Source organism: Panthera leo, chromosome A3 (assembly GCF_018350215.1).
Source record: "Panthera leo isolate Ple1 chromosome A3, P.leo_Ple1_pat1.1, whole genome shotgun sequence".
NCBI lineage: Eukaryota > Metazoa > Chordata > Mammalia > Carnivora > Felidae > Panthera > Panthera leo.
The window spans coordinates 49,812,875-49,927,955 of record NC_056681.1 but is presented as its reverse complement, the minus strand read 5'-3'; the positions used below and the strand labels follow the sequence as shown (position 1 = coordinate 49,927,955).

Sequence of the window (115,081 nt, the reverse complement as noted above, 5' to 3'; positions counted from 1 at the left end):
AATGTGGGGCTCAAATTCACGAACATGAGACCATGAGGTCATGAGATCACGACGTGAGCTGAAGTCAGACACTTATTTTTTTAAAGTTTTATTTTTATTTAAGTAATCTCTTCACCCAACATGGGGCTCAAACTCACGACACCTGAAATCAAGAGTTGCATACTCTTCCAACTGAGCTAGTCAGGTGCTCCTGAAGGAATGCTCTTTAAAAGGAGAAGTTGCATAGTTTTAAAAGACATATTAATTTGTATAAAATAACTTGCTCTGCTATAGACAACGATTAAAAACCACAGTGTTTTCTTTTGGTACTTAAATGACATTTTTGGAGTAAAAATTATCACTAGAGTAATACATGACTCCAACAACAACAAAAAAGGATTTTATTGTATTAAAGAATACTGTATTAATTTGCCAAAGTTTTGTAACTTAGGAAAGGTATTACTACCTTCCTTGGATTTGTACTTTATGTTTTATGACTTAGTATACTATACTGTGGGCAACATCAGAGATGTTCATTAATGAAAATAATCATTACTATTGGGGGAAAAACTAAGAAATTCAAATACTTTCATTACTTTTGCATTACATTTCATTTTCATTACTTTCATTAAAAAATTGTTAAAAAACACACTTTAATAACTACAGGAATGTTAGGATTATAGATAGAGCTTATTACAAAGAGGAAGAAGAATCCTGTACAAAAGGATACTCCTCAGCCAGATATTCCTGTTTATCTTCATGAATGTCTGTAACTTTTAAAACCAAACAGGGGAAGGTGGAGAAGGACATGTAGAACTTTCCGTGTCTTGGCTCTGCCTCACACCATGGGGAAAAGCCTGGCAGCACCTCAGCCCAACGTCAGGACAGCACATGCTCCAGAATGCCCTGTCTGACCAGCTGCTCACACTTCCACCTAGGTAAGAAGTGCTGAGAGGAATCGGGGTGTGGGGGCGTGGGGGGGGGGGGGGGGAAGAGGAGAGAAAAGAAACGATTGGAAAAGAATTTAAAATTACATTTTGCATCATTAAAAAGCAGCAATTTGATTACATATTTTTCAAACAGCTAAGCAGTTAAAAGCTAAACAAGTATATTTGCTACTTTAATCAACTGAAAATTGATGCCACTTAGAACCACACTGAATTCTGATTTTTATAAACAAATTCATAGTTTGCTTAAGTTCAATTTAAACTGAAGAATTCTGCATTCCAGTATGAATTTTGCTTAGTGTCTACATTTTGGGATTTATGCACAGAAAATCCAGGGGTGAGATTCTGTGGCAGTGGATTACAAATGTGACAGCAGTTCGTTAATAAGACCAGGGAAAGGAGAATCTTCCCCATTAAGCTTTCTCTAGTATTGAGTCGGAACATTTATTCTTCTAGTAACAACAGTGGCAACTTTCCTCCTATATTGTACAAGGATTAAAAGTATCTGCAACCTACAACATGGGTGCTGTTCACACACTGCTTGTGACACTGGTATCCAGCTAATGCTTGCCCTCTGTGTCCTCCTAAGAAACCACTCTCCTTCTGAGACAGAAAGGAGCCTTCCTGTCTGACTCCCTCAAAGCACAGAGACTTAAAACGAAATGTTTACTGAAGTCTGGGCTGAGGAGGTGCAAGAAGCAGGGCAGGAAAACTTTCCAAGCTCACAGGTGACCAAAGAAACCTCAAAGAAAAGACAGACATACTTGGGTAAAAACTACAAATGCTACGTCAGAAAAGTATGAGGAAATACTCTTAGAAAGTAACTGCAAGGGCACCTGGGTGTCTGACTCTGGATTTCAGCTCAGGTCATGATCTCACAGTTTACGGGATCAAGCCCCACTCTGAACTGACAGCATGAGCCTGCTTGGGATCCTCTCTCTCTGCCCCTCCACTGCTCACAAGCACGTTATGTGTGCCCTCTCTCTCAAAATAAAGAAATAAAAAAGTAACTGCAGCAGGAGAAACTGTCAAAATTATTCCAGGATGCGCAATGTAGCTCAGTGGCCCTGTGCACCTCACCAGTTCACAGGCCCATTCATTATGAGGCCTGTGACTAAACAAATCCCTCCTGACCAGCCAGGAAGACTCATGGGCTGAAGACACACTGCTGTCTAAACTGTTAAGTGAGGTTTTAAAATGCCTTGAGAACATAAAATGTAAAAAAAAAGGGGGGGAAATTGAGTTGTTCAAGTTATTCTAATACCTACTTTAAAGGGGGAGGAGGTTCTGATTTCTGAACAAACAGAAAATGCTTGCCATATGCACAAGTATAAAGAAATGTATGCTGGGGCGCCTGAGTGGCTCAGTCAGTTGAGTGTCTGACTTGATTCCGACTCAGGTCATGATCCCAGGGTGGTGAGACCTAGCCCAGAGTTGGGCTCTGTGCTGAGTGTGGAGCCTGTTTAATATTCTCTCTCATTCTCCCTCTCCCCCTTTCCCGAGTACACTCTCTCTCCAAAAAAAAAAAAAAAAAAAGGTATGGCAAAAAAATGTTTCCCCTATTAATAAATGATCTACACCAGGTTCTACAGAAAACTGTAGAAAACTGGTTTTAGATGTGGTCAGACATTTTAAAAATCCCTTTAATATCAATTATACTAGATAAATACATAGTAGGTAAAAAAAACATATAAAACTGTTTTCCATTTTTATACCTGAGGGTAGGGCAATACTGAGAGACAAGTCAAAAGCATCTCAAGGGAAAGGCTTCTGCATGGTCCACACAGAGAGTGACAATTGTTTAGTGGGGAGCAGGAAGAGGGACTCAGCTGGTTTCCAACTGCCCCAGGCCCACCTGGGCACTCCAGTGAAAAATCACCGTCTCAGCACACTAGGTGGGGAGATCAGCCACAGAGCTTGAGAAAGAAATTCAAACAGGACGGTGCTGGAGATGCAGTTTTCTCCTGTCTTGCTTTATGAGGATAGCTTTGCTCTTGTGAATCAGAGCTTCCTGCTGGGTCCTACAGAAGGACAGATTTTTATGAGAGCATTTCTTTAGCATCTGCTTTCTATTCATTATTATCCTACTTCGAAGAGGATACTTGGGAAGGAAATTTTTGCCTTACCAACCAAAGATTTTAGGGTCCCCTGAAAATGTGTCTTTAAAATGTTAAAACTTTGGGGCGCCTGGGTGGCTCAGTCGGTTGAACGTCCAACTTCGGCTCAGGTCATGATCTCACAAATCATGAGTTCGAGCCACGCATCGGGCTCTGTGCTGACAGCTCAGAGCCTGGAGCCTGCTTCAGATTCTGTGTCTCCCTCTCTCTGCCCCTCCCCTGCTCATGCTCTGTCTCTCTCTCTCTCCCTCTCAAAAATAATTAAACATTAAAAAAATTTTTTTATTTTTTAGGAAATAAAAGATCCAAGAGTACTAGTAAAATAATTCACCCTAAGGGAACCACATAACCTCAGCATTACTTTGCTCCAGGGCATAAACAAGACATCAATGACTTAAGGGCTTTAGATACTAATTGGCTGAAAACAAAATGGGAAGGAAAGAAAGAGTGGTTTTTATTAGGTCATTTTTTGTCCTACACTAATGTGACTACAAACAATTAAGACAGGATAAAAATAAATCTAGCTAATGTGAATGCATATGAAGTGAAAACTCATCTAATGTGAACTTGATGATTTCTAAGAAAACAATATATTGAGATTCACAATTTCAGTCTTTCTCTATTAAACTATTAGGTTTATATGTTAAATACTTAGAAATTTTTGATCCGTATACTCTTTGCTTGTTAAAGAACTAGGATTTAAAGGGTGATGTACAAGATGAAAGTGAGTGCTTACCACCTTTTTAATAAATTCAAAGAAAGTAGCTAAATCCAACAATTTAACAGGCCCTTAACTAGAACAAACCCGCTTACCCAGAATAAGGCCCATTGTGATAATTTCCCAGGAACATGCTTAGTGTTAAATACATGCGATAATCTAATAAATTAACTTTTTCTTAGTAATATGCAACATTTGCTTCAAGTCTTTATATTCAGAAAATGGCCAAAACAGGGTATCTTATACTAAGCATAATGCTTATGATACAAATGATCATCACAAGGTAACATTTATTTTGCTACTGATTCTAACATTTCCATCATTGAACACTCTTATAAGATTTAAAGTATCTCAAGATGAGAAGTACCTGGCTATTTTTTTTTAATAGGACTGAAGTACCATCATCAACTTCAAATTCTCCATAGTCTTTTAGACACCGCACCTGAAAAGAAAAACTGATGTTTTATCGAAATTATTTTTAATATGTAGTAACCATAAAGTCACTTTCTGTTTGTTTCTTCTCTGTGTACATGGGCCTAGCATTCCTTACTGTGGTCCTCTAGAGATGCCAAATGTCCTGTTTGGATGGGGAGGAAGAAGAATGGCAGATATCCAAATGTATGTGTATGTCTGTGCTGCAACCAAGAAAACCCAGGGAGCTGCAGAGGGAATACAACATCATGTATTGTGTTGCCTCTGCAAATCCTGAAAAATCAAAGTACGTATCTACAAAGAAAAGAAAATGTTTTAGATTGACTCCAACTTGCCTCTTATAGGTTCTTCCAAAAATATAACAATATCTGAGAATAGGACATAGGTAAGTCTCCAAAATGTTTTAAAGAGATTCTTCCAATCTCCTTCAATATGAAGATTCTTTCCCAGGAATAGGTAGAAGTACACCATGAAAGAACAGATGCAGAATCACATCCTAAGTATCAGGAGAGACTCTTGGTCAGAAGGTGGGAGAGTAAAGCAGCCTTTTGAAAACCATGTGTGCAACTGCCAAGATCACCAACTGACTCCAATTCTCAGTGTTGCAACAGGACACCAGGACCACAGTTTTCCTCTCCCATGAGCACTCAGGACTGGAGTTTGTGCTACTGAGTTCTCACATTGCTATGAATGAAGCCAACCCCAACAGCAAGTTCCAGTCTTCTACTTTTCCAGGATAATTTCATGCCCTGATTCCTCTGGAATCTTACTTACCATGACTCCCAAAGGTATTTTACTTAGTTCAAGAAATACTATTTAAGAAAAATCCCTACCACCACTACCACCTTTTTGCTTCTTTAGACTTTTATTATGGAAAATCTCGAACATATTCAAAAGTAAAAATACTAATACAATGAAACTCCATCAACTGGCATCAACAATTATCAAGATGTGGCCAAACTTATTCCCTCACCTACTTCTGGATTATTTTGAAGCAAATCCTGGATACCATTTCATCTATAAATATTTTAGTATCTATTTCTACAAAATAAGATTCTTTTTATTTGTGTATTTATAATTTGTTAGAGGTTTATTAATTTTATCTTGTTCACAAAGAATTAGCTTTTGGTTTCACTGAAAAATTTTTCACTTTTTATTTTAATTCCAGTTAGTTAACATACAATGTTGTATTAGTTTCAGGTATAAGATTCTTTTTAAAAAGCATAATCTCGATACTGTTATCACATCTTATTAATAATTTAAAAAAAAATGTTTATTTATTTTGAGAGAATGAAAAGCTCAGACACACATGTGCATGCATGCAAGTGGGGGAGGGGCAGAGAGAGAGGGAGAGAGAGAATTCTAAGCAGGATCCACCCCACAAAGAGTGAGATCATGACCTCAGCCGAGATCAAAGAGTCAGATGGTTAACCAACTGATCCACCTAGGTGCCCATTAATAATTTTCATATCATGAACTATCCAGTTAGTACCCAAATTTCCCCATTTGTCTCATGAATTTTTTTAAAGCTGCCATGTTCAAATCAGAATCCAACAAAAGCTACACATTACATGTTTCTAACAAGTCTCCACATCTTTTAATCTATACAGTTATTCCCCTTTTCCTTCCTCCCCTTGGCAATTTATTTGTTAAAGTAACTGGGTAGTTTGTTTAGTAGTTTCCCAAAAGCTAGATTTTGTTGTGGATCTTTGTGGGGTCACTTAACATGTTCCTCTATCCCTGAATTTCCTCTAAACTGGAAGTTAGGTCTAGAGGCTGGATCAGATCAGGTTTGATTTTCTGGCAAATGATGTTATTAAGCTCTTCTTCTAAGACCTCATGAAGCACAAAACATCTGGTTGTTCCTTTCTGGATGTTAAGATTGATCAAGCAGGTGTAGGTATTACCTGTACTCATCCATATTCATCATTATCATCTCTACTAACTTTCACCTACCAGTTTTAGAAGCTATTTGCCTCCACACGTTAAGGCTACAAAATGGCATCAATGTAGTTCTTTTATTTCTGCTGTATTAGCCAGAATTCTTCCATGAAGAAGAAATTCCCCAGGGCACCTGGCTGACTCAGTCAGTAGAGCATGCAACTCTTGATCTTGGGGTTGTAAGTTTGAGCTCCATGTTAGGTGCAGAGATTATTTTTTTTTTTTAATTCTTTCAATTTATAAATGTTTATTTTTGAGAGAGACACAGCATGAGCAGGGGAGGGGCAGAGAGAGAGGGAAACACAGAATCCGAAGCAGGCTCCAGGCTCTGAGCTGTAAGCACAGAGACCAACGCGGGGCTTGAACTCACAAACCATGAGATCATGATCTGAGCTGAAGTTGGACACTTAACCAACTGAGCCACCCAGGCACTCCGGGTGTAGAGATTACTTAAAAAATAAACAGAAAGAGGGGCGCCTGGGTGGCTCAGTCGGTTAAGCCTCCGACTTCAGCTCAGGTCACGATCTCGTGGTCCGTGAGTTCGAGCCCCGCGTCGGGCTCTGGGCTGATGGCTCAGAGCCTGGAGCCTGCTTCCGATTCTGTGTCTCCCTCTCTCTCTGCCCCTCCCCCGTTCATGCTCTGTCTCTCTCTGTCTCAAAAATAAATAAAACGTTAAAAAAAATTAAAAAAAAATAAACAGAAAGGAAAGAAATGAAGGAAAGGAAGGAAAGGAAGGAAAGGAAAGGAAAGGAAAGGAAAGAAAGAAAAAGGAAGGAAGGAAGGAAGGAAGGAAGAAAGAAAAAGAAAAGAAAAAGAAAGAAAAAAAAAGAAAGAAAAGGAAGAAAAGAATTTCCCTTGTAAACAATTTGGCTATTTGGCTACCTTGAGACAGAACTCAGGGTACAGTAAAGGCTGATAGAGATGGTTGATCCCATTCTTTTATTTAGCACTTTTCTTTTTTTCTTTTTTAATATTTACTTATTTTTGAAAGAAAGAAACACAGAACAAGGGGCAGAGAGAGAGGGAGACATAGAATCTGAAGCAGGCTCCAGACTCTGAGTTGTCACCATAGAGCCCGATGTGGGGCTCAAACCCATAAACAGAGAGATCATGACTTTAGCCAAAGTCAGATGATTAACCAACTGAGCCACCCAGATGCCCCTATTTACCACTTTTCAAAATAACTTGCATCCCTCATATTCTCTAACGGGAACCAAAAAGATTTTATTTTTTTTAACTGTTGTTATTTGATACCATTATGCATTCATGCTTCTCACATAACTGATGTGATGCAATTCACTGAAGTTAATCATTTTGAGGCTCAGATTATTCCTTCTTTGTCCAATGAGAGATCCTTCAAATCAGCTCCCATGGTTTTAGCACTCCGCTTGCAGTCCTTGATACACTCTGCTTTCTACAAAGACAAGGAATTCCATATGCAGCTTGTGCTTTTACTTAAGACCCTGGAATCAGCCTTTCCCACCTTCCTCCCCCTTGGCCCCACCACCATTAAATCTGGTTTCCTTTAGTGGAAAATGGCATTTGGACTCCAGAACTTGGATGTTCTTGGCACTGGGTTGGTTGTTGTCCGTAGATCTTTCCGGTGGACTAAGAAACATTTTTTTAAAAAGAGAGATAATTCCCTATGAGTCCATGCTGATATTTTGAACTGCAGTTTGGGAATACAAAATTTTCACTTAATTTTTTCATTTTAATATTTGAATCTATTTTTTCTTATTTTGAAAATCTTCTCTTTGACCTCAGCTGCAGCAATTTCTTGCTTGACACGTCACTGAAGTCAAGGGTAATAAAGCAAAAATGAACTACTGGGATCACATCAAGATAAAAAGCTTCTGAACTGCAAAGGAAACAATCAACAAAACTAAAAGACAATCAACAGAATGGGAGAAGGTATTTGCAAATGACATATTGGATAAAGGGTTATTATCCAAAATCTATAAACAACTTAACCAAACTCAACACGTGAAAAACAAATGATCCAGTGAAGAAATGGGCAGAAGACATGAATAGACACTTTTCCAAAGAAGATATCCAGATGGCTAACAGACACATGAAAAGATGCTCAACATCACCTATTATCAGGGAAATACAAATCAAAACCACAGAGATACCACCTCACACCGGTCAGAGTGGCTAAAATTAACAACTCAGGAAACAACAGATGCTGGTGAGGATGTGGAGAAACGGGAACCCTCTTGCACTGTTGGTGGGAATGCAAACTGGTGCAGCCACTCTGGAAAACAGTCTGGAGGTTCCTCAAAAAATTTAAAATAGAACTACACTATGACCCAGCAATAGCACTACTAGGAATTTATCCAAAGGATACAGCAGTGCTGATCCATAGGGGCACATGTACCCCAATGTTTACAGCAGTGCTTTCAACAATAGTCAAATTATGGAAAGAGCCCAAATATTCATCAATTGATGAATGGATAAAGAAGATGTGAATAAAGAAGATAAAGAATGGATAAAGAAGATTTATATATATAATGGACTACTACTTGACAATGAGAAAGAATGAAATCCTGCCATCTGCAACAATGTGAATGGAACTAGAGGGTACTATGCTAAGTGAAATAAGTCAGTCAGAGAAAGACGGATATCATATGTTTTCACTCATATGTGGAACTTGAGAAACTTACCAGAAGACTATGGGAGTAAGGAAGGGGGAAAAATAGTTTCAGAGAGGGAGGCAAACCATAAGAGATTCTTAAATACAGAGAACAAACTGAGAGTTGAGGGAGAGGGTGGGGGAGAGGGGAAAATGGGTGATGGGCATTGAGGAGGCCATGAGTTGGGATGAGCACTGGGTGTTGTATGTAAGTGATGAATAATGGGAATCTACCCCCAAAACCAAGAGCATACTATGTACACTGTATGTTAGTTAACTTGACAAAAAATTACATTAAACATAAAATAAAATAAAATAAAATAAAATAAAATAAAATAAAACAAAATAAAATAACAAAATAACATAAAATAAGAAAAGAAAAGAAAAAAGGAAAAAGAAAATCTTGGCTACTGGTGACATTACTTTTTTGCTTGATTTGTCAATATATAAAATGTTTCAAAAGAACAGTAATGACATTACTAATAATATGATTACTATACTAAAAACAGTTTAAAATTTCTTTGCAATTCTTTTCATCTTTTTAAAAAAATTTTTTAAATTTTTATTTTTGAGAGAGAGAGAGAGAGAGAGAGAGAGAGAGAAAGAGCAGGGGAGGGGCAGAGAGAGAAGGAGACACAGGATTCAAAGCAGATTCCAGGCTCCGAGCTGTCAGCACAGAGCCTGATGTGGGGCTCGAACCCACGAACCACGAGATCATGACCTGAGCTGAAGTTGGACACTTAACCGACTGAGCCACCCAGGCACCCCCATTTTTTAAATAATGTTAAAAAATTTTTTTTTAAATGTTCTTTTCATCTTTTTTTAAGTTTATTTATTTTTGAGAGAGAAAATGCACATGCACTCACATGTGCCATGCAGCAAAGGGGCAGAGAGAGAGGGAGACAGAGAATCAGAAGCAGGCTCTGTGCTATCAGTACAGAACCCAATGCAGAGCTCAAACTTGTGTACTGTGAGATCATGACCTGAGCCAAAGTCCAAAGCTTAACTGACTGAGCCACCCAGGCACCCCTGTAATTCTTTTCATCCTCAGAACACATCCATTGGGGGTGTGGGTGCCTGGGTGACTGAGTCAATTGGTTAAGCGTTCAACTCTTGATTCTGGCTCAGGTCATGATCTCACGGTTCATGAGATAGAGCCCTGCATCGGGTTCTGTGCTGGCAACATGGAGCCTGCTTAAGACTCTCTCTCAAAATAAATAAATAAGCTTAAAAAAAAAAAAAAAAAAAAAACTAAAATAATTCCTGTTTGACTAATCTACCAACTTGAAACACAGGTTCATTTTTGTTCTGCTTTCAAAATCTGTAGGTTGGTTTTCTACTTTAACTTTTTAATATGTAAAATATATACATGTTTCCAAAGTTAACACTGTGTAAATAGGTATGTTCAGAAAATTTTCAAAAAAAGAAAAGAAAAGAAAACAATTTTCACTATTCTATCCTATTCCCGCCATCCCCCTACAGGTAACATTTTTGGTTTGGATGTATGTTTCTTTCTGTTTCAAGTTAAGTTAATAAATATTCATACATACCCCTCATTTTAGATAAAAGTCAGCACAATTTATTCATTAAAGAAAAACCCATTTTAAAAGGTATTCTTACTTCTATATATAGGCTTTTCGGAGGTTTCATATCTTGTGTGATGTCCAAACCTCCATCTCCTCCCAGTGACCTCATATAAGTAGCAAGGGACTTTTTATAATGATTGAACCACTCCATCTGCAAACAAGATGATCATTTGACAAAATTAGAAGAAAGAAACTTGCAAAAACTGTATACTCATCCTTTTATAAATAGCACCTTTCCCCACATGGATCATTACTGACCATTCATTCATTTAAACTACAAGTATTGCTTGCTGTGAACCAGGCCCTGTTCTGGGTATTTAGGATGGATCATTTACCAAGTGAACAAAAATCTCCATTCTCACAGAATTTATATGCCAGCATACTTAAACACAGACCAGAAGCAGAACCATGAAAAATATACCATTTCAGAATTATGATCTCTCCAAATTGTATTGATGGTTTTTCTGAAAACCATAAAACCCTGCTGAGAAAAACACCCAAGTATTTATCACTGATGAGTGGATAAGGTATGTATATCTGTACAATGGAATATTATTTAGCCACACATCAGAATAGAGTTCTGATAATGTCAGTAACATAGATAATCTTAAAAACATGCTAACTGAAAGGCACAAAAGGCCACGTATTACATAATTCCACCTATATGAAAAACCCATAGTAGTCAAATCTATAAAGAGAGAAAGTAGATTAGTAATCTCCAGGGGCTGGGAAGAGAGGAGAAAACATGAAATAACTGATAATGGATACACAGTTTCTTTTGGGGGTGATGAAAATGTCTTGGAATAAGATGTTGTTAGTAGATGCACAACTCTGAATATACTAAAAAACACTGAATTGGATACTTTAAAAGAGTACATTTTATGCATGTAAATTTTGCCTCAGTAAATCTGTTAATTTTTTTCATTGTTGAAACATATTACAGACCTAAATATATGGAGGGATTACCACATTCACAATTCAGTATTATAATATCAACTCATCTATGTATTCAATTCAATCTCAATCAAAATCTCATTTAACAAAAAATAGAACCTGACAAATTGAGTCTAAAATTTACATGGAAATTCAAAGGGCCCAAAACAGTTGAGACAATTGAAAAAGAAGAACAAGATGGGTATGCTTGCTCAACTTATAAAGGTACAATACAGAACTGGCATAAGGACAAATAAATTAAAAGAACACAAGGGAAAGTCTCCTATCCTAAATCCCCAGATATACTGATACTCAATTTATGAAAAAAAGTGGTACCATGCACAGAGCAATGGGGAAAGGAGGTCCTCCTTTCCAATTAAATGGTGCTGGATCATCTCAATATCCATATCCAAAATGCAAGCTGACTTTTAACATTATATACAAAAACCAATGCCACTACTGTAGATGTCCTTGTGAAAGGTAAAACAACATAGCTCTTAAGAAACTACACAGAAAAACACCTTCATAACCCTCATTAGAAAGTGTGTGTGTATGTATGTGTGTACACATGCATGCAACCTCAGGTTCAATAATGCACCTGAATGACTCACAAAGCTCTAGAAAGCACTACACTTACAATCACAATTTTACCACAGCGAGAGGGATAATAATCAGAACCAGCCAAAGGAAGACACACAGAGTGAGCTCTGGGAGGGTACTAGAGGGGCCAAGGGCAGGTCACCCCAAAATGGGCCACTTTGGCATGAAGACTATTTTGAGTTAAAAAGTAGATTCAGGGGTGCCTGGATGGCTCAGTAGATTAAGCGTCCAGACTTCAGCTCAGGTCATGATCTCACAGTTCGTGAGTTCAAGCCCGGTGTCGAGCTCTGTACTGACAGCTCAGAGCCTGGAGCCTGTTTCAGATTTGGTTTCCCTTTCTCTTTGTCCCTCCCCTATTCATGCTACGTCTCTCTCTCAAAAATAAACATTAAAATTTTTTTTCAAAAAAATAAATAAATAAACCAGCATATTCAGGAAAAGCTCTTTACCTCCCCTACAACTGCCTTAAAAAAATTTAGATAGAGGACCTGCTCTAGGAAGAGAGCTACCACCATAGACAACTATATTATGCTATGGACAAGGTATGGTAGACAAGGAAGAACCTAGCAAGGACAGTTTGATGCAAGTCCTCTCTTTGTTTCATTGTTTCTGTGGGCCCAACAAAGATCTGTTTACCAAATATCTGCTCTTTTTCATTCTTCCTAAGGATTACTTACATTCTTTCCCTTTGAAGTCCTAAACCCCTAACTCTTAGGGGGCCTGGTTGGCTCAGCCAGTAGAGCATGTGTCTGTTGATCTGAGTCTTGAGTTCAAGACCCATGCTGAGTATAGACCTTACTTTAAGAAAAAACAAAAACAAAACATGTATACCTCATTTTGCCTCACTATCTTTGGAATTTCCATGTCTGTGTGGATTCCCAGTATGTATGAAGTTAAATTTGATTTTTCTCCTGTGTTAAATTCGACTCTTAGTCTGGCTAGGACCTTGAAGAGAACAGGACATTCTTATTCCCTGACAGTAAGCAAACATGAAGCTCTAGGGTCCTCTCCCTATAGAATCATGACACATCATACTCTTGGCACAATGATGTGTAACAGTACACACAAAGCACTATCGACCAGGGAGGCTCACACAAGCTTTGGTGTCCAGAATTTTTACTGGGGTCTCATCACACACGCACCATTGCTTGAATCACTATCCATGTGACTGAGCGCCATCTCTAACTCCCCTCTCCTCTCTGGAAGTTGGACTGACATTAAGAGATTCAAAGTCTCAAACCAAAGAAGATAGCAGGAACCCCTGAATTTATAGCCATTTAGTCACAAGGGAGAGTGGCCCTGGGAACACCCAAAACCTGTGGCAGGTGTCTGCAGAGGGCAGTCTTAGCCCATCAAGTTCAGTCTAACTCTACATAGTGTCAGAAGCTACTGCAAACCTGCTACAGGTAAGTACTACCATCCTCATTTTGTAAATGAGGGAATTCAGGCATAGAGAGAACTCAAGTAACTTGCCCAAGATTAGATAGTGACAAGGACAATGTCTGAACCTAGGTTTACTTGACTCTAGTCCTGTGTCCTTAAATACTGGGCTAGCTCTGTGCCTTAGTGACTGGACAAATGAAGAGTATTCATGTTGACTAGGAAAGGGCATGCGCACATGCACACATACACACTCATCTAAATAATAATGCCAGTTTTTAATCCTACTGATGCATCACTAATAAGTAACATAATGGGACCCTTTACTTTGTCAATAACAGAAGTTTCCACATAGCACTTAGAATTACTCCTAAATTCTTATCACAGTATATACCAAATAAATACAAGCCAAAAATTGCTGAAAAACAGATGTTAAACACAAAGAGAAATACTGTAAATACTTTCACAGGACAATGCCAGAACCAGCATTTTCCAGATCAGAAACGAGAACAACAGTGCTAACTTACTTCTTCAGCAGACATGTGAAACCGTAAAGCATTTGGCAAGACGCTGCCATACTCCCACCTGAGTGCTCTGATCCGAAGCAGTCGATCATACCTAGGACAAGAAGGTATGAGACCACATAACTATAAGAAGACACCTTTGGGACAACAGGGATACACAAATATGGACAGGACAGGTGTGGTGAAGGCTTCTTCATTTCTCAATGTTTGCGAACGGTACAGTGGTCATGTGAAAAAAGATCCAAAAAGGACCTTATTTCTTAGAGATGCATACTAAAATATTCAGTGGTAAAAGGCCATGATGTTCTACATTAATTTAGCACAGAAAAATAAAACAAGATGAAGCAAATATGGCAAAATGTTAAAAATTGTTAAACTTAGATGATGGCTCCCTGGAGGGGGGGGGGGGAGGTTTATAATATTCTTCATAATATTCTAGTTTTATGAAAACTGCATTTTTCATGATTAAAAAAATCATAATGGAAAAAAGATAAGTATTTAGAATGCTTGCCCAGGAAAAACAAATGTAAGAATTTCTGTTATCCTTTCAAAATGGTTAATTAGGAAACCACATGCAAAATCCTCCATTGTTTCCTGCCACTCCAAGCAAAAACTGAGAAGCTTACAGGTATGCTACAGCACAGCGTCGATTTCTTAACAAGGAACAGTGTCGAAATTTGATGGTTGGTATCAAATCACTTTGTCCACCTGATTTCACTTCATTCCTGGGAAGAACATTTAAAGAAAAGAACATTAAAAAAGAAAAAGAAGAAGAAAAGAATGAATATGTATTTTTAGCTAAGTAAAATTTTCAAAGCCAACTGACAAAGGACTTCCATGTTTGTTTTTGCCCATTTATATAATCAACAGTTAATGTAACCAAATAGTACCTGCCTCCACATCAGAGCTTTTATTATGTTAAAAGATAAAAAAGCCAAAAGCTAACTAATTTACTTAAGATCACGCTATTAGCATTTCATTTAACCATTTGGTATTTTGCATTTTTGCATACTGATTAATCTCAATTGTTTTCAAAAGACATAGTGTTAACTCACCTTTTGGAATTCCTTTATCATGCTAGTATAAGAGACAAGCCTAACATCATGGTTTAAGATTATGGTCTTTTATCATGTTTTTATTTTAAAAGGAACTACTCTTCCAAATCCTTGGAATAAAGTGAGCTAAAACGGAGTCAAAATGGTCCTTCACTCATCCCACAAATATTTATTGATCTTCAACTACATGCATGTCCTATACTTCAGTGTTCTTCACAGAGAGGGAAAAGTTTTGGTTTTACCCTATAAAATGTACATCTCCTTAGATATTAACTAAGTATCACATTTAAAAACCAGATTAATTAATGGGCACAGAGTTTCAGTATTACAGGATGAAGCGTTATGAGGATGAATGGTGCAGATAGCTGTGTAACATTATGCACGTATTTAATACTATTGAATATGCACTAAAATGATTAAGATGACAAATTTGTTATTTGTATTTTACCGTAAAAAAATAGGAAAAAAAACAAAAATAAAAACAAAACAAGAGGGAAGTATATAATAAATTAAGAGGGAAGTATGTAGCAATTCAGACCTTCCTAAAGAAGGAAAAAAATGTCTCATACACAACCTAACCTCACACCTAAAGGAGATGGAAAAAGAACAACAAATAAAACCCAAAACTAGCAGAAGAGAAATAATAAAGATTAGAGCAGAAATCAATGATATCAAAATAAAAAAGCCAGTAGAACAGATCAATGAAACCAGCAGCTGGTTCTTTGAAAGAATTAACAAAATTGATAAACCCATAGCTAGATTTATTAAAAAGAAAAAGGATTCAAGTAAATCATGAATGAAAAGAGGAGAGATGACAACCAACACTGCGGAAATACAATCATTAATAAGAGAATATTATGAACAATTATATGCCAACGAATTGGGCAATCTGGAAAAAACGGGTAAATTCCTAGAAACATATAAACTACCAAAACTGAAAACAGGAAGAAATAGAAAATTTGAACAGACCCATACCCAGTAAAGAAATTGAATCCAACAAACAAGAGTCCAGGGCCGGATGGCTTTCCAGGGGAACTCTACCAAACATTTAATGAAGAGTTAACACCTATTCTCTTGAAACTGTTCCAAAAAATAGAAATGGAAGGAAAACTTCCAAATTCATTCTATGAAGCCAGCATTACACTGATTCCAAAACCAGACAAAGACTCCATTAAAAAGGAGAACTACTGACCAATTTCCCTGATGAACATGGATGCAAAAATTCTCAACAAGATACTAGCAAACTGAATCCAACAATACATTAAAATAATTATTCACCACCATCAAGTGGGGTTTATTCCTGGGCTGCAGGACTGGTTAAAGATCCCCAAAATAATCAACGTGGTACAGTACATTAATAAAAGAAAGGATAAGAACCACATGATTCTCTCAATAGGTACAGAAAAAGCATTTCACAAAATACAGCATCGTTCCTTGATAAAAACGCTCACAAAACCCTCTTTAGGGACAAAGGGATCATGCCTCAAGTTCATAATGGCCATATACAAAAGACCCACAGCTAACATCATCCTCAACGGGGAAAAACAGAGCTTTCCTCCTAAGGTCAGGAATATGACAGGGATGTACACTCTCACCACTGTTGTTCAACAAAGTGTTGGAAGGCCTAGCCTCAGCAATCAGACAACACAAAGAAGTCAAACTTTCAGTCTTCACAGATGACATGATACTGTACGTGGAAAACCTCCACCAAAAAACTGCTAGAACTGATACATGAATTCAGCAAAGTCTTAGGACATAAAATTAACGTACGAAAATCAGTTGCATTTCTATACACCAATAATGAAGCAGCAGAAAGAGGAATCGAGGAATCAATCTCATTTTCAATTGCCCCCAAAACCTTAAAATACCTAGGAATAAACCTAACCAAAGAGGTAAAAGATCTGTACACTGAAAATTATAGACAGATTATGAAAGAAACTGAAGAAGACATAAAGAAATGGAAAAACATTCCATGCTTATGGTTTGGAAGAACAAATATTGTTAAAATGTCAATACTACCCAAAGCAATTTGCATATTCAATGCAATCCCTATCAAAACAACACCAGCATTCTTCACAGAGCTAGAACAAACAATCCTAAAATTTGTATGGAACCAGAAAAGACCTCAAATAGCCAAAGTAATGTTGAAAAAGAAAACCAAAGCTGGATGTTTCACAATTCCGGACTTCAAGCTGTATTACAAAGCTATAATCATCAATACAGCATGGCACTGGCACAAAAACAGACACTCGGATCAAGGGAATAGAATAGAGAACCCAGAGATGGACCCACAAATGTATGGCTAACTAATCTTCAACAAAGCAGGAAAGACTATCCAGTGGAAAAAAGACAGTCTCTTCAGCAAATGGTGTTGGGAAAACTGGACAGTGACATGCACACAAATGAACTGGACCACTTTCTTACATCATACACAAAAATAAACTCAAAATGATGAAAGATCTAAACGTAAGATAGGAAACCATCAAAATCCTAGAGGAAAAAACAGGCAACAATCTCTTTGACCTTGGGAGCAGGAACTTCTTACTAGACATGTCTCTGGAGACAAGGGAAACAAAAGCAAAAATGACCTATCGGGACCTCATCAAGATGAAAATCTTCTGCACAGCAAAGTAAATAATTAACAAAACTAAAAGGTAACTGACAGAATGGGAGAAGATATTTGCAAATGACATATCAGATAAACGGTTAGTACCCAAAATGTATAAAGAACATATCAAACTAGGGGCGCCTGGGTGGCTCAGTCAGTGAAGCATCTGATTCTCAGTTTCAGCTCCGGTCATGATCTTATGTTTTGTGAGTCGAGCCCTGCATCGGGCTCCAAGCTGACAGTGAGGGGCCTGCTTGGGATTCTCTCTCTCCCTCTCTCTCTGCCCCTCCCTTGCTTACTCTGTCTCTCTCAAAATGAATAAACGTAAAAAAATTTTTTTTTAATTAAAGAAAAAAATAAAGAACATATCAAATTCAACACCCAAAAAACAAATAACCCAGTGAAGAAATGGGCAGAAGACACAAATAGACACTTTTCCAAAGAAGACATCCAGATGGCAAACAGACACCTGAAAAGATGCTCAACATCATTCATCATCAGGGAAATGAAAATCAAAACCACAATGAGGTGCCACCTCACACCTGTCAGAATGGCTAAAATGAACAATCAGGAAACAACAGATGTTGGTGAGGATGCAGAGAAATAGGAACACTTTTGCACTGCTGGTGGGAATGCAAACAGGTACAGCCATTCTGGACAACAGCAGGGAGGTTCCTTAAAAAAATTAAAAACAGAACTACCCTACAACCCCACAATTGCACCCTTGTATTTAAAAGGGAACATCAACAAGGTTTATAGCAGCACTATCTACAATAGCCAAATTATAGAAAGAACCCAAATGTCTACTGACTGATGAATGTATAAAGAAGACATGGTGTATATATACACAATGGAATATTTCTCAGCAATCAGAAGGAATGAAGTCTTGCCACTTGCAACATTGTGGATGGAACTGGAGTGTATTATGCTAAGTGAAAAAAGTCAGTCAGAGAAAGATAAAAATCGTATGATTTCACTCAAATGTGGAATTTAAGAAACAAAACAGATGAAAATACAGGAAGGGAAGGAAAACTAAGATAAAAAGAGAGAGGGAGGCAAACCATAAGAGACTCTTAAATACAGAGAACAAACTGAGGGTTGCTGAAGGGGTGCTGGGTGGGGGGATGGGCTAAATGGGTGAAGGGCATTAAGGAGGGCACTTGTTGGGATGACCACTGGGTTTTATATGTAAGTGATGAACCACTAAATTCTACTCCTGAAACCATTAAAAAAATAATAAAAAACAAAAACCTAATTAAAAAATAAAATAAAATATCAATCTCATCAAAACTTACACATCAGACTGGTTTTGTTCATACAAAGCTTTCATCTCTTCCAGAACTTGCCTGAGTCCATCCTCCTAGAACATATAAAATGGCATTAATACACATCCATTAATTCCTCTACTAAGTCTATAGCAATATTTCATCTACCCTATATTTATCTTTGATTTATACTAAATCTTATCAAAAAGCAGTAATCCTTCATACCTCTAGGATTGGCTCTAACAAGTGTCAGTGACGATGAGGAGAAATTGGAACCCTCAAGCACTGCAGATAGGAATGTAAAGTGGTAGAGCCCTATGGAAAACAATCTGATTGTTCCTCAAAAAGTTATTTACTTATTTTTTTGTGAGAGACAGGGTGCAAGAGCAAGGGACAGAAAGAGGGAGAGAGACAGAGAATCCTCCAAGGGTCAAAGACAGAGAGAGACGTGGGGCTCACCCAGTGAGGGGCTCATGTTCACCCAAAGCAGGGCTTGAGCTCACCTGATGCTGGGCTTGAACTCATGAACTGTGAGATCATGACCTGAGCAGAAGTCAGATGCTTAACTGAGTCACCCAGGCACCGTCCTCAAAACATTTAACATATAATTACCATATTATCCAACAAGTATTCAAGAGAACTGAAAACATATGTTCATTCAAAACCTTGTACATAAATGTTCAGAACAGCACTTTTTTTTTTTTTTTTTTGGAGAGAGCATGCACATGCACAAGCAGGGAAGGGGCAGAGGGAGAGGGAGAGAGAGAATCTTAAGCAGTCTCCACGCTCAGCACGGAGCCTGACACAGAGCTTGATCTCTCGACTGTGAGATCATGACCTGAGTCAAAATTAAGAGTCAGATGCTTAACTGACTGAGCCACCCAGGTGCCCCCAGAGCAGCATTATTTATGGCAGCTACAAAATGGAAACACCCGAATATCCATTAACTGATGATATGCCAAATATGGTATATTCACTCAATGGAATGTTATTTGGCCATCAAAAGGAATGACAGTGAATCCACACCAAAAAAACCAGTGGTTGACTAAAGCTGCTACAAAAGCTATAGGTAGTAGGTGGTAGGTAGCTACAAAAGGGAAAAGGGAACCCTGAGGATGACAGAAATTTTGACTGTAGCACTGGTTACATGGATATATATACTAGTAAAACTAAAAAATGTGCTAAATTTGTACTTTGTTGTATACAAATTACACTTTGATAAAACTAATGACAAAAAAACATCAGTCCTACAAAGCAATAAGGTATGATAAAAGTATGTAAATAACTTTTTTAAAAAATGTTTTATTTGATGTTTATTTTTGAAGGAGAGAGGCAGAGCATGAGTGGGGGAAGTGCAGAGAGAGAGGGAAACAATCTGAAGCAGGCTGCAGGCTCTGAGCTGTCAGCACAGAGCCCGACGTGGGGCTCGAACCCACAAACTGTGAGATCGTGACCTGAGCTGAAGTTGGATGCTTAACCGACTGAGCCACTCAGGCGCCCCTAAATAACTTTTTATTTATAAAAATATTTAACATAAATAATATAGAAATATTTACAGAATATTCCTTTTATCAGCAAATAGTATTTTCAGGAATACCTGAAAACTCCTGTATAATCAATAGATCTGCAGGTATACAAAAGACAAGTGTGAAATAATTTTGTGAAAATACACACATGCTTTCAAATTTAGATTTTTTAATCTATAGTGAAAACTGCACTATTTTGTGTTCCCACCTCAGGCTGGAAGTCCAAGATAATTTCCCTAAAAACTCACTTAAATTATTACCCGTTCTGCATATAGAAAGTGGACAATCATTTCAATTTGCTGAACACAGTACCTAACACTGAGAGAGAATGAACAAGGAAGAGTCCTTGCTCTAAACTGAGTGACTATCATCTTCCTGGAAGGAATGATTCTTGAAGGGTCGAGTGGGGTCATGGGTCTATGGCCTGCAAATCACTCAGGTGGATTGGACTGTCCCTGCTTGGCTGTATCAAAGAGTGACCAGCTTCCAGGCTGCTGAGTCACCTGGCTAGCAGGTGAGTTTGTCAGTGGAAGGTGCACATGGAACAAAAACTGCAAAAGGTGCTCTGCCAAACTAAGACCTAGAAAAAGGAGGGATCTGGGATGCCTGGGTGGCTCAGTCGGTTAAGCATCCAACTTCAGCTCAGGTCATGATCTCACAGTTCGTGAGTTTGAGCCCCACATCAGGTTCTCTGCTGTCAGCACAGAGCCTGCTTTGGAGCCTCTGTCTCCCTCTCTCACTGCCCCTCCCCTGCTCATATTATCTATCTATCTTTCTTTCTTTCTTTCTTTCTTTCTTTCTTTCTTTCTTTCTCTCTCAAAAATAAATTAAAAAAATAAGAAAAAGGAAGGATCTTACAACTTCTAAGTCCCACCCCTGGGCCCTCCAAAAGTGGTCAAGCAACACTTAACTTAAAATTTGAGTGAAACAGAGAGCTGGACTAAGGGTTTGGTTGGCTAGCTCCTGTTGGACAAGTCTCTGCCTCTTTGGGTTTGTTTCCTCTTACGGTAGATGACCTTCAACATGCCTGGTTGTCCAACTGCAGTCATATTTAAGAGTCTGAACCCCTCGGCATTCCAGCATCTCTGCTGAACTTCCCACCATTGTCTCCTAACTTTTTAAATGAGTTTAAACAGTCCTGAAAGAACAACAGACTGAAATCTAGGAAATCTGTGTTCAAGGTGAGGCTCTGCATTCAATATGCTCCAAGTTCAGACAAATCCCTTAACTTGATCTATAATTTCTCTTGGCTCAGTCTCATCTGCAAAATGACCCAACTGTCCAACCACGTTCTCTTTAATGTTCAAAACAAAACTCGCCTTTCCCCAAACACTCTTTTCCTGAAATCTGATACAGTCCCTGAGAGAGAATTTCCCTGAGACTCCCTCTCATTCATTACCCACCCCCATCCTAACAGTTACAAGTCCTGTTTGCCTTGTCTCTGAAACTCAGACACTGATTTCCAGGCCCAGCAACCAAACACAGTCTGGATCATACACAGCTCTCACCTGGTCTATTATAACCACCCATAACCATCTCATTGACTCTGTTCTTTCTTGTCTCCAACTCATTCCCCCATAGTGCTGCCATCATTATCCTCAAAACATAAAAAACTGCCCTATCACTCTCCTGTGTAAAATCCTTTACCAATTTCCAAATGCCTTGTGCATGACCACTGAACTCTCTTAGGCCTAGAACCCACCTTCCTAGCCTCTGCACACACCCTGTCAGTCACCCCTACCTATGTGACCATGTGTCTCTGCACTGCTGTATCCTTTGGCTGCCATGCCTATCTTCCTTCTCAGAGTGGTCCCCTCATCCTTCCATGTGTGGCTCAAATGCCTGCTCCTCTACCCCAGACCACACCAACATTGATTGCTCCTTATGCTCCTCTCTGGTGTCATCACACTGCATTCTGTTACTCCTTTTTGTGCCCCTCTCCCAGCAGAACATGCCCTGGCTCCAAATAGTGGCTGCTCTATGAGAAGGGAAGCAGTCAAGTATAAAATTTAGAGTGCAGGTCTTGAGCCAGACTGTCAGGGTTTAAATCCTAGCTTTACTTCTTATTAGCTATGGGCAAAAAAATGCCCCTAAGCGTCTGTGTATATGGCTGGAAAAAATGGTTTAAATCTCAGAGTTCTTATGAGAACAAGATTAACGTAGGCCACGTGCTTATCACCCTGCTGTCGGTAGTAACAAAAATAAGAATGATTGTTATAGTAGCAGCAGCAGCGGTAGAAAGAAAATAAATAGCAAACACTTCACTGCTGTGTGTCAGGCATTGTTCAGAGAACTTGACATATACCAACTTGCAGAGCCCTCACTACAGGAAGAGTTGACTACTATTATTACCAACTTTCCCGTTTTTGTAGATGAAACTGACAGCACAGACAGCATGAGTAACAGCCCCACGGTCACATGATGGAGTCAGAATCCCAGTCTGGCTCTACAGGACTAGCTTCTGCCAGAGTGCTCAACAAATGCTCGATTGTTATCAGGAAACCAAGAAATGCTTGATCAAACACAGGAACAAGAAATAAAGCCATACATGAAAAAACACTGAAGGACATACACTCATGAGGAAATTCACCAAATCGCTGGGGGACATAAACATGAATGCACTCTTTTTCCTGCTATATTTTGTCTTTCCGTGTTCCAAAATTTTTGTTCCCGACTCGAGCTGAGAAAGCACACCCTCAGGGGATATGCAGGTTAGAATCTCTGGGAGCCAGATCCTCTTGCAGTCCTCCCACGAGCCCCAGGCCCGCCCCAAGGCCTCCCCCAGCGCTTCCGAGACCCCGCCCCTTCAGCACGACCCGCCCGGTGAAACTCCGTCCTCCCTTACATTGAAGACTGGCAGCTGCCCTTCTGGCGCGCGGTGCAGCTCGCGGACCAGCTCCATGGCCTTTTCGCAGAACATGTCGGACGCGCCCCGGCCCTGCAGCTTCCTAAACCGACCGCTCTCACGCCAAACGGTCGCTGGGTTCACGGACCCCTCTCTAAGGTACTATGGTTCCCAGTCCCACAGCCGCAGATAATCGCCTCCGCCTCCGCTTTGGCGCCAAACACACCCAGCCAATAGTAACACGCTCCTGAGCCTCGCGGCTTACGGCGGCTGTGAAGGGACATTTGCCTCTACTGCGCAGCCGCACAACAGATGGGGAAGCGGTGCCCTCTTCTCTAGGGAAACCCCCGCAGCTGGGGGAGTTTAGTGGACCTGGGTTCCAGCCTGTAGGCTGAGAAGAGACTTTCGAGTTCCCTAGCGCCACTCGCGAGATGTGCACATCTTTGTTCTTCCTTTTTACATTTGATTCATTTTTGTTTAGGTTCAGAAGGGGTTGCACTTTGAGGTTGAGAAAAAACTCAAACTTGTGCATTCATGTTCTGACGCAGCATTTTAGTTTTGCAGTGTGCTTTTTTTTGTTCGATAGAAGAGGAAAAGCAAGTTTTTTTGGGTATCTCCTGTGTGGTATGGGCTGTGACATATTTCATTTAATTCTCACGATTAACCTGAGGTGGCTTTTAAGACTCTTGGTACTGATTAGAAAACAAGTTAGATAACCTTTTTTTTTTTTTTTTTTTAAAGTAAGCGCCACACCCAAGGTGGGGCTTGAGTTTATGACCCCGAGATCAAGAGTCACATGCTCTACCCACTGAGCCCTCCAGGAGACCCAAGATAGATAACTTGCCCAAGGTCACACAACGTCTAATGTGACAGAGTTTGTATTTAAGCTTTTGACTCTACAGTACCACTTTTGATTTTAAAGCAGTCCTTTAAAAACATTTGTAAAATAGCTGTATTCATGAAATCTACAAAAAGGGAAAATACTAGATTAACATGAATTCAGACAGCCATAATCTTACCTACATGATTATGGACATTTTCATAACTATAGAATAAAAAATGGAAATTACTGCTATAGAAACAATTTGTTTTGTTTGGCTACTTTTTAAAAAGGCAATATTGCTTGGATTCATGCTAGTTAACCCTAGAAACTTTGTTCCTCTTTTGCAAATATAGATACAGTAGATATGTGATCTGAACAATGAGCATGGGAATGGCCTACAAAGTCTTTGAATCTTTGAGTGACATTTCCTTTTCAGCTCTACTGTAAGGAATAATTTAGCTAATTTTTTTTTAAATTAAATACACAGAACTATAGTGGATTGTGCTACAGGATTCTATTCCAAAAGTCGCCAGCATCCACAACCTTCCTTTGTCACAAACCTTTTTTTTAAATATGTTTTATTTTTATTTATTTTTATTTTTGAAACAGAGAGAGAGCATGAGCAGGGGAGGGGCAGAGAGAGAGGGGGACACAGAATCTGAAGCAGCACAGAGCCCAATGTGGGGCTCGAACCCACAGACTGTGAGATCATGACCTGAACTGAAGTCGCTCGCTCAACTGACTGAGCCACCCAGGCACCCCTAAACCTTTTTTTTTTTTTTTTAAACAAATGGTGTTTATTAAATAGCATTTTTTTTCTCAGTTGATTTATTTTGGGAGAGAGAGAGAGCGAGCATGAGCAGGGGAGGGGCAGAGAGAGAGGAAAAGAGAGAGAATCCTAAACAGGTGCCACACATTGGTGTGGAACCTGATGTGGGCAAACTCACGAACTCTGAGATCATGACCTGAGCTGAAACCAAGAGTAGGATGCCCAACCAACTGAGCCACCACCCAGGTGCCCCTGACATAAACCTTTTTATTTCAGACCCTTACTTCCTTACCTGTACAGTAGGGACAATAGTACACACTTCTGAGGGGTTGCAGTAATTCATTACTCCTTCAGCAAATGTTTATGAAGTACCTACTACATACTGGGCATTGTTCTAGACATTGGACATAAAACAGTGAATACAGTCCTTGCGCTCACAGTCTATGTTCCAGTATGGGAAAAGAGCAATTCACAGATACAGATATACGGATAATAAATATATTTGTGAGAAGTGCAAAGAAGAATAAGCCAGGGAAGGTAAACAGAGTGATGACGAGGGCCTGAAGGTTCTGAGATAGTGTTCAAAGGCGGCACAGACCTGCAGCAGAGAGGGAATAAGCTGTGTGGAGATGGGGCCATAGGATGGGCAGAGAATTATGGGCAGCAGAAATGCAAGTGCAAAGGCCACAACGAGGAGGATGGGTGGCTCACACACATGCCACTCACACCCCTTCTTGGGGCCTGTGCATCAGCAAGGAGTCAGTGACACTGGAGTAAAGTAAGGGAGGGAGACACTGGTGATTGAGATCAGAGTGAGGGCTGGAGGCCATGTCAGGTAGGACCCCAAAGGCCCTTTCACAAGCTTTCTGTTTTATTTTCAGTGAGATGGGGAACCATATAGGTATTTTGAGCAAACAAGTGACCTAAGTCTTTAAAAAGACCTTTCTGACAGCTGACTTAAGTAGACAAGTGGGTAAAGGTGGAGGCAGAGGACCACTTATGGTGAGAAGTGGTTGGATCCTGGATAGACTTTACTTTTTTAAGTTTATTTATTTATTTAGAGAGAGAGAGAAAGAAAGAATGAGTAGGGGAGGGGCAGAGATAGAGGGAGAGAGAGAATCCCAAGCAGGCTCCACACGCTGTCAGCGCAGAGCCTGACTTGGGGCTTGATCTCACAAACTGTGCTATCATGACCTGAGCTGACATCAAAAGTGGCTGACTGACCACTTGGGGTGCCTGGGTGGCTCAGTCTGACTCTTGGTTTCAGCTCAGGTCATGATCTCACCGTTTCATGAGTTCAAGCCCCACATCGGGCTCCAGACTGACAACGCAGAGCCTGCTTGGGATTCTCTATCTCCCTCTCTCTCTCTGCTCCTCCTCCACTTGTGCTGTCTCTGTCTCTCTCAAAATAAACAAATAAACTTAAAAAAAAAAAAAAAAAAGTAGCTAACTGAGCTGCCCAGGTGGCCTGGATCCTGGATGGATTTTGAAAGGAGAGCTGATAAGGCTTTGTGATAGACACCATGGCATAAGAAGGGAGGATTCTAGGGTGATCTCAGAGTTTTGGCCTAAGGAAATGCAAGTATAAGGTTGCCATTCCTGAGGTAAGGAAGGTTACACAAGGAGTTGGGGGCTGGAAGAGTTGGGAGCTCAGCTTTGAACATAATAACTTTAGATGCTAATAGTATATCAGAGTGAACAAGAGACCATTAGAGGGGCCTGGGTTTAAGGAAGAGGTGTGGACTAGAGATACAAATGTGGGTGTCACCAGTGTAGTCTTTAAAGACTTTAAAGACTTTTAGATACTACCCAGAAAGCCAATGTGGTATATTGGGGAGCAAGAATTTCCTGTCCCCTTCTAGGTCCTTCTAGCTCTACTAAGAATCAAATTGATATGAGACAGATTAACAGGAGAATATTTAGTTTCCTATATACAGGAAATCCACATTGACACAGAAACTTGAAAGACACACAAAATAAGATATATTTATTATCCTGAACTAAAGAGAAGCAGCCAGGGGTCTGGGAGTTAGAACGGAACGAATACAAGTCACAGGGCAATAAGAAGAGCAGATGTTTGGTAATTTAGATGTCTGCTTTGTCATATAGATGGGTCATTCAGATAAAGTTTATCTCTGGTAATAACCATTATTCTGGGAAAGACTCCCAATTTAGATTCTTCTATTTAGTTAAGGGAGGGCCAAAACATTTAAGTCCATAGGTCTTGATTGCCTTTAGTTCAAAATAATCTTCAAACCAAAGTGGCCCATTTGGGGGAAGCCTGCCTTTGGCCCCTAGAGGACCAAGAGTTGAGGACTATATGAGCAAGTCCTAAATGCCAGCAAGACTCAATACCCCTCACATTTCTCTCTTCTCAACAGCCCTACCTTCCTTGCTTTTTTGTTTTTCTATTAAAAAGGATTTTGTGAGTGATGGAGTCAACTTTTTTTTTTTTTTTAACTTCAGTTTCTAGATTCCCAGTCTCCGGTATGTGCTAGTTTAACACTTCAAAGAATTCATCATTTCAGTTCTAGGAGAGTATTTGGAGATATCCACACAAATATGAATGCTGGTTGTGATATATTTTGCAATACAGTCAATGAAATTCTATTGTAATTTAGAAGTACCATTACAAAGCTAATATAAGAAGCTACTCAATTCCTTTTTTTAAATGTCTTATTTTTTATTTCTAAGCAAGAGAGCACATGTGGGGGAGGGGCAGGAAGAGAGAGAATGACAGAGGATCGAAAGCACGCTCTGTGCTGATACTAGTGGGCCTGAAGTGGGGTTCAAACTCAGGAACTGTGAGCTCATGGGATCATGGCCTGAGCTGAAGTCAGATGCTCAATCAGCTGAGCCACCCAGGCACCCCAAGAGCTATTGAATTTCTAAAGGCATTTCTAATTGATCTTAAATGATCAGTTGCCAATAGTTTTCTACTGACACAAATGTTGAAATTACACAAGTTCACTTTGTAATAAATAAGCAAATCTCAGGGCGCCTGGGTGGTTCAGTTGGTTAGCCAACCAACTTGGGCTCAGTTCATGATCTCACGGTTCATGGGTTGGAGCCCCACATTGGGCTCTGTGCTGACAGCTCAGAGCCTGGACCCTGCTTCAGATTCTGTGTCTCCCTCTCTCTTTCTGCCCCTCTCTGCTCATGCTCTGTCTTTCTCTGTCTCAAAAATAAACATTAAAAAAAAAAAAGAAAAAGAAAGTAAGCAAATCTCTAGGTGGTAGATCGTTTGTAAGAAATAATGCCATATTAAAGAATGCCAAAACTGTAAAACCAAATTTGTGAAATTACTCTTTTCTTTGTAAGATGAGTTGAATTAGTTCTTAACTTGGGTTCCAGAAGTGTAAATTTATCTTTGAAACTTATTTTTTCCATCAGCTACTTTTTTTGTTTTAAAGTTTTTATTTTTAAGTAATCTCTACACCCAATTTGGGGCTTGAACCAACAACCCCAAGATGGAGAGTCTCATGCTCCACCGACTGAGCAACCCAGGTGCCTCTCCATCCACTATTTCTAACTGCTTCACAAAAATCTAAAATGAAATACAGGTTTGTTTTTTTTTTTTAATTTTTTTTTAACGTTTATTTATTTTTGAGACAGAGAGAGACAGAGCATGAACGGGGGAGGGTCAGAGAGAGGGAGACACAGAATCTGAAACAGGCTCCAGGCTCTGAGCTGTCAGCACAGAGCCCGACGCGGGGCTCGAACTCACGGACCGCGAGATCATGACCTGAGCCAAAGTCGGCCACTTAACCGACTGAGCCACCCAGGCGCCCCTCAAATACAGGTTTTTAAGAAGTAAGTTGTTTAAGTAGCTCAGTTTTCCTATGTTCAGCCCAAAACTTAACAGTTAAATTATCTATACACTTGTGTTAAAAAAAAAAAAAAAGTACCTGAAAGTGTATTTTTAAAAGTCTTGTGGGAAAACAGTTATAAATCATGAGAATGGTGATTGGTTACCTTTTGCTTTTGGTTCTTATAAACCGTTATAAGAACATTTCTGATGGGTTCATTCAGATTGGGTTTCCAGCATTAGAGGAAAATCACAAAGCCTGGGGCCGGAGGGGAAGGAGCCAGCTTTCCGCTGCGGCTCTGGATCACTGGGTGCTCCGTTTCAGTCCCGAGTTGTCTCACGTTCGGGTCATCGATCTGGGGCAGGACCCGGTGCGTTTGCACACGGCGCTGAGCACGAGGCAAAACCGGCCCTCCCACTCTCCGGGACCGAGCCCAGACCCCACCACAGCAAAATCGACCGCTTGGCCCTGCCGGGACCGTGACGCCCGGCACGGCTTCGCCTGCCCTTCTCCAAGATGGCTACGGGTCCGCGCCGGGAACACTGGGCCCACTACCCGAGGAACTAGGGACGGGGCGGAGTGGGGGGGCGGGGTCGGCAGGAGCCCGGCGTTGATTGGCTGGCGCCGCAGACCTGGTCCCAGGCGCCGGGCCGTACAGACGGGCGCAGCGGCCTGGGGCTGGGATGCTAGGGGCTGTGGGCTCCCTCCTGCAGCGGCTCCTGTGAGCGGCGGCGACTGAGGCGCAGGCGGGCAGTGAGGCCAGTGGACGCCGTCGGCGGCCGGCCGTGTCGGCCGCGGGATGAGGAAGCGGACCGAGCCCGTCGCCTTGGAGCATGAGCGCTGCGCCGCCTCGGGCTCGTCCTCCTCTGGCTCGGCCGCCGCGGCGCTGGACGCCGACTGCCGCCTGAAGCAGAACCTGCGCCTGGCGGGCAAGGCGCCGGCGGAGCCGCGCTGCGCCGCAGACGCGGGCATGAAGCGGGCCCTAGGCAGGTGAGGCGCAGCACAGGGGCGGAGTCCCGGTACCTGGCCGGCACGTAGCCCCTAATGCCCCCGCCCCTCCATAAGTTTCTTGTCTGCGGGAGCGCTCCACACCTACCCCCCACCCTCCGGTGTCCTCTTCCGATCCTCCTCTATCCCTTTCCCTCGCCTAGCCGCCCGCAAGTGCAGCCCTCGGGCATCCTTTCCCCAGGTACCTGCCTGCGGGAGCGCCCCCGACTACCCTCTTTACCTCCCTGGTGTCCTCTTCTCGCCCTCCGCGGAGCTCAGTCCCGCGTCCGTACCCTTCCCAGGTGAGCTAGTGGGACACCGTCAGCAACGGGCTGGAGCAGCGTCTCTCCCAGGGACTGGGGGCTGCGGGCAGCCACGACCCCTTGTGGGAGAGTAGCGGAGGGGTCGGAAGCGTCCCTGGTGAGGCCCGTGGACGCTCGGCACGTACGAGGTGGGACGCTGAAGGGAAGGCTCCAGACCCAGAGAGCGTTGGGATCCTTCCCCACGGATTTCCTGCAGTGAACTCAAAACCGAGCGCCCCTCTTGCTGGACTGGTGTATGTAGAAGCTACCGTTCCCCGGTTTCTCACTTTGGTAATTTTTCTCGGGTAACTAGTTGTCAAAAGTGGCATTCTCTGCTCAGAGCTGCTGGACGACCTTTGGGGGAAGGTTAAATGGTCTGCTGTGTCTGAGGGCCGGGAAGGATACACCGCATCCTCAGCTGTTGGAAGGAAACCTGTCTTGGGTTGTGCAGATGGCTTGTGGTGCTTGAAATTTGTCTACGCGAGTTGTCTCCTTGGGAATCTCCGTAGAGTCCGGAAGTCTTTTGGTTATTTGCATTCTCCCTCTGAGTAGGAGATGAATGCATCCAGGTAAAGCTGATTTCAAAATTAAGATTGTGTATTTCACAGGGACAAATCTCTCCCCATATGCTGGCTTCTTAAGTATCTGGCTGTTCATAGAACGTATCATTGATGGCAGTTTTGACAGCTGGATGTTTCATGGTTTCGAACAAGTTAGTATGTAATGTTTAAGGTGTTGTAGAGTAATTTCTTTTGGGGTCAGCTGGAATGCCCTTAAATGGCATTGGCCACTTCAGTGTCAAATATTTATCCAAATAGTCCCTAAAAATAATCAATTTTGTTGCTTAAAAATCCTGGAATTGAAAATATGAATATTTGGATGAATAGAAATATTTAATCTAAAAGGAGACCTCGGCATTTCAACTTTATTGCTTAAAAGGTCATGAAATTAAAATATAGTCTCCTCCAAGTTAGTAGTACAAATTTTTGCCAGAAGGGCAGGGACTGGCAGTATTTTTGTTTTTGTGTAAAATTATCTAGTAACTGGTCAATATCTTTTGTGAAACTAATTTATTTTTTGTGGAAAGGTTTATCTGCATTAAAAACTCCTGAATAGTTTTAATGTACTTTTGTTAGCAGGTTTAGCATAATGCCTAGATAAGTAGGGGAATTCTTCCTTTGAAAAAATCAAATTGTTATGCCCAATAATGTTTGGGGAAATAATGCTGGCCTGGCACCTTCCTTAAAAGATGTACTGTATTCAAAGGATATGATTATTTTTATTTTTGTATTTGCTTGGAATGCTCTGCTGGACATTCTGCTTTGTTTTCTCTTTCACCAAAGTCTCTACTCAACTGCCATGTCCTCAGAGAGGCCCTCCCAGACCAGCCCATCCAAAACAGACTTCATGCCACTCCCAACACCCTTATTTTGTTTACTTTTTTCATCACACTTATCCCTGTCTTGACCTTGTAATTGCCTGTGTACTTGAGTTGCTTTATTGGTTGTCTCCTCCCATATAAGAATAGAAGCCTTATGAGAGCGGGGGCATTGGGCATTGTTTCCTCCACCTTTCTGTCTCCAGTGCCTGGTCATAGTAGGTGGCTGAAAATACTTGTTGAATTAGAATCTGTAAATTCCTAAGAAGTGGAATTGCTGGGCCAAGGAGTGTGTGTCTATAACTTTGAAAGGTGAGGCCAAAGTGCCCTCCAGTGTATTGATGAGTACTTCCTCCAGCAGTGTCAGTTGTCTGCCCTTCCCCTTAATAATGAATGTTACCAGATATTTTGATCTTTTTCTATTTGGCTGATGAAAATGACATCTGATTTGTAGCTTTAATTAGCATTTCTTAATTGTTAGGTAGCAATTTTTGTGTGTTTTCATAAGCCTATTGTATACTTTTGTGTATACAATATCTGCATATTTTGCCACACTAGTTATTTTCGTTATCTGCATTTTGTTGGGGTTTTTTGTGCATATTTTCAAATATACAGAAGTAGGGAAGACAATACAAAGAACCTCCATGTATCCATGACTTCTTTAACAGTTTGCCATGTTTTGCCAATCTTGAATTGTCTCTTTTCCCACCATTTTTTGGGGGGGTGGGGTGGGGAACTAGAATATTTTTAAAAATGATTTCATCCATAAATACTTCACAGTATAGCTTGAACAAATAAGGACTTTTTGAAATATGCATAGCCAAAATGCTATATTTATCAAAATCAACAATTTATTGCCTGTTACTAATTTAATATGATACCCAGTCTACATATGCATATCCCTAGTTACTTCAAAAACAGCTTTTTAAATTTGGTTTGTTTCAAAATCCTGTACATTTTGGGGCACCTGGGTGGCTCAGTCAGTTAAGCATCCAACTTCAGCTCAGGTCATGATCTCATGGTTTGTGAGTTCTAGCCCTGTGTCAGGCTCTGTCCTGACAGCTCAGAGCCTAGAGCCTGCTTCAAATTCTGTGTCTCCCTCTCTTTCTGCCCCTCCCCTACTTGCACTCTGTCTCTCTCTCTCTCTCTCAAAAATAAACATTAAAAAATTAAAATCCTGTACATTTATTATGTTTATTCCTAGTTACTTTATCTTTTTTGTTATTGAGAATATTGAAATTTTTGTTATTGATCCTTTCTTACATATTACGGGCCTCTTAATGTTTTACTTAGTAATTTTAAATCATCATTCATCATTTGAGAGACTAGTCTGTAATATTTTATTTTATTTTATTTTATTTTATTTTATTTTATTTTATTTTATTTTATTTTATTTTATAGAGGGAGAGAGAGAGCATATGAGCCAGGGAGAGGCACAGAGGGAGAGAGAGAGAGAGAGAGAGTATCTTAAGCAGCCTCAATGTTCAGCTCAGAGCCCCACATGGGGCTTGATCTCATGACCTTGGGATCATGACCTGAGCCAAAATCAAGAGTCGGAAACCCAACCAACTGAACCACCCAGGTGTCCCTGTAATTTATTTTTTAATGCAATCTTTATCAAGTTGTTTTAGTGCTTTATATAGCTTTATTAAAACCTTTCTCTTTCTTAGGGCACCTGGGTGGCTCAGTCAGTTAAGCGTCCGACTTAGGCTCAGGTCTTGATTTTGTGATCTGTGAGTTCAAACCCTGTGTTGGGCTCTGTGCTGACAGCTCAGAGCCTGGAGCCTGCTTTGAATTCTGTGTCTCCCTTTCTCTGTCTCTGTCTCTGTCTCTGTCTCTGTCTCTCTCTCTCTGCCCCTCCCCCGTTCTCACTCTCTCATAAATAAGCATTAAAAAAAAAAAATCTTTCTCTGCTTCAGCCAGTTTAAATACTTTTGAAATGATTTGTTTCTTTAAATTTTGGTGGAATTCCCCTGTAAAACTAAACCTGGTGCTTTTTTAGATTTGCTATTTCTTTCTGGGTTTAGTTTTGGTGATTATACATTGATAGAAAATCATCTGTTTTATCCAGTTTTTTCCTCTGTATCTGGGGCTGTTACCCCTGTCTTGTTCCCTAATTTGTGTGCTTTTTTCCTTTTTTCCCCCTTGATTAAAAGTAGGTAATAGTATATCTAATATATCTAATAGTATATCTAATACTAATTAGTATATCTAATTAATCTAATATTAATATCTAATAATAACAGTAATATATCTAATATCTAATATTAGATATATATATCTAATATATATATCTAATATAGATATATCTAATAATATCTAAGACATGCATCGAAGTAGAAAATTTTTTTTCCTAAAGAAAATATATATTTTTTTAGTTAGTTCTGGGAGAATAGGATGCTGCTGAGGGTTCTGGAGAAGTAGAGAGAACATCTTCTGTCTGAAAGTGGTTACTGTACCCTCTCCTGTTGCCGCTGCCCCTGGCAGGAATGTGGCCCTAGGTTGGCCAGATCATCCAGTCTCTCCAGAAGAGTAGCTGGGTGTGTGTGTGTATACACCCATGTGTGTGTATGTGTGTGTACACTCAGACGTTGTAAACATTGGCAACTAATTCAGGTAAAAACAACTTTGGACTAAAATAATTTTGAGAGAGAGCATGCAGGTGAACAAGGGAGGGGCAGAGAGAGAGGAAGAGAGAGAATCCCAAGCAGGCTCCACACACTGTCAGCACAGAGCCTGATGTGGGGCTTGATCTCACAAATGGTGAGATCATGACCTGAGCCAAAATCAAGAGTCAGACACTTAACTGACTGAGCCACCTAGGTGCCCTGGACGGGTTGTATTTAAAGGTAAATGTTTATCTAACATATACATTGACATGCACTCCCTGGAAGGAGGGACTAGATATTAGTTTTATACAATATCTGGTAATTTTTGGAAAATGAGGAATTTTTAGGTCTTCCCCGTTCTTTTCAGTAACCTAGGTCTTCTTGGGACTATGCCTTGAAGGCGTAAGTACTCTAATTTGTACCCTGGGAAGGTGGTAATGAGATGTATGGGTCTGTGTGTTTTAGTGAACTTGTCTTTATTCTTCTACTCCCAGCTCATAGGTGGATCTGCCAGTGACTGAGTCAGTGGGCTGCACAGGAGGTTTCATAGCCTGTGATCCTTGCATGTAAATACAGGGGAACTGAGGCATCACCCATGGTTCCTCCTTGACCCAAAGGAAGGAACTTCATCTAGCTGCTAATGGCTTCACTATAATCCAGGAAGGCCATGGCTGAGGTTAAGGCTGGTCTCCTTTAACATCAGTCTTCCTGAACTCACCCTAGAAGCTTCACTTTGTCCTTTCTTTATATACCAAGAAGGTGAGAATGTATTCTGGGGTAGTTTTTGTAGTTAAAGTCTGCTTTTTTCCATCCTCCTTCTCCTTCCACTCCCCCAGAATACAGTCTATGCCTGGACAATGATAAGCAAGGAGGCAGGCTTTGTTTATGGCACCTCACCTGGAGCCCCCAGCTGGGTCCATCTCTTCCCAGTTGTGGTTTATCTTATCATAAAGTATCTTACCACACTCCAGTCCTGGACCCAGGACCCTGGGACCTGGTGCTTCTCTCATGTCTCCTTTGGTGAGACTTCATGCCCTGTATCTCTCCTTGCTTTCCAGTTTCTTTTCAGCCAATGTTTACTCTCCCTTCTCAAGGGAGAGTGTCTTGTATAGTAACTACGCAGACGCTGTTCATATATGGAAGATAGTTTTGAGTAGATTAAAAGGTCTTAAAGACATTATCATGGAGGTGGCCTTGGAAAGAGGCATAAAAGATGGGTCATCTTGTCAGGGTTATGCTGACGGCAGTGGAGACAGGCTGCCTTTCCAGGCTTGTGATCCTCCTCCTCCTCCCACATGGGCACTTTTCTTTCCAAAATGAAGTCTACAGGAAAAATTTTTACTGTAATATGATCTTGAAAACTGACAGATTAAGTCAGCGCTCTTCTCCCAGAGATGATGCCACAGAACTTGGATGTTGGTGGGTTTGTGCTTTGCCAGAGGGCTCTTTCAGCACTGGTAGTGGGTAAATCATTTGTTTTGTCCTAAACTGAAGGCTAGGATGGGGAGGATCAATTAGGGCAGTGGATGCCAACACAGGTAAAAATGGTAGCAGGAAGCTTTGACTGAGATGTCCATTTAGCCGAAAGACCCATTATTTGGGCTTGGTCCTCATTATAGTATCATTTGATGTTTTAGAGGAAAGCTTGCATGGATAACAGACCCGAGTGAGTGTCTTCAGGTTCTGTGACTTGGGGAGAGTTGCTCAACTTTCTGAGTTTGTTTCTTCCTCTGTGATGTGGGGATAGAAATTTCTTCCCTATAGGATTGGGGTGAAGTTTGGGTGTATGAAAGAGCTGGGTGCGAGATGAGTGCTCAATCAGTGGCACCTTCTACTTTGGTTGTCCAATGATTATTACTAATACTAGTAGTTGGGGGTACTGAGAAAGTTCTGTTAACTTAGATGAAAGGAATTGATCCTCTCTCTTCTCTGCCCGCAAATGATTACAATATGTCTTCTCAACCAGTCATCATGCCTATACTTTTTAAAAAAAATTTTTTTTTAATGTTTATTCATTTTTGAGAGAGACAGAGACAGAATGCGAGTGGGTTAGGGGCAGAGAGAGACACACACACACAGAATCCAAAGCAGGCTCCAGGCTCTGAGCTGTCAGCACAGAGCCTGATGCGGGGCTTGAACCCACGAACCGAGATCATGACCTGAGCCGAAGTCAGACACTCAACCAACTGAGCCACCCAGGCACCCCCATCGTGCCTATACTTATCATCGTGATCAGTAAACATATCTGTGGGTATTAGAACATTTATAACAGTACTCTTTGGCTATTAAACACTTTTTTCACCAGTTCACTTAGCAGAGTTTGAGTACCGTTTAGGTACAATAACTCTTCTAAGTCCTGAGGCTGCAGCAGCGGATATGGGTCACATCTTGTGGACTTTATATTCCCATGGGGGAGGTAGATAACAAACGAGTGAGGGCATGCTGCATCAGGTGCTTGGGGCGCTGAGGAGAAAAGTAGGCTGGTAAGGAGCGCCTGTGGTGCGTGCATGGTTTAGGTGGCAGGAGGCCTTTCCAATAGGGGACGATTGAATGGAAGCCACTGGTTTCTTTAGAGTGGAGAAATGCCTTGATGTGGTGTATGTCATTACCATGTCATACTGACTGCTGTGACAAGGACAGACTGGAGGGCCAGAGGGAGCAGGACGACCAGTTAGGAGTCATCCAGGCAACAGATGACGGGGACTTGAGCTGGCAGTAGCTGTGGAGGGGAGTAGTGCTGCATTCTGGGTCTGTTTCGAAGGAGATGTCAAAAGATTTGTGGGTGGATTACCATGAGAGAGTGAGGATGGTCAGAAGTGCTTCACCAGTTTTTTCTTGAGCAGCCAGAGGCAAGGAGCTGCCATGTGCTGAGATGGGGCAGCTACGGGAAGAGCAAATGCTTTGGGGGGTGATGAGTTTGGTTTGGGGCATATTGCGGTGCCTCTTCTTGCAGATGCAGTAGGTTGGAGGAGCTGGAGTTTGGGACAGTTAGGCTGACTTCTGACCATTAGCCTGCAGAAGGTATTTAAAGTCATGACAGAGGTCTGAGGGTTGGGTTCCAGGTCCTGGGTGATTAGGGGTTGGGGAGGAGAGGAGACCTGGAAGGAGCAAGGGAATGGATTGGGAGGAGGGCTAGGAGGAAGGGGTCAAGGGAGCTGTGTGAGGAAGCCTATTGCAGAGAAAGCGTGATCTGCTGTTGGATTTGGTGATGTGGAGATGAGTGGTTGACAAGGATGCGTAATTGGAATGGTGGGGTAAGAGTCTGACAGTGGCTCAAGGGAGAGGTGGAGGGAAGAAATGCAGAAAGCTTTTTAAAGGAGTTGTACAAAGATGAGGGGGATAGCTGGGGTGGGAGGAGACTCCTCACCAGTGCTGTTAGAGCTCGTTGCTGTGCTTAGTGGGATGGTCCAGTAGGTATAGACTGGCCATGTGGATGCTGGGGGCATGGTGTCTCTGGGATCCAGCACCCCAAGGCTAAGTGGAGGGTCCCCAGACAGGAAGGCAGGTCAAGGGTGCTGCAAAGGTGCAGGGAGGTGGTTAGATTTGCAGGGGTAGTGTTGGAAGTTGTCTTCTGCATGCTTCTGCTTTCTCTGTGAAATAAGAGCAAGGTTGTCCATTGAGGGGAGATGGGGTAGAAGCACTGAAGGTCTTTCTTTTCACTTCTCCACCAGGACAGTCCTATTCTTTATTCTCGACCTAATCAGACTGTTCTGGCATATTTGCTAAACATTAATGTGAACAATCATGCTACCTAGCAGGGACTCTTCTTTCTGATATGCAGTGTTTCAAAAATGGCTCCCATGAGAAGTCATTTTAGCTGTGAGCTGCATGTCAGAAAAGCCACACATGTTTCTGTACAGTCGAGTGCTACCTGGCTCCAGGGGGCATGAGTGGGAGGGCACTGCCTCCACAAAGGTCCTGCACACATCCTGGTTACAGCTGGATTTGAGGTGGAGATGGGAAAAGGAGCAACATGAAGTGAGGGCAAGATAGAGTAATTATGTGGGACTCAGGCAGAATCCTTACCTCTCAGGTTTTGCCAGTACACAAATAACTGTTTCTAAATAGAATTTATCTTGAGATGGTATTTGTGGACTTGAGTAGTATTAATATCTATATTCTATCACCAGGTATGGAAGTGTCCTAAAAAGTAAAAACAGGAGGGTAGATGGGTGTCAACGTGAGAAGTTTCAGAAGAGTAAGACTTTTCATTTTGCAAAGATGAAGGCAGAGGAGTGTCACTGAAGGAATATAAGCAGATCTCAGGAATGCTAGACTTTGGGGTCTGTTCTTGAATCTTGAAAGAAGTTGCCCTGAGCTTTAGGATGAGAAAAGAAAGTTCAAATTGTTTTCAGTTCTTATGAAACTTGTGGAATCTCCTTGCGAGGTTTAGATATATTGACTAAACTATTCACAATGGGAGGAGAAGAATGTTCAGGGTTGAAGCAGGTCATTTTGATGCAGTAGTAGTTGCAGTGGTTTAGGTCCCTGAGAGGCATATGGATTTTAACTGTTATCTTCTTCTAGCATATGTACAACAGAGACTTCCCACCCTTTCTTTCATCTTTCATCCTTGACTTGTGCCATTCCTGCTCCTGTTGCTTCTACCTGAAAATGGCCATGTCACTGGTGGGTGCCCGTAGGTTATTTTATTCACACAGTTACACAGTTATCATGTTTCAAGTATTGGTCAGATGCATGCTAGGCACTGAGAACATAAAGATGGAAAGAAACAGTACCTTTTCTCAGGGAGTTCATTGTCAGTTTTTACTTGTGACAGCCATCAGCTCTTACACTCAAATATTTTAATGATGTCTGCGGTAAAGACAAAATGCAGGCATGGCTGGAGATGGTTAGTCTGATCTCACTTTTTTCCTTTGTTGTTCTGACATTTTTTTGTGCCAATTTATCTTCAGAGAATCTCATCTTTTAGGCTCTCGTTTCATTGACAGGATGTAATGCATCTTGTCAATGCATTCCTGGCTTACCAAGGTTTCTGTAGATATAAGAAAAGAAATTCTCACAGTTTGGGGACACACCACACTTCGACAAGGCACATCATGGCAGAAACTGTGGGATGGAAAATAAAAAGACTGGACATTTGATATTTGGCTTAGGGTTCCAGCAGGAAGGGACTGTTAGACAGGTGTCGGCCAGCTAGGAGCCTGCCAGTACTTCCCCAGGGCCTCAAGAGAGAGCACAAGGGAGATTGTGCAGGGACCAAGGCAGGGATCTCCAGGTGTGAGGCTACCACAGGGGATAGTGATCACCATGGTGAAAGGCAGCCCCCAAGGAACCCACTCTCTCTCCCCCTTTGTTCCTCTCATTTAAACTTTTATCTCATTACAAAAGTAATAAATATTTCTTTTCTTTTTTAAAGATTTTATTTATTTTGTGAGAGAGAGAGAGAGCACATGTAAGCAGGGGGATGGGCAGAGAGAGGGAGAGAGAGAATCCCAAGCAGGTTCCATGCTGTCAGCACTGAGCCCAATGATCCCACCAACCATAAGATGATGACCTGAACCAAAATAAAGAGTTGGACGCTTAACCAGCTGAGCCACCCAGGCGTCCCCAAAATAGTAAAGCTTTCTTAATAAAAATTTAAAACAGAGAAAATGAGAAAATAGAATTTCCTTGGATAATTACTGTTAACAATGTGGCATATATTGAGACTATTACTTGAATGTTTGTTCTTTTGTTCATCTCACAAATACTTGTTGAGACCTACTGTGTGCTAGAGGATGTGGTTAAAATGTTCCACAAGAACCAGGCAGGTCCCAGCCTTTATGGAGCTTACATTCTTGTGAAGGAGAAAGATAACCAAAAAAGGTAGTGCTTAACTGTACAGTAAAATTTCAAGGGGTGCAAAGTAGTATAAAGAAAAAAAAAAATAAGGCAGTGTTAAACACAAGACAAGTTGCCCAAAATGGAGTCACTTATGCTAAGCCCTCCATCACCAAACCAAGACCAAACTTGATTACAGCTTCAGCTCCCCCAGAAACGGAATCTTAAGCCACTCTATCAGGAATCACCTGATCAGCACTAGCAAGGTAATCTGCCTGACAGATCCCTGCTATCCCCTAAAGGAAAGTGACCAGGCAGTAACCAACCTGCTTTTTTGCCCAGTGTAACCTTCTTCTTGGTCACTTCTGCCTGTAAAAGCCTTTCATTGTGCACGGCTCCTCTACACTTCTTTCCATCTGCTGGATTAAATGCTGCCTGACTCATGAATCATTGTATAAAGCCAATAAGATCTTTAAAATTCACTCAGTTGATTTTTTTTTTTTTTTTAACAGTAGGTAATGCAGTTGTGTGTAAAGCACTTGAAAACAAGCTGTACTATAGTGTAAAACATTTTTGTCTCTGGCAGGAGAATAAGGCCTTTTCACAGCAGGACAACTCTGCCAACATCCTCATGATTTTTTGTTTTCTTCTCTGGGAACAAAGAGACATTTATGGATTGCACTTGTGTATTTTATTAAGGCCTTAAAGTTTTCAAACCTGTTGAGTGAAATTACCCCCAATACTGACTGCGTTCAAATAAGATTTTGAAGATTATTCTTCAGGTTTCCACTTGTGAACTGAGGAGAATTTAATCCAACTGTTAGTCTTGGGGAATGAATTTTGGCTTTACTTTTTTGTTCATTCTGAGAGATATAAAGAGATAATACATATGTTATATATGTTCTATATTACACGTATATTTTATATACAGTTGACCCTTTAACAATGTGGGAGTTAGGGGTATGCACCCCCATGCAGTTAAAAATCTGTGTATAACTTTTGACTTCCCCCAAACTTAACTACTAATAGACTACTGTTTACCAGAAGCCTGACCTATAGACAATTAACACATATTATGTATATTATATACTCTTTGTATGTTGTATACTCTATTCTTATATATAAGTAAGCTAGAGAAAAAATGTTATTGAGAAAAACATAAGAGAAAAGGTAGCTGGGGTGGCTATATTAATATCAGTATATTTCAGAGCAAAGAATATTTTCAGAGATAAAGCAGATCATTTCTTAATGACAAAAGGATCAGTTAATCAAGAAGGCAACTTTAGGGGTGCCTGGATGCTTAGTCGGTTAAATGTCTAACTTGATTTCAGCTCAGGTCAGGATCTCATGGTTCGTGAGTTTGAGCCCTGCATGGGGCTCTGTGTTGATGGCGTGGAGCCTGCTTGGGATTCTCTCTTTCTGCCCCTTCCTCCCCACCCCAAAATAAATAAACTTTTTTTAAAAAAAGGGCATGACAACTTTGAATGTTTGTATATGTAATTGACAGAGCTTCAAAATGTGTAAAGCAGAAAGAGAACTCAGGAAAATAGGCACATTCATTATTATTGTCAGAGACAGAATTAGGAGGCAGAAAGTCAGCAAGAGTGAAGTAAATTTGAACAACACTATCAACTTAACCTGATTGTCTTAACAATGGCAGATGTGTGTTCTCCTTAAGAGAAGATCCATAGATCATATTCTAGGCTATAAAACAAGTCCCAATAGCTTTAAAAGAATTTAAATCATGCAAAGTCTGTTTTTTTACCATAAGAAATTAACATTAGAAATCAGTTAAAAAAAAAAAAAAGATGTCTGGAAACATTTGAGAACTGAAGAACACACTTTTTTTTTTAATGTTTATTTTTGAGAGAGAGACAGAGTATGAACAGGGGAGGGGCAGAGAGAGGGAGACACAGAATCCAAAGCAGGTTCAAGGCTCCAAGCTGTCAGCAGAGCCCAATGTGGGGCTGGAGCTCACAGACCACGAGATCATGATCTGAGCCGAAGTCAGATGCTTAACCAACTGAGCCACCCAGGTGTCCCTGAATAACACACTTTTGAATAAACCAGAAGTCAAAGACGAAATTAAAAAGTGGTCCAAACTGAATGAAAATAAAGACATGTGTATGCTCCTAAAGCATCTTGGGAGAATTTATGACACTGAAGGCCTATGGGAAGGAAGAAATGTCTTCAATGACTTCAGTTTACATATTCAGAAACTGAAAAACAAAATGTACAAATTAAACCCAAAGTAAAAAAGAAAAAAATGCATATAATAAAGATCAAAGCAGAAAGCAAGGAAATAGAAAACAAAAATATTAATCTTAATAGTAGGTTTAATCTGTAATAGGCAAAAACTGGAAACAATCCAAATGTCTATCAGCAGGTATGTGTGAAAATGAGTTGTGTAGTCCTACAGTGGAATATTAGGAATTAAAAGAAATGGGGTGCTTGGGTGGCTTAATTGGCTGAGTGTCTGACTCTTAATTTTTTGGCTTAGGTCATGATGATCCCAGAGTCATGGGATCAAGCCCCACATCGGGCTCTGTGCTGAGCCTGGAGCCTGCTTAAGATTTTCTGTCTCTCTGTCTCTCTCTGCCCCTCTCCCCTGCTTGCACTCTCTCTCTCTCTCTAAAAAAAATTTTTTTTAACTAAAAAAAAAAAAGAATCAACTTGGAGCACACAGGGTATTTAGGGCTGTGAAATGACTGCATTACACTACAATGGTAGATACACATCATTATACATTTGTCCAGATTCTTAGAATGTACAACACCAAGATGAACCCTAGAGTGAATGGATTCTGGATGATGTGTTAATATTGCTTCATCAGTTGTAACAAATGTACCACTCTCTGTGCTGGGTGTGGATGTAGGGTAAGCTGTGTATGTGTGGCAGGCAGAGGTATATGGTAAGTCTCTGTACCTTCTTCTCAGTTTTGCTGTCAACCTAAAACTGCTCTAAAAAATAAGTTTTTTTTAAAGGGAGATACAGGCAACAGTGAATGAACAAATTAATCTCAAAATAATTATGCCAAGTGAAAGAAGCCAGACAATAGAAATTCTATATATATGAAACTATTCTGTAGTTGCAGACAGCAGATCTGTGATTGGGGTGTGAAGTGGGGACCAGAGACGAGCAGGAGGGAAAAATTAAAAGGGGCAAGATGAACTTGAGGTGACGGGTATGTTCACTATCTTGATTGTGGTGGTGGTTTCAAAAGTGTTTACATGTGTTAAAACTGATATAATTATATCCTTTAAATATGTGCAGTTCATGGCAATTGTATCTCAGAGCTGTTCCAAAAACAAAACAGATGTTATAGAGCTTTTACATGAGCATTTTGAAAAAAAAAATTTTTTCCCTCAGCTTTCATTCTCACCTGTGTTCTTGCCACCACCCAGAACTTCTGTGGGTTTTGCTGCCACCATGGTGTCTTTGGGATTCAGAGCATAGTCAGGTGATCTGAAACCCCAAGGAGAAAACCCAGGGAAGCTGAGAGTCAAATTTTCATTCTAAAATTTTTCTGGGTATCTTCTCAGTGAGGATTTGGTTGAATAGGAAGACTGGGTCACACTTAGAGGCCAAGGACCTGAGCTCCATCCCCAGCTGAGGCCTTACTTTGAGCAAGCTATTTACTAGCTATGAGCTTAGTTTCCAGATCTCTATACTGGGAATATTATCTGTCCTGCCTACTTCACTAAGCTGTACTTACATTGCAACAAGATCCTATCAGTGTTATACAAGAATAAAGTGGCATAATGCTTTTCTTTCTCTGTCTACTCACCCTGTCTACTTTTTCTGTTAATTTAAAAGAAGTTCACAGGAGACACCTACTTTACACTTTAATTTGTTTTCCCAGTGTTCATGCTTTGTTTGAGATGTTAAACTACCTATATTGCTAATACATGTTCAGTCCTTGTATTTTTGCTTTGCAATGCCACAGGTTTCAGAACTTTCTTGGATAACTTTTTTACTATGAAAATATGTTTGGAAAGCAGGTAGTTTCTTGTTCTAGTTAGTAAAGAGTGCTTAGTTCTTATAAACAGTTCTAGAGCTAGAAAACAATGCTTCCTGAGTGAACAGCTAAATGAAAAGGGAGCTATGCTGGGGCGCCTGGGTGGCTCAGTCGGTTAAGCGTCTGACTTCAGCTCAGGTCACGATCTCATGGTCCGTGAGTTCGAGCCCTGCGTCGGGCTCTGGGCTGATGGCCCAGAGCCTGGAGCCTGCTTCTGATTCTGTGTCTCCCTCTCTCTCTGCCCCTCCCCCGTTCATGCTCTGTCTCTCTCTGTCTCAAAAATAAATAAACGTTAAAAAAAAAAAAAAAAGGGAGCTATGCTAATTTCCCAAATGAGACAGGCTTTTGGAAATATTTTTTATTGTGGAAAATATATGTAACACAATTCACCATTTTAACCTTTTGTGAGCGTGCAATTCTGTGGCATTAAATACATTCACAAGTTGTGTAGTCATCACTAGAACCTTTACATCTTCACGAACCTAAACTCTGTACCCATTATTAAACACTAACTCCCCAGTCCCTGATGACAGCTGTCAAACTTTCTGTCTCTGAATTTGACTACTCTACGTTCCTCATAGAAATGAAATCCTAGAATATTTGTCCTTTTGTGTCTGGCTTATTTCACTTAGCATAATGTCTTCAAGTTTCATCCATGCTGTGACATATGTCACGATTTCCTTTTTAAGGCTCAGTAATACTCCATTGTATGTACGTACCCATTTTCTTTATCCATTCATTGAGATGGCTTTATTTTTATTAGAGATGAGGGAAAATATATATATATATATATATATATATATATATATATATATATATATATATATAACTTTCTATGCTTTTACTGTTGATAAGGTAGAAAAGCAGTGTATTAAAATATCAAAAAAGAAAGGAAGAAAAGCAGTGTACTGATTTTTGTCAATATATACTTTCATACCATTTGTGCATTAGCTCTTATGCCATCAAAAATCCAGGACCTGGGGCACCTGACTGGCTCAGTTGGTGGAGGTATGACTCCTTTTTTTTTTTTTTTTTTTTTTATTAATGTTTATTTATTTTTGAGAGAGAGAGCGGGAGGGGCAGAGAGAGAGGCAGACACAGAATTCAAAGCAGGCTCCAGCCTCTGAGCTGTCAGGACACAGCCCGATGCAGGGCTTGAACCCACCAACTGAGAGACCATGACATGAGCCGAGGTCTGACGCTTAACCGACAGAGCTACCCAGGCACCCCTGGGGCATGTGACTCTTGATCTCAGGCTCAGGAGTTCGAGTTTCATGTTGGGCATAGAGATTACTTAAAAACAAAATCTTAAAAAAAGAAAGAAGGAAAGAAAGAAAGAGAGAGAGAGAGAGAGAGAGAGAGAGAGAGAAAGAAAGAAAGAAAGAAAGAAAGAAAGAAAGAAAATAAATAAATCAGTCCAGGACATATGCTGTCCTGACCTGGGCCAGGAAGAGCAAAATCCCATATAAGATGCTAAGAAGATGTCATTATACTGGCCTCATTTGGGAGATGAGGCCAGAAGGTTTTATAACCGCTACTACTTCCATAAATGAAAAAGAGGATACAGCAATAAGGGCCCTGAAATGGGATCCAGGGATTTCTGGGACCAGTTTTGTCCTGAAGCCAGGTCCTTCTTAGGTACGAAAATAGACAAGAAACAGGACCATAGCTGCTAAGAGGAAGGCAGGGAAGATGGAAGAAGCCAGGCCATGGTGCCATCTGAGGAGCAGGAGTCCCAAATACTGACTTGGGGTCCAAGGCATTTTTGGACTAAATTTTTGCTATGTATAAGGGAAATGAAACAATAAGTACAGTGTAGAGAATATCTCATAAAGGTAAATTTATATAGTGTTTGAATTCTGAGATAGTGTCCTTTCTATCTTTTTTGGTGTTAAAATGTTCTCATCAGATTAGCTAGTTTTTGAAATCCTTACTTGGTAAAGTTAAGAACTTGACAACACTATGTCAAGTCTTCATTTTGCAGAAAATTTCACTAGCTCATGACCTGCAAAAATCTAGGAACCAGTATTTTTTGGTGGGGGGGCATGTGGGAAATGGGGAGAGAGAAGGGTTGGCTGGGAGGAACCATTTCTGGAGATGAATTGAGTCTGCTGTTGACTCCAGGTCGTAACTGTACTTATGAAGGCTGGTCATAGTGAGATCTGATGCGTGGCTGCCATTTAGGTGCAGTGGGCAAGTACCAGTCTACCTGCTTAAATGCCAGTGTTGACCCAGGGAGCCTTTGTGTAGGAGCCGAGGCTACCGCCTGGTCTTGGTCCCCAGCCCCTCAACAGTTGGAAGGCTGTGTTTGTGGAACTTTTAAAGCAGCAGTCTTCCTAATTGAGCCCACATCTCTTGTGTCCCAGACTCCCCTGTCTTTCAAAAACAGTGTCTGGTGAGTTGGTGTTTACTGGTGATGGGTGGAAGGAAGGTGAAGGAGAGTGTAGAGGCAGAACAATCACAAAGAAGTGAAGACAAGGAAAGGGGAAGAGTCAATAAAAGTAGGCACAGGAAGAATTAGTAAAAATAACATTCAGTACTTTGTACCATATACCATTCTCTTGAGTACTTTACAAGTATTAACTTAGGAAATGTTCACAACTACTTTATGAGGTGGGCGCTGTTAACCCAGCTGAGGAAACTGAAGCACACATAGTCTGTAGCTTGCCCATGGTCACACAGCCATGGCAGGTGGAGCTGGGCCCAGGGCCTGTGCTCTAACCACTGTGCCTCCTGACTGTGTTGGGGCCGTCTTTCATACACATACTGAATATTAGAGAAGGGAACTATCATGGGTTGAAAATACTGGGCAGGTGTCATGGAAGGGAAATGGTGCTTTAACCAGGATGTTGCTTTCCTTCTCTGACCACTTTAGTGACCAAGGTGCAGTGCTAAGGGGTGAGCTTCACTTGTGTTGATGGCCTCCTTTGGGACCTTCTCGGTAGCTTAGCACCTCCCACCTAGTCAGTTTTGGTGTGGCTGGTAGCATCTGGGTACCTGCTGCAGATGCTGTGGGGAAACCAAAGCTCCAAGGAAAGCATTGCATGAAGCTAACTGTGTCAGCCCCTTCTGGCTCTCTGAGGAATGATTTTGAATCATGGGGATCTTTAAGTCATCAACATGAGGGACCACGAACATTGAAGGGTGAATCTGTCCAGGGCACCTGTAGCCAATTTAAGTAGCAATTTCTGTGTTATCAATGTATACTGTTTTAATAAAATAAAGAATCTGGAAGCTCAGGCTTTTTGGATAGGAAAATTAAAAGTGTCAGGGGAGGGCAGGTTCACTTAAATTTAAAAATAGTCCTGTGTTAAAAAGTTTACTTTTTAAAAGGCAAATTAATAAGCAAATTTTAAAGACAAAATTTTCCTTTGTGAAGTTGTAAAGTGGTTTACTGTATTTTGTAAGTGCTGTGCATGCACATGTAGCTGTTTCACCCTGTGGGCACATATCCACTGCTCACTGAGTTTCCAGTTTGGGACCTTGCCCATTTGAAGTGACCTATGGTCTGAAGGGAGTGATGTGTGACTCTTCAAGGTAGAACCATTTTACAGCAGGTTTGGGGTTCTCCATGCCCTCTTTCCTAAAGCCATTTGTGGAGATGGTGACATTACAGAGTGATGGAGCCTCCTGAAAATTCCTGAGTGACAAGGATCGGTGGAAGCCCCTGCTAACCTGTGCTGGACACATAGCCAAAGCAAGAAATAAACTGTATCTGTGTGCTGCTGGGTTTGGTGGTGGTTTGTTATTGCAACACAGCATAGTCTACTCTTGCTAATATAATTGTTATTATATAAAAGAAATATATGTACAATTTTTTAAAATACCAAATATCTGCAGTAAGTTCTCTGTGCCCTACCTCTTCTTCCCTGACATGAATAGTTCCTCATAAGATGATAAGCCCTCCCACCCCTACCATGTCACTGTCTAGATACCCATTCTTTGTTCTTAACAACTGCATGTCGTCCAAGTGTACAGGTGCCCCGTCCACTATTATGGAGATAGAAAAGCAGTATACTGTGAACCGTAGCTTTCATACATACAAAACAGCAATTGGTTATGAAATACAATGGAAGAGAAGACAAAAAAAAAATCATCAACCAAAAAATAATCCTGTAAGGATGCTTAGAAAAAAATATGCAAAATCTGTAAGAGGAAGACTTTTAAAACATTCCCAAAGCTCACAAAAGTAGGCTTGAACAAATGTAAGGACATATGTGTTCTTGAATAGGAAAGCCTAATTTCCCTAAGTTAGATTATTCATTTAACAAGATTTCAAATAAAAATGCCAGCCTGTTTCTCTTGGGTTCTACACAAGCTGATTCTGAAGTTCAATGTAAGAGTGCCAGCAGCCCTCTGGAGAAGGGAGCTTGGTGTGTAGAGACTGGTCCATGCTGCAGTGCTCTGTTTTAGCAGTGTGGCAGTAACTTTGAGTAGCAAGCCAATGAGACAGGACAGAAATTCCAGAAATAGTCTCAAATACACTTGGGAATTTAGGGTAAAGGTGGGATCATATATGAATGGAGTCAAGATTGGTTTAGATTTTTAATAAAGGTTTGGGAGACAAGTGGTAGCCATTTGGGATAAAATAAATCTAGATCCACATCTTAGACCATATATCAGAACCAAGGTTCAAAAGGATTAAATGTAAAAATGAAACCAAGAAGTACTAGAAGAAAAAAATGAGTGAAATTCTTATAGTCTTGAGGAGGTCTCTCTAACTAGAACCCAAAGTTGAAATTCCATTGAAAGGTTTTACTTATTTATATTTTTAAAAAGATATTTTAAGTAATCTCTGCATGATATACCTAATGACAAAAGACAAGGAATTTATTTGTAACTAATACAGATGAGCTAATTTCCCTAATAGATAAAGAGTTTCAAGGAATTGAAAAACATCAAAACCTATGGGAAAAAGTGTAAAGGGCATATTATAATTCATAGAGAAAAAAAAATGCCCATACCCTTCAGTATGTGAAAGGGTGCTCAACCACACTCATTCATAATTAGGAAAATCAAATTAAAACTACACCAAGATGCAGGGGCGCCTGGGTGGCTCAGTCAGTTAAGCATCGACTTTGGCTCAGGTCATGATCTCAGAGCTCCTGAGTTCAAGCCCTGCATCGGGCTCCATGCTGACAGCTCAGAGCCTGGAGCCTGCTTCAGATTCTGTGTTTCCCTCTCTCTCTGCCTTCCCCCCCTTGCACTCTTTCTGTCTCTCAAAAATAAACATTAAAAAAAAATCCTACACCAAAATGTCATTTCTCACCTATCAGACTGGCAAACATACATCTTCATCAACCACTTTGTTAGTGAGGCTTTGAGGAAGGCAAGGGATTTGTGAGAGTAGTCTCTTACAGATGCATTTACTCTTTGCTCTAAACATTTCCATCCTAGGACCATCCTTTGTGCACTTGCACATAAGAAATTATATGTGTACAGAATGGTTCATAGTGGCATTGGTTGCTGGAAACCACCTGAATGTTTAGCAGTAGGAGACTGGGTTAATAACCTGTGCTGTATCAACCTTTTGCAACACTGTGGAGTTGCACAAAAGCTATAAGTTGATATGGAGAAATTGCCTGGATATGTTGTTGAGAGAGAAAAATCAAGGAAAAAAATAGTTTGCAATGTGTAGTATGCCACCTTTTGTATGAAAAAAGCGGAGGGGAGGGCGGAATGAGAACATTTGCATAAGGAAATACTGAAAGGATGAATAAGTAGCTAATAGAAATTACTGTCTAGGCACATGGTCGGGGCAGGATGTATGGACACAAGTTGTCAGTGAAACTTTATATTGTTTTATTTTTTTAATGACTTAAACATATGACCTCAAAAAGGATTATTGGTGAGCTGAAAGTAAAAATGAGCAAGCAGAATATAATCTTGTATTAGTTAGGATGACATTAGCTACTTTACCAAATCAGTAGGACAGCCAGATGCCCATCGCTTGACTCACGTTAGATTGGTGAGTTCTGCTCATGTAGCCTCACCTCCTCCCCAGTGGGCTGGGAATATAGTCCCAACTGGGTAGCCACCTCCCACCATCAACTCTACCCTACGGGAGGGTTAGTGCAAATTTTTGGTGCTCTGCCAGATATCTACATCAAAGACCCCAAATTTATAAGATATAGTAAATATGGAATTGAGCTTGTACAGACATTACATTAGTACATGATAGTGGCTTGTTTAAAATTATGTGATATGAAGTGATTTTTATTCTCTTTTCAATACCTTTTTGGCAATTTGCAAGTTTTCTACATTTATCTGTTATCAGGGAGGGCATAAAGCTATGAAAAAGTAATTTCTATTGAATATTGCAAGTATATTCCCTTTCCCTTTCACAGAACGTGTTGCCGAGAGGACATCTGTGTAGTCTTCCTGACATACTGGGAAGATTGAGTCCATGCAGTCAGCCCTTTGGAGTGGGATTGCTCAGTCAGAGAGCAGGTCCCACTGTCATCAGGGAAGTGTTTGCTCACTTACCACTTTGATATAGTCCACATTCTTATTCTTTGCAAATAACATAGGTGAAGGTGGAATTTCATTGTTTAATTTGCATCTCTACATATCATCTTAATGCTACTTGTTTTGATAACAGGAAATACCTCATAATAGCTCAGCAGCCCTTTACATCTGAAGATGTAGATAAATTTATCTGAAGATAAATTTCCAGAATAGTGCCTCATTGTAAGTTTTTGTTGTTTCAAATAAAAAAGGAAGGAGAATGATTTTTGGAGCATTTTCTGTGGAGTCTCAGGATGGCCTTGACTGGGTGGCATGGTCCTAGGGCATTCGGTCTGCTCTTGTTACCTGGACTGTGAGGTTCAGCAGCAGGAGACTTGCCCACCAGAGCATAGAGGTTCTCAAGTGGAAGGAAATGCTTATGTTGTTTCTTCTAAAGCTGCTTTTTATACCTTCATATTCCAGTTGTTTTATTGACAAGTTCGCCATCTACTGTACTTAAAATTAAATCTTGATCAAAGACAGCAATCTCATCAACCAGCATTATAATGAAAAGTAAAATGTTAATCAGTGTTTTATTTACTGCCTGGCATACAGATGTTTGATAAGTATTTGGTAAATGAGTGGAAATTCAATTGAAGAAAAAGACTTCATCTGCTGTCACCTCTACTCTAAAATATTATTGTGACCGTTGTAGATATTGTGGGAAGATAAAAAGTTAAATGATAAACTTGTAAGGAAGAGCTAAAATTATCATTGCCTGCTTGCAGATAATAACTACCCATCTGGAAAACTCCAATAAAAATCAACTACAAACTTCTCAGAAGTAATGGACCTCAGCAAGATTTTCAAATGCAAAATACATACATACATACATACATACATACATACATACATACATACATACACATACACCAATTAATAGCTTTTTTATATGTTAGTAACTATGGGAAAATGTAACTATATTATAGTAGCAACAAAAAATATACAGTATCTAAGGATAAGCATAAGAAGTATGCAGAATGTTTATCAAAATTATTCAACTTTAATGAAAGCTTAACATAATACTTGTTTAAGTTAGCAATATGTATTTTGTTTTTAGATGAGAAGCTACAATATTGAACAGATGTTTCTTTCCCAAATAGATTTAATACAGTTCTCCCCAGATTAGTCTTCCTCAGTTGACCTTTCGGGAAGGATACAAGGCCATGGCAGGATACAAGGCCATGAGTGAGTCTTGGGAACATAGGGCTTCCATAGTTGCAAACAGCAAGCTGTGGTGTAGATTTGGCAGAAGGACAGTTAGAGGTGTGAGGCTGTCCTACATTTTTTGCTCCTGAGCACACAATGGCCCATCTTCAGCTTCTCTCTGGGAGCTGAGCAAGAAGGCTGGGGACACCCAATGTGCTTTTCTAAACTTTCATGTATTTCTTCCCTTTTTAGAATACCTGGCCCTCTGCAGTCCAGAAACCTGTGTACTTTTTGCAGAGAATGAACCTTTAGCCTTTTGGTGAGATAGGACAGTAGCCCCACTCTGATTAGTGAAGTGGCAGTCATAGAGGGTTTTTTTCAAATTGTCCTTCTGATTGGGGTCCTAGCCTGAGGCCCTTCCACACATACCGAGAGCCATTGGCTCACATGTCTTATGTCCCTGAGTGCTGCCTTTGGACATTCCTGGAGGTGTCTGCAGAATTCCCAGGTGTCCTGCTTTCCAGCTTCTAAAATGATGTCTCTCCTCTCATTCTTTGCCCCTAGGGTTTTATGCTTTTTACAAACTGTATTGTCATTTTATTGGGGGTTTGGGAGGGAACAGTTAAATCTGCCATCTTTAGCCATTTAATATGTGTTCGAGGTGGCATTTTAGATGGAGAGAAATTATCGGGTGACTATTTAGGATATAAACTCAGAACCCTACCTCTCACCATGTGCCAAAGATACATCCCACATTCAAGAACTTGGTTTTGGACATGCTAATTTAAGTGGTCTGTGAGACTCGCAAACAGAGATACTGAGGAGACCACTCAGTCCCTCAGGCTCCATGTTGTTGGTCTTACCTGAGGGTCCTCTGGCAGGGCAAGGAATATTGGCCAGGGCGGACCAGGTCATGCAGCAGAATCCTTGGCTCTCTTGTGTGTTTCTCACTCCCACTGGGAGTCTAGTATAGGCTCTGCTCACTGAGGTCACTCAGGGAGCCAGGCTGGTAGGGCCTTCCTCCCCTCCTCCATTTTGCCGGTGGCTGCTATTTCTAAAGTGTCTTCTGCTCATGTTTCTTTAGCCAAACTGAGTCACTTGACTGCCTCTAACTTTAAAGGGGGTGGGGACATGCCATCCTACCCTGGAGGCAGTAGGCGGAGAACCGGAGATAACTGGTGAGCAGCACTGGTGGCTGCCAGTAATTCTGCAGAAGAACTCAGGGGCCCTGCTGTCTTTAGTAAATAATAGTGGGGAAGCACCAGACATGCATAGCAGAGACCTTCCCTTGGCTTAGGGCATGCCCCAGGGCACTCAGGCAGAACATCTCAAGGAAGGTCCTTTGACTCAGTAAAAGGTTCAAATATCCTCAGGCCCACGGGCTGCAGGAGAAGCCAGGAGGGTCCGACTGCAGGCTGTCGGGGCTGGACGGAGACCACCCCTGAGGAGGCTTCGAGACCTATGCCTGGTTGTGGCCTAGTTTCCCTTCTGATGCTGCACATAGCATTGCTAGAGTCATTTCTGGGCCGTCAAACTACTGCTTTTAAGGAGGAGTGTAGTTGAAGAGTAATTGTAATTTAAGATACCAGAACAAGAAATTAGAACTCAGGTGAGTGGTTTGGCCAAGGAAGGGGACCCTGTTGGTGAGGGCTGGACAACTCTCTCCCAGCCCCCACAGAGGCCCTCCCCATTCAGCTTAACCATGCCTGTTCCATCCATGAGACATTTCACGTTCTTCATTTACTCTGCACATGACCTTATAGGTAGATTCCATTACAGTTAAGGAAACTGAGGCTCCAAGTCCGTTTGCCCAGGGGTCTGGGCTGTGAGGAATGATAGACCAGCTCAGCCCTGCTTTGGTGCAGTGCCCACCTCAGAGGGAAACACACCCTAGGGCTCCCAACTGCCTGTGGGGGCTGTTTTGCTTAATTAGGGCCCCCCCCCCGGGTCTTTGCTCAGTCCATTCCCTCCCCTGGTAGAGGAATCAGGGCAGGTTGTAAGATGAAAAGCCAGTCGCTATCGAATGGGAAGTCAGAGGGGAAGCAGCCACCACTCCTGTACCACCCAACTCAGCAGGGCCTGCCCGATTCTCATGCTGTTTCCTGTAGTTGCGGCCCTTCTGCGGAGTGTATGTCCTTCATCTGTGGTGCATCTGAGGGATGCTCACGGAATGGCCTATGTAGGTGGAGTTGGTCCCCTGGTTGGTGCATGAAGGCTTCTGGTCCTGATAGTGGGGAGGTGAGCAGGTCTGGGACAGCAGGGCCTGGCTGAGGTCGTGTCCCCAGAAAAATGAGGGAGACCGTATTCCTCACAGTTTTAAACCCTTGGGTGTCAAAGCAGTGCATGGAAAAACTACTGTCTGGAAGCACACAGGCATGACTTGAATAGACAGCCTTGCAAGCACTGGGCATTAATTGATACATGGCATCTTGAAGGGAGTGTGAGGGTGTGTGCAAGCCTCCCCGTGGAGGGCCCGTGGGACGTGCCAACCTCAGCAGTTTCGGGGCCAGGAGCAGAGAGGAACCAGCAGGAGGAGTTACTGTGGGGACCTGACCTTGGGGGTCATATTCCCTCTCCGTTTTGCAGATGCTGTTTGACTGAAAGGTTCTGGATAACACCCTTAAGTTATACTTTCCGTTTTCAGCTCTCAAGAGCAGGAACTGCCTTTACATAAACAATTTCATTCACCCAAGATTTCCTCAATAAAGATCATCTGTGGGGCTCGCTCAGTTCCTCGATTTGGCTCTGTTCTCTGAAGAGGGGGACTCTCTTTATCCCCAGTCAGTGCTTCATATTATTACCCTTGTTTCACAGCTCAAAGTGGGAAAAAAGAACACCACCTCCTTAAAGCATAAATGACAGTTTTATTTGGTGGCATGCAATCAGAGATCTTTTTAAAAATAATGTCTTTTGGGGCACTTGGGTGGCTCAGTTGGTTGAGCGTCCGACTCTTGATTTTGACCCAGGTCATGATCTCACAGTTCATGAGTTTGAGCCCCACGTCAGCTCTGCGCTGAGGGTGCAGAGCCTGCTTGGGATCCTCTCTCTTCCTCTCTCTCTGTCCCTCCCCCACTTGCATGCTCTCTGTCTCTGTCTCTGTCTCTCTATGTCTCTCTCAAAGATAAATAAATAAACTTAAAAAAATAATAATGCCTTTTGAATTTGCTCAAGAAAAATATTTTGCTTTTTTAGCAGGAAATGGTAAAAATAAAAATGAAAGCATTTTAACTTCATCTAACAGGTAGCTTTCTTAGATTGGGTTCAGAAATAGCATTTCTCCTTAAGCATGATGAACTCTGCCTTGTTTATTTTTCTGTATTGTCCTTTAGATTGGGGACAGGGATCTGTGTTTTAACATCTTCATTATTTAAAATCTTCCAGTTTACTTGTGAGAGGTGAGAGCAGAGAATAAAAGTGAACCTCTGCTAGTCCTGACAAAGCATAAACCAGGCTCACTTCCTAACACCAGTTCAGAATATCCAGCTGTAGCTGCAGAGAGGATGTGATAACATTTATTTAGTGGGGGGGGGGGGGAGGCTTTTGGGAATGACTGTATCATTATTTTTCCTGCTGTTCCAAGTACAAAGTCTCAGACAGTTCAAACCTCTTAGAAAAAAATAATGTCTCCTTTGTTCAAAGCAGTTTAATTGTGTTTGCCTATCTCTTTAGAAGGCCCAGAAGGAGAAGAAAAAGATAGGAAAGAGAAAGCAAAGTCAGATAAGAAAAGGGACAGGCATGTGATTGGGGCAGGTTTCTAATTCTCGGCTGCTGGAGAGTGTGAACATTGTCAGCCTAAAAAAGCGAAAAGGATGGGTAAAAGGCACGCAGACCAGACAAGTTCTTAACAACCTTAATGATTTTTTTCTGACAGTACAGTCGTGTCTTGCATAGGATTTTGTGGACTTAATACTTTGGCTCACAGGACTTCTGTGGTATTGCCATGTTCCCCTGGCTGCTTGGGATCCTGTGTATCTGTGTGAATGGTGTGATCCAGCAGTGCCCTTATCTTGGACATCAGGAAAGTCAGGCTGTGTTCAGTTCTGCATAGACAATGTGTCTGGTACACAAGCCACAGTTTTTCATCTGTAACGTGTGACTTTTATATATGGCATTTCAGCCCAGAAGGCATGAGGCTTGGCAGTTAATGCTGAAAGCCAGAATGCTTAAAAATTCTGAGCTGTAAAATGTGAATAAACTTCACTGGAAGGACACATTCTGGTGCCAGAGCTGAGGTCAGTTGGGAGGTCCTGCTGCTGTGTACAGTGTGAGTCAGTAGGTGCAATGCAGCCTCCTTCCTGCTTCAGGCTCTCCCCACACCCTCCTGCCTGCTCCTCTCCTTCCGAGACCTGTGCCCTCCACAGCTGTGAATTGGCACCACAGATAGGAACGTTCTTTTGGGCCAAGTTCTGGTTGTTGGGTTTTGCTTACTGCCAAGTGCTATGTCCTGCTTCATTAAACTTATTTGATTTATTGGAGCCAGAAACTCCTATCCTTTTTGTTTATCTGCCTATGATTTAAGTCTTGAAATAAGAACGTTCAGGTTCTATCATTAGAGATTAAAGGATTCATTTTGCCACTCCAGGATGACTTCCCTTGTCCCCCAATTCTCCATCCCTCCCAGGTTTATATAGAGACTGGGGAAAAGGAGTCAGGTGTCCTCAGCACCCTTACTGGACTCCTCCTAATGCTGGGGAAAGAGAAACTTGGAGGTTCGGGTGGTGGCACATTAACGATTACCACAGTCATTCTTTGATAGAGTACTGATTGAGCACAAACCATGGTCAGCACCCAGTTTGACTCCACAGAGGTAGATGGAGAGACCCTGCAGGTGAAGTGGATTGTGAATCCTGAGGTCTGCAGGGACCACTGGCTGGGCAGGCTGGCCGTGGTCTCTAGACCCAGGCCAAATTTGATTTCTCTACCCCTCTGGCACCTGTTTGTTTCCTCAACCTTCATGAGATCACAGTTATTCTCCAGCAGGAGATCTGGGTCTGGTTTCCAGGAACAGAAATGAATGTCCCCAGTTCTGCTCAGAAGTGAACCCAACAGCCACCCTGCCTGCAGAGAGGATGAGTGGGATGCTTTGGGTTTTTTCCCCCTGGACTCTATTTGCACATTTCTGAATGTGCATGAAGAAGTTATCATATTCTCAAGCATGTGTTGTGAGGTGGTTATCTTTTTTTTTTTAATCGTAGTTGACACACAGTGTTACATTAGTTTCAGATGTACTTGTGATTGCACACAACTTCTATAGGTTATGCTCTGCTCACCGGAAGTTACCATATAACACCATTACAATACTATATTCCTTGGGCCCTACCTTTTATTCCCATGATTTACTCATTCCAGAACTGGAAACCTGTACCTCCCACTTCCATCCCCTGCCAGCTATGTTTGTTCTCCGTATTTAGGAGTCTGTTTCTGCTTTTGTTTGTTCATTTGTTTGTTTTTTAGATTCCACACGCACATGAAGGCATATGATATTTGTCTTTCCTTGTCTGACTTATTTCACTTAGCATTATTTTTTTTTACAATTAGAGAGTAAGGTTATTTTTTACAATTAGAGAGTAAGGTTGCATATTCTGCTTGTAAATATGCCTTATGTAAATTTCTACTTTGAGTTCCTTATAATTTACAGGTAGTTCTTCAAAATTTGGGAGTTAAATTTTATGTATTTAGGTATTGATTGATTGATTGAACTTTTGTTTTGAGAGAGAGAGAGAGAGAGAGAGAGAGAGTGTGTGTGGTTGGGGGAGGGGCAGAGAGAGGGGGAGAGAGAATCTCAAGCAGGCTCTGTGCTGTCAGTGCAGAGCCTGATGTGGGGCTCAAACTCTCGAGACCATGAGATCATGACCTGAGCTGAAACTAAGAGTTAGACACGTAACCAACTGAGCTACCCAGGTGCCCCAGGAGTTAAGTTTAAAAGTGTATTAAACATGGCATCTGCTTGCCAGAAAGAAAATGAGCCTTGCTTTCAGCTCTGCAATTTGGGGAAAACATTAAAAACATGTGATATTTCTGAATTATTTTGATTATTGTATTTGTTTGTTTGTTTTTTTTTTTTAACGTTTATTTATTTTTGAGACAGAGAGAGACAGAGCATGAATGGGGGAGGGTCAGAGAGAGGGAGACACAGAATTGAAACAGGCTCCGGGCTCTGAGCTGTCAGCACAGGGGCCCGATGTGGGGCTCGAACTCACGGACTGCGAGATCGTGACCTGAGCCAAAGTCGGCGCTCAACCGACTGAGCCACCCAGGCGCCCCCGATTATTGTATTTGTATTACTTGGTGAGAGATTTGTTTTGTTTTGTTTTGTTTTTGAGAGCAAGAGAATGTGTGTGTAAGCAGGAGAAGGGAACAAGGTGGAGAGAGAGAGAATCTTAAGCAGGTTCCATGCTCAGTGTGGAGTCCTACAGTAGGCTCTATCTTACCACCTTGAGATCATGACCTGGGCTGAAATCAAGAGTCAGAGGCTTAACCAACGGAGCCATCCAGGTGCCCCTGATTCACTTTTTAAACCAGCTCATTTTATCTATAAAATCTTTCGATTTGTTTTGTATATTTGGATAATAGAAAACCACAGTGTCATAGAGCTGCTAATTTAAAATTAACAATTTTGGAGGTTTCAATTAAAATTAATTTTAATATTGAGAATCTTTTTTCATAGATATGTACAATTAATAAATACCTTTTTGAGAAAACTATATTCTGAGCTTGAGAGATACAGGTAGACTTTTTTTTTCAGAGTTTAAAGCAACTGTCTGTAATAGATTAAGATTACATACTTTTTTTTTTTTTTTAATTTACATCCTAGTTAGCAGATAGTGCAACAATGATTTCAGGAGTAGATTCCTTAATGTCCCTTACCCATTTAGCCCATCCCCCCCTTCCACAACCCCTACACAACCCTCTGTTTGTTCTCCATATTTAAGAGTCTCTTACGTTTTGTCCCCCTCCTTGTTTTTATATTATTTTTGCTTCCCTTCCGTTATGTTCATCTGTTTTGATACAGGTGGCCTCTTAATCATCAGTCCCTTCATTTAGCCTACCTATTTAATAAACAAATATGGTTATTTACTGTATTCGATATTGTCAGTAGTTTTTAAAAAGAAAGTAAAAGTCATAGTATACAGCCTAACGGCCAGATCACATTCAAGACTGATAAAAGTAGAATTTCTGAGGCAGGCACTGGTATTTTTTTAGATTAAGTTTGTTTTAAGATTTTATTTTTAAATGATCTCTAAAACCCAATGTGGGGCTCGAACTTACAACCCTGAGATCAAGAGTTGCATGCTCTATTGACTGAGCCAGCCAGGTGCCCCTTAAATGAAGTTTTTAATTTTAATTCCAGTATACTTAACATACTCTGTTATATTAGTTTTCAAGTGTACAATATAGTGATTCAAAAGTTCTATACATTACTCAGTGCTCATCATGACAAGTGTAATGTTTAATCACCATCACCTATTTCACCCATCCCCCCACCCACATCCCCTCTGGTAACCATCAGTTTGTTCTCTATAGTTAAGAGTCTGTTTCTTGGTTTGTCTTTATCTCTCTCGTTTTCTTCCTTTGCTGTTTTATTTCTTAAATTCCACATATGCGTGAAATCATATGGTATTTGTCTTTCTCTGACTGACTTATCTCACTTAGTATTATAATCTTTAGCTCCATTCATCTCGTTGCAAATGGAAAGATTTCATTCTTTTTTTAAAAAAATGTTTATTTATGGCACAGATACTCAGATCAGTGGAACAGAATAGAGAATGAAGCCAGAAATGGACCCACAAATGTATGGCCAACCAATCTTTGACAAAACAGGAAAGAATATCCAATGGAATAAAGACAGTTTCTTCAGCAAATGGTGCTGGGAAAACTGGACAGCAACATGCAGAAAAATTAACCTGGACCACTTTCTTACACCATACACAAAAATAAACTCAAGATGAATGAAAGACCTAAATGTAAGACAGGAAGCCATCAAAACCCTAGAGGAGAAAGCAGGCAAAAACTCTTTGACCTCGGCTGCAGCAACTTCTTATTCAACATGTCTCCAGAGGCAAGGGAAACAAAAGCAAAAATGAACTATTGGGACCTCATCAAAATGAAAAGCTTCTGCACAGTGAAGGAAACAATCAGCAAAACTAAAAGGCAACCAACGGAATAGGAGAAGATATTTTCAAATGACATATCAGATAAAGGGTTAGTATCCAAAATCTATAAAGAACTTATCAAACTCAACACCCCAAAAACACATAATCCAGTGAAGAAATGGGCAAAAGACATGAATAGACACTGTTCTAAAGAAGACATCCAGATGGCCAACCGACACATGAAAAAATGCTCGACATCACTCATCATCAGGAAAATACAAATCAAAACCACAATGAGATACCACCTCACACCTGTCAGAATGGCTAACATGAACAACTCAGGCAACAACAGATGTTGACGAGGATGCGGAGAAAGAGGATCTCTTTTGCACTGCTGAGGGGAATGCAAGCTGGTGCAGCCACTCTAGAATACCGTATGGAGGTTCCTCAAAAAATTAAAAATAGAACTACCCTACAACCCAGCAATTGCACTAGTAGGTGTCTATCCAAGGGATACAGGTATACTGCTTCAAAGGGGCACATTCACCCCAATGTTTATAGCTGTGCTATCGACAATAGCCAAAGTATGGAAAGAGCCCAGATATCCATCGACAGATGAAGATGTGGTATATATACATACACACACACACACAATGGAGAATTAAAAAGAATGAAAAAGAATTAAAAAGAGAAATTAATGAAAGAGAATTAAAAAGAATGAAATCTTGCCATTTGCAACTACATGGATGGAACTAGAGGGTATTATGCTAAGTGAAATTAGGCAGTCAGAGAAAGACAAATATCACATGACTTCACTCATATGAGGACTTTATGCCACAGAACAGATGAACACAAGGGAAGGGAAGCAAAAATAATATAGAAACAGGGAGGGGGCAAAACATAAGAGACTCATAAACATAGAGAACAAACAGGGTTACTGGAGGGGTTGTGGGAAGGCGGATGGGCTAAATGGGTAAGGGGTGTTAAGGAATCTACTCCTGAAATCATTGTTGTACTATATGCTAACTAACTTGGATGTAAATTAAAAAAAAAAAATTTTATTTGCAGTAGAACTATTAAAACTAAGATACAAACCTGTTAGCCTTAAGAGTGTTCCTCACACATGATTAAATTTTAAAGTTTAAAAAAAGTATTTTAGGGCCTTTTAACTCCATTAAGTTTCATCTGAAATGTGCTTTTTTTACTTGTTGAAGATGAGCAACAAGATTGTATGTTTAATATAACAACATAATGATAGCTTTGGGGCATGTCTTAAGATTAAAAATGTTAAAGGTCAGTGTATTGTAAGGAAAATAGAATCATAAAGGAATCATCTACTTCAAAAAAATGTTTATTTATTTTGAGAGAGAGAGAGAGAGATAGGCAGAGAGATAGGGAGAGAGAGAGAATCCCAAGCAGGCTCTGTGCTGTCAGTGCAGAGCTCAATGTGGGGCTCAATCTCACAAACCATGAGATCATGACCTGAACATCAAGAGTCTGATGTTTAACCAACTGAGCCACCCAAGTGCCCCTCATTCTTTTTTATGGCTGCATATTCCATTGTGTATAATACCACATCTTTATCCATTCATCTGCTGTCGGACATTTGGGCTGCTTCCATAATTTGGCTATTGTAAATAGTGCTGCGGTAAACATGGGTATGCATATATCTCTTTGAATTAATGTTTCTGTATTTTGGGGGGGTAAATACCCCATAGTGTGATTGCTGGATCATAAGGTAGTTCTATTTTTAACTTGTTGAGGAAGCTTCATACTGTTTTCCACAGTGGTTACACCAGTTTGCATTCCCACTAACAGTGCAAGAGGATTCCTTTTTCTCCACATCTTCACCAACACTTGTTATTTCTTGTGGTATTGATTTTAGCCATTCTGACAGGTGTAAGGTGATAGCTCATTGTGGTTTTGATTTGCATTTCCCTGATGATGAGTGTTGCTGAGCATTTTTTCATGTGTCAGTTGGCCATCTGGATGTCTTCTTTAGAACAGAGTCTATTCATGTCTTTTGCCCATTTCTTCACTGGATTATTTGTTTTTGGGGTGTTGAGTTGTATCAGCTCTTTATACATTTTGAGTACTAATCCTTTATTGGATATGTCATTTGCAAATATCTTCTCTTACTCACTGGGTTGCCTTTTAGTTTTCTTGATTGTTTCCTTCACTGTGCAGGAGCTTTTTATTTTGATGTAGTCCCAATAGTTTATTTTGCTTATATTTCTTGCCTCAGGAGACATACGCAGAAAAATGTTGCTAAATGTTGAGGGTTTTTATCATCAATGGATGTTGTACTTTGTCAGATGCTTTTTCTGCATCTATTAATATGATCATATGGTTTTTATCCTTTCTCACATTGATGTGATGTATCATGTTGATTGATTTGTGAATATTGAATCACCTGTGTCCCTGGGAGTAAAACTCACTTGGTTGTGGTGAAAGATTTTTAATGTATTGCTGATTTGATTTACTAGTATTTTGTTGAGGAGTTTTGCATCTATGTTCATCAAAGATATTGGTCTGCAGTTCCCTTTTTTTATGGTGTCTTTATCTAGTCTTGTTATCAGGGTAATGTTGGCCTTATAGAATGAATTTGGAAGTTTTCCTTCCTCTTCTATTTTTTGGAATAGTTTGAGAGGAATAGATATTAACTCTTCTTTAAATGCTTGGTAGAAGTCCCCTGTGAAGCCATTTGGTCCTTGACTTTCATTCGTTGGGAGTTTTTTGATTACTGACTCAATTTTATTATAATTGGTCTGTATGATAATTGGTTTGTTCAGTTTTCTCTTTTTTCCTGCTTCAGTTTTCATAGGTATATGTTTCTAGGAATTTATCCATTTCTTCTCAGCAGTCCAATTTGTTGACATAATTTTTCATAATATTCTCCTATAATTGTATTTTTGTGGTGTTGGTTGTTATTTCTCCTCTTTCCTCTTTCACTTGTGATTTTGTTTGAGCTCTATCTCTCTCTCTCTTTAATGAGTCTGGCTAATTTTCTCCATTTTGTTGATGTTTTCAGAGAACCAGCTCCTGGTTTCATTGATCTATCTGTTCTTTGGTTTTTCTTTAATTTTTACATCATTTATTTCTGCTCTAATTTTTATTATTCCCTTCCTTCTGCTGGTTTTGGGTTTTGTTTGTTTTTTCTTTTTCTACCTCCTCTAGGTGTAAGTTTAGGTTGTTTATTTGAGATTTTTCTTGCTTATTGAGGTAGGCATGTATTGCTTTAACTTCTGACTTGGAACCACTTTTGCTGCATCTCAAAGGTTTGGGATCATTGTGTTTTCATTTTCATTTGCTTCCATGTAATTTTTTATTTCTTCTGTGATTTCTTGGTTTACCCATTCATTGTTGAGTAGCATGTCATTTACCCTCCATGTATTTGTGGTCTTTCCAGATTTTTTTCTTCTGGTTGATTTCTATTTTCATAGTGTTTTGGTCAGAAAATATGCGTGGTAGGAGTTCGATCTTTTTTAATTTGTTGAGACTTGTTTTGTGAACTAATATGTGGTCTATTCTAGAGAATGTTCTATGTACACTTGAAAAGAATGTGTATTCTGCTGTTTTAGGATGGAACATTTTGAATATGTTTGTTAAATCTATCTGGTTTAGTGTGTCATCCAAAACCACTGTTTCCTTGTTGGTTTTCTGTTTGGATGATCTGTCCATTGATGTAAGTTGGGTGTTCAAGTCCCCTACTATTATTGTATTATTCTTGATTAGTTCCTTTGTGTTTGTTAGAACTGTTTTATGTATTTGGGTGCTTCATGTGGGGTGCACAAATATTAACAATTGTTATATTTTCTTGTTGGATTGTCCCCTTTATTACTATATAGTGTCTTTCTTTGTCTCTTGTTACAGTCTTTGTTTTACCTCTATTTTGTCCAAAGTAAGTATTGTTACCATGGCTTTCTTTTGACATCCATTTGCATGATAGGTGTTTCTCCATCACCTCACTTTCAATTTCCAGGTGTCTTTCATTCTGAAATGAGCCTCTTTTAGACAGCATATAGATGTGTCTTTTTATTTTTTATCCAATTTGTCACACTCTGCCTTTTTTAATGTTTATTTATTTTTGAGAGAGAGGGTGCACAAGCAGGGGAGGGGCACAGAGAGAAGGAGAGAGAGTCTTAAACAGGCTCTGCACTATGAGTGCAGAGCCTGACACGGGGCTTAAATCCAGGAATAGTGAGATCATGACCTGAGCTGAAGTCAAGAGTCAGAGGCTTAACTAACTGAACCACCCAGGTGTCCCCCCTCTGTCTTTTGATTGGAGCATTTAGCTATTTACATTCAAAGCAATTAATGATAGATTTGTATTTATTGCCATTTTGTTACTTGTTTTGTTAAGCACTGGCATTTTGTAAACTTCCCAGAAGATTCTAATACACAGGCAAGTGACTATTACCAGAGTAACTTTCAGTGCAGTTGCTTGGTTGGAAGCACAAACTATGAAATAGAAAAAAAATGTGGAACTCTGTGCAGCAGGAGCCAAGAGAAGTTGTTGGTGGTTCTGATCGTTTTTCTGTTTAATGATCAGGGGCAGTAATCCTTTGATCCAGGGTTCACGGCACACAAACTAGACATGGCATTGATTAGGCAAACATGAAAGACAAGGGTCTGTGCTGGAAGGAGTTCATCATGTCAGAGAAGAAGAAAACTTTTCTCTCTCAGCTTAGATCTGAATGGTCAGGCCTTGAGTTAACTGACAATAGACAGATTAGCTGGAGAGAAGTTTATTATGCAGATGGGGGTACTCTGTAGAAAGAAGCTTTCTTGAACAGCTAGAGGGAGGAAGTTTATATACTAGTTTAATAAAGGAAGGAGAACGGTTAGGATTAACCTCTATAGGATGGAAGGTTCTGATGAGCCTTGTTTCCACAATTTTTTCAGCATGTCCTGGTGCCCATGGTCAATCATCTCCCTGACTAGATACCTCTCTGGAGGGACAATTTGTGGCAACCGACTCTTGTAAACCTCTGCTCCGGTCAGCAAGGGAAAGTTCAGATAATATTCCTTTCTGCATCAACTGTAGCTCAGTTGTTATCACTTTGAGGTTACCTTTACGCCATTTCTGATGGGTTATCAGGCCCCACATTTCCCCCATTGCAACTTCCCAGTTTGCCAAACAAGGGGCTGGTTGGTTGCTGCAGAGAAAAGACTCAGCATGGAGCTTATCTATCTGCAAAGGAAAGAAGAACATAGAACCGGGAAATGAACAGAAAACAGAGATTACTGCCTGGCACAGATTATAATCCAGTGTCCTAGCCCAGAGGGCAGTCAGTTGAGAGGATTTTTAAACATTGAGTTTGAAGCAGTTTTTAGGGAGTGGAGCAAGGGTGGCAGTGGCAACATTGGATTTCCTGGTTTGCAGTGAATGTCTTTGGTGATGCTGTGTCCTGTTATGATGAGGAGCCCTTTGGAGCTAACATCAAGTTGACCGGCTTAAACTTGCAAGACTTCTGATCCTTGGGGGAAGGGGAAACAACAAAACAATCTGGAGTCCCAATATGGGTCTGGGTAGCCAGGTCATAGTTTTCAGTCACCCCATATCAGGAAGGTGGGCAAAAAATCAGAAGTGTTGTATTGGAGGGTTGTAACCAGATATTGAAGGAAACCAGGGTGGTGCCTAGCTGGCTGGCTCAGTCGGTAGAGCATGCGACTCGAGTTGTAAGTTCGAGCCCCATGGTGGGTGGAAAGATTACTTAAAAATAAAATCTTTGAAGGAAACCGGAAGAACTTAGAATTTGGTAAGGACTGACAAAATGTGCAAGGTGGCATGATCCAGTCCAGTTTATGGGTAGATAATAAAACCTCAAGATAACTAGCAGAACCAGAACCTGATAACCCACATGGTTTTCTGTTGAAACGTAAAATTTCTTGATACAGTCACCTCCTTTGATCAAGGATAAAATCAAAGTAAGATGATTTTTCTTTACAGAGTGATTTGGTTCTCATTAGATTTGACTTGGTTATTTACAAAAGTGCAGCAAGAATGCCAATTGAATAACTAGGCCTTTTTAAGTTTGTTTTGCTGGAACTTTTTATAAGGAATCTCAGATTACATTTATAAAAACCACTCAAAGCTAGGAGGCCAAGCCAGGAACTGCAGTACCTGTAAATTTGGATGAATTCCTCTCATCTTGAAGTCCCCAAATATAGTATGGTTCTTGGGCCTGGCAGACAGTGACCTGTAAGTAAGGCTGGAAACTTAAGTGAGGTACTAGAACTGTTTTTCCAAGAGAGCTTTGTAAGCATTGGCTCCAAAAAGTAGGCCTTAGTTTCTTTAAGCTGTCTGGTTATATGTGATTGTATGCATCATTCCAGTCAAACTTAAGTGTAACTGATTGCAAACACTTGCAGAGATCAGTGTAAAACAACTATCTGTGGATGACAAAAGACTTAAAATGAGCACGGTTAAAGATCTGATGAAAGCTCATTATAAAAGCTCATTATAAAAAAAAAAAAACAATTGGCAAGGAAATTTGGTTATTTCTATAACCGCACTTTAAATCTTAACCAGAGTTATGACTGGTTATACGGGGCATATACATTATTTTATGCCAGCTATACATTATACCAGGACATATCATGGATAGCGAGGGTATTGACCCATTTCTAGGAGTTATATACAATTTCTGAAATACTTATATGAGTAATATTTGCTCATATAAATATAACCTAGGGAAGGTTAAACATTTCTTCTTATTTGACAATGCTTCTATGCAACTCAACATATCACACCTATTTTTTTTTTAAGATTTTGTGGGCTCTCTGCTGTCAGTGCCAGGCCTGCTTCAGACTCTCTGTTACCCCCTCTCTCTGCCCCTCCTCTACTCACACTCTTTCTCAAAAAAAAAAAAACAAAACAAAAAAAAGTAATCTCTGTACCCAACATAGGGCTTGAATTTACAACCCTGAGATCAAGAGTCACATGCTCTACTGACTAAACCAGCCAGGTTCCCCAAAACTAGTTATTTTTAACATCTCTCTTTTTACAGGATAAAGAACAAATCTTTGTGATTTTCCAGGGACTCGCTGGGAAATCCCAAAGTCAGTTTGAGATTAAGATTTTATTTAGGATTTGATTTGGGGAAGGCAGACTTATCACAAACTGTCAAACATGTCAAAAGGTTTGAACACTTAGCCAAGTAGGATCATAAAAGTCACTATGAAGTAATATTTAGCTACTTGCTTAAGCAAAGTGACAATAAAAATTCAAAAGTAGCTGTAAGAGATAATATATGATAATATGATTGTAACAGCTTAAGTGTTTCAAAAGTAAGAATACTTGGTTATTTGTAGTAGTCAAAGATGTGATAAAGATTAAAATAAAGCACAGGAGGGGCACCTGGATGGCTCAGTTGTTAAGCGTCCACCTTCAGCTCAGGTCATGATCTCACAGTTCATGGGTTCAAGCCCCGCATCAGGCTCTGTGCTGACAGTGCAGAGCCTTGGAGACTGCTTCAAATTCTGTCTCCCTCTTTCTGCCCATTCCCTGCTCACACTCTGCCTCTGTCTCTGTCTCTCTCTCATAAACAAACAAACAAACAAACAAACATTAAAATAAAGCACAGGAGAGGTGTTTGGGTAGCTCAGTTGGTTAAGCATCTGACTCTTGATTTTTGGCTCAGGTTATGATCCCAGGGTCGTGGGATGGAGCCCTGCATCAGGCTCTGCACTGAGCATGGAGCCTGCTTGAGATTTTCTTTCTATCTCTCTGTCTTTCTCTCTCCCTGTCTCCCTCCTTCCCTTCCCCTCCACCCCTCTCTCCTGCTTGTGCTGTCTAAAATAATAAGAAGACACAGGAAAGTATTCTGATAAGACATAGAGTCTTTGTTTTCTAGGCAGATTACTTAAAATGTAAAGAAAAACCTTTCACAGTCAAGGACACACTTACTTCCTAAGAAAATTTTAACAGTAAGAAAACCAAACTCTAGTTTTGCACTCAGGTATTGTTAATACTAAAGCTCATTTTTTTTCTCATTTTTTTTAAACCTTATAAATAAATTCATCCAGTCTTAGCCAGCTTTGGCCATGCAACATAAAATTCCTTTTTGACAAAATTACAACTCTCTGTATCCATTCAGGTTTTATCCTGCTCTCCCATTTTCTTATTTGGGAAAAATAAGTTGTTTTACTTTAATGTAAAATTTACTCTCTTTTTCTGTTAACAAAAATACGTTCTATGTTCCTTGTATCCTTTTTATGCAAAGTTGCTTTTCACCCTTATTATTTCTAATAGTTTCATTTATATATAATGGTCATAATTTTTAGCCGTTAGTGATCTTTATCTTATAGAGAAAATTAAGATGTAGTTGATTGTGAATTGTCTGTCAAATACCAGGATTTTGTAGCAGATTGGCAAATTTTATGAATACACCATTTCACAGTTTTTATAGGTATATGCTTCCTCACAGTACAGTTTTTTAGTGTGACCAAAAGGACATGTTTATTAATATACTTAAATATTTTTAGCTTTTCCTTACTGTATAAAAATAAACAGGCAAAAGTATAAAAACTTAAATTTATGCTTAAAGATTGTTTCTGTATTTTATCTTATTTAGAAATAATTTAGATATTTAATGAATATTTATTACTTAACTTATCATAACTTTAAAGTTGCAACATACCAAAAAGATTTTCAAAACTATTTTTAGGCAGACATATTATAAAACATAATAATTGTTAGAAAAAATCTACCCATACATAATATGTTTATTTCACTTATATCATCAACCTGACACACATGTTCTTAACAATTTTGCTTGGATTGTTCATGAAGATTTCATAAGACATTAAGCAAAGCTAGGCATCATCAAGTTATTTCCCTGGTAAGTATCTAAAACACATGCATGTTAGGCAGGTACCAAAAAAATTACAAAAGCAGAAATCCTAAGAAAGTTAAATACATGTTTTTTTGTTTTATTGCTGCACTTGATATACATGAAGTGATAGATATCAAAAAATTAATTTTTACTGCAAATTTACTTATGATTTCTTCTTAGGTTGAATTTATAATTGGTATGATCTTAAACATCTAGTAGATAGATTATTTGACAAATAAACCCAAGTGGAATAACAGTGTATGTTCATATTATACTTAATGCTGATAACTCAGAAGACATACCTGTTTTTATTAAACTGACAATATCAAACTAATCTTTACACATAAACTTGAAAAACATTGGGTTAGTTCCTATATTTCTGGGAGTTTTAGGAATATTTAAACTTATATCAGTGCTTATTTCTCTTATGTCAATTAGAATAGAGCTCTTTTAAGGGATTTTATAACTTAATTTGGTATACCATCTGGAGATGGGAAAATATCACATATACATAACATGTGTACATACATACATACATGCATACATACATAAAATACCAACAGATGCAAAGAGAGATCTTACTGCTTTTATTCTAAAATTCTAGCCATGAGTCAGGCATAAATACAGTAATACAAAACTCACTAGCTTATGTAAGAGTTTGTTCTCAGCCCCACTTCATGGCTTTATATTAATTGTGTTTTGGGAGATGGAATAAGTTAAGGGGACCTACTTAATATGAGGGCTAATGCTCTTTATAATATTTGTGGAGGAGGCTTTTAAGATTATCATCTCCTCTGATGTATAATGTTAGCTATAGATGGAAGTTTGGGTGAGGGGCTTTTTGGAAAAATCTGAGCAGCAGTCCAGGTGTTTCTAAACCGCAACCAAGGGGGTAAAATATTCAATCTGTTTCTAATCCTCTTTAGCCTCGGGTGGTTGCTTTTGCTGGTCTCTGAGTCTCTTGAGAGCCCTCAATGGAGGCAGGTCCTAGTGACTATAGGGAAGTGAGAGGCCAGAGTGGGAAGGGAGAGGCCTGGGTGTGGATGGAGGGATAGAGGAAGCAGAAGGAGAAGCCAGGTGGGAAAGGAAGTTTCATGTACAGTCCAGTGTGGAATCCCTTTTGAGGAGACAGCTTGGGATTTATAGCCAATGAGTAGAGTTAAGTGGATCAATGGATGGAAAATTACTAAGAGGACATGTCAAGTATGAAGGGATTCTTACTAAATTGGTCTAATTGTTGCTAATAGCAGGACCAGGACTGAGATATCAAAGGTTGGGGATGAGAGGCTTGATCAGATATCAGGGTGGAGGAGGTGACTTCTCAGGATCCTTGCTAAAGGCAGACCAAGATCAAGGCTGAGTGGGGAAGAGGGCTCACCTCTTGGTAAACACTGAGAAATAGTGAATGTCTAATGATGGCATAAAATTATTTTGCAAGTCAAGTGGTGTTAAATTCTTGGCTGTCAACAAAAATTAAAAAGGGCTTAATTGAGCTACCAGTTCATCAAAAATATATTTTTTTCACTCTAAGATTTTTGGCATATAACCCTGAAGGAATGAAAAGAAGTGGTGGCAATAATACTAAACTTCCATTCCCATTTACTGAGAAGTCCCTGGCACTTACAATTTTAAAAACCAAAAATAGAAAAAGAATTAATGCTAACCTCTGCCTTATCCTGTCAGTAAGTAATAATATATCTAGATGCACGATGCACTTGGAAAAGTACTGCAATCCATCTCAATTTTAGGTGCATTTGTCAAAATATATTTGTCACCTTGACTAATATGTGTGTTAATAATTGTAATGATGACTCCAACCAGAATAAAACAGTTTCAATGTAGAGTCTTATTGCTAGAAATATTTAAGTTTTTTATTTCTGTTTATACACATATTTTTGCTCAAGGGGGATATGATAAGAATATCAACAAATAGTTCAAAGCATAAAATATGCTTATTAGGATAATATTCTGGGAAGCAAAATGGGAATATAAATTCAAGTAAAAAAGGAAACCACAGATTTCTGACCTAGTAATTAGCATATTCATGTATTTTCAGAGGGGATGATGATAGGTATGAAGTCAATACGGTATTTTGATTCTGTTGCATACATTTAAGAGAGGTATATTTTAAATCATCAATATTTACTATGTACCAAAACTTATATCCTATTTAAACTTAACTTTTAGGGGCGCCTGGGTGGCTCAATCAGGTAAGCATCTGACTTCGGCTCAGGTCATGATCTCACTGCTGTGGGTTTGAGCCCTGCATTGGGTTCTGTGCTGATAGCTTGCGGCTCCGAACCTGGAGCCTGCTTCAGATTCTGTCTCTGGCTCTCTACCCTCCCCTGCTCATGCTCTCTCTCTCTCTCTCTCTCTCTCTCAAATATAAATTAAAAAAAAATTAAAATTAAAAAAAATAAACTTAACTTTAAACTTACAATTATTTATTTATTTATTTATTTATTTAGTAAGTAAGTAAGTACTCCACTGTGAGTACTGTGAGTGGGGCTCCAACTCACAACTGCAAATGAGGAGTTGCACACTCTTTGAGCAAGCCAGGCACCCTATTAAACTTATAACAAATTTTATTATTTAAAAAAGTTTTTTTTTAATGTTTGATTTTGAGAGAGAGAGACAGAACGCGAGGAGGGGAGGGGCAGAGAGAGAGAGGGAGACACGGAATCTGAAGCAGGGTCCATGCTCTGAGCTGTCAGCACAGAGCCAGATGTGGGGCTCCAACCCACGAACTGTGAGATCATGCCCTGAGCTGAAGTCGGATGCTTAACTGACTGAGCCACCCAGGTGCCCCTATTTTTTTTTTTAATGTTTATTTATTTTTGAGAGAGACAGAGCATGAGCAGGGGAGGGGCAGAGAGACTGGGAGACACAGAATCCAAAGCAGACTCCAAGTCCAAGCTGTCAGCACAGAGCCCGATGTGGGGCTCGAACCCACAGCTGTAAGATCATGACTCCAGCTGAAGTCAGACACTCAACCGACTGAGCCATCCATGCGCCCCAGCTTATAACAAGCTTTAGATGTCAACTTTAAAATGTGCAAAGAGGGATGCCTGGCTGGCTCAGTCAGTAGAGCCTGTGACTCTTGATCTCTTAGGTTGTGAGTTCAAGCCTCACCCACTGGTGAGTGGCTCAGTGGGTTAAGTGTCTCACTCTGGATTTCAGCTCAGGTCATGATATCATAGTCGTGAGATCAAGCCCTGCATCAGGCTCTGCTCTAAGAGCATGGAGCCTGCTTGGAATTCTTTCCCTTTCTCTCTGCCCCTCCCCTGCTTGCATTCTTTCTCTCAAATACATAAACATTTAAAAAAATAAAATGTGCAAAGAAGTACAGTTTTAGAATTCTTATGAGGGTCAGACAGCAAAAAGAGTGGGAGATGACTGGTCTAGATATTGTCTGAAACACGTAAAGAAAGACAAAAGTCAGGTCCTCAAGTTCTCACATGCTTGCTTTTCATGCCAGGAGTGGAAACACGTCCAACTGCCTGCGCCTAGGCTGCACGCTGCCTCTTTGCAGGGGTGTGGGCACAGCAGGTCTAGGAGCCCTGTTATATAGTGCTGTGGTGGGACTGATCACCACCAGAAATGGTATAAAGTTTACTTCAGAGCGTAAAACATCTGTCTCCTCCTGATTGGAGAGGAGACTGCTTCCTGTCTTTCCATTTACCTGCTTGGTCCCTGGTGGCATCTGAGCCTGCATCAATTATCTAAGACTTTCTCCTCCCACACCCAGGGACAGCTGTACTCCTTGCTTTCTCTCTAGTCCCTCCCTCTTTCTGCCCTGGCCCAGGTTGACATCATGAGAATATTGAGTTGTTTTTCACATTGCAGGTGTTAGCCCATGAGTGCATACTAAAATGAATTCAGTGAATTTCAATCAAAGTGGATTTTTGACACTATTAAATAAGGTTTTCAGCTGTGTCAGTGCAGAAACCAATGTTTTATTTATTTGTTTGTTTGTATATTTATTTATATATTTTTAAATTTATATCCAAATTAGTTACCATATAGTGAAACAATGATTTCAGGAGTAGATTCCTTAGTGCCCCTTACCCATTTAGCCCATCCCCCCCTCCCACAACCCCTCCAATAACCATCTGTTCTCCATATTTATGAGTCTCTTATGTTTTGTCCGCCTCCCTGTTCTTATATTATTTTTGTTTCCCTTCCCTTATGTTCATCTGTTTTGTCTCTTAAAGTCCTCATATGAGTGAAGTAATATGATACTTGTCTTTCTCTGACTGACTCATTTCATTTAGCATAATACCCTCCAGTTCCATCCATGTAGTTGCAAATGGCAAGATTTCATTCTTTTTGATTGCCGAGTAATACTCCATTGTATGTATATATACCACATCTTCTTTATCCTTTCATCCATCTATGGACATTTGGGCTCTTTCCATACTTTGGCTATTGTTGATAGTGCTGCTATAAATTGGGGTGCATGTGTCCCTTCAAAACAGCACACCTCTATCCCTTGGATAAATACCAAGTAGTGCAATTGCTGGGTCTAGGGTAGTTCTATTTTTAGTTTTTTGAGGAACCTCCATACTGTTTTCCAGAGTGGCTGCACCAGCTTGCATTCCCAATTGTTTTATATATTTAAATTGCATTCCTTATATTAAGGGTCATAAGTTTCATGAGAACAAACACCTTACAATCAGCAGATTAAGGAAATCACAAGGGAGGGGCACCTGGGTGGCTCAGTCGGTTGAACTTCGGACTTAGGCTCGGGTCATGATCTCGCGGTCTGTGAGTTCGAGCCCCACGTGGGGCTCTGTGCTGACAGCTCAGAGCCTGGAGCCTGCTTCCGATTCTGTGTCTCCCTCTCTCTCTGCCCCTCCCCCGCTCAGGCTCTGTCTCTCTCTGTCTCAGAAATAAATAAATATTTTTTTTAAATTAAAAAAAAAAAATGAAATCACAAGGGAGGTTAGAAACAACTTAGAGATGAATGAAAATGAAGACGTAACATACCAAAACTTAAAATGTAGCTTAAGCACTACTTAGAAATTTATACCTGTAAATAGGAAAATTTTAAAAAGATCTCAAATCAGTAAGCTAACCTACCTTAAAACACTGGAAAAAGAACAACACTGGACTAAATCTAAAGCCAGCAGAAGGAAATAAGAGTAGAGCAAAAATTAATGAAATAAAAATTAGGAAAACAATGGAGAAAATTGGTGAAACCAAATGTTGATTCTTTGAACAGAGAAACAAAACTAATAAACCTTTATCTAGACTGACCAAGAAAAAAAGAGAAGATGCAAATAACTGAAATCAGAAATGAAAGTTGGGATGTTACTACTGACCTTTTAGAAATAAAAAGGATAATAAGGGAATACTTTAAACAATTGTATGCTACTAAAATAGATAGTGTAGATGAAATAGACAAATTCCTATAAACACAAATTACTGAAACTGAATTAAGAAGAAATAGGAACTCTGAACAGACCTATACAAGTAAGGAGATTGAAGTAATAATAATATTAATAATAAAAAAAAATTACCCACAAAGAAAAACCTAGGCCTGGATGGCTTCACTGGTAAATTATAGCAAACATTTAAAGAATTAATACCAATTCTTCATGAATTTTTCCAAAAAATAGAAGATGAGGAAACACTTCACAGTCTATTCTATATGGTTAATATTACCTTAATACCAAAACCAGGCAAATATGTCACAAGAAAAAAAAAAAGCTACACAATATCTCTTATTAATATAGATGCAGAAATCTTCAATGGAATACTAGCAGATATGAAAAAGGTACTATACACCATGAACAAGCAAGATTTATCCCAAGACTGCAAGACTGGTTTAACATTCAAAAATCAATTAATAAAATATACCATATTAATAGGATAAAGGACAAAAACCACATGATCATCTTAATAGACACAGAAAAACTATTTGAAAAAATCCAACACCCTTACATGATAAAAACACTCAAACAAGAAATAGAAGGGAACTTCCTTAGCCTGATAAAGGACATCTACACAACCCATGGCTAACATCATACATAACAAAGACTGAATGCTTTCCCCCTAATGACTGAAATAAGACAAGGAGGATGTCTACTCTTACCACTTCTATTCATCACTGTAGTGGGAGGTTCCAACCAGGCCAATTAGGCAAGAAATTAAAGGTATCCAGATTGGAAAAAAAGAAGTACAAATGTCTCTGTTTGCATATGACACAGTCTTATATAGAGAAAATCATAAGGAATCTACTAAAACCTATTAGAGCTCGTAAGTTCAGCTAGGTAATTGGATACAAGATCAGTACACATTTGACCCTTGAACAATGCAGGTTGGAACTGTGTGGGTCCACTTATACATGGATTTTTTACAGTATATTTCTGTTTTTCTCTTACAACCTTAATAACATTGTCTTTTCTCTGGGTCACTTATTGTAAGAATACAGTATATAATGCATACAGTACACAAAATGTGTGTTAATTGACTGTTAATATTAATAGGTAAGGCTTTTGATCAACCGTAGGCTGTTAGTAGTTAAATTTTTAGGGGCTCGAAAGTTATAATCAGGTTTTTTTTTTTTTTTTTTTAATGTTTATTTATTTTTGAGACAAAGAGAGACAGAGCATGAATGGGGGAGGGGCAGAGAGAGAGGGAGACACAGAATCGGAAGCAGGCTCCAGGCTCTGAGCCATCAGCCCAGAGCCCGACGCGGGGCTCGAACTCACAGACTGTGAGATCGTGACCTGAGCTGAAGTCGGACGCTTAACCGACTGAGCCACCCAGGCGCCCCATAATCAGGTTTTTGACTGTGCAGGGGGTTGGTGCTACTAACCCTCGTGTTGTTCAAGGGTTAACTGCACAAAATCAGTAGTATTTCTATACATTCACAATGAACAATCTAAAAGTGAAATTAAGAAAACAGTTCTATTTACAATAACATCACAGAGAGAAAAGATATCTTGAAATCTTAACTTTTTATAAAAGAACATATAATTTCATTATTCTACCAAATCTTACCTCATACTCCTGACTATAACGTTCCATAGTTTTCTGATTTCCTGAGAAGATGATTATTGGAGAATTAAAAACATTTTTTTTTTCTAATTATGGTATGGATCTTTTCCAGTGCATATTTTAATTTGTAAATTCTGGTATGTAGGAAAGCTATTGGAATCTATTTGGCAAGTGACCACTTTCTCATTCATTAACTTTTTATAGTTTTTCAGTTGAGTCTTCTAGATTTTGTGTGAAGATAACTATTTTTTCTCTTCCAGTGTTTATAGTGATTTCAGTCCCTTTTATGGCTGAATAATATTTCATTGCATGTGTGTTTCACATTTTGTTTATCCATTCATCTGTCAATGGACACTTGGGTTGCTTCCACCTTTTGGCTGTTGTAAACAATGTAGCTGTAAACATTGGTCTACAGGAATCTTGTTTGAGTCCCTGTTTTCAATTCTTCTGGGTACCTATGCTCAAGAGTGGAATTGCTGGATCATATAATTCTGTGTTTAACATTTTTTTTTTTACATAGCGGCTATACTATTTTACATTCCTACCTAATTTGCTTTTATTTTTGTATCTCTATTAGTATTTTGAAATTCATTGGTAATTTTCTTTGTGGTACTATATTGATTCCATTTGTCGATTATAATAAAACCAGCTTTGATTTTGAACATTCTCTCTGGTTTCCCAGGTTCTGCCACTAATGGTATGATATGATAATTATCTGTTTCTTAAAAGTTAGGGGGAAATGCCTGTCAGTCTTTCTGGGCTCATTATGTCCTTCAGGGACATAATTCTTTGATAGCTTTATCCAGTTCCTCCTGTGGTCATAGGTTTTATTTGTTTTTTTTCCTCACAATTTGAGTGGATTGTCACTATTTATTTTTTCTTACAAAATAGTCTGTCTGCATCATTGAATTATAAAAATTTTATTAGCTTTCAGGGCACCTGGGTGGCTCAGTTGGTTAAGTGTCCGAGTCTTGATTTCAGCTCAGGTCATGATCTCACAGTTGTGAAATCATGAAATCGAGCCCCATGTGGGGCTCCATGCTGAGTGTGGAGCCTGCTTAAGATCTCTCTCCCTCTTCCTCTGCCCCTCTCCCGCTCACATGCTCACTCTCTCTTTCTCTCTCTCTCTCTCTCAAAAAAAACAAAACAAAACAAAAAAAAAAACAAAAACAAAATCTATTAACTTAGCAAATACTGTCTATTAAAAGAAATGTTCTCATCTGGGGTTATCTCACTTTTCTGATCCCTAATTTTGTATATGCTCTTTCAAGACCAAAACTTACTGTTTTTTTTCTTGCTTTTTCTTGAAGAAATAGCTCATGGATTTGTTAATCAATTTTGTATTTCTTATGTTTGAACTTTTTTTACACATGGAAACATTTTTATCTTGCCAATTATACAAGTGTAATAGACTTTTTTTTTCTCTGTATGCCTTTTGAAAAGATTTTCAGACTTGCTGACAAGATTTATTCCTGACCATAGCACTGATTCAAATAAAATCTAGAGGAATTACATTATGAGGACTTATACTCTCAGGTAGTAAAAGAATGTATAGTTATTAAATACAGGCATACTTTGGAGATACTACAGGTTTAGTTCTAGACCACCAATAAAACAAATATCAGAATAAAGCTAATTGGAGCCTGGGTGGCTCAGTCGGTTAAGTGTCCAATTTCAGCTCAGGTCATTCCCTGCGTCAGGCTCTGTGCTGACAGCTCAGAGCCTAGAGCCTGCTTCGGATTCTGTGTCTCCCTCTTCTCTCTGCCCTTCCCTGTTCTCACTCTGTTTCTCTCTCAAAAAAATAAATATTAAAAAAATGTAATAAAAAAAAGAATAAAGCTAATCAAGTGAATTTTTTTGTTTCCCAGTGTATGTAAAAGTTAAAGTTGTATAAAAGTTATGTTTACACTGTTTTCTATTAAGTGGATAATAGTATTGTGTCTAAAAAATATATGTAACTTAATTAAAAATATTGTATTGCTAAAAATTGCTAACCATCATCTGAGCTTTCAGCAAGTCCTAATCAGTGATCACAGATCACCATAACTAATATAATAATAATGAAAAGGTCTGAAATAATTGTGAGGCTTACCAAAATGTGACACAGAGACATGAAGGGAGCAGATGCTGTTGGAAAAATGTAACCAATAAATGTGCTCAATGCAGGGTTGCCACAAATTTGTAAAAACTCCTATCTGTTCACAGTAAAGTGAAGCACAATAAAGCAAGGTGTGCCTGTATTCATATTAAGAAATAGCTGCAGAAAGCTAGAAACTCATGGTGCATGGGTGACTCAGTCGATTAAACGTCTGACTATTGATTTCTGCTGAAGTCGTGGTTCCAGGCTGTGGGACCAAGCCCCACATCAGGCTCTGTGCTGAACGTGGAGCCTGCTTGGGATTCACGCTCTCTATCCCTCTCCCCCTCTCTCTGGCTCACATGCCCTCTATCTCTCTCTCTCAAATTAAAAAGATAAAGAAAGAAAGAAAGAAGAAATCTAGAAACTCATGTCTTCTACAAGAAAAAGCTGCCAGGATGAGAAGGAATGAAGTATGCCCCAAAGACCCATCCAGGAGCATTCACAGGCAGATAGAGAACCATTACAGTCTGGGAGAGAGGAGTACCTTGATGAAAGCCATACAGGCTCTATTTCTAGATTATAAAAACTTTGTCCTTTAGTTATGAGACTCTTGCAGAACTTATTTACAAATCAATAATTTTCTGATTAAAATAATGGTATAAATTTTCTAAAACAAGAGCTATGGGGTTTTCAAAATGAAATAGTTTTGTTCTGTGAATTTCTTAGTGTGCTGTTTGCTTTTGTTTCCATCTAAAGTTACTAATCACTAATTGCCACTCCTGCACTGTCCTCATTTCCGATCTTTGGTTTCAGGTTTCCTGAGGAGTCTTGAAACACTTGATAGCTACAAGAAACATTTTTGTTGTTGTTCATTTTTGAAAAAACAACAACTGTATTGTTAAATTTTATTTTATTGTCATAAAAACACTTAACATATCTATTCTTTTAAGATGTGAAGTGTACAATGTGGTATTGTTAGCTACATGTAGGGATGATGTTGTATAGTGATGTTGTGTAGTAGATCTCTTGAACTTAATCATCTTACATGATTGAGACTTCATGCATTTTTTTAAGTTTATTAATTTATTTTGAGAGAGAGAGAAAGAGTAGGGGAGGGGCAGAGAGAAAGGGAGAGAGAGAGAGAATCCCAAGGAGGCTCTATGCTGTCAGTGCAGAACCCAACATGGGGCTCAACCTCACCAACTGTGAGATCATGACCTGAGTCGAAATCAAGAGTCAGACGCCTAACTGACTGAGCCACCCAGGTGCCCCAAGACTTGATACATTTGATTAATATCTCCAATTTCCCTCTCCTTGCAGCCTCTGACAACCACCATTCTATTCTGATTCTATGAGTTTGACTATCTTAAACTTTGTTTTTAGAGTAGCTTCAGGTTCCTGGCAAAATCGAACAGGAAGTACAGACACTTGCAGTATACCTCTGCCCCACACATGCAACCTCCCCAACTACTGACATCCCATACCACAATAATACATTTATTACAGTCAATGAGCCTATAGTCACATATCATCATTCAAAGTCTATAGTTTACATTAGGGTTCAACTTGGTGTTGTACATTTGGAGGTTGTAACAAATGTGTAATGACATATCCCTACCATTTGTAGTGTCAGGTAGAATAGTTTCACTGCCCTAAAAATCCTCTGTGCTCTGCCTGTTCATCCTTCCATCCCTGCTAACCTCTGGCAACCACTAATTTTTTTACTGTCTCCATAGTTTTGCCTTTTCTAAGGTGTAATATAGCTGTGATCACACAGTATGTAGTCCTTTCAGATTGGATTCTTTCACTCAGTAACATTAAGTTCCACTGAGTAATACTAAGTTTCCTCTATGTCCTTTCATGGTTAGGTGGCTCATTTCATTTTAGGCTAAGTAACATCCCATTGTTTGGTTGTACCACAGTTTGTGTATGCATTTACCTACTGGAGGACATGTTCATTGTTTCCAGCTTTGAACAATTATGAATAAAGCTACTATAAATATTTGTGAACAGGTTTTTGTGTGGACTTAGATTTTCTACTCATTTGGCTGAATATCAAGGAGTGCGATTGCCAGATGGCATGGTAAGAGTATATTTAGTTTTCTAAGAAAGCGCCAAACTGTCTCCCATTGAGGCTGAACCCTTTTGTGTTCCTGCCAGCATTGAGAGTTCCCATTGTTTCACGTCCTCACCAGTATTTGGCATCGTACATATTTTGGGTTTTGGCCATTGTAATATGTGTATAGTGGTATCTCATTGTTTTAATGTACAATTCCCCAATAACATATGATGTTCAGCCTTTTTTCACATACTTCTCATCTGTATACCTTCTTTGAAGAGGTTCAGGTCTCTTGCCCTTTTTCAAATTGGGTTATTTTCTCATTGTTGAGAAATGTTAAGAGTCCTTTGTAGCAATCCCTATCAAAATAACACCAGCATTCTTCACAGAGCTAGAGCAAAAACAGTCCTAACATTTGTATAGAACCAGAAAAGACCCCGAATAGCCAAAGCAATCTTGAAAAAGAAAACCAAAGCAGGAGGCATCACAATCCCAGACTTCAAGCTGTATTACAAAGCTGTAATCATCAAGACAGTATGGCACTGGCACAAGAAAAGACACTCAGATCAATGGAACAGAATAGAGAACGAACCCAGAAATGAACCCAAAATATATGGCCAACTAATCTTTGACAAAGCAGGAAAGAATATCCAATGGAATAAAGACACTCTCTTCAGCAAATGGTGCTGGGAAAACTAGACAGCGACATGCAGAAAAATGAACTTGGACCACTTTCTTACACCGTACATAAAAATAAACTCAAAATGGATGAAAGACCTAAATGTAAGACAGGAAGCCATCAAAATCCTTGAGGAGAAAGCAGGAAAAAACCTCTTTGACTTTGGCTGCAGCAACTTCTTATTCAACATGTCTCCAGAGGCAAGGGAAACAAAAGCAAAAATGAACTATTGGGACCTCATCAAAATGAAAATCTTCTGCACAGTGAAGGAAACAATCAGCAAAACTAAAAGGCAACCAACGGAATAGGAGAAGATATTTTCAAATGACATATCAGATAAAGGGTTAGTATCCAAAATCTATAAAGAACTTATCAAACTCAACACCCCAAAAACAATCCAGTGAAGAAATGGGCAAAAGACATGAATAGACACTGTTCTAAAGAAGACAGCCAGATGGCCAACCAACACATGAAAAAATGCTCAACATCACTCATCATCAGGAAAATACAAATCAAAACCACAATGAGATACCACCTCACACCTGTCAGAATGGCTAACATTAACTACTCAGGCAACAACAGATGTTGACAAGGATGCAGACAAAGAGGATCTCTTTTGCACTGATGAGGGGAATGCAAGTTGGTGCAGCCACTCTAGAATACCGTATGGAGGTTCCTCAAAAAAATAAAAATAGAACTACCCTACAACCCAGCAATTGCACTAGTAGGTGTCTATCCAAGGGATGCAGGTATGCTGTTTCAAAGGGGCACATTCACCCCAATGTTTATAGCCACGCTATCAACAATAGCCAAAGTATGGAAAGAGCCCAGATATCCATCGATGGATGAAGATGTGGTGTATATACATATATATACAATGGAGTATTACTTGGCAATCAAAAAGAATGAAATCTTGCCATTTGCAACTATGTGGATGGAACTAGAGGGTATTATGCTAAGCAAAATTAGAGAAAGACAAATATGATATGACTTCATTCATATGAGGGATTTAAGATACAAAGCAGATGAACATAAGGGAAGGGAAGCAAAAGTAATATAGAAACAGGGAAGGGGACAAAACATAAGAAACTTTAAAAGAGTTTCTTAGAGAAACAGAGGGTTGCTGGAGGGGTGCTGGGATAAATGGGTAAGGGTGTTAAGGAATCTACTCCTGAAACCATTGTTGCATTATATGCTAACTGACTTGGATATAAATTAAAAAATAAATTAATTAAGAAAATCCTTTGTGTATTTTATACATTAGTCTTTTATCAGATGTGTCTTTTGCAAATATTTTCTCCCAGTCTGTAGCTTCTCTTGTCATTCTCTTAATACTGTCATAGGCAGAGCAGAAGTTTTTAATTTGAATAAAGTGTAACTTATCAGTTATTTCTTTAGTGGATTGTACCTTTGAGGTGGTATCTAAGAAGTCTTCACCACCACCACCACTCCCCCCCCCCCACCCCAGGTCACTTATGTTTTCTTCTGCCATCTTGTAGGAATTTGATAGCTTCACATTATACATGTAGCTCTATGAGCCATTATGAGTTCATTTTTGTGAAGGGTATAAGTCTATGTCTAGATTCCTTTTTTATCATGTGGATATCCACTTATTATAGCACCATCTGTAGACCAGACTCTTTATTTCCCATTGTATTACTTTCAAAGATCAGTTAACTGTATTTATGTGGCTCTATTTCTGGGCTCACTGCTGTGTGTTCTATTGATCACCAGGACCACGCTGGAATCAGCTGAACATCAGCCTGCAGCCTCCCCATTTCCCCTTGGGCTCCTGGCTTGCTTGCCCAGACCCCTTGGCCTTTCTGTGGCCTTTTTCCATCCCGCGCTCCCTCTTAGGTACAGGTCTTGGCTCCCTCTCACGTCCTTACCAACCAGTCCAGCCAAGTCTTGCTTCAGGATCTACCCTTCTAAGGAGGCAGCAGAAAGGTGTAAATTGCACAAATTTTTCTTTTCTAGAATAATTTGTTAAAAAGTCCCCTGTCAGAAACATCTATCTTTAGTTGGGAGAAAATCCCAGATTGCACATTGGGTACTCTGGGCCTCTTACCTCTGGTTTGGGCTGCTTCTCCAGAAGGAGAGGCCAGGATGAAGGAATGGGGGATCCTCAGTAGTCCTGGAAGAACATGGGGATGTCAGCATGGCCTGCCCCCACACACTTTGCTAGGCTTCTTGTCCGGAGGCAAGTTACTCAAATCCTTGGGACTTGCTTTGTGCTCTGTGAAAATGGGGCTAATATTGGACAGATTGAGGTAACATGAAGTCCAGCAGATTGGTCAGATTTATTAATGATTACTTATATTGTACTTTCTGTCTTTTAGATTTTGTGTTACTTTCCTTTTTTTTTATTTTGAAATAATTATAGATTCATAGAAATTGTACTGAAATGTACAATGGTGTCCACTGTTCCCATCCACCAGCCTTCTTCAATTTGATGTAACATAACACAACCATAGTACAAAAGCAGCCTAAGGAGATTGCCATCGATGCAATCCAAGAGCTTATTCAGATTCCACCAGTTAAAAATACACTCGTGTGTGTGTGTAGGGGTGTGTGTGTGTGTGTGTGTGTGTGTGTGTAATGCTGTCCAGTCTCATTACATGTGTAGCTTTGTGGAACCACTGTCACATCAAGGTACTAATCTGTACCCCCACCCACCCAACCAGGCTCCTTTGCGCTACCCTTTATTGCCACCCTCACCCTCTCCCTCCCCTCCCTAAACCCAGGCAACCACTAGTCTTGTCTCCATCTCTATCACTTTGTCATTTCAAGAACATTTTTATAAATGAACTTACAAAATGTCACCTTTTGGGATTGATTGACTTTTTAAGCTCAGTATAATTCCCAGGTTCATCCAAGTTGTTGCACAATCAATAGTTCGTTCCTTTTTATGGCTATGTAGTATTCCATGGCCAGTATGGACAGTTTGTTTATCCATTCACTTCTTGAAAGACATCTGAGTTGGGGCTATTATGAATAGAGCTGCTATAAACATACATGTACAAGTTCCTGCATGAAATTAAGTCTTCATTTCTTTGGAATAAATGCCCAAGAATGTAACTGATGGGCTATATCCTTTTTTTAAATTTTATTTTATTTGAGAGAGTGAGAGAGAGCATGAGTGGGGAAGAGAGGCAAGGGGTGGGGGGAATCCCAAGCAGGCTCCATGCTCAGTGCCAAGCTGGATGCGTGGCTCAATCCCATGACACTGGGATCACAACCTGAGATGAAATCAAGAGTCAGACACTTAGCTGACTGAGCCACCCAGGCTCCCCTGATGGGCTATATCCTAAGTCTCTTCATTATATTCGTTTCTACAGCTCCTTTCTATTTCTTGACAAGTGCTTCTGGTTATCTGTTTATGGTACTGATAATATGAGTAACCTCTAAAGACATGTATACTGAATCATTGTTCAAGCTATGGCAAAAATTTTTCCTCTTCATGAGGATGGGTGCAGCATAGAGAAAGGTGGACCTCCGTGATTACACCAGGTCACGTGCAGGTGCTAAATGAAGGTGATGCTTTCTTCAGCTGTGTGGGAAATGTTCATTCTTATCAGTAATCAAGAACAAGGAATGCTTCTAGCAAGGGTAAGTACATTAATAGCAATACTACCAGCAATAAGTAAGGGTTGCAACTAAAGGAATTTCTGAGAAAATTAACAAAATTGTCACAAGAAGTAGGTAATAATTACTTAAGTAAAGAGATGAAGTAAATTATATCTTTTCCCCATTGTTTATATCATCCTTATTTCTTCTTGATAAATTCTTTTAACTTTATAAGGAACAGTTTCCATCTTATATAAACTATTCCAAAATATGAGGAAGATGAAAAGCCACCATCTATGAAGAAGAACCACCCTGAAATAGCACAGAAAATACAATGTTGATTTTACTAATGAATAGGAATACTTTTTTAGGTGAACTGATATATCAAAACAGCAGTCTGCTAGTGTCCTGGGCAATATTGTTGGGCTTCTTTCACTCAGTATAATTATTTTGAGATTCATCCATGGTTGCATGTTATCAATAGTTAGCTCCTTTTATTGTGTGTGTAGTGTTCCATTCTAAGAACAAACTATGGTTTGTTTATCCATTCACCCGTTGATAGACATTTGCATTATTTCAGTGGTTGTTTTGAGTAAAACTTCTGTGAATGTTTTTTTTATCAAGTCTTTGTGTGGGCATATGCTTTCCTTTCACTGAGGACATAAAATTATGAGCTACTTGAATACCTTACAGTTGAGCAGATTTATGCAGGCTCTGGAGGCTGAGTGAACAAATTGTGTGAGGGACATAGGAATCGCCAATGTGGCTGAAGCAGAGGACACAAGCGTGAGCTTTGCATCTGGTGTTTGATGGCTGTGCATTTGATTGCAGGCTATTTTCTTTGTTATGGGCTCTCCATTTTCTCTCAGAATGAAGTCTGAATTCTTCTTGGCCTCTTTGGACCTCTCACATTGTGCCCAACCTTCCTTTTCAGGGTCCTTAACTATGCCCACTATGTTCTTTCCTTTAATGAGAATAAGAAGATGGTGATAACAGCTTAGCTATATTGTGGACCTGGGACTCAGGTATGCAATCTACATGTATTATTGTGTAATCCTTCCAGGAGCCTCATGAAGGAGGTACCATTTTTATGCCTTTCGTGCAGGGAGGAAACCACAGTTCAGAGATGTTAAATAATTTGTCCAAGATTGCACAGCTATTAAGTGCTAGGTTGGATGTTGGACTAGATCATCTGACTTTAGAGCCAGCACCTTTAACCACAATGTTGTACACCCGTCATCACTGAAAGGACAGATTGTGAATGGAATTTAAGACGCCATTTAAACTGTTCTTCCATATGATCTAGTTAATTCCAATATTCCTAACTTAAGTGTTTCCTCCCAGTGGCCTAGTGGCAGCCCAGACTGGGTTGGATCACCTTGCACCAGGTGCCTGTCTCAGATCTCTGTGTCTGTCCAGCTGAGCTGGGAGTGCAGCATGGATATAGATGCCCTCCTTTGCTGCCCTAAGTATCTACTGCCCAAAGAGTGCTAGGTACTCAGTAATAGCATTGATTAAACCAGTTGAATGAGTGAATGAATTTTATTATCAGATATGCATGTTTGTCATCAGCTTTATTGAGATATTATTTACACATACAGATGTGTAACCACAATCAAGATAAAATTATTTCAATCACTCTAAAAGTTCCCTGTGCCCCTTGCAATCTCCCTCTACCTTCCAGCTACCACTGTTCTGTTTTTCTGTCCCTATAGTTATGCCTCTTCTAGAATTGTTTTAAAGTTTATTTATTGAGAGGGAGAGAAAGTGAGTACTAGTGGGGGAGGGGGAGGGGCAGAGAAGAGGGAGAGAGAATCCCAAGCAGGCTTCACACTGCCAGTGCAGAGCCCAATGCAGGGCTCGAACCCATGAACCACAAGATTATGACCTGAGCCAAAATCAAGAGTTGGATGCTTATTGAGCCACTCAGGCACCCCTAGAATGTTTTTTTAAGCAATCTCTATACCCAGCATGGGGCTTGAACTCATGACCCCTACTAGATCAAGAGTCCCACACTGTTCTGACTGAGCCAGCTAGGTACCTCTCCCTTCTAGAATTTTAGACAAATGGAATTATACAGAATGTAGTCTTTTGTGTCTGTCTTATTTAATTTAGCAGAATGCTTTTGAGATGCATCTGTGTTACTGCATGTGTCAGCAGTTCCAGGTATATATTTAAAACCACCTTACATAGTTATTTTGGTAACAGTCCAGAGATAAACAGCCCCACTAAGGTTTGGACTTGGTTTGTAAGAACAGCAGTTCCCAAGGGTGCTCTGCAAGATCCTTTAAGAATGTCCACAAGCTGGACTTCAGGTTTGGCACTTGCTAAGGATCTGATGTCTGTGCTGTATTCTGATCCCAGGACAAGCATAGGAAATCATCAGGACCTTTCGTTGGCTTTCAGGAGAAAATACCCTCCCCATCTCTCTGCAATAGAGTTCTAAGCTCAGATTGAAAGACTGTCTAAAATGATTATTTTAACAAAAGCAGGTGGGAGGCTAGTCTTCTTACTGGCAAAATTCTTGTGGGGAAAGCTACGTGTGGATTTTAGTTAGTGATTTTGATAAAGCTGTTAATAAACAGCAAAATTGCACCTGCTGTCTTTTTTTTTTTTTCCAACGTTTTTTATTTATTTTTTGGGACAGAGAGAGACAGAGCATGAACAGGGGAGGGGCAGAGAGAGAGGGAGACACAGAATCAGAAACAGGCTCCAGGCTCCGAGCCATCAGCCCAGAGCCTGACGCGGGGCTCGAACTCACGGACCGCGAGATCGTGACCTGGCTGAAGTCGGACGCTTAACCGACTGCGCCACCCAGGCGCCTCTGCACCTGCTGTCTTTGACCTGTTAACTGCTGTTCTCTTACAGGAGAAAGGGCCTGTGGTTCCGACTGAGGAAGATTCTTCTCTGTGTTCTGGGGTTGTATGTTGCCATTCCATTTCTCATCAAACTATGTCCTGGAATACAGGCCAAACTGATTTTCTTGAATTTTGGTAAGTACCACGTGCCCACTTTGCCTTTAATTTTAGTAAGGGTTCATTTGCATGATGATTTATATATTTGCATATCTACCACCCAGATCGAGAAATAGAAACATTTCTATTACCCAGAAAGTTCCCTGTGCCCCTTCCCAGTCACAGGCTGCTATAGTGACTGAATTACTCTCCAGGGCTGGTATCTGTGTACACAGGTGACTTCTGCACGGGCAGAGGTCTTTCTTTAGCTGAAGTGGATGAAAGTGTTAACAATGTGGAGAGTCTTCTGAAGCTGTTGTGTTGGAGATGCTTTGCCCCTTGTGCAGTCTAGGAGGTTAACTGTCCTTGGAAAAGATGACCACTTAAAGATGACCACCTTAAAAAAATAATTAGGACTTTTTCTGGAAAAAAAAAAAACACAAAAATTAGCCTGACATGCTTTGGTTTCTATGGAATTATATGCTGACTTTATGGGTGCTGTGTAGTCTCCTTGAGTTAACTTGGATCTTGCGTGGTTTTTATTCATGCTGTGTATTTACTTTTGTGCAAGTGGGAGGAGAAAGGTCCAGAAGTATCAAGTTTAGGAAACAGAAGGCAGAGGGCTCCCAAGTACATAATCCTGGGAATAATCCTCTCCAGGAGCATCATTTTACACCTAGAAGATGAGGCTAGGAAGGAAGAGGTTGGGTCTGTGGGTGTTAGAATTTGAGGATAGAACTTGGTGCTTGGTACACAGCAGGTGCTCTGTAAGTGATGGCCTTCAGCTCAGGTGTAGGTGGCACAAACCAGTCAAGGCAGACTCTGTGCATGCTTTTAGCTATGTTGGTTTGCAAAGAGTGGGTTTAAACTGTGTGTGTTTGGGAGGAGAGGCTGAGAAGCTGGGGCTGATGTCGTGGGAGGAGGCAGCAGGGTTGCTGGTAGAGTGGAGGGAGGAGGAAGCTCATGAAGATGAGGAGGAGGACAGGCAGGAGGCGTTGAGATGGCTCTTGTGTGACTGTGGCCTGAGACAAGTTCAGAGAGTGGGGTGGCACTGGGGGCAGGTGTGTCAGGACTCCAGAGCTGTCGTCTATAGTAGCTCTGCAGGTGCCTGGGCGTACGAGTTCAGGGTTGTTAAGCCTATAATGGATTTAATCGCAGGAACTTGGAAGTCACTGCTAAAAGGGCATTTCTGCTCTAAAGAGGAACAGTAGGAGGAGGAAGAGAAATAGTAAGGTCAATGTTTAATACTTTGTAAATCTAAAGTAAGTTTTTTACTTGGTATCTTAAAATAAGTGTAAAATACTTGTATGCCAAGAGGCATTTGATTTTTCTAACAAACTTAGCTGAGTTTCTAGGAATTTATCTTGTCTAAGTTTTTGCCAGTGTGAGAAACACAAACTTAAAAAGAACTAACAACATAGTAAAATCAAGGGAGCTTTGATTTTTCTGACTTTAACTCTTAAATGTCCACAGTTGGTCCAGCACAGAAGAGAGTTTGAGTTTACATGTAAACATGAAGTTATAGGGCTGCATATTCCCTGATGGCAGATCTTAGGATTGAATGGCTTTTCCAACTCTGTAAGCCTCTGGGTGCTTTGGGCAGGTGCCTTTGCCACATGGTGGGGTCCCAGCAAATAATTTGAATTGAATTGATTTTCTTTAAATCAGTTATTTGGGCTGTTTTAGATACAGCCCACAAATGTTGCTTGGTTGGTTTCCTAATGAAATAGCAGGATGTTCCACAGGAACAGAACTTTGGGGTTCTCGTAGGCCAGTCCTCTGCACCTCCACAAGGAGATGCTGGTCTCTTACCCTTTCCTTCCACATGTCTGCTGCATGGTAGTGAGGTCACCTCCTCTGTGGGATTGTGGAGGTCTCGAGTGTAGCCCTGCAGTGTTTTGGAAGTTTCACCCCACAGTGCTGGAGGGCTAGCATGTTGGAGTAGCACCTCCATTTTTGTCTCCTCGAAATGTGAATCATGATCCTGTGGATTTCAATTTGGACACTAAAGGAAATCTAACAGTCTTTTGGGCCTCAGAACCTGATTAAAGAATATATATATATTTTTTAATTTTTATTTTAGAGAGAGAGTGAGCATGTGAGTGGGGAGAGGGGCAGAGGGAGAGAGAGTGAATCTTAAGCAGCCTCCATGATCTGCACAGAGCCTTGACACAGAGCTCCATCCCATGACCCTGAGATCATGACCTAAGCCGAAATTAGAGTTGGACACTCAACCGACTGAGCCACCCAGGCACCTCAAGAATATATTCTTAACTTCACACCAAATCTATCTGAAATCAAATTCATAAATCAGATAAATAAGCTTTAGAAAAAGCTTAGCTCCTATGGTTTCAGGCATTATTCTACTTTGAATATATTTCATAAGCAAAAAATATATGATCATTCCAAAAACAAAATTAACTGCAAAGCCCTGAATGGTAGTAAAGAAGAAAAAGAAAATCATTCTGAGAAAATTGTTAACTTCGTTGCTTATATATTTCCTGCTGGTCTCTTTTGTCTGAGTCTCTACACATAAATATAAATATATGTGCTTTTCATACTCAGGTTCAAAAGTATGATTCCATCTCAGTGGTTGGGTGATACCCGGTATTTGTGGTCTTGAAGTCTAGATAACTTTTTTGTTGTTAAACTGAAGTATAGTTGGCATATAGTATTACATTAGTTTCAGGTGTATAACACAGAGCTTCAACAATTATATGCATTACTCGGGCTCCTCACAATAAATGTAGTTACCATCTGTCAGTATACTAATTTGCTACAATATTATAGACTGTATTCCCTGTGCTGTACTTTTTATCTTCATGATATATGTATTTAACTAGAAGTTTGTACCTCTTCATCCCCTTCCCCTATTTTGCCCTCTGGCAACCACCAGTTTGTTCTCTGTATTTGTGGGTCTGGTTTTAGTTTTTTTGTTTGTTTGTTCTTTTGTTTTGTAGATTCCATTTGTTTTATAGATTCCACGTGTAAGTGAAATCATATGGTATCTCTCTTTCTCTGTCTGATTTATTTCACTTAGCATATACCATCTGTGTTGTCTCAAAATGGCAAGATCTCATCATTTTTTATGGCTGTGTAATGAAATCTAGCTATCTTCTCTGCAGTTCTTTTCCCCTCAGATCTAGAACTATCTCTTGGTGAAAGGAATGTTTCAGTTCAGAGGCCTGCACAGAACTGCTCCTCTGCACATTACCTTGGGCCTTTTTTTGGAAATAGGTTAGATATATAAATTATATATTTGTTTTTAAAGCAGAAGGCAGCCAACTTGCTTTAACATTCTCTGGGACAATAATTCTTAAGCTTCCTCTTTTTCCTTCCTCTTAGCAGTCCCTATTAACCCTTGATAGCTGTCTTTCTTTTAAATTTTTTTTTATTTGAGTGTAGTTGACAAACAATGTTACATTAGTTTCAGGTATACAGCATAGTGACTGGATAAGTTTAAAAATTAGGCTGTGCTTACCACGAGTATATCATAAACATGATTACAGTATTATTGACTATTCCTTATGCTGTGCCTTTCATCCCTGTGACTAACTTACTGCAGAACTGGAATCCTGTACCTCCCACTCCCCTTCTCCTATTTTGCCCATCGTCCCCCCCTCCCTGCTCCCCCGCCAACACTTCTCTCTGGCAACCATCAGTTTGTTCTCTGTGTTTGTAGGTCTGATTCTGCTTTTTGCTTGTTTATTCATTTGTTTTTGTTTTTGTTTTAGATTCCACATATGAATGGAATCATATGGTATTTGTCTTTCTCTGATTATTTCACTTGGCATAATACACTGTAGATCTATCCATGTTGTCACAATGGGAAGCTATGGCCCTTTTTTTTTATGTCTGAGTAATAGGTGTGTGTGTATGTGTGTCACACACACGCTACATTGTCCTTATTCATTCGTCTATCTGTGGACACTTGAGCTGCTTCCATAATCTGGCAATTGTAAATAATGCTGTAATAAACATGGGAATGCATATATTTTTTTGAATTAATGGTTTTGTATTTTGGGGGTAAATATCCACACAGTATAATCATAGGATAGTTCTATTTTTAATTTTTTGGGGAACCTCCATACTATTTTCCTTTCTTACCCCTTTTCTTATTAGGGAAGCCCCTACAGCCCACATCATGTAGTTAAAATTTGATAAAACCCAGGACCCTCTGGCCCTCCCCTTGTTAGCACCTTGTTAGCACTCTTCCAGTGCATCAGTGACTGGGATGAAAGGTAGCCCCAATATTTAAAATGTCAGGCAGTGAAAAATGTCCCTTATGGCTAAGCAACCGTAGCCTCTCACCCTATCACATATTTTCCAGATGGGCTAAAGAAGGGATAATAGATGAGGTTGTTTTCTGTTCATTTATGTACTCACTGGTTATTCACTGAGCACCATTTGTGCGGGATCATGAGCATTGGTAGGTGGTTGCTGATAAGTGACAGTGTGGCCAGGGGGCAGATAATGCAAAATGGGAAGGAAGGGTTGAAGCAGCTGGTTGGGCCCTGCCGGCCTGTGGACACAGCGGCCTGTGTTTTGGGTTCCTGGGCTGTGCAGTTAAGCTGTATGTGAGGGCGAACTTACATCCATAGCCATGAGGAGCTCAGTCACTGTCCCTGTCCCTGTCCCAGACTCCTCACTCCTGCCCCTGTCACACACCTTGTGCACTGCCAATGGGCCCTGTGCTGTGCCCTGACTCAACCCTATGGAAGAAGCAGGATCTCTGAGGGTCATATGGCCAAGGGATGTGATCACACAGGAGGTCAAAGGGTCCTGGTACTCATTTGTTCCTGGACACGAGGAGTGAGGTGTGTTCTGGCCTGGGCAGATCCCACAACCCTCCTCCTTGCACCACTTGACCTGGCCCTTTGTGGAGTTTCTGCTGACTCAGCCCAGTAGTTCCCAGTGGTTCCTCTGGCCACTTACTCTCTCTGGAGCTCTCTGACACCCCGGACTGACCAGGGACCTTCATTCCAGAGAGGTTTACAGGTGGCATTTGCTGGACTTGGTGCATTCACTGCCTCCTTTTTCATGGATATTTCTAAAACAGAAATAAAGGTGAACTGGAAGATAAGTTTTGTGGAATGAGGTCCTCCTGGAGTAGAATTTGGCTTCTCAGTTCCTAGATTTCTCAGGCCTAGAAGCTTTTGGGATTAGCTGCTAATCCTCATTAAACACTTTTCACAGGTAGGGGGTCCTCTCAGAGCACTGGGGAAGTTTGTAAGTAGCTTAGCCGCCTTCTCTTCCGACACAGAACCAGCCTGAGGTCTGAGAGCTGAGCCAGTGGAAGCCAAGTGCCCTCAGTCCTTGATGACACCCACTTTCTGCTTGGCGTGGGAGGGGGAGGGTGGGTAATTCCAGCCTCAGGAGTGGAATTAAGACAGACTGGGTGTGGAATGGACAGTGGGCACCAGGTTCCAGCTTTCAGAGTTTTATTGAGGAAGTCATTTCACTTCACAGTTGTCAGATGATGAACTGGCCCAATAAGCTGCAGCCTTCAGTTTCCACAACATGGAACAAAGTCCCAGAATGGAGATTGAAGGAGTAGGTACCTGTGTCTGAAATAGCACAAGAAAGAGAGGTCCTTTCCAAGGGCCTTCTGGTAGGGAGGCTTCTCTGAGTCCCATTGCCAGAGTAAGATCTGAGCTCCAGAGCATGGCCACATTCATCCTTGGGCGCAGATGTAACAAATAACCACAAACTGGCTGGCTTAAAACAACAGAATTTTATTCTCTCCCAGTTCTAGAGCCTGGAAGCCTGAAATCAATATGTCACAGGCCTATGCTCCCTGAGACTCTGGGCACAGTCCTTCTGTGCCTCCTCCTAGCCTTTGGTGGTGGCTGGTAGTCCGTGGTGTTCCTCGGCTTGTAGCTGCCTCTGTGGTCATGCGGCTGCCTCCTCCTGGTGTCTTTACACTGTCTTCCTCTGTCCTTGTCTGTGTCAGTGTCCCAATTTTCCTTTTTGATGAGGACACCACTTACACTGGATCAGGGTCCACCTCATGATCTCACTTTAGCTTAATTATCTCTGTAAAGACCCTATTTCCAAATAAAGTCACATCCTTCTGGGGAAGGAGCTTGTGTGTACCCCCATGTCCTCCCGAGGGGGTATTTCATTTCTTCAGCAAATGTGTAGTGAGCTGCAGTGGGCATTTGAAGAAGTGAGAGCTAGATGTGCAGGTATGTGGCAGGAGAGCACTCAGGTTGTGAGGACAGCAAGTGCAAAGGCCCTGAGGTGGAAGATCAATGGTTGTGGCTCACAAATGGGATGATAACAGGAGTTGAGCATGTTTGACTTTTGTACCATGTGGATATATGCAGTTATGTGATGAAACTACTCTCTTCACCAAAGAAAACTGTACAGAGGTATGTGACTCCCTTATGCAAGGTGGGATTGGCTAGTCAGTACCATCCTGCTCTTTGTTGCTACCCCTTTTGGGAGTTGCCATTTTATAAAGTAAGTTGCACCTTAAGGTTTTGGGTTTTTTTTAAGTGTTTCAATTTTTAACTAAATATATCTTTAAAAATTGTGTTCGCCACAAGAAGTAAAATACAACAGTATATAAAGGAAAAATTAAATATCCCCTATCTGCCCTGTGCATGTGCTCATGTGCACACACACACACTCTTCACTAACAGCCTGGTCTGTGTCTTCCTGTATTTCTTTACAAGGCACATGTGGGTGGTGGTGGTGTGATGTTGCTTGCTTGTTTTTACAATAGCAGTGTAGGACTGTGCAGTATACATGTCATCTCTCTCCTTCCCTGCTCTTCTGCCTGTAGTTCGTGGACATTCCTCCAGGTCAGTGGGTCTTGACTGGTCTCCAGCTAAAGGCTCCCAGATTTTCCTTAGTGTGGGTGCCCCACAGAATCCTGTCCTCTTGGCAGGCGACCTATAAAATCTAGGGCTCCTGCTGTACAGTTCCACTCAGCGTCACTCAACTCTGGATGGACTCTGTGGATTCCCTGCGCCCATACCTTATCTTCCACTGGCCTGTCGGCATGAAGTGACGGATTTAGAAACTTTGGGACCCCACTTGACTGACTCATACCCACAATCACTTGGTCACTGAGTGCTGTGGCCCCAGCTCCAGAACACGCCATCTGCCTGTCACTTTTCCCACAGTCCCTTCCACCAGCACCCTGACTCCAGCCTTCAGTTGCGGCTTAGCCAGGCCTGGCTGGCCTCCCCATCTCCAGCCTCTCTCAGGGCCACAATGTCCCTGAGGCTCTTCGGGGATCTTGCGTTCCCTCACTTGTATCTTCTCACCTTGAACAACCATCAGAGGACCATCACTACTCAGACCTCGTCTTTGCTGGAGGATGTGCAGGTGTGCTTGCAGTATTCCAGCACCCTCTCTCTCAGCTCTGCATCTGAGGCTGGAGGGCCCTGTGCACCTGGCATTCTTGCTTTGGAAAAGACTTTGCGCTTCTTAAGAGCTTTGCCTCTGCTGTATGTGTGTGCACGTGTGTGCGTGTGTGTCCATCTGCCCCCACTAATCCTGGTTTCCATCTCTTTGTCCCCCCACAGTGAGGGTTCCCTATTTCATTGACTTGAAAAAACCGCAGGATCAAGGTTTGAATCACACGTGTAATTACTACCTCCAGCCAGAGGAAGACGTGACCATTGGAGTCTGGTGAGTGCTGGGCAGTGTGGCCAATGTCGTCCAAGACGATTGTGCATCCATTTTTATCTTCACCCTCCCCTGTTTCCAAAGCAGAGATCTTGGCTAAATTTGATCCTAATGGATGGAACACGATGAGATGGCACCAAATTCTGTTCTGAGATTTTCAAATAGCGAAGGCTTTGTGAACCAGGCTGTTTGTTGCAGAGAACTTTATTTCCAGGGGGAAAAAGGAGAGTATGAGTATGGAATCATGAGCACAGGTTCGAAATCCACCCTTTCTTCTCAGAGAAGGGAGCATCTAAACATTGGAGATAGCTGGATTTCTTTCATGTGCAGCACTCCCAGCAGTTGATAATGGTGGTGTTTGCTATCTTCCTCATATTTACTTTTTTGAGCCACAAATTTAAATTGGATGTAAGCTCTGTGACTTCTCTGTGACTCCTTGGAATCTATTTTCATGTTTTTTTTTGCTGTGGAAAAGTGGGTGTTTCTGAACAACTAAATTAAAATTGACTAATTTTCTGTGGTGTTTTCCTTTTTCTCTCAGAAGCAGCTCAGCATCACTGCCCCTTTATGTGGCTGGGTTTCCCTTTCAGTAGCCATAATGTCTCTCTCTGCTGTCACAGAAAACTGCTGTGTATGTGAGATGCTTCTAAACAAAATGCTGTGGGTGGCTTCCCAGTGTGGGCTGTGGGGAAGTTCAGGCATTTCTAATGGTCCTGGGTAAAGAATATAAAATAGGAAGGGAGATTATTGTTCTAGGAGTTGATGCTGGCACTAGTCTTTTGTTATTGCTGGTTTAATTTAATCTTGCATTTGCTGACCAATGTGTATGCATGGGACACTTTGCTCTTCTGTCTTCAGTCAGAAGCTTGGCGTGTTTTGCTCAGAGCTCTTTGGTGAGGAAATTAGTCAGCCCTCCTGCTGGTTAGTGTGGTCTGTGCTTTGAGACACAGGGAGTTAGTGGGGACCTCTTCCTCAGGTAGGGCAGTTATATAGCGGGAGGGGTGTTTGTGGTGCTGATAGGCTGAAAGCTCTCACAGCAGTCACACAAGAAGGTTGTACTTAGTGACAACAATGGTGAGACCAAGGGTAGTGACAGCCAGGCTGTATGCTGCTGGGCCCCTGCTGCCTGCCCACGTCTGCACCCTGTGTTTTCATGAGGACTGTGTGGGCCCTCGGGTGGCAGTAAGCTTGTTCTCAGTTGCTTGTCTATGGGCATAAACTCTCTACCTGGCAGAGGGCAGGAGAGCCCTGGGAAAATAGGGTCCCTCCCCTCTGACTGTGAACTTCCCTGGCCTTTAGGAGCCTGCGGTTTGGAGTAGGCTGCTTCCCAGAAGTGAATCAGCTTCAAGCACCTTTATTTTTTGTATTTAATTTTGTTTTAGTTTATTTAGAGAGAGACAGACACAGCATGAGTGGGGGAGGGGCAGAGAGAGTGGGGGTAGAGAGAGATCCCAAGCAGGCTCCATGCTGCCAGTGCAGAGTCCAATATAGGGCTCAAACTCATGGAACTGTGAGATCATGACCTGAGCCAAAACCAAGAGTCGGACGCGTAACCAACTGAGCCATCCAGGTGTTCTCCAGCACCTTTAAAATGTGCCTTTCCATCCCATGGATTTGTAATTGCCAGAGAGTGATAATTATGGTCAGAATCACCCAAAATGCAAGCCTCTGGAATGAACCAAAGAAATGTTAGAAATTAAATACTAAAACTTAAGAGCTAGAAAATTTTAAAAAATGGCCATTTAATACTTTCAAACATTCTTGCTAATAAATGTATGTTTTACAGACCCTCCTCTGTGATTAAAAGTATTTGTTGTGGACTGACTTCAGATTAACCGGAGCATCTTCCTAGAGGACAGTTCTGGCCAGAGAGACCGAGCCCACCTGCCTGGCCAGGTGTGGGATGAGTCAGGCTTATTGCCAGTTCATCCACACAGCATGTCAGCCTGCAGCATCTCCTCCTACAGAGATGGGTCTGCTCCCAGATGCCTTGTGAGCAGGCCCTTGAATGTGTTGTGCATTAGAAAGGGTGCTTTAAGGATGGCCAGGCTTCTAGTCCAGCTCATAAAGATCAGTGTTGCTGAATTAGTACCCATGATAGCATGAACTATCTTAAGTACAATGTGAGTTAAATTGTGTACAGTTTAAAAATATAGGTATGTATGAACATTAAAAAAATTTTTTTTAAATATAGGTATGTATAAGAGAAAATGATGTTACTTGGCTAGTATTTATTAAGTGCTCATTCTGTGTAAGGCCCAGGTGAAGGCCTGGTGACTGAGCCAGAATAGATTGTACCTTACAGAACTCCAGTTCACACACAAGAAACCCTACCTCATACTCGCCCCTGCCCCACGCAACTGCTACCAGAGGGAGCTTCTGTGGCCCAGAGGGGGCCCAGGTGCAAGTCAGGAAATCTGTCAGAAACCATCCCTGTAGCTTGAAGCTCTGTAGTTATTTCTCCTTGTGATGAGGGCAGTTTGTCTGTCCAGCCCTCCTGTCCTGTTCTCTGCTCAGTTGTGACTCTGTTCCTCCATCATTCTATCAACAATTGCCATCATTTGATTATGTCACTCTGCTCTGCTTCTGTTTCAGGCACACTGTCCCTGCCGTCTGGTGGAAGGACGCCCAAGGAAAGGACCAGATGTGGTATGAGGATGCCTTGGCTACCAGCCACCCTATCATCCTGTACCTGCACGGAAATGCAGGTACCAGGTGAGGAAGAGGAGCCCACGCAGTATGTCTTCTCTGATTGCTGACTTCTTTATGAGGTGGGAAGGTCCTGGCCGAGTTGGTTCTACTGATCCACTGCAGTGAGGGAGTGTGCAGACAGTGGGGCTATGGAGCATCCTGAGAACACAGGAAAAGGCAGTGTTTATGGAGTTTGGGGAAAAGGGGTCAAGGTGAAACTTTCATGAAGCGGTGTCCCTATAGGCTCAGAGCAAAGTGGGCTGTGTGCATGATGGGCCCAGGTGCAGTTTCCTTGGGAACTCCTTTTTTTTTTTTTTTAAGTTTATTTATTTATTTTGAGGGAGGGAGCACAAGCAGGGGAGGGGCAGAGAGAGAGAATCTCAAGCAGGCTCCACACCATCAGCATACAGCCTGACTTGGGGCTCGAGCCCATGAACCATGAAATCATGACTCAAGCCAAAACCAAGAATCAGATGCCTAATCAACTGAGCCACCCAGGCACCCTGGGAACTCCTGTGTTAAGCAGGTATGGGAAGCTGTGTCCAGAAACCCCTTATGTGAGCCTGGCACCTAGGTGGAGTGGAGGAAGCTGTGTCTCTGTCATAGTGACCCAGATTCTGGGCCAGAGTGGGTGTTTCCTTCTTCCTGATAGAATTTAAAGGGCAAAGTGAGGGCCTGTGATTTAGGAAATAAGTTTCTCTGAGTAAGGAACAGTGGTCCCTCAGAGGGGTCATTGTGACACTTTAGGACTTCAGCACTCCTGCGGAATGCTGTCTCCTGTTCATCAGCCACCCCTGTCATCCCACGGTGAGGGTCTGTCATCCCACCGTGAGGATCTGTTGTCCCAGGGGGTGCTCTGTCATCCCAGGGTGGGGGTCTGTCATTCCAGGGTAAGGATCTGTCATCCCAGTGTGAGGATCTGCCATGCCAGGGTGGGGGTCTGTCATCCCAGGGTGGAGTCTGTCATCCTAGTGTGAGGGTCTGTCATCCCAGTGTGGGGGTGTGTCATCCCAGTGTAAGTGAGGATCTGTCGTCCCAGTGTGGGAGTCTGTTGTCCCAGTGTGAGGATCTGTCATCCCAGTGTGGAAGTCTCTTGTCCTGTATGAGGAGGGTCTGTTGTCCCAGGGTAAGTATCTGTTGTCCAAGGTGGGGATCTGTCTTCCCAGTATGAGAGTCTGTCATCCCACTGTGAGGGTCGCAGGCAGTCTGGCACTTTCTCACTGGCAGGCGTGCCCGTCTGTAGGCGAAGGCATACTTCCTTGCAAGGGGCAATGATTGCTGAGAGGTGGGGGTACATCAAAGGAGGGGTGGCCAAAAGCAGAGGGAGGCCAGAGGCACCCCAGCTGGGTGCACACAGACAGGCTTGTCAGTGCTGTCACATCAGCTGATGAGTGTGAGTTGTCTATCCCAGCTGTAAGTCAATGATGCCAGTGTGTCCTGCTGGGCCACTGCTGAGGCACTGTCTGTACCAGGCAAAACCCTTTGCCCAGGTTTATCCCAGGTGCTTTTCAAGAGTGGCTTTAGTGATGTGTCCTTCAGATTAGCTGGGAGGGTCTGTCATCCCAGGGTGGGGGTCTGTTCCTTCTACCCATGTGGTTGACCTTACAGAAGAGTCTCTGGAAGAGCAGGGTGGGTGAGGGAGGAGGTGCGTTTTCTGAACAAAACAGTGCCTGAAAACCTCCAGGAGGGTCACTGTTGTTGCAGCTTCCTTAGGGTGTGTGAGAAAGAGCCAGCAGGAGCCGACAGGAGGGAGGGCCACAGCAGGGTCTGGATGGGGGTCAGTGTGGCACCTTGGCTGGGGGGATGTCATTTTATAGGCAGAACCAACAAGGAGATCAATTCATGGGCCTTTCTGGAGGGGCAAGGAAAGCATGGTGGTGTTGGAGCAGAGGGGCTGCACAGTGGACACTGCAGGAAGTCCAGGAAGTGCAGCCTGCAAGGATGGTGTGTGAGCCTGGAGAGCAGAGTGTGTATCTGCAGAATCATGCATGCACTTGGCAGTTTGCTTTCCTCTTTGTCTGGGACAAACTACAGTGGGTTTCTCTTCTGCTTTTCAAAGAGTAAGTGGTTACTAATAGCTCTGGTAACATCTTTGTATAAATGAGGGAAGTTCATAGGTTACTGGAAATAAGCTTCAGTTAAGCAATGCCAGTCGCATGGTAAAAAAGAGTAGCCTAAACTTCCGGTTTGAAGGAGCATTGAAACTTTGAAAGTGTTGCTGCCCCCTCCCCGTCTCCCCAGAGACTGCCTACATAGACCTGCTGGCCACCCCTTGGCCTAGCAGGATTGCAGTGGCCCTGGATCCCTGGGGTCCAGTCCCTGGCTACTGCCTCACATTTTATCATGTGCTCAACCTCTTCTTTTTGTGCAAGGTAGGGAATTTGAACAATCTAGACAAAAGCCACCATGAATGCCTCCAAAGATAACTGAAAACATTTTATGTTATTTCCTTCTGGTCCTGAAATTTATTCCCTTGTATTTCTGTGGCTTCATTGTATTGTTTTTCCTCCTTTGTCTCATCCTTATCTCTCTCAGTGACAGTCCCTGCCCACACACACACACACACACACACCCAAAATGGCCAGAGTGCTTTTAGCTATAAAAAAGGAAAACCATTGAGAAGGCTAGACAGGGTGAGCCTGCCCATTGACACACTTTCCTTCCTGAGGCAGCTCCATCCCCACTTTGGTGTCTGTCCGCAGTAACAGCTGACCAATAACTGACAGGAAGTGTGAGAAGGGGTAGATAGTCCTCGGACAAAGAAGTGTAGACACACATAACAGTTCGGGTGCACAAAAGCCTGTTTAGCCTCAGTAATAAGTGTCCACTACACGCTAGTGTGTGAGTGTAGGGCTAGGAGATGGGCCAGGGCCCCTCTGAAGATGGCTGGGCAGTAATAGTTAAGCTTATGATCACACACACCTTCCACCCAGCAGTTCTGTGTGTAGGAACATATTCCACACATGGTTCACACGTCACGTTTGCAAAGGGATATCAGCACAGGCTGGACATGGCAGCAAAACTCAGGTTAACAGCAGATAGGAAAGAGCCAGAACAACTGCAAGATAAGGCAGAGGGGAACTGCAAATACTGCAAGTTGGCTGTGATTTACTGAGTGAAAAGTGAGAGGCAGGGGTGCCTGAGTGGCTTGGGTGGTTAAGTGTCCTGTTCTTGATTTTGGCTCAGGTCATGATCTTGTGGTCATGAGATTGAGCCCACGTTGGGCTATGCACTGAGCCTGGAGCCTGCTTGGGATTCTCTCTGTCTCTCTCTCTCTCTGACTCTCTCTCTCTCTCTCTCTCTCTCTCTTTCTCTCTCTTTCCCTCCCCGACTCATACTCTATCTTTAGAATAAATAAATAAGCATTTTGTTTTTTTAAAAGTGAGAGGCCGTGCTCGCTTCGGCAGCACATATACTAAAAAAGTGAGAGGCAGTAAAGTATGTGGCAGGTACCTATGGTAAAGAAGCACCTTCGTCTCTGCCTACGTGGTGGTCCCTGACACGGGGGACTTGAGGGAAGAGCTGGATCCTGGGCAGGAGTGAGGGGCTTACTGTGCATTCTTTTGTGTCTTCTGGATTTTGTATTGTACGCATGTATTACCTAGTCAAAAATACAAGTATGGTAATAAATAAGAAATATCCCAAAAGTACTAAGGCTATCCCTTGCTTGGCATGGTACTGTCAGAAATAAGCTTGGAGCCACTTAGGGTGCCCTGCAGAGGAGGTCACCTATCACCATTTACTCTCTTTGTGTGTATTAAAGGAACAAGTCACTACAGACCCAGACACTCCAGTACTGACCCTGGGGCCTGCCTTTTTTAAAAGATGTGCTAACACCCATTCTTGTTTCCTTTTCCCTGATTCTTTAGAGGAGGTGACCACCGAGTGGAGCTTTACAAGGTAGGTGAGGATGGCACACAGTTGTATGACAAACAGTGTGGTGACCACAGGCAGAGTGGTGTCCACAGTGTGATGATGGGCAAAGTGGGGTCCTCAGTATGATGACAGGTGGAGTGGGTCCACAGTGTGATGACAGATGGAGTGGGGTCCACAATGTGGATGATGAGCAGAGTGGGGTCCACAGTGTGATGACGGATGGAGTGGGGTCCTCAGTATGATGATGGGTGGAGTGGGGTCCACAGTGTGACAATGGGCGGCATGGGGTCTGTAATGTGGATGATGGGCAGAGTGGGGTCCACAGTGTGATGAAGGGCGGAGTGGGGTCCACAAAGTGGATGATGGGTGGAGTGGGGTCCACAGTGTGATGACGGGCAGAGTGGGGTCCATAGTGTGATGACGGGCAAAGTGGGGTCCACAGTGTGATGATGGACAGAGTGGGGTCCACTGTGTGACGATGGACAAGTGGGGTCCACAGTGTGGATGATGGGCAGAATGGGGTCCTCAGTGTGATAATGGGAAGAATGGGGTCCACAATGTGGATGACGGGTGGAGTGGGGTCCACAGTGTGATGATGTGTGAAGTGGGGTCCACAGTGTGACGATGGGTGGAGTGGGGTCTGTAATGTGGATGACGGGTGGAGTGGGGTCCACAGTGTGGATGATGGGCGGAATGGGGTCCACAGTGTGGATGATGGGCAGAGTGGGGTCCACAGTATGGATGACGGACAGAGTGGGGTCCTCAGTGTGATAGTGGGAAGAATGGGGTCTACATTGTGGATGATGGGTGGAGTAGGGTCCACAGTGTGATGACGGGCAAAGTGGGGTCCACAATGTGGATGATGGGCGGAGTGGGGTCCTCAGTGTGATGATGGGCAGTGGGGTACTCGGTGTAAAACAAGCAAAGCAAAATACAAAGTGTGTATGATGCGCAGAGCGGTGTCCATATGGTATAGGAAGGAGAGAACATCACCTAAATGTTTCCCACTGCTCTTCCTAGGAGACATGAACACAAGTGAGTCCCTCCAGTACTTGTGAGAGTTGATCAGCATTGGCCTTTCCAACACTGCCTTCACGGAAGCCATTACCATGGAGTGCTTCCCTATAATGCTGCCTCTAGGGAGAGCTTCCAAAAGCAGAATGAATGAACTTTGGGAATCAGATGCCAGATATTGACAATTATATTAAAGGCATTTGAAATTGTTAAATGCTGTGTGTCTCCTATAAAACAAGTACTACTGAGAGCAGAAGTGGAGCCACACTTCTGCCAAGTTGCAGGGTCAGGAGCTCTGCCACATGGAAATCTCACCTCTGCAGGAGGTGCACCAAGGAGGAGGCCCACAGCCGACCTGGGGGAGGTGACAGTGTGTCTCCTAGGCAGGCTTTTAGACCCTCACTTCTGCCTGCTTGTCTTCTTCAGAAGCTTGAGTCTCAGAGCCTGAAACGTATAGTTGACTCCAGAGTGCCAGGGCCTCACCGCGCCATCTCCCACGTCCTCTCCTCACATGGGTGGGTGTCTGCATTGGCTAACCCAGCAAAGAGGGACAGATGCAGATGTGTGGGAATATCTGTATCATGTGGGCACTGCTCTGTCCCTCATACACCGAGGACAGGGGCTGCTATGGGCTCTTGGTGGGTTTGTTTCCTAGAGTGAATTGGATCAAGTCAGAGAGGGGGTGTGCTTGCAGAGCTGTGGTCCCCAGTTGAGGTTTGTATTCACAGAAAGGCTTCTTACCTGGAGCAGGTGTGACCCTGGAGGTGCAGCCTAGGCAGGCAGCGTGGAGCTGGAAGGAAGTGCTGTAGGCCGCCCTGGGGCAGCCTAAGGAGAAAGGAGCACACCGCCTTGGGTGATTTGGGGGAAGTTTGTGGCTGGCAGCTTTCACTTGGCTCTGGGCACACTCCAGGAGGGCTCAGGCAAGGGCTGTGAATAGTTATCTAATGCAAGAGATCATACAGTCTGGAGGGATTTTGTTCTTATAACAGAAAAATTCAACAGAAACTTAAAGTCTGAGAAATGCTAGGTTGCAGTCAGGATCCCAGATGCAGTCTCTGCACCATAGAGGCCCTCCCCCTGGGTCTCTGGTCTCTGGGTGTCTGCCCTGTGAGCCCATGTGAGTGTGGAGGTACTCTAGCAGTCTCACCTGTGGGAGAGCCATTCTTCCTATATTCCTGAGGCAGAGGGCACACCCGTGTCCTGTAGCAGCAGTTGACATCTGGGTTTTATAATGGGGAATGGGGCAGCATGGTAACAGTCTTTATTAAGCTCCCATTGTGTGCAGGGCACTAAGACTGAATTAGGCTGGGTTTAGTCGGAGGCAAGTTGCCCTCGATCCAGGATGCATGGATTTGTTGCCCAGATATTTATTTTTCACTTTACAGGTGCTGAGTTCCCTTGGTTACCACGTGGTCACCTTTGACTACAGAGGTGAGTTCTTTTGCAAGTGCGTGTCTGGGCCCTCCCAGTGCTCACTTCAGGGTCTGCTGTGCAGGCATCACCCTGAGAGGCTTAAACAGTGCTAGCAGCTTGTGGTGCCCCAACCTGTGGTGATGGCAAATGTGGAAAGGTGGTGGAGGGACCATGTGTGTCCTTCACACAGATGCAGGGCATCCTTCCTGAAGTGGAGGCTCCGGTGCCTGGAACCCCAGCATATATCCTCTGTCAGCAGCATTTTCAATGTAGAAAATACTGTCTTTTTTCTTCTTTATTGGATTCAGAACCCCCCAAAGCTGGTCAGCAGACACAGTTTATAGGCAGGAGAGCTTGTCTTGCTGAAGTTCTGAAAGCAGGAAAAAGAACTCTTAGGAGAAGGTAGATTCTTCTTCTTGCCCCTTAATATATTTTCTTTCTTGAATGAATCAGGGGGCTTGCCCCTGAAGAGATTGAAAACCCACAGTTTGATGTGTGCACCTTAATGAGCCAGGAAAATACTTTGTGTTGACTGGGAGAAGTATAGGCCTCCTGTAGTCTCAACAGCAGAGGTCAGAAGTCAAAGGGCTGCTTGGCCAGCTTAGCCTGATCTTGTGGGGTGGGGCAGCGGTGTCAATACCCTCACTGCGAGGATATGGGGGTTGTGTTAGTTTCTTCTTGCTTCTGTAACAAATTACCACAAACTTGATGTCTTGAAACAGCACAGAGTTATTATCTTGCAGTTCTGGAGGTCAAAAGTACAAAATCTTTAGCCTCTGGGCTGAATACCAGGTGTTGGCAGGGCCAGTCCCTTTAGGAGGTTCTGGGAGAATCAGATTCCTTGCCTTTTCCAGTTTCTCGAAGCTGTCCTTGTTCTTTGACTCATGGCCTCTTGGGTCTGGTCACTCTGACCCTGTCTTTTGTCTTTCTCTCTCACTTGTTATATAGACCCTGGTGATTACTTTGTACCCATGTGGGTGAGCTGATAATTGCCCATCAGTTCACTGATCAGTGGCCTGAATTCTTTCTGCATCCTCAGTCCCCCTGCTTGCCACATAATTTAACATATTCATAGGCTCCAGGGATGAGGACACAGACCTCTGTGGGGGCCGTTATTCTGCCTAAAACAGGGATGATTCTTTCACAGAAGAATGTTCCATCATGATGAAAATTCTGGGCTGGGAAAAACTGCAGATAAAGGATCTGGAAAGTAGTTCACCCACTTATCCTTTTCTCCATGCTAAAAAGGGTTTTCTGTTCTTGCTGAGTGCTGGAGAACTGAGGTTGATGAGAAGGGGTGGCCTTCGTCCTTGTTCATCTCCCTGTGCTTCTACCAGGAAGTGAAATCCCTCGTAGCACTTCTTCTTTCCAGTTCTCACTGAGTTTCTGCATTTCTAAGCCCACCCTCTGACTGTGTCTCCCTATCCTGGTCTCTGTCTGTCTGTGTCTCCACATTTCCCTGTCCTTGGGTCCCATCCTCCCATCCATGCCCTAAGCCTCTCAGTCTGGCATTATCTCCTGCGTAGTCCTTTCCCTAATCTGGCATTTGGGATGCCCAGGGGAGGTGGCATGTACACACGAACTGTGGGTTTTGCTTATGCAGCAGAACTGGCTTTTTCTGAGCCTTGTGGTGCTTTCAGATCATCTGATGATGACTCACTGCTGAGTTGCTGGAAATGACAGTGGCACTTGCCCTTTCCAAGAGCCCAGGGGGAGGGCCCTGGGGGAAGATACAGTCCGGGGGCACAGATGGTTAGCTTTCCTCTGCTATGCTAAGAGCCCCTTCCCTTTCTGGGTCAGAGTTGCCTTGAGCCTGAAATCCATCCCTCTCCCTCACGCCCTGGTCTGACTTCCCACATCTGTCTTTAGCTGGGCTATAGGTGGCGTGGAGTCCAAACTGGGCCCAGGGACCCCCTGGGATGCTCTGTCCTACAGAGGCTCCTGGGTGGGCTGGGGTCTCACTGACCTTTCATCTTGGGCCAGCCACCAGCAAGCCCTGAGCATTGAGGAGGTTGCTGTCCTTTTTGCTCGCAGGAATCTGTGTCAGACTGCCCCCGTCTACAGTTGTTCATCTGGACTAGGATGAGAGTGTGTGGATGGCTGTTTGGGTTTAGGGGTTGTAACTGGGGTTGTGAGGAAGTGGGAGAAGTAGGAACAGGCTTGTCCAGACACCCTGCACATGGGGCTATAGTTTGTGGTAGCAGAGACTTCCATTGCCCCAGACTGCCCTGGGCTGCCTGTTGAGAAAGAAAGGGATGAGCCTGCTCCTCAAGAGTTTCCACGAGCTGGGTTTAACTTCCTCCACTTGCTGCTCCTCTCCATCCAGGGTGGGGAGACTCAGTAGGAACGCCATCGGAGCGAGGCATGACGTATGACGCACTCCATGTTTTTGACTGGATCAAAGCAAGAAGTGGAGACAACCCTGTATATATTTGGGGTCATTCCCTAGGCACTGGGTGAGTTTGCAGCATGATAGAGCCTTGGGGGAACAGGTTTTCACAGGGCAACTTACTACCTGATCTCTCAAAGAGTGCCCTAGTGGCTTCTGGATCCGATGACACCCTTAGTCCCAGCAAGCCTTGTCCCTCATTCCCATGGTGGGGCAGGGGATCAAGCACCACAGAAGGCCATGAAGAGTTTGAGCTACAGAAGACCATGAAGAGTTTGAGCTACTTTAACTCCTCAACCCAACAAGTGACTTGAGACACACATGGGCAGTCGTGGGGTGGCCATCTCCCTCTGCAGGAAGGATGGGCACACTTGCCGTAAAAGTATGCCTCAGGGAGAGGTCTTCAGAGCAGAACGGGACAGGGCTGGAGTCCTGGATGCACTCGAGCTCTGCATCTCCTGGCTTTGGAGGGAAGGTGCTGGCTGGCAAGCCTGAGTGCCAGGGCTTTGATGACATGCATTTAGCCTGTATTTGGCTTACCAGAGAACTTTGGGGAGGCAGCAGTGGGTGCTTTCCTTCCTACATCTGCCAAGACGAGAAGCAGTTTAATATTCCATTTGGGGCCGCCTGAACCACTTCTGCTGATGTAAGGTCCAGAGTGTTTCTAAAAGGAGCACTGCGCTCAAGGCCCAGAGTCCCAAGACCTTCAGCAGCTGTCCCTTTCCAACAGCCTTTCCTTTGGGTGCAGTGGCTGTGGCCCCCTTGTCCCCTTGCTTCTCACCTCAGACAGTGTGCTGCAGTTGGGTGGGTTCTATGGGCTGGGAAGTGCCGGGGAGAGTGAAGCATGTGCCTGCAGAGAGGAGCCTGGGCAGAGTGAGGAGCAGGCAGTCCTGCCGTGGCTGTCTGCATGGGACAGCAAGAGCCCTGGGGGCTCTCATCGCCATCCTTGTCAGAGGGTTTGGCTGATGGCAGGGGCAGCAGGGCCTACCACAGTCCTGGGGCATCTTTGTCCACACCCTCCCCCACCCCTGGAGCCCCACCAACCACTTCACAGATCCTACCTCTTCTCTGGCCACTTTCAAGACTAGAACAGTCTTCTTTAAAACAACTTTTGTCATCATACAACTGAACTGTTTCTTCCTCCCTTCTCAGAGTGGCAACAAACCTGGTGCGGCGCCTCTGTGAGCGAGGTAGGGGCTTGTGTGTCAATTCGAGTCCTGGTTGTGTGGGCACAGCCTCCTCCTGGTCTTGGGGCCTGGGCAGGGCAGGCAGCATGTTTGAGAGGTGGGTGCTGATGGACGAGCGGCACAGCAATAGCGTTTGGTGTCTTCTCGGAGTCCTGTGGGCTGGGCGTTGAGGCCAGGGTCTGGGCAGACCCTCAGCTGAACCAGGCCTGCCTTCCCCATGGATTCTCAAGTAGCTGGCAGAGTCTCCTCAGGGGTTGGGCTCCTGATACACAGTTCTAGGAGGTGTGGTTTGGGGAGCGAATCATGGTCACCCAAGTGTCCCCTGTGTGGGCCCCTTGCATGGGCACTTCCCGAGCACCAACCATGCAGGCTGGCTGGGCGGGCAGCTGGGGTCCATGGTCCAGTCCCTCCCATAGTTCCCCCGTGGGGGCTTCTTGCCCACCTCAGAGCTCCCTATTTGTTTTATTTATCTAGAGACGCCTCCCGATGCTCTTATATTGGAATCTCCATTCACTAATATCCGTGAAGAAGCTAAGAGCCATCCGTTCTCAGTGGCAAGTACAGATATTATTAAAAATTGGCCTAGTTTCATTATTAAAATAATTACTATAAAGGAAACTTTTATGTAAATAAGTATAAAGTGAAAATAATGATAAAACATGATTTAAATATTCTAATGAATATAGATTTTATTAAAAATTAATCCTTGTTTAGTTTGGGGCACTGGCCTGACTACAGAGCTGTCCGGGAATGTTAAAACTCTACGGCCAGGGAGAAGGATGGGTTTACAGCTGGGTCATCTAAGGGCAGCAGGACCCTGAGGAGGCCTTGTTTCTGTGGCATGGTTTGCCTACCCGGCATCTTTGCCCCATGGGGTCCAGCCCGGGCTGGTAGCTGCTATCCTGGCTGCTTCCCCAGACATGGAGCTGGTGGGTGCACCTGCTCTCTGTCCACATGGATGGTGCTCAGCAAGCTGCCAGGCTCTCCCAGTCGTGTCTCCAGGTGATGCCCCAGGTAAACCCTACTGGGGATTCCAGAGTGAATCAGGCCCTCCTTACCTGTCAGGATCAAGGCCTTGGATCCTCTGGGGCTTCTCTGTGTCCTCTTCTGTCCCACTGCTTCTTGGCTGACCATGTGTTCTGGGGGGGGGGGGGGGGGGTGGAGGGGGTGGCTTACCACCTGACCTCATGCTGCTCTGTTGCAGACCAGAGGAGTCCTCTATATAGTCTTACTTCTTTGATGTTGCTTTCGCCCAAGTTACATGAGTCCCTGTTTTCCCAGGGGTGGAGGCCCTGATGTCTGTGGGAAGTATGGTCTCTGAGCCAGTCCCAACTGCTGGTCTGAGGTGTGGGAGCCCATTTTGTGGGCAACCCCACTATGGCCAGTCCAGGGGCCCTTCTAGAAGGGAGTCTGTGGTCCAGGGACAAGGGTGGCAGGGGACCCCAGCACAGCTTTGGTGGGGCAACAGGTCAGCCAGCTCAGAAGCAGAGGAGACCCCTGGGCACTCAACACCCTTGACTTCTCCATGGCTGTTTTAATTGATGCTTCTGCACGTTGTTTCCATGTCGCCTTCAGATATATCGATACTTCCCTGGGTTTGACTGGTTCTTCCTCGACCCCATTACAAGCAGTGGAATTAAATTTGCTAATGATGAAAAGTGAGTACTGTAGTAGAAAACCTCATTTTTGAATTTAGAAAAGCACCCCCAGGACTAGTCACTTTAATTAAATAGGATGGAATTCTGAATACTGGGGGTTCTTCTCTAACCATTTGACCTTCATAAAGGGCAGGTCAGGCTGACAGCTGCAACTTAGAAAAAGGGTTTTGAAGACTATGGCTTTAAAGCAATAGAAAGACAACATGCCCACATAGTTGTTTTATTTGTGAATAGTCCGCCAAAACCAGAACTTCTGACAGGTTCTAAAGCAGTAATAGTAACTGTTACTCAAAAAATGACTGCCTCACCCATTTGATTTATGTTTGGTTATAGAAAGATGTTACAAAGTTCATTATTAAAAATATTTCTAAGGGTAGGGTGCCTGGGTGGCTCAGTCGGTTAAGCGTCTGACTTCAGCTCATGTCATGATCTCATGGTTTGTGGGTTTGAGCCCCATGTCGGTCTCTGTTGCTGACAGCTCAGAGTCTGGAGCCTGCTTCAGATTCTGTATCTTCCTCTCTCTCTGCTCCTCCCCCACTCGCACTCTGTCTCCCTCTCTCTCAAAAATAAATAAAAAACATTAAAAAAAAAATGTTTCTAAGGGTACCTGGGTGGCTCAGTCAGTTAAACATTCTTGGTTTCGGCTCAGGTCATGACCTCACGGTTAGTGAGATCAAGCCCCAAGTGGGGCTCTGTGCTGATAGCATGGAGCCTTCTTGGGATTCTCTCTCTCTTCCTCTCTCTGCCCCTTCCCTGCTTGCACTCTCTCTGTCTCTCTCTCAAAATAGTGAATAAACTTAAAAAAAATAAGAAAGAATACTTGATTAAAAAAAAATTCTGTTAGGTCAACCAACAGTTAAAAATTCTAGTTAAGGATTCTTTCTTTGAACAATGTTCAGATTCTGTTGATGTTGTCTTTGTGATATCTTTATTTCATGGGTTTTAATCTCTTCAAAAAAAATTAAAAGGAAAGGATAAAAATTCTTATCTAAATGTTCAGTTAGCATTTAAAGTCTACACTTTGAAACAGAATGTGAAAAAATGGAATATTTTTCCCCTTAATTATGTGTTTTGGTTCTAAAAATAGAACAAACTAAAATTTGAGCAAACATAACCCCAAACCTGCTGGTTTGTAAATATTATTGTTTAGGAACTTAAAGAAGAGTTATCTGAATAAGCAAGATTGCTTCTAAAACCGCAACAACAAGCACCACAGTGAGTGTTGGGTCCCGCTCCCAGCTGAGCATTAGGGGGCCAGCACTACTTCACCCACTGGAAGTCAGGAGCCCCCACTTGGGCAGCTTGGTTGCCAAATACTTGCTAAGGTGACAGCATAGGAACTAGGCCTTTTCCAGAGCGGGCAGAGGTTAGGACATACTACTTATTGTGGAAATTCTGCAAAGATGAGCCATTCCACTATCACAGTGTCACCCGCACACCAGAAATGCTCCTCCCTGGAAGCAGAACAGGGGGAGAGTGGGCATACGGGTGTGCCACTAGCAGAAGCGCAGACTTGCTGTCTGGGCTCGGCGTTGGTGGGGCGTCAGGCCTCCTGGCCCAGGTCCTGCCAGGTGTCAGGCTTGCCCAGTGCTGCCCTCATGGAGCCCCCAGATCAGAATGCAACCACCAGGACCAGGTGGGTGCCATATCTACCAGCTCACCTGAGAGCTTAGTGAGGGGCCGCCAAGAGACTCCGGGGCCTATCCAGTCCCACAGCCCATCCATTATGTGGTTTATTGGAGGGTTTGAATTATGTGAACCTATTGAAAATGTTAATTTATTTGTAAACATTCAGGAGTACCTTAAATGTCCTTTTCAACAAAGACAAGTTAGAGGTTATGGACTTTTTTACCAACATATTGCTAGTAGCATTCATTTGCAATAAATTTCCTGGACCACCTAAGTTATTTGGTATGTAAATACTGTTTTGTAACTTGTTTAAGAAAGAGAGTGTGTGTGTTCATGTGCAAGTGGGGAGTTGGGGAGAGGATCTTAAGTAGGCTTCTGAGACCCTGAGATCATGACCTCAGCCAAAATCAAGAGTAGACACTCAACCAACCGAGCCACCCAGGCGTCCCTGTTTTGTAACTTTTAAAGAATATGTCTAGTGGCAAAAATAATTATTTTCAATTTTCAGAAAATACACAGGGAGGGGCCAGATTTGGTGAGTGAATCCATCTCTAGACTTGACTGAATAGATGTTGGTAGAGATATATGAGAAATCAACTTAGTTCTCTAGTGAAAAGCCCAGCAGAATTGTAGCTGTTGAACCACAGGCAGGGCTAGAGACTCCCAGGGTCCTGGTCTAGTGCCTTCTCCTCCCACAGTGTGAAGCACATCTCCTGCTCCCTGCTCATCCTGCATGCTGAGGACGACCCAGTTGTGCCCTTCCAGCTCGGCAGAAAGGTGGGTGTCAGGCGCTACTCCCGGTGTGGGCAGGCATCTAGCAGGCTCCCATTTGGGCCAGCTGGGCCTAGGCAGATGTGGAGGGAGTCCTGCTGCTGGCAGGTGCCCCTTGTGAGGAAGAGAACAGCAAGGGAGGTCAGCAGGATTGGGGTGGAGGCCAACAGTTGATGCCTTATCAGCAAAGGTAAGTTTGAGGGTGTGAACGTCTTTACCAGCACATTTGGTGATGGCCAGAGGAGACCTGAGAAGTAAGCAGATGGCTCCCGGTCCCTGTGCAGAGGTCTTGGGGTGACAGGGACTTCACTACCTGGTATTCAGCAGGAGGACTCACTGGTTGTTGGCTGGAGGGAAAGAACTCTCAAGGAGGAGGATGTGGCCCCACCTTGGCTCCAACATGGGGGTCTCAGTCAGTAGACTTCATACAGACCTCTTGTCTGTTCTCTTGTTTTTGGGATTGGACTGATGACAGAAATGCCATGCTGTTGTGGGGCCTCCGTGTTTGCTTTTGCTGAGTTTGCTTTGCCTTTGCTGCCAGGAAGCAGCACTAGATATGTAAGTGAGAGTGCTATGGAGAGAGCACCACCTGGCATGGTGATGGTGAGGGACAGGGGCAACCTAGAGGGAGTGAGGCCCGGGTGCCAGCAAGTTCCAGCAGGGCCAGGTCCCCTCCCTTCAGAGAGTGCAGGCACACAGGACTGCCCAGCAGCAGATACCCAGACCCACAGAGCCGAGCAGTCTCCAGGGTGGGAGGGATTGTGAGCCAACCTGCTGACTGACCTTGACCCCGGCACACAGTGAAGTCTGAGGTGGATGCCCAGCATCCTCCACCAGTGGGACTTCTCCGGGCACTCTGGCCAGCATACCATTTCACAGCAGGCAGCTCTTCCCATAATGTGGGCTCATCCACCTTGCCGCCCTCTGAGGAAAGGCCATCTGGGAGATAGGCATGAGGACAGAGGGTCTCAAACGTCAGGCCGAGGAGCCAAGGCTGGGCTGGGCTCCTGCTAGCACCCCTTTCCCGGGCCAGGCCATGCAGGCTGCAGCAGTGCTATTTGCTGGGAGCTTGGGTTGCTCTTTGGAGGCAGCAGCCACTCACTGGTCTCTATAGTGGGGAGACCACCAGGCAGGTTGCCCACAGGGCTGCCATCTGTGGGTGCTGACCCATCTATTCCTCATCCCAGCTCTACAACATCGCTGCTCCATCTCGAAGCTTCCGAGACTTCAAAGTTCAGTTTATTCCCTTTCACTCAGACCTCGGCTACAGGCACAAGTATATCTACAAGAGCCCTGAGCTCCCACGGATACTGAGGTGAGGCATTCTCCCCTCACCAGGAACTCGCCTGGGTGGTGACGGCTCAGGCCAGGCATGCAGCAGCCATAGCCTCTAAAGCTGCCTCAGTGGGGCCAGGAGTCACTGTGATTCAAGAGCCTTTCATCTCCATGGAGAGGGGTTGAGTGTTTATCACCCCTCCCTTCTGGACCATTCCCATGATCAGACAGGGCAGTGATTTCCCTGTGGTATGGGCTGTGCGGCCTGCATGGACACCATGCTCAGGGGAGCATCCAGCATGTAGACATGCACCCCAGCCACTGCAGGTCAGGCCTCAGTCCCTTCCCACATACCCGTCAGGTCCTGCCCCTGTGCACACAGCACTTGGGAGACTCTGGGCTAGCTCTCAAAAGCTTATTTGTCCCCAGCTGCTTCTTGAAGGGAGGCTGTGCTCCTGGCTGCATCATGATGGCCACTGTCCAGGGCCAGGGCATGGGCTTTGGCCATGGGCAACCGTCTTGTGCCTGGGTACAGAGACCAAGCCTGAAGGGCAAGGCGGTGGCAAAGGGCAGTGTGGACTGGACACAGCCTGGCCCCACCCAGGAGCCCAGGCTTTTGTGCTGGGACCTATTCCATCACTCAGGCAGGTGCTGCCAAGTCTCCCTGCCTCCCACCTAAGGTGCAGGCAGCCGTCCACTTCCCGGCCCAGGTGCGAATTCACCTTCTTGGGGCAGCTGAGCATGGAAGTATTTGAATCAGCCATCTTGAATTTTATCCCATCACACTTCAGCTCTCTTGTGGCTGCCTTGGCAGGTCCAGAGGCAAAGCTGCATTTCTTTAGCAGTTTGCCATTTCCTGCATCATGGACCTGGGTTGCCGAGATGGGACTGTGAGCTGAGTGTGTGGGTTTGCTCTAGAGTTGTCATTTTCCCCAGCATAAAAGGAATATGATGCAGAAAATTTAGCCCAGAGTATAGCTCAGAGTTTAGAACAAAGAATAGTAGCCTGTTACCTGGTCTTCATCCTACAGGGTTGGGATTTGACCAAGCCAATGCCATTGGTGACCTGTTTGTTTAACTCGGGCTTTCTGAGTAGGGGTGGTCCTCCAGGCTCCTTCTCAGGTGGGCCCTTTGAGGATCATAGGGGGCAGGACCTCTGGTGTGGGCTCAGGGTTTGGCTGATGGTTGTCCTCACCTGGTCTAGGGAATTCCTGGGGAAGTCAGAACCTGGGCGCCAGCACTGAGTCTTGCTGCCTAAAGGAGCATGAAGACCTCTGCCCTCCTCTCCTTCGCTCTGGCAGCCTGGCACTCTGGAGCCCAGGGGGTGCCAGCATCTTCGATGCCCCTGGAGAGAGGACTCAGATGCCAGCTGGGGCAGGCAGAGGAGGCCCCGGCAGACCTGAGGCACCTGCCCCAGATGGCTGGGAGCACGGATCCTTGTGGAAAACACAGATTGCAGGCATGTGATCCCCTCTCCCTCTTGTTGCCATTCAACCTGAGCTCTTGTTGGGAAGACAGTGACAGAGCAGGCCAGCCTCCAGCTGGTTGATCCCACACTTCCTGAGCTGGGCATGGGGAGCCAAGTGCAGGAAGCATGGGGTATTGGGACCACGCTGAGCTTTCCAGCACCATTGGTGAGATTATGGGGAGATGGATTCATCTGTCCCTTCCTGGCACACACAGAATGGACTCTAATGGTTTGACTGGCCCCTCCCACCTGGAACACCCTGCTTGCCTACATAGGCCATCCCTGCCTCTTTGGGCGGGCCCCACCTCTCAGAGCGGGGGAGGTGCCCATGACCTGCACTTCCTCTGCTTTCTGCCCACCTGTCTGCCTAACCTGGCCTTAGACTGAGCATTTATTTAAGAATAAAATCGTGGTGGTGGTCTGTTTGTTGTGTTCTCAGTGATGTTTCCAGCTGCCCCCAGGCCATGCTGAGAGCCAGCCACATGGGAGGAGGTGCAGCTCTATAAGGCTAGGGACCCTGGGCATTCCTTTTCTCCCTTCTTCCAGATGTGGATAGAGGTCAACTCAAGGAGTGGTGTTGTCTCAGGGAAAGATGTATTCATGGGGTCACTGTTTCTCCAGATGAGTTAGATGGCATAAAATTTAGGCTCTCTTCAACCTCACACTTAGCAAGGTTGCTGGATGCTGGTATTGATCAGCAGGCTCTTGGGTTTCACCCACAGACCCCAAGCGAGCCCCTGGCAGGGGTCCATGAAAGAACTTGGGGCCCTGGAGTGCAGGGTTTCTAGTTCTGGCCCATGAGCACCACCTCAATTATTCACTGGGGGTGGCTCTTTTGGTATTCAGCTTTTTTGCCAAACCAGTGTCCCCTGCAGTTCTGCTGCCTCCACCTGGCACCCTCTAAAAATCCTGCTTCTCACCACTGGGTGCTGGTAAAGGGCCAGATTCTTACGTCTGGGCTCAGTAACCTGGGAGTGAGAAGGTTCATGGCTTAAGAAGAAAGAAGGTTTCAAGCTGCCCCCACAGGGGACTGTCCTACCCCTGCTGTGCAAGTACAGAGGTATGACCCAGACCAGAGGATGTAAACCCACCTGGGACCCGATTCTTCTGATGGTGGGACTTTCTCCTAGGTCCTAAGGCTCTGGGACTGTCTAGTCTTGGCAGCTGAAAAATTCCCTGGGGGGTATGGAGGACCTTGTTCACCAGTCTACCTGTTCTTCAAGGTCATAGGCCATTGTTAGCAGCTGTGGGCAGGCTAGGGGGCCCAGAGGTCAACACTCGTTATACCTTCTTAATGAAGCACCTTCAAGCTGCCTACAGTGATTCTCATGTTGGGGAAATCACACCGTTCTTAAATAGGTTGAAATGTGAACAGACTCCTAAAGTCAGTTTATGTCCAAATATTTATTTTTCTCTTATTGGACGGGTTCCCTGCTGACTCCTGGCATCTAATTTGGGTGTGAGCACTGCCTGCAAGACACCAACCCATCCCCAGGGTGCATGTTTTGCACCTCTCAGAGCTGGGGCACATGGCCCCATCCCGTAGTGTCTTCCTGTGTAACTGCTCTG

The 115,081-nt window shown here is 42.2% G+C and overlaps 2 protein-coding genes across 7 annotated transcripts; one reads left to right on the top strand and one right to left on the bottom strand.

Moving 5' to 3' along the window:
- Window positions 1–357: 357 nt before the first annotated feature.
- GINS1 (GINS complex subunit 1) lies at window positions 358–28,967 on the bottom strand. Of its 5 annotated transcripts, none has more exons than XM_042931805.1 (8): window positions 28,656–28,967; window positions 18,748–18,812; window positions 14,416–14,514; window positions 13,793–13,883; window positions 10,387–10,503; window positions 4,129–4,203; window positions 2,782–2,947; window positions 842–927 (listed from the first exon to the last, which is right to left on the bottom strand). In XM_042931805.1, the coding sequence occupies exons 2-7, from the start codon at window positions 18,780–18,782 to the stop codon at window positions 2,831–2,833; spliced, it is 534 nt and encodes a 177-aa protein (XP_042787739.1). In that variant the 5' UTR covers window positions 18,783–18,812; window positions 28,656–28,967; the 3' UTR covers window positions 842–927; window positions 2,782–2,830. The 5 variants fall into 5 exon arrangements, 4 of the variants coding, with proteins under 4 accessions (XP_042787736.1, XP_042787739.1, XP_042787735.1 ...); XM_042931801.1 differs by lacking the exon at window positions 28,656–28,967 and adding an exon at window positions 23,089–23,302; XM_042931802.1 differs by lacking the exons at window positions 2,782–2,947; window positions 28,656–28,967 and adding an exon at window positions 23,089–23,301 and having other exon boundaries at window positions 358–927.
- Window positions 28,968–29,124: 157 nt separating this feature from the next.
- Window positions 29,125–113,933, top strand: ABHD12 (abhydrolase domain containing 12, lysophospholipase). 2 transcript variants are annotated; one of them, XM_042931799.1, is made up of 13 exons: window positions 29,125–29,479; window positions 86,415–86,539; window positions 94,039–94,144; window positions 96,737–96,856; window positions 100,702–100,732; window positions 103,108–103,153; window positions 105,462–105,591; window positions 106,677–106,714; window positions 107,186–107,265; window positions 108,287–108,369; window positions 110,697–110,775; window positions 111,957–112,084; window positions 113,249–113,933. In XM_042931799.1, the coding sequence occupies exons 1-13, from the start codon at window positions 29,289–29,291 to the stop codon at window positions 113,286–113,288; spliced, it is 1,197 nt and encodes a 398-aa protein (XP_042787733.1). In that variant the 5' UTR covers window positions 29,125–29,288; the 3' UTR covers window positions 113,289–113,933. The 2 variants fall into 2 exon arrangements, with proteins under 2 accessions (XP_042787733.1, XP_042787734.1); XM_042931800.1 differs by lacking the exon at window positions 29,125–29,479 and adding an exon at window positions 30,319–30,347.
- Window positions 113,934–115,081: the final 1,148 nt, after the last annotated feature.

Excerpts from the sequence above, each read along its gene's own strand:
- GINS1 (XM_042931801.1), bottom strand. The coding sequence starts at position 23,163 with ATGTTCTGCGAAAAGGCCATGGAGCTGGTCCGCGAGCTGCACCGCGCG. Across the intron at positions 13,884-14,415 it reads CGCTGTGCTGTAGCATACCT|GTATGATCGACTGCTTCGGA; the intron begins GTAAGCTTCTCA and ends TTCTTGTCCTAG. Across the intron at positions 2,948-4,128 it reads TATTAAAAAAAAATAGCCAG|GACCCAGCAGGAAGCTCTGA; the intron begins GTACTTCTCATC and ends GTCCTTCTGTAG.
- ABHD12 (XM_042931799.1), top strand. The coding sequence starts at position 29,289 with ATGAGGAAGCGGACCGAGCCCGTCGCCTTGGAGCATGAGCGCTGCGCC. Across the intron at positions 94,145-96,736 it reads GACGTGACCATTGGAGTCTG|GCACACTGTCCCTGCCGTCT; the intron begins GTGAGTGCTGGG and ends CTTCTGTTTCAG. Across the intron at positions 108,370-110,696 it reads AAATTTGCTAATGATGAAAA|TGTGAAGCACATCTCCTGCT; the intron begins GTGAGTACTGTA and ends CTCCTCCCACAG.